Source organism: Linepithema humile, chromosome 8 (assembly GCF_040581485.1).
Source record: "Linepithema humile isolate Giens D197 chromosome 8, Lhum_UNIL_v1.0, whole genome shotgun sequence".
Lineage (NCBI taxonomy): Eukaryota > Metazoa > Arthropoda > Insecta > Hymenoptera > Formicidae > Linepithema > Linepithema humile.
Genome location: NC_090135.1, coordinates 2,678,077 through 2,800,223, shown reverse-complemented (window position 1 = coordinate 2,800,223; position 122,147 = coordinate 2,678,077). Strand labels below are relative to the sequence as shown.

Genomic DNA, 122,147 nt, shown 5'->3' with positions numbered 1-122,147 from the left:
TGTAACAAATTTTGAAAATAATTGTTTTAAAAAAAATATTGGCGGTTATTTATTTCAACTTGCGCAAGCTGTCTCTTTTGAACCGACATGTCCAAATTTTCCTGTAGACTTTTTGATAAAACTGTTTCTCCGAATGCGTATTTATTATACATTATCTGAACATAATAAATCTTGCAAAAGTACTAGTAGTAGAAATATGAAACTTTTAAATATTTTACATCTATAAATTTTGTTTAATATTTGATGATTTTTATATTTACAGTCTTATTTTTATAATATGCATTTATGCTTATGCATATGCGTTTGTGTGTTAACTTCTCACTTGTTTCTATTGCATTCACCTATTGCATTATATATTTCTATTTGATAAGTGTGCGTTTGATTTTGCATGTTGTGTACTGCAATATATATATAGTATTATTAAATATGATTCATATTAATGCTTTAAGATGCTTTGCTTATTTTGCTTATTAATAACATTTTATCTTAATAACTTATTTTATTAATTACATTTTGTGAATTTTATAATATTCTTTAATTGCAAAGGTTTATAAGTTAGTGCTTTAATATAATTTTATGTTTAAATTCTTCCTACTGTACTATAGTTTTATTAGATAAGTGCACACTATTTTATTTTATTGCATGTGTGTGCTGTAACATATAGTTTATTAGTATAGTTTATTAAATATGTATACTATAATTGTTATAATTTTAAATTGTTATTTCTCTAGGATTGAACAAGCAAGCGAAATCAACAATTGAAGAAAACAATTAATTTCATGTAATAAATAAAGATTTTCTCTTTCTCTTTTTCTCTATTTTTTTTATTCATATCGAGGTGGATCGAGTAGCTGAGGTATGAACAATTGATAGAGTTAAAGAAGAAAGAGTTAAAGTAATTTATGACTTATATTAAACATATATTTCTTATATCTTGTAACTTTGTAAATGTTTGTAAGTTTGTAAGTTTTATAGTTTAAGAAAATATTTAATTAATATTAAATTTTAATAAGGATTACTTTTATTTTAATTGCAAAATAAAATACTTATTATAAAATGTAGTATATTATTGAAAAATACATTTTTATTTTGCTTAATAAATATTGTATTACAATTAATAAATAAACATATTGTATTATAAATTAATATTGTATTATAATTGTGTTTTCCTTTATTAATAAATTATTAAGTATATAAATATATATACATTATTATTAATTTATTAATTTTTGTTACTTATATTTATGTATAGCATATATTTCATTATTATTTGCTCTCTCTCTAATATACATTTACATTATATTATATATTATTTTACAAATCTTGCAACTTTTTTATTTTTTACTGTATATTACATTAATAACAATTTATTTTTATAATAATAACAACATAATTTCTATTAAAATTCGTTTCTTTTAGATTTAGAAATAAGTGGGAAAGAGAAAAAAAAACAAAGCAAGGAGAAAAAAGGAGAAGGAAGTTCAGATGGCGGTACTGGATTTACTCGCTGACTTCGCGCATGCGCACTCATTTTAGGCTTCATAAACATCAAAGGTGCCGACACAGAGTTGCGCTACTGTATATACTGTGGCGCGATTGTGACGTTGCGTTTCTTCGAGTTGTCGCTGCGCAGCTTTGGTGTCATTCACCGCTTTTACAACACCTGCCGCTCCACCGGCCAGTGAACCGATAACTCCAAAAAGCGGTAACAATGGCAAGATACCACCACGTTTCGCTACCGGGAGCAGTCGCTTTTTTACTTTTTTTTTCATTTTTTGCTTCACCATTCCCATGCCCAATTTTGTCTTTGCTTTCATTGTCGCCCAAACAACGGTAGCAGCGGTTCTCTCTCGAGAGTCGAGTCCTTAGCGATGATACGTTTCCGCGCTCTATTGGCGAGAACGTGATCGGCGACGTGTCAGTCCGCTAGTTTGTCGCTACGCGAGTACGCAATGTCGTGATCGCGGCACGCCGTGTCCAGCGGATTGATTCCTCGATCCCCTCGCTCGAGCCGTTTCCGCAGATGAGTTCCCGGACCGCAGAATTGATACCCGGGTATGTGCAGTTCGAACGGAAGCGCGTTTATTGCGCGATTCATGAATTGCATAAAACGCAATCTTTACCATATGGCGCGGGTCAGTCGATGTGATCGCCTTGTTGATTGTAATGCTTGAGACACCGACGATAACCTTGCACTTCCGGATCCTCCGTTAAATGTTCAGAAAGTTTACGCCACAGTTGCGACGTACCGACCAAATTCTAGCAAAAGAATCACTTTTGGTATGAATTGCAACTTCTCAGCCGTCAAAAGTAAAATATCGTCTGCTAGTACGAAAAACATTTTTCCAACTGAAGAATGTTCGAGCCGCGCGCACCTATAAATAGCTGGTACCCGTCGAACGTCAACCGGTAAAAATAAAGTTTCTCCAACAACCGTACACGATTCGTGTGAAAAACATAGACGATAAGATGCGGGTGGGAGAGGCTTGTGCATCCAGACACGGTCAAATGCTGCCAAACACGATACGCGGTATCATTTGCAGCCCCTCGAATTGTGGTAAAACAAACGTAATGTTGAATCTGTTAGAAAGTCCGCACGGTGTGTGCTTTGAAAACGTGTATAAGTACTCAAAATCATTACATCAGCCGAAATATCAGTATCTCGAAGGATTGTTTGGACTGATTGATGATATCAGTTACTTTACATTCTCGGGTAATTGTACTGTGATATCTCCGAGCAAGGCGCTATCAAATTCTATATTTATCTTTGATGACATAGCCTGCGATAAGCAGGATGCGATACGGGAATACTTTGCAATGGATCGTCATTCCAAAGTCGATTGTTTCTATCTGTGTCAAACGTACGCGAAGATACCTAAATATCTTGTACGCTACAACGTGAACCTGTTGATCTTATTTAAGCAGGATGGTACCAACCTTAAACATATCTAGAACGAACATGTAAATACGAACATGACGTATGAAGATTTCAGTACATTGTGTCGCGCATGTTGGCAACACAAGTACGGCTTCCTTGTGATAGACAAGGATAGTGCGCTTGACGATGGACAATGCAGACGTGGTTTCAACGAGTTTGCGATACTACAGAGTGGTTAGTTGTTCTCGAAACGTTGATGATGACGCTCGACACGAAAGACATCGAGAAACGGGAAAGGTTAGCGAAGAAGATTGCTCGTACGAGCGAATCGACCCGCAAAAAGCATCGGGCGTTGGAGACTGGAAGGATGGTGGAGGAGGCAGATTTGGAGAAGCATTTTAAACCAATCGTCGAACCGTTGAAACAAATCGCCGAGAAAATTGTACTTTGTTTGTTAGTTTCGAAACTTCCTCCCTGCAAAAAGACAAGAGCGACAAATCATTTTTTTTAAATCGCTCCAGGAATGTTCCAAACTTTAACCAGCTCGAAAAATTGCATTTTTTATGGTTTTTTTTCAATTTTCCGTACTTTTCCCGCTGTCTAGAGGAAAACAAACTTTACCACGTGATTCTACGAAATGTATGAAATCTATAAGAAACCATTTGTAGTTTTGGTTCCACACCATGGGCCAAAATCGACCTATATTTAACATCCTCCTTTGCAACGTTGCAAAAGCGAATTACAGATCTGCGGGTTTACATCAATGAGGATATACCCAAAACCATCAGAAAAATTGCTGCGGAAATAATGAATCAGATGAAGCAAATGATTAATCAAGAGAATAAAGATCTTCATAGTGTTTAAAAAAATCATATTATGCATTTTCATGAAATAATAAAGAACGAACTGAAAGAATTGAAATAAAAAACGATATTAGTTTGAAGAAAAGGTTGCTCGTGAATGAACTCCACGCACCAGCGAGAAGAAACTTTAAACGTAGATCTGTTGTTGTAAAAGGATACGATGACTTGGTGGCAAGCTGACGTAGTCGAGATGAGACTGTACTCGTGATTTAACAGCAGCTACAAGTACACTTTAACCGTCATCGATGTGTTGGGTAAACACGCATGGGCCATTCCGCTAAAGACCACAGGTGGAATCGAAGCGGCCGAGGCGTTTTCCACGATATTTCGAGATTACAAAAAAACTCCGAAAAATTTGCAAACCGACCCAGAAAAAAAATTTTACAACGGAGATTTTCGGAAACTTGTCGAGAAACATGACATCAGTCATTACTCGACACACTTAATTATGAAGGCCTCGGTCGGCCATGGAACGATTCAACCGCACGCTAAAGAACGAGATGTGGAAAATTTTTACGCTTAAGGGGATCCTACGGCGACGGTCGAACTTCGATAGATTAGCGCCCTCATCTAAGTGTAACTAAAATTGCCGATAATACCGACATTTTTAATTCCGATACTATTATAATATATTACCGACAGTAATTATCGACAGTTATTACCGACAGTAATATATGATTCATGCATGTCAGAACAGTTTCAAAATTGTGTTCAATACGTGAAGGCAGATCACATATTTTTACAGCTCTATTACAGCTCTCGTACGCGTAGCTTATTGAAGCTTATCTACTGTATTGCTGATAATAACCTCAAAAACATAAATATATGTCTGTCTTTATTGCATAGTTTAAATAATTTCAACATTGCTTACATTGACATGTATCTTTTCATATATCTGTCAAGAGGAATAATTTCTTTTTTAGCCACACACACACACACACACAAAACAATACACAATACAAATGTGTTTTGTGTGTGTGTGGCTAAAAAAGAAATTATTCCTCTTGACAGACATATGAAAAGATACATGTCAATGTAAGCAATGTTGAAATAATATATATATAATAATATAATAATAATAATATATACATAATCATTATATGTGAAAAACAGCGACAGAATATAATGAATTTTTTTAAATATACTGAATAATAAAAATATAGAATGGGCCCCTCCATCGCCCATTCTCGTGAGAACGCAACCATATATTTCTTTCGTCTCTCCGATTATAATTTAGTGATATTGAGGCATTTTTTTTGTAATCGATAATCTTGTATTAGAATAGATTATCGAATAATATATGAATTATTTTGGAAAAGGCAGCAGTTTATTGCTTTCTATAATTTTACAAAAATGCTCTCTCATGCATTTTACATCTTTGGAGTATTTTTTCTCGCAAGGATTGCCTCCTAAGACTATAGTCGTAGCGAAAGCTGCAGCATAAATTCCACAACTGATTCCATCAGGTTGTGTTTGAACCTTTTCAAAAGTTATGTCAAAACTTGAGTTCACTTTCGGATAACGAAGATGTATATAATTTTTCTCTTCAGCTACCAATTTATCGTATGTACAGCCAGGTAGACTATCGTACACGCGAAGTTTGGTGCCGTCAAAGAAAATACATCTCCAGTGATTACTACAATTTCCTCCAATTATTTGTAAGCTTTTGTCACTATGACTAGCTTCAATTATATGGGGGTATTGTAAATATAGTACACTTTGTGTTTCGAAACAAGAAGTTTCTCTTATAATGCGCAAAAATTGATCCAACGATTCGTCATTCAATTGACTTGTTATAGGTAAGACATTCTTTTTTATCGAAGAGAAAGAAATAAACGTATCATCTAAAAGTTTTTTATGTCTTACCATATCATCTTCAGTTATATCTCGTTTGTTACTTGAATAACTTACGATTATGCAGTCATCATCTTGCTCTTCATGCAGAGCAAGAACAGCAGGATCAATTATTGCTGCCTCCATTGGCGAAATGTTAGGTTTCAATCGTTTTCTCTCTTCCATGCCATTTTCGTTTTCTGCTACTTTTCGTCTACTTGTTCGACTAAGTATTTTTTTGGCTGCTTCTTCTTTAGCTTCTATAATATATCTTGGATTTCTGATAGGCATATGTCTATTATGACGACTATCCAAGATTTCTGGAAGCATGCATTCGTTATAGAAGCGTGTCAAGAAAGGTAGCATTTGATTTTTCCAAAAAATATTGTCTACATCAATGCGCAATATTTTCATACTTTTTGGAGTCCAGACAGCAAAAATACAATATTCTCGCTGTGTTATATTTAACTGACCTTGAATTTGATAATAATATCGATGATTCTGATTCATTTTTTGCGGATTTTTTTTATCAAAAATAGCTTTTAAAGAAGGCAATGTCTCAATGGCTTTTTCAACTGTTAAATTTTCAGCCGACAGAGGACATTTGATTTCCACTAGACCATTTCCATCAATAAGCCCGTCTGGGGAAGCACCCAAGCATGGATTTTCAGTATCGATGAATAATCCGCAAGGAATCACTTCTTTATTTAATTGTAAAGCCAGTTCTTTCTTTGCTACTTCTTCATTATCACGACCATATTTTATGGCTGCGTTATCAATGTATGGAGGATATAAAATGGCTTTTACCGTTGCTGCACAAGACGTTGTCGATCTCATGCGACATACGGTTCCAAAATTGGATGCCGTCAACATTTCCCGTCTCAATGATAACCACAATTCTGATTTACTTTGATTTCTTGTATCGAGTTCGATTTTTTGCCAGTTTTTCGCATTTTCTAACAACTTTTCTAAATGATTTTGTCGAAGTTGTTCGAATACATGGGATGAAAGATCCGGTTTTTGCGATTGCGGACCGTAATATCGATCTGTTCCTGACTCTCCTTTGAATTTTTTTGGCATTCCCTGTGCTTCTCGAGATTCTCTAGTTTTCGCAACTTTTATTTGTCGTTGTTTTTCAAGATTCTCGACAATAGGCGGAACAATCTTATCCATGCTTTTATACAATTGCGTAAGAACTTGTTGCGTATTGTATTGCACAATTGCTCCCGCAATTCTAGCATTATAAGAGCCTCGTTTTCCAAAATTAATGCGTTTTCCACCAATTTCTTTGCAGATTATCGAGTTGAACGATTCTGCAGGATTATTGTTAAAATTCAGCAACAAGCTGTCAGAATAACAGCTTAAATATGAGATTGCTTTTTCTATTCTTTCATACAGGCCGTATGATTTCAGATGTGGTACATAATTTGTTGTCGTTTTACCATTTTCTGTGCATATACGACCGCGTGATTCACATCGCTTATGTTCGCCAAAAATATGGCTAGGAATGTTCAATATATCTTGTTGTAATTCTATAGCCTTATGATGTTGAGGTGTTTGTTGCTCTTTTCTTCGTAGCTTCGCTGCTTCTTCTACTTCTTTTCGAATATTCAAAATGTTATTTTTTATAACATTTCGCAACGCTACAAAGCCACGTTGTTTTTGCGCTTTTGGCTGAGTCGTTTCTGCCACAGCTTTTAGCTTTTTACACAAATTGCGAAGCAAATGATTGCTGCATTCTATTTTTTTTACAGTTACCATTTGTTCACAATATGGTTTATTATCATGAATGGTCTGATATACACTACTATCACCATCGGCGATAACCGTTTTGTAAATCAAACCATGCATTTCGAGGCTACATTTAAAACCTTCTGCGATGGCATCGCTCTCCATTCTTGTGGAACTTGCATTGCGATCAAAATTTTTATAGCATTTGTGAATTCTTGGTTTGACACCTTTTCGCTCTGCCATATCACATATTGCGCAAAATTTATTGCGAACACCAACAAAGAGAACTTTTTTGGTATAGTAACCAATTATGGCTCCAATACCGGAAAGAGAGTTATAAGCATTGCCGTATGTTCTCTTCATCCAACTACCATCTGCTACTACAGTTATGTACGGAATACCGTTTATAATATCATTTCTCTCGAGAGCGAGTTGTTTTTCAATTTCACCAGCCATTTTCATATTTTCCATGGCTGTTTTTTGAAAATCATCGACTATATTGTCTCTGAATGTGATGTACGTTGATTCGGACATGCAAGGAACATTTATGGCTGCACACAGCTCATTCAGCTGGGCATAACCAATTCCTGTTGTAATAGTTGCTGCTGCAACAGCTGTGTTAATGTCCAATATTTTCGGTTTTGTGGGTTCTGACCAGATGCTGTCTTTATAATGACACATTTGGCATTGGAAAAACAACTGCGTCATTAACCCACGGCGACGAGAATTTATGAGTTTCCAATCTTTAAATTGGCACTCTATTCCTCGCGCATGATTATTAAATGTTCTGTGGATTTCACTCCACATAAAAGCAATATCGACAATGCGACGGCCTTCAGGCAAGTTTTCTTGCACACCATAAGGGTCTAGAAGGGCTTTATTATCAATAACAAGAGTATCGTTATCGTCGCAATTGTCAATATACGTACCTTTATTTGATGTTGGCTCCATGCACAGCATTACTTGGGTACTACTTTCCGAATCCATCATATTGGGTAATAATCCCACTGATTTATGAAAATCAATGGATTCGGTGCTAGTATCCTTTGTAAGCTTTGTGTTCATGGAGCCACTTATCTTTTGGGCCCCTATCTCCTTCCACAACTGTCTTCTACAAAGAGAAATAAATAGATTATTTCGCAAAATCTTACACAAAAATAATATATGCCATATTTATTATATTTTTTAAAATAATTATACGTTGAATACATTTAGTAAATCTTTTTTAATAATTTTTTTGAAAAGTAAAACCCGCTCTGAAAAATAAGTGCAGTCCTTTGTTTACAGCCTTACATAATATCTTACATAGCTATAACTAAAAATTATTTTATATAATACAATATACTAGCACAATACATCATGTTTTGACATAGCTATAATTAATAAACCAAAGCGCTCATGCAAACCGCATTTGGTGCAAAATATTTAAAGCAACCAGCACACGAATTGATCGTCTCTGGCATAATTTTTGTATAACCAAAGCGCTCATGCAAACCGCATTTGGTGCAAAATATGCAACCAGCACACGAATTGATCGTTTCTGGCATAATTTTTATATAACCAAAGCGCTCATGCAAACCGCATTTGGTGCAAAATATGCAACCAGCACACGAATTGATCGTCTCTGGCATAATTTTTGTATAACCAAAGCGCTGATGCAAACCGCATTTGGTGCAAAATATGCAACCAGCACACGAATTGATCGTTTCTGGCATAATTTTTATATAACCAAAGCGCTCATGCAAACCGCATTTGGTGCAAAATATGCAACCAGCACACGAATTGATCGTTTCTGGCATAATTTTTATATAACCAAAGCGCTCATGCAAACCGCATTTGGTGCAAAATATGCAACCAGCACACGAATTGATCGTCTCTGGCATAATTTTTGTATAACCAAAGCGCTGATGCAAACCGCATTTGGTGCAAAATATGCAACCAGCACACGAATTGATCGTTTCTGGCATAATTTTTATATAACCAAAGCGCTCATGCAAACCGCATTTGGTGCAAAATATGCAACCAGCACACGAATTGATCGTTTCTGGCATAATTTTTATATAACCAAAGCGCTCATGCAAACCGCATTTGGTGCAAAATATGCAACCAGCACACGAATTGATCGTCTCTGGCACTAACTACCGTACATAATATATACACTACCGTTAAAAAGTTTTGTCCATCCAATTTTTTTGCTTTTTTATAGAAGTTATTATTCTTTATTTTTTTGCGAAACTTTTTTTAAAGTTTCTCTGAACAGAGTTTCTCTTATGAGTTCTTTTCTTAAAGAAATAAAAGTGAAAAAATTATTTAGCTCCAAAATAATAAGTAAAAATAAATAATTTTTCGTGAAAATGTAAGAGACAAATACTTTTGAGCGGTAGTGTATATATAATCAATTTTTTTAAATCAATAAACAAAGGACTGTATTCTTACTTTTCAGAGATAGTAATTATTTGACGATTATGTTTGTACGTAATAAAATAAGTGATTAAAAAGAGAGATGATTAAATAAAAAGAAACACACGCGGATTACACATTTATTACGAACATACGTGCACGTAATGAATAGATATAACTAAATATACAGAGAAAGATAAGAAAGAAAGATAAAGAGAAAGAAAGACAGTGAGAGAGAAAAAGAAGTGAGCGGGGATCTGTATATCTTCTCCTTTACATTATGCAACAAAACAACAACACTGGCAATGAGAAAGGCGATGGATTATAATTTTATCTTTCTTTTTATATCTCTCTTTCTCATCTTTCTCTGTATATTTATATCTATTCATTATGTACACGTATGTTCGCAATAAATATATAATCTGTGTGTATGTTTTTATATGTGTGTATGTTTTTTATAACTAGACGTACTAACCTTTGATACCATCCTCTCTTCGTGGAAAGTCTGCGAGCACCGAGAGGCAAGCATTTTTCATTGTACTTGCGTCCCATTATGTACTCTAACGAAATGTACTTTCCACTAAACAAAACAGTAATTCAGTAAATACTGTAAAAACACTACACAATTTTCGGTCAACACGTTATAACACGGTGTAACGGTTGACTAGTTTTCGCGCGCTATTCTCCTATAACATAATGCATGTCAATGCGCGGCAGCGAGATTTTTCTGTCCGCGCAGTAAATACCTATATATTACTGCATATATAGGAATCGCGCGGTTGCTGTTATTATGTATATAAAATGCGCGTCTTTTAATTATACATAGAATTCTCGAAACAAAATAATTATTTTGATTAAATTATTTTGATGATTTGTGAAAGGCATTTAAAATTTTTTATTACTTTTCTTTAAAAAAAAAAGTTAATAAATTCACATGTTGAATATTGATTGAATCAAACTAATAACTATATTATAATGTACATGTATGTAATTTCTATCTTTATTTTATCATATCATTCTTTATATCATATTTACAACTTTTTAATTATGCCAATATTCAGAATATTCAATGTTATATTGCATATACAAAGTATCTAATTTTTTTATACGTATCTGGAAACCATGAGGTTTTAAAAACAAATATTTCAGACGAAAGTTGTATGATTTCGAGGGGGACATAAAATGAATTGAACGAACTTCTCCTACATAAAGACATTTTGCAAATTTGGAGTAAATTCATAAATTTATTTCAATTCATTACGTTTTTTAAATTGCAATTATCCTAATCTTTTTATGTCTATAGATTCTATATAACATTCTGTAACGTAAAAAGTTATAAGAGTAGTATAATCAAAAATTTAATGGTTTACGAGATATTTTATATCTTTTTATACAAAAAAAAATTAATATTTTAACATAAAATACAAAATATCTAAAAACATTCAGTTTTCGGTAATCTTACCTTAATACTTTTATGCACAGAATAGTGACACGAATCAATAGACGAAAAAAAAAAACAGTTGTTTCCAAGAAGAAATGTGTAATTTGCAACATGCAGCTGCATACTTTTTCCTAAAAACAACTATATATATTTTTTTACATCAGTTGATTCGTCTTATTATTCTGTGTATAAAAGTATTATAAAATTACTGAAACACAGAATGTTTTACAAAATATTTTGTATTTTATGTCAAAGTATGTAAAAGATAAAATATCGCGTAAACCATTCAATATTTGATCATACTACTTTTCTAACTTTTTACGTTACATAAAATGTTACATAGAATCTATTGACATAAAAAAATTAGGGTAATTCCAATTTAAAAAATTTAGTTTGCGTCCAAATTCGCAAAATGTCTTTATGTAAGAGAATTTCGTTTCCATTTTATGTCCCCCTTGAAACCATACAACTTTTGTCTGAAATATTTGTTTTTAAAACCCTATTTCCAGATATATATAAAAGAAAATCAGACATTTTCTACATGTGCAATATAACATTCTGAACATTGGCGTAATTAAAAAGTTGTAAATATTATGATATAAAGACTGATAAAATAAAGATAAAAGTTACATATATGTACATTAATAAAATATAGTTACTAGTTTGATAAAATTAATATTCAACTTGTGAATTTATTAACTAATTTATTTTATTTTCTTTAAAATTTGCAAAAATAAACGATCCAGAAGTTATTTGGTGCGGGCATATATCCAGAAGGTGCAGATGGCGCGGACACATATCCTGATTGTGAGATCAGACGATACGAATTACGTTGTCTGCTTGGGGGGGGGGGGGGGGGAATGGTGCAGGTATGTGTCTCCTCATGTCCAATGTTGACGGTGCCGACTCGCCTTTTGCGAGAAAAGACCGTGCGTCCTACTCGGATTTGAACCGAGTTCGTCACGGTGACAAGCTCGCATTTACCAATGTCGCTATGGATCGTACTGTGTCAGTATATGATACTATAACGGTATTTTTGTTGCAAACATATGAGGGCACGGATCTAAGAACTCGCTTTGCGCTCGAAATCGTGTAAAAATATTGTCCAAACGTCTCAGAGCATGAAAATTTTGAAAGTTGCAATTAGTTTTTTTAAATATAGACTTGTAGAGAATGACGAGACGGAACTTTTTTCTATTTGCAGTTTTTTTGTTCGATGCTTATTTTTAATAATAAAAATAAAAAAGTGAAAAATTTTTATCCCCAAATTCAATAAAATTTTAAGATATAAATCGTCGTAATTTGGCCAAATTTTGTTGAAATTGTTTGAAATTTGGTATATGCATGCAGTATAGTCTAGCGATGCCTACAAAACAATAAAAATGCTAAAAATCGCCTATTGTTTAATAATAATTAATTGCAAATTGAGGCCAATGGGTAACTACGTTTTTTTAGTTTTGCTGACAAAAAGTATCGAGGGAACTTGAAATTTGAAACAACTTCCAGTGAGACATTTGTTCCTCTCTATTGAAGGAAGATTTCTAGAAATTTTCAGATCGATTCATTGAAAATTTGCGGAAATATGCATTTTATAAAAAAACATGCGACGCCGCCAATGATAGCTCCGTGAGCGCTGAGCACCATCAGGCAGCGTACTCGCCGTTCGGTTTTCAAGGACTCGATTTTATAATGATTTTTTAATAGTTATACATTTGAACAATCGCTCACTCTCCACGAAATATCGAAATGATGAACTATTATTTATACGGTTTCTTAATTAAATACTTTTATTATTATTATTTTGAAATATTTCACATACACTCCAGAGACGCGGTCTCTAGGACGGTAATAATTTAACAAATAACAATAGAGTTGTAAGAAATCATTATAAAATCGAATCCTGGAAAGTTGAACGGCGAGTACGCTGCTTGATGGTGTTCAGCGCTCACAGAGTTATCATTAGCGGCGTTGCATGTTTTCTTATAAAATACATATTTCCGCAAATTTTCAATGAATCGATCTGAAAGTTTCCAGAAATCTTCCTTCAATAGAGAGGAACAAATGTCTCACTGGAAGTTGTTTCAAATTTTAAGTTCCCTCGATACTTTTTGTCAGTAAAACTAAAAAAACGTAGTTACCCATTGGCCTCAATTTGCAATTAATTATTATTAAACAATAGGCGATTTTCAGCTTTTTATTGTTTTGTAGGCATCGCTAGACTATACTGCATGCGTATACCAAATTTCAAACAATTTCAACAAAATTTGGCCAAATTACGACGATTTATATCTTAAAATTTTATTGAATTTGGGGATAAAAATTTTTCACTTTTTTATTTTTATTATTAAAAATAAGCATCGAACAAAAAAACTGCAAATAGAAAAAAGTTCCGTCTCGTCATTCTCTACAGTCTATATTTAAAAAAATTAATTTTGCAACTTTCAAAATTTTCATGCTCTGAGACGTTTGGACAATACTTTTACACGATTTCGAGCGCAGAGCAAGTTCTTTGATCCGCGGCCTTATATAATAACAAATGCTAAAAATTATCTTATTTGTGTCGTATTTGGTGTCATTTCATAAATCAAAAACTAAATATACATAAATAATATTTTCATAACATACTTAATTAATTATTATCTGATTGATATCGTGTTTGGTATCAGTTTAATCATAAAAATCTTATTAATTCATAACAATAATTTTTTAATTGATAATATACAAAGTAAAGGTTTGTGTTATAATTAAAATTTTATAATAATTACAGATATAAATATATAGATAAAGAAATCCTCGCGACATATCTGCCGGTCGGGCCGGCCCTTTATGCCCTATCTACACCGAAGGATGATCCTGCTTGTGGCTCATCCGATCACTTTTGCCTTCAGTGTGATTTTCAATGTGTTTCAATGCGTCTACATTACTCGCTCGGATGAGCCACAAGCAGGATCATCCTTCGGTGTAGATAGGGCATTACGCGCCGTAACAAATGCAGTAATACATTACGAGTGCGCGAATTCCAGTGGATATATATTTTTGTGAATTTATATATATTTGAGAAAAAAATATTTAAGAAATTAAAAAAGAATAGAAATCTCATTCTCTTTCAATTTATTCTCAAATATATACAAATTTACAAAGATACATGTCCATTGAGGTCCGCGCGCTCGTAATGTATTATTGCATTTGCTACGGCGCGTAATGGGTCGGCCCGACCGGAAGATATGTCGCGAGGATTTCTTCATCTATATATTTATATCTGTAATTATTATAAAATTTTAATTATAAAACAAATCTTTACTTTGTATTTCATCAATTAAAAAATTATTGTTATGAATTAATAAGATTTTTATGATTAAACTGATACCAAACACAATATCAATCGGATAATTTTTAATTAAATATGTTATAAAAATATTATTTATGTATATTTAGTTTTTGATTTATGAAACTGCATTTGCTACGGCGCGTGAGGGGCAGCCCAGCCCGGCTGCCTTACAAGAAAAACTTCGGTAATGCAACAAATGCAACGCGTATGTAGCGCAGTCGCACGCGCGCGCGCGTAAAATAAATATGTGTGTGTGTGTGTGTGTGTGTATGTGTGTGTGTGTATGTGTATGTGTGTGTGTTCTTAGTGTCCAGCAGTGATGCAAGATTGAGCATCCTGCATCATGCGCGACATGAGGGGAAGAGCCCCCACCAAACAAGCGAGCATCGCGTCCGTGTGCGCTCGCCGTGTGAGTCGTACGTTGTTGGAACGGCGAGTGCACATGGACGCGATGCTCGCTTGTGTGGTGCCGCCATGGTGGAGGCTCTTCCCCTCATGTCGCGCATGATGCAGAATGCTGAATCTTGCATCACTGGTGTCCAGAAATAGTGAAGCCGAGAGACGCGATGAGTAAACGATGTAAGTATTTATATATATATATATATCAACTTTATAAATTTTATAAAAAGCATAATTTCTCTCTCTCTCTCTCGTTATTTCTCTCGTTCTGTCTGTCATGTAAAAATTAAAATATTTTTTTTTATTGCAGCACGAAGCGAAGGCAACTTGCCGTCAGGACGAAGGGGGACGGTGCCGACGGCACCGTCAACATCGGACACGAGGACCCCGGCGACGGTACCGGTGGTACCATCAACATCGGACACGAGGACCCCGGCGACAGTGCCGGCGGTACCATCAACATCGGACACGAGGACCCCGGCGACGGTACCGGTGGTACCATCAACATCGGACACGAGGACCCCGGCGACAGTGCCGGCGGCACCGTCAACATCGGACACGAGGACCCCGACGACGATACCGGTGGTACCGTCAACATCGGACACGAGGACCCCGGCGACAGTGCCGGCGGCACCGTCAACATCGGACACGAGGACCCCGACGACGATACCGGTGGTACCGTCAACATCGAACACGAGGACTGCGGCGACGTCGCCGTTAGCAGACAGGGCGAATATCCAGACAGGAAGAATAGGCCAAGATGTAAGAAAGGTTAGTTCTTTATGGTATTTATAGTATTATATATTTTTCTCATAAAGAAAAAATTAAAGACAAATGAGCCAAGTTATTATTACATATATTAGAGCTTTTTTTGATAAAATGATAAACAGAAACGTTTCTGCCTATATTTTCCTCTGTATAAATAGTAAAATAAATTAAACTTACATTATTATAAAAAATAAAATTATGTCGTTTGCATCCTCTATCTGCAATGGAAAATAATTTGACAAGCTTGATAAAAAGTTATGTCCAAGTTATTGTATTTCTTATTGATGATAATCATTGGAAAAATTAGATCGTCGATACTATAGAATAATAAAATAAAATATAGAAATACCAAAATTATAATATATAAAAAGAAATTATTATATTATAATTGTAATTTTTTATTGTAATTACAATTATAATATAATAATTGCTTTTTATATATTATAATTTTGGTATTTCTATATTTTATTTTATTATTCTATAGTATCGACGATCTAATTTTTCCAATGATTATCATCAATAAGAAATACAATAACTTGGACATAACTTTTTATCAAGCTTGTCAAATTATTTTCCATTGCAGATAGAGGATGCAAACGACATAATTTTATTTTTTATAATAATGTAAGTTTAATTTATTTTACTATTTATACAGAGGAAAATATAGGCAGAAACGTTTCTATTTATCATTTTATAAAAAAAAATCTGTAATATATGTAATAATAACCAATTCGACTCGTTTGCTTTTTATTTTCTTTATGTGATTTGTATCAGAGCTTTATACAGAAGTTTTGTTTTATATATTTTTCTTTTTTTATCCAAATCTCTTCTGTCTTCTGTTTTTGAATAGTTACATACATGTGTGTATGTGTATCTGTGTAAAAGTACTAATATTTATATTATTTTTCAGAATATTAATGATGCGGTGCGTCAAGCAATCAATCAACAAAGAAAAAAGCAGAGGAAGTATGCCAATTTTAAACGGCACACCGCACCAGGGTACGGGCTCCAACTGGCACCATCCGGATACATGCCCGCGCCTGCATCTTCTGGATATGTGTCCGTGCTATCGGCACCTCCTGGATATATGCCCGCGCCGCCTGCACCTTCTGGATATGTGTCCGTGCCATCGGCACCTCCTGGTTATATGCCCGCGCCGCCTGCACCTTCTGGATATGCGTCCGTGCCATCGGCACCTCCTGGATATATGCCCGCGCCGCCTGCACCTTCTGGATATGCGTCTGTGCCATCGGCACCTCCTGGATATATGCCCGCGCCGCCTGCAGCTTCTGGATATGCGTCTGTGCCATCGGCACCTCCTGGATATATGCCCGCGCCGCCTGCAGCTTCTGGATATGCGTCTGTGCCATCGGCACCTCCTGGATATATGCCCGCGCCGCCTGCAGCTTCTGGATATGCGTCTGTGCCATCGGCACCTCCTGGATATATGCCCGCGCCGCCTGCAGCTTCTGGATATGCGTCTGTGCCATCGGCACCTCCTGGATATATGCCCGCGCCGCCTGCAGCTTCTGGATATGCGTCTGTGCCATCGGCACCTCCTGGATATATGCCCGCGCCGCCTGCAGCTTCTGGATATGCGTCTGTGCCATCGGCACCATCCGGATACATGCCCGCGCCACCGACACTATCCGGTTATATGCCTGCGCCGCCGGCATCATTTGGATTTGTACCCGCGCCGTCCGGGGGATATTATTATTAAAAACTGTCTCAAACTTGTCATTTCGTATTATATAATTTTATGTATTTCATAAAATTTTATAAAAAAATAAAAAATAAAATAATTTTATATATTTATGTTAAATTTCTTTCCTTCCCATTCCTCTTATTATTAATTAATTTTATTTTTTTAAATTAATTTTATTTTTTTTTATTTTTTTTATAATATACTTATATCTGTGTTTTTCTAATCGCTTGTTTATTGCATATCGCTCTGTACATCAGTGCTTCATGTTCCACTCATATATCTGCCACATGTTTACTCGCGCTTCTCTCTCTCTCTCTCTCCTTCTCTCTTTCTCCTTCCCCCCTTCTCCCTGCTAATTTATAATTATAATCTTTCATTTGTATCATTATCTTTTTTCATTCGTGTGACTTTTATTTTAATTTTTATATTCTTTTATTTTTATGGTTCTCATCTTTCTATATAATAAATTTATTTATGCATTTTATTTTGCAGTATACATGAAATATACTACAAAATAAAATGCAATAAAATATGCTATAAAATTAAAAATGCATAAATTATTGTTATTTAGGCAGATGAGAACTATAAAAATAAAAACCATATAAATGATAAAAAAATAATGATACAAATGAAAGAATATAATAATCAACTTGCAGAGGGAGAGGGGAGAGAGAGAGAGAGAGAGAGAGAGAGAGAGAACCGTAAGTAAAAATGTAAGCAGATATGTGAGAAAAGCATGAAGTCGATGCAATTAGCGATATGTTGTAAGCGAGCACTTAGAAAGAGACAGAATAAATGTACGATAGAAAGAGAAAAGAACGAGTTTAATAGTATTAGTGCGTACACATATATATTACTCTCTCACGCAAGGATGAAATAACAAGGATAGTATTGTCTGTTCTTATCGAGTAAACAGGCAAGTTTTAGCTCCATCTGTTCTAATATTAGCCAACTAATTTATTGCTCTGTTTTACTCTCGTACCTCAATCTCGCACACACACATATGCATAAATTTTTACAGACACTAATCTTTTTTATTAGGCTTCCAAACTTACTTTTAAAAATTCACAGATATTCTTTCATATTAGACCGAAAACGGACGCTATGTCTTTCGCACAGAAAAACTGCAGAATTTTAAAGTTAAACAAATATTGACGCCACGTGCAGATAACAAAACTGTAATTTAAAATTTTTTTCTGTTTTTTACTAAATATTATAGCATCCGTTCTTCGTTATTATAAGTACTTGAATTGTGGAGAAGGATTTTTCAATCTGTATAGCTAAAAAAAAGATTAGTGTTTGTAAAAATAATGTCGGTAAAGAAGAACTGTAGGATCCCCTTAATGGATCGTATAGATGAATCGATGATTTACCGCGATTAGTCTTGGAATACAATAATCGTAAACATCGAACTATCGATGTGCGACCAATCGATGTCACTCCCGCTATCGCAAAGAGACTTTTGTCCATGGTGTACAATAGAATAAAGATTGCCGCGCCAGCGAAATTTAAGGTGGGCAGTAGTATAGCTATGGGGGTTCTAACCCATGGGATCTGAGGGGGTGCGCGGGTGAAGGGGGGGAAGAGGTTGAGGGGGAGGGGGTAATGACGTCATCGTTTTGGAGGGAAGGGGGTAATGACGTCATCGTTTTGGAGGGGAGGGGGCAATGACGTCATCGTTTTGGAGGGGAGGGGGTAAATTTGGAGTAGAGGGGGTGACGAGGGAGGTGCGGGGGAGAGGGGAAGGTATCGGATTACAGGGGGAAGAGGTTGAGGGGGAGGGGGTAATGACGTCATCGTTTTGGAGGGGAGGGGGTAATTTCGGCGTGGAGGGGGTAACGAGAGAGGTGCGGGGGAGAGGGGAAGGTATCGGATTACATAAATTCCTGGAAGAGATAAGGATTCCTGGAAGAGATAAGGATTCCTGGAAGAGATAAGGATTCCGAGAACTGTTTACATCTTTTGGTTTTTCTCTGCGCATCAAAGTAGAGCGCCATGTTGTCGGAATGCATCACCGCAATGTTTATACAATAAGGGTATATAAGACCCGCGAAGAACGAGTGGTATAACAGTCGAAATGTTCATCGCACTCTCGGATGAACGCGATATTCTCAATTTAACAGCAGCGGAGTTAGAATTTGTGCCGAAGGTGATTTTATTAAGCAAGTTTGTTCGGTTCGTGGATCAAGTGTGGGAGAAACTTCCGGAACACGTAAGAGTGGACCCGGAAGTGCAGGGTTACCGTCGGTGCTCGTTGCACTACAACCAGCCGTGGCAGCGCGACCACATCGACGGACCCGCGCCATACGTTAAAGATTGCACTCTGTGCGAATTAGGTAAAAAAAATATCTCTAAAAATAGAAAGTGAGAAATATTCAGCGAGTAGATATTTAGGTGTATTGTAAAATGTTTCAGGATCACCACGATGCGACAGCCGAGGAGTCTCGTCGAACTCACCGGGAAGGTCATAAACCAGAACGTTGCAAGCAGATACCTATTGAGCGATCTACCGCTTCCGGAGAAGTGTATTCGACAATTGTATCAGACGTATGGTCGGGATCGCGTCGAAAAATTGTTACCAAAATGTAAGACGCAAGCCGAGTACTTAGGCATCATACAGTTGATGTGTTGTGTCGATACCGACGAAATGTCGGAAATGTTTGTATGCGAATATTGAAATAAAAAATTTTTATATTTAAAATGTAAGTTTTTTTTTATCATCATCCCGCTGTAGTAATATAAGAGAACGCGTCGATTGTACTGACTTATCGCGAGTCAAGTTACACCATTGTAGCGAACCATTTAAATAAACAATTTCAAAAGTTTTATTAAAATAAACTTATTCATATTAAATTGCTATAATTTATAAACATGAGTCATATAGAGATAAGGATTGTTTATACAAAGGGTATCGGATTACACTGCGTCAGCACTTTTGGAGTGGAGGGGGTGACGAGGGAGGTGAGGGGGAGGTGCGGGGAAGGTATCGGATTACATAAATTCCTGGAAAAGATAAGATAAGAATTGTTTATATAAGCATGAGTCATAGAGAGATAAGGATTGTTTATACAAAAATGATTCATAGTTCCGAGAATTGTTTATATCCTTTGCAGGTTCGTGCAGGTTTTAGCGTGACATCATCGCTATTTTTAGATCATAGGCCCTTAGGTAGCCACTTTAGGCGCCATGTTGCCAGATTTCAATTTGCGTGACATCATCGATTATTTTAATTAGTGTCGTGTGCGACGAGCGGGTATAAAAAGCTCGTGAAAAAATATAAATTGTCACAGTTGTTCAAAATGGAGCGCGATCTCACCGTACGAGCAGCGAATATCAAAACGTTGGGAGAGTTCCTTCCATGGGACTACGAGTGCGACGAGTACCTCGATTCTCTGAGGCAAAAATGTCGCAAGAGACAACGAACCGGAGTAGTGAACTCTCTGGTGGCGCAAATTGTGCGTCTGGAGGGTGTGAGGAAGATCATTCAAGAGCGTTTTGTGCCCATCGGTGCTGGATACGGCGGATACGAGAAGAAGGGCTACACGTGGAAGGAGATCGAGACGGCGTTTAGGAACCGTGTGCTGACGGGTGCGGTTGTCAATCACGAATACATCGATCCTCGTGAATTTTTGGGAGAGATAAGAAATACCGTCATCGAACGGATCCAGGGCGTCATGGTGGAACACAACAGCGTCAAGATTAACACCGCGTTCAACGGGGAATTCATCGCGGGCGACAAGACTGCCGTGAAGACCATCGCCACGAAGAATCAAGAGATATATCCAACATCTGATCTAAACGAGTGGTACACGAAGCATGTGGTTGACGTCATACAGGCATCTCTGGAGGAGTTTCAGGAACGTGATAGCGGATGGGCGTTGTCACGTATCCTGAACCTAACAATCAACGTCAACAAGTTGAATCCTCTACGCGCGGGATGCCACATCGAGTTACCGCGGAAAGTTACGTTAAAAAGGGCAGTGGTCAACGTGAAATCAAACGATAATGCGTGCTTTGCGTGGGCAGTAGTAGCAGCTTTACATCCAGCGGAAAAGTACCCGGAAAGAGTATCGCAGTACCCGCACTATTCAACGGTGCTGAATCTGTGCGACATCGAGTTCCCCATGACGCTGCCACAAATATCAAAGTTTGAGAAAATGAACGCCATCTCCGTCAACGTCTTTACCACCGAAGACTCCAAAATCGTCCCTCTGCGGCTCACCGACGACAAAAAGGAGAAGCACGTCAACCTGCTATACGTGTGTAAAAACAACGATGCACACTTTGCGTGCATAAAGAACCTGCCGCGGTTGGTGAGCTCACAACTGAGCATGCACAAATGTAAAAAGTACATTTGCGATCGGTAAGTAAAAATATACGTAAAAATTAAATCAATATTTTTATTCATAGTTTTAATCAAATAAATTATTACAGGTGTTTACACTACTTTTATATACAGGAGAAATTATCGGCGCACAGCATCGACTGCGGGAAAATGAACGACTGCGCCGTCGTTCTCCCCAGCGAGGACGACAAGTGGCTGACGTTCCGCAATTACAACCGGAAGGAGCGGCTCCCGTTTGTAGTGTACGCCGATCTCGAATGTACGCTCGAGAAGAAGGATGGACAAGACGGCACCACATACGTCTATCAGCATCACAATGTGTTTAGCGTAGGATATTATGTAAGTTGCACGTACAATAATTCTTTATCCGGGTATAAGTCGTAACGCGGTGAGGATTGCACAGCGTGGTTCGTCAATGAACTGCACGATTTGGCGCACCGCGTGAAAGCGATCCGCACCACCATCGTCCCCATGGCGGATCTTACGCCGGAGGAATCGGAAAAATTCCGTAGCACCGCGACGTGTCACGTGTGCGAGAAACCGTTTACACCGGACGATACGCGGGTGCGCGATCATTGTCATCTTACCGGGCGTTATCGAGGTCACGCGCACTCGTCGTGCAATTTAAATTACAAAGACTCCCACGTTATCCCGATGAGTATACCCTCCCCGTTAACCCTCATGATATTTCACAATTTATCCGGTTACGACGCGCATTTCATCATCAAAGATGTTGCCAATGCTTTCGAAGGCAACATTGATTTACTGCCGCTGACGAAAGAACGTTACATTTCATTCACTAAAAACGTTAAAGATACGGAGGATGAAAATTCCAAAATTTGCGTGAAATTACGATTTATCGATTCGTTTAGATTTCTCAGTACAAGTCTTGAAAAATTAGCATCTTATCTGACAACGGACGAATTAAAAATTACACGATCGGAATTTAGCCATTTATCCGCGGAACATTTCAATCTGCTTACTCGGAAAGGTGTGTTTCCCTACGAGTACGTCGACAGCGTCGACAAGCTCCGGGACACAAGCCTACCATCGCGCGTATCGTTTTACAGCTCGCTCACCGGAGAAACGGTATCCGAGAGCGATTACGCGCACGCGACAAACGTCTGGCAAACCTTTTCGATCGAAGATCTAGGTCAATACAGCGATTTGTATTTGAAAACAGACGTTCTTTTGTTGGCGGATATTTTCGAAAATTTCCGAAACACGTGTATAAAGAGTTACGGTTTAGATCCCGCTCAGTATTACACATTACCGGGGTACACGTGGGACGCTATGTTGAAGTACACGGGCATCAAGTTCGAGTTGCTCACAGACATCGATATGGTGCTGTTTGTCGAGCGCGGTATACGCGGCGGTCTCAGCCAATGCTCCAACCGATACGCCGCCGCCAACAACAAATACATGTCATCGTACGATCCATCGGAACCGTCATCGTACCTAATGTACTATGATGTAAACAACTTGTACGGCTGGGCAATGTGTCAACCGTTGCCCTACGCCAAATTTCGATGGGCCGATGATGTCGCGAGCTTTGACGTAATGTCCGTTGCATCCGATTCGGCTACCGGTTACGTGCTGGAAGTCGATCTCGAGTATCCGGTGAATCTTCACGACGCGCACTCCGACCTGCCATTCTGCCCGACGCGCGATAAGCCGCCCGGCAAGCGGGAGGTCAAGTTACTCGCAACGCTGTACGATAAGCAGCGTTATGTCATTCACTACCGTAATCTGCAGCAATGCGTGCTACATGGCCTGCGAATTGCAAAGATTCACCGCGTACTGCAATTCGCGCAATCTCCATGGCTCCGCGGATACATAGAACTGAATACACAGTTTCGGACACTCGCGAGTAATGAATTCTAGAAAAATTTATACAAATTGATGAACAACGCGGTTTTCGGCAAAACCATGGAGAATGTGCGAAATCACACGGATGTCCGGCTCGTTACACAGTGGGATGGTCGGTACGGAGCGGAGGCTATGATCGCGAAACCGAATTTCCACAGCCGAAGCGTGTTCTCGGAGGATCTAGTCGCCGTAGAGTTGCGAAAACTCGAAGTGAAATTCGACAAGCCGATCTACGTGGGTATGTGCATCCTCGACATATCCAAGACCTGCTTGTACGAGTTTCACTACGAGTACATGGCGCCTCTCTACCGCGACAATTGCAAAATTATGTATACCGATACCGACAGTCTGATATACTTTCTACAATGCGAGGTCGCGTATCGGGATATGAAACGCGATATTTCAAAATTCGACACGAGCGACTACTCCGAGGACAACGTTTACGGTATACCGCGCGCTAACAAGAAAGTACCCGGTCTGATGAAAGACGAGAACAACGGCGCGATCATGACGGAATTTGTCGGACTGAGAGCGAAGATGTACGCGTTGAGAGTCACCGGACAAAAAGATGTCAAAAAAGTTAAAGGCGTAAAGAAAAATGTAGTCGCCAGAACTATAATGTTTGACGATTACACTCGGTGTCTCAACGACGAAATCGAGCTAACACGGCGTCAATCGTGCATCCGCTCAAAGATGCACGAGGTGTACACCGTGTCGGAGTCGAAGCTCGCGCTCAGTCCGTACGATGATAAGCGACACGTCGTATCCGAATCCACCGATACTCTACCATGGGGACATTACAAGATACAATTGTAAATAATGCTTAGTAATTTATATAGTTTAATATTTTATGTATTATTGTCTTTATTAGTTTTAAATGTATATATATTGTAACATGTTGTAGTAATAAAGAACATCATTGTATATAAATGTATAATAGTTTATTATAATGCAATGTAAATTATACATAGTTTATTACAATACATCGTCTTTATTTATCCAAGAGTTGTGCGAATTGTCGAATCCCAACCACTTTACAAACACCTTGTCGTCCTTTCGGCGCAACACCTTCTCCACGAGATAAACGTCGGGTTGTGCGGTCTTGAGCAATTCGTGCTCGTAAAAGCCTCCCGCGACCGGATCTCCGCGATAATCTTTAATCAGATACGTCACAGGATTGGTACGTTGCACCGTGGCGATCTTAAACACCTCCGTCGACTAATTCGGCGTGTATCCTTTCTCGAATACAGTTTTGAATTTGCTCACGCGCACCGGATCACCCACCCTGAATTTCGCCGGCGCGGCAATTTTTATATTACCGTACACGGTGCTCAAGAGTCCCTTTGCGATCTCGGGAGTGACATCGATCGGGCGCATACCGATTGTACGATGTTTACGACCGTTGTATTCCGAGACCAATCGCGGTAAATCGTCGATTCACCTGTACGATCCCGTGAGCGTGAAAAACTTCCACATTTCGTTCTTTAACGTGCGATTGAATCGTTCCACCACCGAAGCCTTCATAACCGAGTATGTCGAATAATGATTGATACCGTGTTTCTTGACAAGATTTTGGAAATCTCTGTTGTAAAATTCTTTTCCACGGTCAGTCTGCAAATTTTTCGGAATTCTCTCTCTAAATATCGCGGAAAATGCTTTGGACGTTTCGATTCCACCTTTGGTCTTTAAGGGCATAGCCCACGCGTACTTGCTCAACACATCGATAACGGTTAGAATGTAGTTGCAGCCGCCGTTGGATCGCGAGTACGGTCTCGTCTCGACAATGTCAGCCTGCCACAAATTATCGTATCCTTTCACGACGACTGGCCGACGCGTAAAGTTTCTTCTCGGCGGTGCGTGGAGCTCGTCCACGAGCGATCTCCTCTCCAGGCTCACCGCTTCCTTCTCGCACATTGCGATTCGTTCTGTTTCTTCTTCATCGCCTCATCGTAGTATTCGATGAAATTTTTTCTCACAGCTCTACGAAGATTGTGAATCTCTCGCTCGACAAGACTCTTCGTCTCTCGCTCGCGATCGATGAGTTTTCCATCGAGTCGCGCTACACTCTCGTCGAGGAGACCTCTCAGATCGTGAATCTGTCGTTCCAACGCCACGTATCTGGTCTCGATGTAATCGTCGTGGTCTCTCTTCCAGGTCCGCTCGGTATTTTCCGAATCTTCGAGTCTCGAAAGTACTTCTCGCTTAAAATTTTCACAGAGCATACGATTTCGATTCTCACGATCGCTCATAAGCTTGAAGTGATGATCCAGATGCAGCTTGTTGACAGCGTCGGTGTCCGCTTCAGGGTCGGCGAGATGTCTGATCACGCGTGACTTGGCGTTGAAAACCTCACCATCCTTGCAGAGACAATTTTCGCGCACGTAATTCTTCGAGACTTCGCCGCTCTGTCTCGTCACCCTGTCGCTTCCTCCTAACTGTAGTCCGAATTTGTTGATAGACATTCCTGTAGCATCACACGAGCAATACTGGCTACAGCGATGACAACGACAATCAATTTATAATCAGACCAGCTTCGCGCAGTTCCTCGATAATCGAGAGAAACTCGTTGTCGTGCGCGTTGTTTCCCGCCTGACGGGAGGCGTCCAGCAATCGAAGGCGATCCACCAATTCGTTCGGATCATCCCAGTGCACGTAATCGACCGCGTTGTCGGTCACAGTCATGGTCTGTGGTACGTTACACTTGGGTAACGTACGACCCACACCTCTCCTGTCGAGATGTGCAACACCTCCACCTTTCTTAGATATCAGAGGTGTGATGATATGTTTGTATTTGTATCCTTTGTTTCCCAAAACAGGTAAATGCGTGTTATGACCGCGTCTGTGAGCGTTAGTAGCGAGTAGTATGCTCTTGTACTTTTGTTTGTCATCCTCCGTACACAGCGTATCGTCGGGAAGTCTTTTGAATATTAATTCAAACAGGCCGGATGTGCCAGCGTATTTCACACCGTCCACGATCACATTGTCGTCTCTATCAATGTCGAAGACCTTGTCTCCGAGAAACGTTCCCGCATCGTTGAAGTATACACCGTACACGTTGTCGATCCCTCTCTTCTTGTCACCGCTCAAGAGCTCCCCGATGTACTCTTGACCCAGCGGACCCATTTGGCCGTACAGAGCTTCCCGACCATCGGACGTTTGCATCGTCTGTCTCACGGATGTTACGAAAGACGGGTCCGTGGTTTCGAACACGTTTTCGGTCGGTAAATATGTCGGCGCTTCAAACACCAATTTTTGCGGCTGGAACGGAGTCGAGGCTTGTATCGGTGGCGTCAATGGGGTCTGTATCGGTGTCGTCAACGAGGTACGCTTGATTTTCTTCCTCTCAGAGCTTGTCCGCTTTCGTTTGATGTCCGGTTCGTTTTTAATCTCGAGATCGTCAACCGAATCATCGTCACCCTTGATGTTCTCGACGATTCGTTTCAACGGCTCTACGATCGGTTTCAACCGTTTCTCTAATTGCACCTCTTGCTCCACTCTACCCGTCTTCAACGTCCGATGCTTCTTGCGAATCGACTCGCTCGTACGAGCGATTTCCTTCGCGATCTTCTCCCTCTCGTCGATATCTTTCGTGTCAAGCGTCATCGTCAACGTCTCGAGAACAACTAACCATTCCGCGGTACCGCAAACTCGTTAAAACCACGTCTGTAACGTCCATCGTTAATCGCACTATCCTTGTCTATCACTAAAAATCCGTACTTGTGCTGCCAACATGCGTGACACAATGTTCCGAAATCTTCGTACGTCATGTCCGTATTCACATGATCGTTGTAGACGTGCTTAAGGTTTGTTCCATCCTGCTTGAATATTACGAGTAAATTCGCGTTGTCGCGCACGAGATGTTTCGGTATTTTTGCATACGTTTGGCACAGATAAAAACAATCGACCTTCGAATGTCGACTCATAGCAAAGTACTCGCGTATCGCATTCTGCTTGTCGCACGCTATATCGTCGAAGACGAATACGGAACTCGGTAACGCCTCGCTGTGCGGTACAATTGTGTTGTTGTCCGAGAACGTAAAATAGACGATTTCATCGATCGATCCGAGCAATCTTTCGAGATACCGATACTTTGGTTGATTCAACGATTTCGAGTACACGTACACGTTTTCGAAACGTACACCGTTCGGACTTTCCAGCAGACTAATCATTACATTAGTTTTACCGCAATTCGAGGGACCGCAAATGATACCGCGTATCGTGTTTGGCAGCATTTTACCGTGTCTGCACGCCTTCTCACAAACCCCTTGCGTCTTATCATCCATGTTTTTCACACGGATCGTGTACGGTTGTTGTACAAATTTCATTTTTTTTTACCGGACTCTTTCTCATCCTTGTTATTACGCGACGAGTGCGCAGCATCGGTTGTTGGAAAGAGCGGTGCTCGGATATTTGTTGCTAGATCTAAAATATCTCTATTTCCATACATGATTCGGACATTATCCTGAAAAAAAAAAATATTGTTTCAAACACACGATTAGCGATACACGTTTGCGACATTCACCTCCTTTCGTTCCTTCTTATTATCCCGGTTATTCATTGTACTTTGTCGTCCGACAAACTTTGATATTCTACTGGTTAATGATCGATACACGCCTCCTATTTATAGGTGAGCGCTGTCGAAACACACCTCAGTTGGAAATATGATTTACACGCGATACGTTAGAATTCGCGCTCTATGAAACGATACAAGGGTGCCGGTTTACTGAACAGTGTGATAAATCGACTACCGTTGGAGCTGCATATACCCGGCTACCAATTTTGCGGGCCGGGGACTCGTCTGCGGAAACGACTCGCGCGAGGGGATCGAGGTATCAATCCGTTGGACGCGGCGTGTCGCGATCACGACATCGCGTACTCGCAAAACCGCGAATCAGCGGACCGCCACGCAGCCGATCGCGTTCTCGCCGATAAAGCGCGGGTGCGGATCACCGCTGCGGACGCGACTCTCGGTGAGAGGGCTGCTGCTACCGCCGTATGGGCTGCTATGAAAGCAAAGACGAAATTGGGGATGGGTATGACAAAGAGAAAGAAGAAGAAGACCAAGAGGAGAACGCTTCCGACGGCGAAACACGGTGGTATGTTACCGTTGTTACCGCTCTTGGGAGTCATCGGTTCGCTTGCCGGTGGAGCGGCGGGTGTTGCAAAGGCGGTGAACGACTCTAAGGCCGCGCGACGACAACTCGAAGAGACGAAACGTCACAATAAAGCAATGGAAGGACGGGGGATTTATCTCGCTCCGTACAAGCGGGGCAAAGGATTGAAAAGAAAAAAAAAAACGTCGAAAAAACGATAGAGACGCCCGCGGGTGCCACCACCAATCTACAGTTGTTACAAATAGCGAAGCGTATGCGAATACCGTATTTCCGAGGTGTCTACATGCGTAACGCTTTACCCGACAAGATACATAAAAATGAGAGCGATATCGTGAATTTGGACGATGTCGACGGGCCGGGCACGCATTGGGTGGCGTACGCCAAGAGAGGCGATCGCGCCGTATACTTTGACAGCTTTGGCAATTTGCAACCGCCGAAGGAGCTTACACGCTACCTCGGAGACACCGATACAACGATAACGTACAATCGCACGGTCTACCAGACGTACGATCAAACGATCTGCGGACAATTGTGCCTCCTGTTCCTCCAGAAAATAGATATAAAAATCGATCAGCCATCGATCGACATCAGTCGTCGATTGAATCTCGGCAATGTCGCTGACGCTCACTCTAAGCGGTAAAAGCAGCGTTCTCACGGTGGATTATTTTCCACCGATAGACTTGAGCGATGGGGACTACGAGCTCGGCCTAACCACGATGGAGACCTACAACACGATTCCGAACGTGACGGTAGCGAACAATAAATTTTATTTCGACGACAATGACGAAGAAATTACAATTCCCGAAGGATCGTACGAATTGGACGCCATTGCTTCTTATCTGAAACGCGCGATACTGCAAAAACGAGGAAAAAGTGAAGAGCAAGATTATCCATTGTCACTTCGTCCCAACGTTAATACCATGAAGAGTGAAATCATGTGCGCTTTTCGAATAAATTTCGCCAAACCAAATACCATCGGACCGCTGTTTGGATTTTCGACGGGTCGTATACTGGAACCGAGAAAGTTGCACGAATCAGATTCCTCGGTTAACATCGTCAACGTAAACATTATTCGAGTGGAATGCAGCATAACCACGGGTGCGTACGCCAACGACAGGTCGGTGCACACGATACATGAATTTTCACCGAACGTACCTCCGGGATATAAAGTCTCGGAAACGCCGGCGCAAATCATTTACCTTCCGGTCATCGCGAGGAGCGTTACCGATATCACCTTGCGTGTGGTGGATCAAGACGGACGATTGATCGATTTTCGCGGAGAAGAGATTACCATCAGACTGCACTTGCGGCGACGTGGTGCGAGGAAATGCTCGTGTTGAACGAACAGCGAGTGATTGAGAGAACAACGAAAATTGGGAAAACATCGCCATTCAAGAGGCTCAGTACAACGAACGTAAACTTTTTAAAATCGTTGGGATTCGTTGTGAGAAACGTTTAAAGAGATGGATATACTCGACATCGCTGACGAGCCCGTCTTCGACGAGCGTATCGTGAAATATGAGATGCACACGTACAATCCGTACGCTAACACGACGTTGGGACACAGCGATGAGATACGAATACCGATACAGCAACAGGATTTGTACACGTTACCGTGTGAGAGTTTTCTCTACATTGAAGGAAAACTCGTTACTCCTGCCGATGAGAATAGAGATAACGTGTGTATAATGGGAAATAATTGTGTCGCGTTCATGTTTGATGAAATGCGATACGAGCTCGACGGAGTTGAAATCGATCGTAACAGAAACGTTGGAATAACGAGCACGATCAAAAACTATGTATCGCTGACGACGGAGAAGAGCAAGACGCTGAAATACGCATCGTGGAATCCGGATGGAAATCCGTTGCTCGATGGAAACTTTAATTTTTGCGTTCCGCTCAATACTCTTTTAGGATTCTGCGAGGACTACAAACGGATTGTAATCAACGCTCGTCACGAACTTGTATTGATACGATCGCGCAACGATAACAATTGTCTCGTAGGACGAGCCGGTGCAAATCCAACGATCGAACTACTCAAGATACAGTGGCGAATGCCGCACGTATCTCTGAGCGAAGTCAACAAGCTGTCTCTTCTTCGAACTTTGGAAAGCGGAAGATATCTGAGCGTGTGCTTCCGTTCGTGGGATCTGTACGAGTTTCCTCTGCTGCAGAATACAACGAAGCATTCCTGGGCGGTTAAAGCTGCGACGCAATTGGAAAAACCGCGATACGTAATCTTTGCTCTCCAAACCGGTCGAAAAAACGTACTGTCTGAAAACGCTACGCAATTTGACGCTTGTAAACTCACCAATGTGAGACTGCATCTGAATTCAGATTTTTATCCGTACGACGACATGAATTTGGATTTCGACAAGAGTCGATACGCTATACTGTACAATATGTATGCGCGTTTCCGCAAAGCCTATTATGGACAGGACGATACGTATTTGGACATCGATGAATTCTCGAAAGCCGGTCCGTTCGTAGTCATAGATTGTTCGCGACAAAACGACTCTGTCAAGAGCGCCACCGTTGACGTGCGAATAGAATTTGATTGTAAGGAAAATATACCGGCCAACACCACCGCCTATTGTCTCATTATACACGATCGAATGGTCGAATATAATCCACTGAACAACATTGTGCGCAGACTCGTGTGAAAAGTTATAAATTAGACGTGTGCGAATGGGAACGTCAGTTTTCCGACGGTCGATGACGATGTCGAACGTACCAATTTTCGTCGACTTGCAAGGTTACGCGTTCAACAACATTTTTATCGTGAAAGAGGTAGCGGTACTTCGAGATGGCGAAACGCTATCTCATTACGTATTTCGTGAACACGTACCGTGGTATCTGTTGACGAAATCGGAAAAATCGCTGGCGTGTTGGTTATACGGATACACCACCACGGCTTCCGATGGGAAGATGGACACGTCTCGTACAGTCAGATGAAAAGTCTTATCAACAATGCCATTGGTACGGAACCGCCTCTGATATACGTGAAAGGACTCGAGAAGAAAAAGTGGCTGTGCGAGATTTTGGAAGATGATGTAGAGATCGAAACGATCGATGTGGATTACGAAGATATCGCACGCCTGACGAACTTGGATGTAATCGGAACTTTGCGTTGTGGATATCACACGAGACATTGCGCTATGCGGAATGTTTGCAAATTGTACAAGTGGTGGTGGTTTGAGCGTAACAAACGTGTAAAACAACTATGATTTATTCTAATAAAATGATGTATATCACACTCGTATGACTTTTATTCCACCTTTTACCCGTTACATAATCCACCATGTAATATGACCTATCGCTTATATCGTACATCTTTCAGACATTTATTGAACGTATATTGAACGTCTATCGAACACCTATCGAACTACTTTTAACATCATAGAACGTATATCGAACGCCTCTCGTACATCTTTGAACGTCTATCGTACGTCTTTGAACGTCTATCGTACATCTATTGTACGTCTTTGAACGTCTCTCGTACGTCTATCGAACGTCTATTGTACGTCTTTGAACGTCTTTGAACGTCTCTCGTACGTCTATCGAACGTCTATTGTACGTCTTTGAACGTCTCTCGTACGTCTATCGAACGTCTATTGTACATCTTTTAACGTTTATTACTACAGCGAAATTGACGTTTTTGCGTCGAGCTGTATATAAGGTGTGCGGAAGAGAGTAATTTATCAGTTCAAAGTGTGCACGCGGCGGAGAAAAAAAGTATAGAAAATGGAGCGTGATCAGAATAGAAAAAATTCCGAATACGCGAAGTGTAAGGATTGCGGAGTGTACCACAAGCCGATAGCTGTGGTCGAGCCTCGTCCGAGGACGACTCAAGCGCCTCCCCCCGTTCCCCCTCGTAATCGTGAAAGGCGTTAGAGGCTCAGTTGAAACAATTTTTAACATTTATCATACATTAATTTAACTTATCATGATTGTAATACATCCTTGTAAGATAAGTATTCACGTGTGTCGTACGTATCTTTTGTTTTTGCAGCAGTAGTTTGTAAATAATAGTAATACATCCTCGTGAGAGAAGAATTTCATGGGTGTCAAACTCATTATATGAAGTCGCTATGATATCTCTTATGAGATTTGTTTATGCCGCGGTAGTTTATACTAAATCTATCGACTGATATTCGGTTACTCGGGAGAAGAATTATGTTTCAAAATTATAAATTTGGAGTATGTTTGAAAAGATAACCCCCGTAGAGCGGTCACATAGATTTGCACCACATCTAAGGGACGTACTATAAAAATGCTTCGGAGGTTGGGACCGTCACAAGTCTCCTACAGTTCACGAGTTTGTGAGTAACAGTTTGTGATTTAAAAAAAAAAAAAATGGCACAATTATATACAATTGAACTACAAGAGATCGAGCAGTTGATGAGGGCTGTGACGGATCGGATCGCCGTCCTGCACGGTGCGGTGCATCATTTTGAAGAGGCGACGAGAAATGTGCAGCAACAACACGTGCTGCACAATTTTCGAATTGAATATGATGTGCATGGGCGTGAAAACGGGGTGATACTAACATCGCTGTAAGTATTGCTATTTAATATTACGTATGACAGATTTAATCTTCATCCTATATTATTTTGTTTTTATTTTGCTTACAGGCAGGATATACGGGTACACTTGCTAACGGTGTACCGCTCATTTGATATTTTGACAACACAATTCCATCAAATGGAAAGCGATGTGGCGCGCACCGCTGACGTATTGAGAGCGGTGAGAGAGGCGCATTTTGCTGACGATGATGTACAACCGTAAGTATTACATTCGATAAGTATCATACTTAATATTTTCAGATTATTAATAGAATTTTTCTATTTCAGATGATGGTCCCGCGATTTTTTTTTTATTATAGTTTTTATTATATCATTATATTATTATAGTTTTTATTTTATTATTATAGTTTTTATTTTATTTCACACACATACACACACACACACACACACACACACACACACACACACATATGTATAGTACACACTTTTTAAATAAATATTATATTTTTTTTATAAATATATTATTGTATTTTTTTTTTTTTTAGCCTCCTCCTATCCTTGTGTTATACTATATTATAATATTATATACTACTTGAAATTAAGTTTTTAATAAATGTTATATTTTTTTTGTCTTATCCCATCCTTGTGTTATACTATATTATAATATTATATACTACTTGAAATTAATTTTTTAATAAATGTTATATTTAATAATATTATATTTAATTATATTATATTTAATTATTAACTTTATAATTATTTGTTACAATTAGAAGGGAAAAATGATAGTCACCGGTTTGCTCGTTTCCTTCTATCATGTAGTGTAACATGACGCGCGCGCTTATCTCGCAGTAGGATAGGTCAGTGAATATGATGTGGTACAGGAAAGATGGTATAATAAAAATTAATTTAATGTTAAATAATATTTATTAAACAGATACATCTAATAAATACATTATGATAGTGAAAATATTTTAATAAAGCATGTGATATGCTAGAATTACTGCGATCCAAAGATCTGAGCTAACAGCTCACAATCGATTATATCATTCTTATCGAACGATTCGCTCTCACGTATCACCGCGATGGGGTCCTTCGCACCGCTCGCGATTTTTCGAAAGTGTGCGAACTTGGTGTCGACCATACCAGTGACGTTGTTCAACGATTGAGCGATATGATCCACACAATACTCGAGAGCGATTATGTTACAACGGGTATCTTCTAGCTAAAATTCTGGGAGGCGTGATCATGCTTCCATCGATACTTGTCGAATTACTTTTATTTCTGTGAATAAAAGCTTGTATAAGTTCGAAATGTAACAATAGCAGTAAGTTTAAAAGTGTAAATAGTAATAGAGTCAACTTACACGTTGGGTGAGAATTTCCGCTTCTTCGCATCCACACCTTGCTGTTTGTCAACCGGATTACTCACAGTTGCCTGTTGTACGGTAGAAAACATCGTTGCTATAATTCAGATAAAGCGTTGCAGCGATGTGGTGATTGTCCAAATGGTTTCGGATAACTGATGGTTCCTATTTTTTTTCCGCGAGCTTTTTATACCCGCTCGTCGCACACGACACTAATTAAAAATATCGATGATGTCACGCAAATTGAAATCTGGCAACATGGCGCCTAAAAGTGGCTGCCTAAGGGTCTATGATCTAAAAATAGCGATGATGTCACGCTAAAACCTGCACGAACCTGCAAAGGATATAAACAGTTCTCGGAATCCTTATCTCTTCCAGGAATCCTTATCTCTCTATGACTCATGCTTATATAAACAATTCTTATCTTATCTTTTCCAGGAATTTATGTAATCCGATACCTTCTCCGCACCTCCCCCTCACCTCCCTCGTCACCCCCTCCACTCCAAAAGTGCTGACGCAGTGTAATCCGATACCCTTTGTATAAACAATCCTTATCTCTATATGACTCATGTTTATATAAACAATCCTTATCTTATTTTTTCCAGGAATCCTTATCTCTTCCAGGAATTTATGTAATCCGATACCTTCCCCTTTCCCCCGCACCTCCCTCGTCACCCCCTCCACGCCGAAATTACCCCCTCCCCTCCAAAACGATGACGTCATTACCCCCTCCCCCCTCAACCTCTTCCCCCTGTAATCCGATACCTTCCCCTCTCCCCCGCACCTCCCTCGTCACCCCCTCTCCTCCAAAACGATGACGTCATTACCCCCTCCCCTCCAAAACGATGACGTCATTACCCCCTCCCCTCCAAAACGATGACGTCATTACCCCCTCCCTTCCAAAACGATGACGTCATTACCTCCTCCCCTCCAAAACGATGACGTCATTACCCCCTCCCCCTCTTTCCCCCCGTTACCCGCGCACCCCCTCAGATCCCATGGGTTAGAACCCCCATAGCTATACTACTGTGGGCGATCCGATACGCGTCAGCAAATTGAAGACTATATTCGAAAAAGGGTACACGCCAAATTGGTCTACAGAAGTATTAAAGATTGTCGCGGTGCAACGAACCAATCCCGTGACATATTAATGTGATTAAAGATTCACGCGGAAATCCGATCTCCGGAGAATTGTACGAACACGAATTGCTCAGGACCGCTCAACCCGATGTTTATCTCGTGCAGAAGGTGTTGCGTCGAAAGGATGATGAGGTGTTTATAAAATGGTTAGGATTCGATTCCTCGCACAACTCTTGCATAAATAAAAACAATGTATTGTAATAAAATGTATTTATTGTACAATAAACAATTATATACATGTACTACAATAATGTTATTTATTAAATAATATATAAACTATACATAAATATTAACATTAGTATATAAACAATATAAATAATATAATGTATAAACTATATATAACATAATAATAAACAATACATAAATACTAATACAACAATTGTATTTTATAATGCTCCAACGGTAGAGTGTCGGTGGAACCGGATACGATGTAGCGCTTATCATCGTACGGACTGAGCGCGAGCTTCGACTCCGACACGGTGTACACCTCGTGCATCTTTGATCGGATACACGATTGACGCCGCGTCAACTCGATATCATCGTTGAGGGATCGAGTAATCGTCGAACGTTATAGTTTTGGCGACTACACTCTTTTTTACACCTTTGACCTTTTTGGCGTCTTTTTGGTCGGTGACTCTCAACGCGTACATTTTCGCCCTCAGTCCGACAAATTCATGATCGTGCCGTTGTTCTAATCTTTCATCAGACCCGGTATTTTCTTGTTCGCGCGTGGTATATCGTAAACGTTGTCCTCGAAGTAATTGCTCGTATCAAATTTTGAAAGATTGCGTTTTATATCGTGATATACGTTTTCGCATTATAGAAAGTATATCAGACTGTCTGTGTCGGTGTATGTACATAATTTTACAGTTGTCGCGATATAGAAGTACCATCTACTCGTAGTGAAACTCGTACAAGCAGGTTTTGAATATGTCGAGGATACATATACCCACGTAGATCGGCTTCTCGACTTTCACTTCGAGTTTTCGCAATTCTACGGCGATTAGATTCTCCGAGAACACGCTTTGGTTATGAAAATTTGGTTTGGCGATCATAGCCTCCGCTCCGTATCGTCCCTCCCACTGCGTAATGAGCCGTACATCTGTATGATTTTGCACATTCTCCATAGTTTTTCCACAAACTGCATTGTTCATCAATTTGTATAAATTTTTCTCGAATTCATTGCTCGCGAGTGTCCAAAATTGCGTATTTAATTCGATATATCGAGCCATGGAGATTGCGTGAATTGCAATATTCGATGAATTTTTGTAACCTGCAACCCGTGTCGAATACATTGTTGCAGGTTACGATAGTGGATGACGTATCGCTGCTTATCGCACAGCGTAGCGAGTAACTTGACCGCCCGCTTGCCGGGCGGCTTATTGCGCGTCGTGAAGATTCATTGGATACACAAGGTCGACTTCCAGCACATAACGGTAGTCGAATCGGATGTTGCGGACATTACATCAAAGCTCACGACATTTTCGACCCACTGAAAATCGGCATGAGGCAACGGTTGACACATTGCCCAGCCGTACAAGTTGTTTACATCAAAGTACATGAGGTACGATGATGGTTTCAATGGATCGTACGATGGCATGTATTTATTATTTGTGCAAGCGTATCTGTTGGAGCATTGGCTAAGACCGCGGGAGGGCCCCAACTGCCTACAAATCGATAGCCTACAGTGTCGACAGCCAATGTACGTTTATCCACAATTTTTTCATACACAAAAATTTTTGCCTACAGTTCGATAGCCTACAAGCTCTATTGCGCACAAATATTAAATTGAGGAACGAATGTACGTTAGCACACATGACATTATTGTGCACAAGTCACATAGCACACAAAAATTTTTGCCTGCAGTTTGATAGCCTACAAGCTCTATTGCGCACGAATATTAAATTGAGAAACAAATGTACGTTAGCACACATGACATTATTGCGCACAAGTCACATAGCACACAAAAATTTTTGCCTGCAGTTCAATAGCCTAAAAGCTCTATTGCGCACAAATATAAAATTGAGAGATGAATATACGTTAGTACACAAAAATGTTTACCTACAGTTTGATAGCCTACAAACTCTATTGCGCACAAATATAAAATTGAGAGGTGAACGTACGTTAGTACACAAAAATTTTTGTCTACAGTGCGATAGCCTAAAAGGTATTACGCACAAATATAAAATTCAGAGATGAACGTACGTTAGAATACAAAAATTTTTGCCTACAGTTCGATAGCCTACAAGCTCTATTGCGCACTTAGAAAATTGAAAGAAAACGAACGTACGTTTGCACACATAACATTATTGCCTATAGTACGTTTGCCTACGAACTTTATTGCGCACAAATAAAAAATGAAAAATCCAATGCTCATTTGTACATACGATACCCAGTAAGCAAGAAACATTAAATCAACGTTTTAAAATATTAATTTTATGTAATTTTTTATGTTTAGATATAATGTTGTATACATATTTTAAATATATTATTTTATAATATAGTTCTCTTAAATATCAGAGAAATATTTTTAAAACATTATTTAAAACTTTGTTTTCAATGTTATTTTAACACTTCTATTTGCTGCAAGTTCAACATAGTTACAATAGTTTTAATTTGATGAAATCTTATGTTTAAAATAACATTATAATGATAAAACTTTTGTGTTGTTATAATGTTTTTTTCATATTATTTTAATATTAAATTTATAAGAAAGAAATATTATAAAACTTTTTTATAGAATTATATAAAGTGAAAATAATCGATATTAATATTTATGTAACTAACATTAAGTTTGCAGATAAATAATGTCAAAATTCTTTGCGAGAGAAAGCTCTATTATTAAGGCACTATAAAACGTGAGTATTCTCACGTCTGCTCACGTCTCCGCCATTTTTGTTCCATTCCCCCACTCCTTGCCTTCTCGTCTCTGTCACTGAGCTGAGAAGTTTATGATGATTAGATTATGGCTTCTAAGCTGTTCGAACTCTGTGTTTACGTGTATTTTGATTATCCGACTGTGAACAAAAAAAAAGATACAAAATGCCTTGCTGCGTTGCGGTCAATTGTACCAATAGAACAGAAAAAGACGCTCGATTATTTTTGTTTCCTGCGGATGATGTTCGTCGACAGAAATGGATACGTAATCTTTGCAGAGAGTCTTGGACACCAACCAAATCATCGTGCCTCTGTGAAGTAAGTTTATTCTCTTAAATTTTCAATTTACGTAGCTTTTTCTGTTTGTTTAGAATCATGGATCGTTTTTTTAAGTGTAGTTTAGATTTGTCACCGTTTGAAATTACATAAATATGAATAACTGTAATCAATAAGGACATTTATCTTATAAGCAGTTTTTTTTTTAGAAACATTTTGAAGAATTACAGTTTGAGACTGGTCGAGCAATAATTGGTGAAAATTAAAACCAAACGCTATACCAACACTTTTCAATATACCTGATCCACTTGCAATGAATAAAAATGAAACAGATGAACCAAATACAAATGCCACTTATGCATTGCCAATACTGAAAATCTATAAGATATGTGACATAATATGAACTATAAATTTCCAGCACTGGCAGCAGTGAATTTCGGAACGCAACGTATGTGTAATCCTTCTCGGCAGCTTAGTGATGTGTGTGCAAGCACGTGCATTTATAATCTTATATATCTTTGATTTTTGCAAGTGATTGCAGGAAGAACTTTATTGAGTGGAAAATTATAACATTGATGTTATGTTACTTTGTATTTACTAAGAATATGAAATAAATAATAAAATATTAATATTATGTCAATGTTGATATAATGATAAAATTAGGTTAAAAGTAAGTTTAAATCTAATCATTTATTTAATGTTATATGAAAAACATTATATTAAAATTATAAAAAACATTTGCACAACATTATTCGTAATATTAAGACACTCCCATTTCAACGTTATTGAAACCTTAAAATCAGTGTCAAAGTTTGTTTATAATGACGTCGATTAGAACGTTAAAACCTACATATTTAACAATGTTACATATTACTAAATATCGTTAAAATAACGTTATATCAATGATTTCTTGCTTACTGGGTAGTATTGCGTACAAGTCATATTGCGTACATAGGGTTTCTTTTGGACTCTCATACGTTTTGAAAATATCATTTTATCTTTCTTGTTCATTACACATAAGTCAAAGAAAAATAGAATAATAAGAAAAATAGAATAATGCTTTCAGCGCGTAAGCGTTCAAAAGAAACGTACTCATAATGTTATTCAATAAATTTTAGTTATTATTTTTTTTAAATTATTTTTAATTATTATTAATTATACAGTATGTGAATGGCGTGTAATTGCGCAAAAGATGGCTCTCTGAAAGCTACCTACATACAGAAGTACAAATTTTTTTCAAATTATAACGAAATTTTTACTACATCTTTTCTTTTTATACTATACATTCGTGTTAAATTTCAAATACTACTCACCGAAAAAAATTTATTATCTATATAAATTTCTATCGCTGTTACTAAGGTATTTAATAAAACGTCACTTGTAAATGTTACCGCCTTAAGCCCGTATCAGACTTCGCACTGAATATTGAGATTAAAAATTGAAGATTAGGAATTTGACCAATTAGAAAGAAGTAATAATTGTTTGCTTCTCCCCAATTGGTCAAATTTCCAATCTTCAATCTTTAATCTCAATCTTGAATGCATAGACTCTGATACGGGCTTTATGATTCTCATCTGTTGTTACACTATGTCTTTCAAGACATTGAATCAGTTGATAATTTGTTGATAATGTAAAATCAAATTCTGTAATGACTTGTAGTATTTCTAGTCTTCGACGTAGTTGCTCCATATTGAAAAGGCTTCTCGTAAGAAGATAAAACATCTTTACAGCCGCTACTAGATTTCTATAAAAATAAAAGCGAATGTTAATCATATGTTATATACACATGTGCCAAAAGTTTAACTGTAATATATTGCAAGATTAATGTGTGAAATTATACGATTTTCGAATCCATCCAATGATTTTATATGCGTTTAGATAACCCATATATGAAACAAACAATGTGTTATTTGGATCATTGTCTTTCCACCGTCATTAAACAAACTATAACTACATTACAATTTAAAATTTGATTGTGCAAATTGTGTTTCTTATATAATGCTTTTATTGTATTATTTGTGTATTGAATTTATTTTTTACACTTTATGATTAACATGTTGACCTTCGGATAACATCAAATATTTCTTTTGGTTTCATCAACATTTTTCAACACAATCGCAACATTTGCTTCATTTCTATTCGTTGCTGTATACTGTTTCATGTTCCGAATGATTGTATGATGATTTTAAAATATATCCCAGTAAGCAAGAAATCATTGATATAACGTTATTTTAACGATATTTAGTAATATGTAACATTTTTAAATATGTAGGTTTTAACGTTCTAATCGACGTCATTATAAACAAATTTTGACACTGATTTTAAGATTTCAATAACATTGAAATGGGAGTGTCTTAATATTACGAATAATGTTGTGCAAATGTTTTATATAATTTTAATATAATGTTTTTTATATAACATTAAATAAATGATTAGATTTAAACTTACTTTTAACCTAATTTTATCATTATATCAACATTGACACAATATTAATATTTTATTATTTATTTCATATTCTTAGTAAATATAAAGTAACATAATTATAACATCAATGTTATAATTTTCCACTCACTAAAGTTTTTCCTGCAATTATTTGCAAAAATCAAAGATATGTGAGATTATAAATGCACGTGCTTGCCATGATATAAATACAAGGGTATGCTCATATCATGTCAGAGCACTGCGCATCCTCCATTTTGTCTCTAGAATTCTGTCTAAGCCTACGTCATACGCGTCATACGTCAACCGCAATTCAATATAGCAATTAACACCATAGCGTAACAAACGAGAGTTGTATTGTTGATTGATTTGTATTATTGAGTATTGAATATTTATTCGGTTTGTTCTTTTATTTGATTATTTGTTTATTCGGTTTATCAAGAGACACAACAGTGCAATGTGCAATGACTTGTAACGTGAAAGGATGTGGAAATTATTTAGCAAAAACCAAAAAGGTCGAAGAAAATCTTGTGAAATATTTTTCCTTCCCAAAAGATTCAGAACTTTTCAATAAGTGGCGCAGAGCATGCGGAAAAGAAAATATCAATTCAAAGTATGGTAAGTTTTGTACTTTTGTACGGTGATATTGTCAATTTCATCTGAAGTATTGGTTTATTATTATGAGCATTCTTATGAATAAAAGTTTTGTTTGGTTCAGCTAGGATATGTTCAAAGCATTTTTCTGATGAATGCTTTACAAAACCCTTGCAACAACAACTGCTGGGTTATTCTCCTTCAAGAACAAGAAAGTTACGTTCTGATGCTATCCCAATCGTTGTATCTCCGTGCAATACCTCCGCCAGCATCGAACAAAGGTTCGTCAACTATGCAGGAAGTCTTCAATGAAGTAATAGTTCAATCAGCATCGAATGAAGTCTCGTCAGTTGTACAGGAAGTCTTAGACGAAGTAATGGCTCCATCAGTATCAAACGAAGGCTCATCAGTTGCGCAGGAAGTCATCGACGAAGTAATGGCTCCATCAGCATCGAACGAAAATTTGATGAATGTTGAAGAGACACAGGCATCGTCAAGTACAGAAGCTATCAAGTCTTCAAAAATGTAAGTTACAATTTACTGTTTTACAGTAAATAATTTAATGTTAAAGTCATTATTTTTTAATAAATAAATAATTGTCTATTGTTTAAATATGTAAGAAATCATACTTAAGCCCATATCAGACGACGCATTGAAGATTAAGATTAAAGATAGAAGATTGAGAATTTGACCAATCAGAAAAAAGTAACATCTGTTTGCTTCTTCCTGATTCGTCAAATTTCTAATCTTTAATCTTTAATCTCAATCTTCAATGCGTCGTTTGATACGGGCTTTAAAGTTTTTATATTAAAATAAATAAAAATTTGTTTGCTGTAAATGAATTGCTATATTCCTATGTTGACTCTTTTAGACATGATTTGGAACTCCAGTTAGCCGCATTAAAGAAGAGGATAAATACGTACGAGAAGGCAAGACCGAAAGAAGATAAAGAACTCGTGGAAAGAAAAATGCATGAGTTACTGGGGAAAATGTTTAGTCCAGGACAAATACGGATGATATTGAACCCCTCTCTACAGAAACTTAAGTGGTCATCCGAGGATATTGCTCACACAATATCCTTGCGAAGTATCAGCTCAAAGGCATATCGATATACAGGGTGGGCCATTTTAATCCATCCACGCAAATAACTCCGTAAGTAAGCCAAATACAGAAAAATGGTTCAGACAAAAGTTGTTCAGGACAATGGGGGTCACCTATTTATGCTAGTGACTTTGACCTTGAAGTCAATTTTCAAAGTCATTTAAGGTCAGAGTTATTTTTTTAAATGGAAACCCCTATTTTTAATTCTAAAATTTTATAGCTGGTGTCAAGAGCTTTTCAAAACACTATAATGAAGTTATTTTTTATTAAGTACTTTTCGAGTTATGAGGCTTGTAAATTACAGTATTTTAACATAAAATACAAAATATTTTGTAAAACATTCAATTTTTGGGATTAATACCTTAATACTTTTATGCATAAAATAATGAGACGAATCAATTGGTATAAAGAAAACACATTGGTTTTAAAAAAAAGTATGCAGTTGCAAACTACATATTTTTTCTTGAAAGCAGCTATGTGTTTTCTTTATACCAATTGATTCGTCTCATTATTTTATGCATAAAAGTATTAAGGTATTAATCCCAAAAATTGAATGTTTTACAAAATATTTTGTATTTTATGTCAAAATACTGTAATTTACAAGCCTCATAACTCGAAAAGTACTTAATAAAAAATAACTTCATTATAGTGTTTTGAAAAGCTCTTGACACCAGCTATAAAATTTTGGAATTAAAAATAGGGGTTTCCATTTAAAAAAATAACTCTGACCTTAAATGACTTTGAAAATTGACTTCAAGGTCAAAGTCACTAGCATAAATAGGTGACCCCCATTGTCCTGAACAACTTTTGTCTAAACCATTTTTCTGTATTTGGCTTACTTACGGAGTTATTTGCGTGGATGGATTAAAATGGCCCACCCTGTATGAAGGATGTTATGCAAATACCACTGCCAGGCCTTTCGACGCTCAGAAGGTGGGCAAGTACAATCAATGTTGAGCCAGGTGTGCTATCTTCCGTACTTGATTGCATGATTGCGAAAAGAAAAAGCATGCCACATATTCAAAGATTAGTTGTACTAACATTTGATGAGATTTACATAAACGATAATGTCGCGATAGATCGTAAGAAAGAAAAAGTTATTGGTCCTCATAAGACTTGTCTGTGCATGATGGTAAGAAGCCTGTTTGCTTCTTGGAAGCAACCAGTTTATTACCAATATGACAAAGCTATGGATGCATGTATTCTTAATAATATTATATCAAAATTGCATGATGCAAATTATACAGTAGTTGCAATAACTAGTGATATGGGTCCGGGCAATCTAAAATTGTGGTCAGAATTAGGAATAGGCATGCCCCACAAAAAGTGTTATTTTCCAAATCCCGTATGCGATAGTTTAAAAATATTTATTTTCGCAGATGTGCCACATCTTCTGAAGTTACTGATAGCGATTTCGGCTGGTCTGCACTGGTGTGCTACCTGTGTAGAGTTGGTGCAAGTGTGTGCAGTGCGTACTGTTACGAGCGTATAGCTACGTAATAGATTATTTAGAATAAGTCGGGACACGTTTGTGGAAAAAGTCTTTATTCGGTGTTGGTTTGAGCTTTGATCGAGAACTGAACTGGCGAGAATGATCTTCGTTTAAGGTGCTGTAGGAAAATCGTAGCGGCGGAATGTTTATTGGAAGGAAGCGATTTTGTCAAAAGGAAAATATGCGTTAGGCATAGGGACAGCGTTTATGTTTATTGCAGTCATCGAAGGGTCATGTGTTTAGGATCAAGAAGGAGTAAAGATAAAAAAGGTTCAAAGGTTCGAATAAAAAGAGTGTCGTGAGGTTTCGATGCAAATAATATACACTCACTTTTTAAGTTTCGTATTCGTAAAAGTTTATTCAATCTCACTATATGTTCATCGAAGTACGTTTTATTATATGAATTATCGCGCAGCTCGACAACGCCTGGGGGGCTCTCCCTGAGTCGGCTACCGAAATTACTGCACACGACAACGCCTAGGGTATTATTCCTGAGTCGTATGCCTTTAATATACGCTTGTCTATCGGTCACTGAATTCTCGCTTACAATAAATCTATCGTCTATTCGCTACAGAGGCCACTGAGTTATTGAGCTCAAGAGGAGATTTTTCCGTCGTCAACATCAATCCCCACCATGGCATAAAATGATCTCATTGGTGCGGTTAAATCTTAAAGGATATCGCGGCGAAACAAATAACACCAAAAAACATTACGTTAGCTACTTATCGAAGATTTCTATCGAGCCCTGATCTATGCCGAAAGCCTCTTTAACTCAGCGGCATCCCTTTGCGCTAACATTAGAAGGACCGATATACATGTGTAGTATATTTTGTAGATTCATCATATGTGTATATATATATATATTTTTTATGTGTGAACGCATAGGTCGTGCACGACTGTCGCTTTCGTAACATCCTCCCCCCGTTGAGAGGAATCGATCAACCCGTGTACTCGTTTAATTCGTATGTCATTTTATATTATACATTTTTAATCATTTACGTATGGGTAGATCAAAGAGGATGGTTTTATAAAATAATGCACGACAACGCCTTGGGAATGTTTTCCTGAGTCGGCTCGCATATGACACGACAACGCCTGGGGGATTTATCCCTGAGTCGGTCCGAATAGACATTGTATCTTATGTTTTACAATCTATGTAATTGTGAATGATGCTCATACAATAGATCTCAAATTGCTGTATAAAGTAATACATCGTAATATAAAGGCTAACGCATAATCACTGTTCGGTCGGCAACGGACATAATTGATTGACCGCTCTCTTCACTTGTCCAGACGCAGTTTTGACGGTCACGGCTCGTATGATTCCATCATCACCTGGATGCACGCTCGTGATTCGGCCCATTGCCCATTGAGTGCATGGCAGATTCCTTTCTTTCAAAAGAACAACTGTTCCGATATCGATTTTCGATCCTTCTTTTGCCCATTTGCTGCGTACTTGGAGTTCATTCAAGTATTCAAGCCTCCAACGTGACCAGAAGTCCTGCCGCACCTTGCTTATGTGTTGCCAGGTGGACAAGCGATTGGCTGGAACATGTGACAAGTCACCCTCCGGAAGGGTCGTTAGCGGTTTACCAATTAAGTAGTGGGCTGGTGACAGAACCAGCAAGTCGTTCGGATCAGAGGAAAGGGAAGTGATTGGTCGGGAGTTCAATATTCCTTCTATTTCAATAACGAAAGTGTTCAATTCCTCGAAGGTGAACAATGAATCACCCACAACTCGTTTAAAGTGATGCTTAAAAATTTTCACGCTTGATTCCCACAATCCCCCGAAATGCGGAGCCATTGGCGGTATAAAATGCCATGTTATCCGATGGTTACTCGCGAATTTGTCTACATGTTCTTTATGTTCTTGAGAATTGAGCAAAACGTATAATTCTCTAAGCTGGTTATTCGCGCCCACGAAATTAGTTCCGTTATCCGAATAGATATGTTGCGGTAATCCTCGTCTCGCTACGAATCGCCGTAATGCCGCGAGAAATCCTTCCGTTGTTAAGTCGCTGACGATTTCGAGATGTATCGCCTTTATGGACATGCATACGAAGACGCATATATATACTTTGACCCGAGCTCGATTTCGATACTTTTTTTCTTTAATGCAGAATGGACCACAAAAATCAATCCCGGTATTACTGAAAGGTATTGCTTCGCATACGCGGACCTTTGGAAGATCACCCATTTTATATTCGATGGCCTTAGCGTCAAATCGAAAACATCGCATGCATTTGCGTACGATTTTACGTACCTGACTACGACCGTTAATCAACCAATATTTTTGCCGAATAATATATAAGGTAGTTTGAATGCCGGCATGATGATGAGTCTCATGTGTCTCTCGTATGAGATGGTCGATTAGATAATGTTGGCTTGGAAGCAATATTGGATGCTTTCCAGCGAATGTCAAATTCGATTTTTGGAGCCGCCCTCCAACTCGAATCAAACCGCGATCATCTAAAAACGGATTCAAATTAGCAATCACGCTCCTCTTTGTAGAATTTGTTTCCTTTAATTCCTTGAGCTCAGAGTGGAATCGAATAGACTGAATGATTTTTAATACTCGGATTTCCGCTTCATCAATTTCCTTCGCGCATAACTGCCCAACGCGTCTATCGTTAGGTAGAAATCTTAAGCAATAAGCAATAACCCTTAATAATTTTGAGTATGAAGAATATTTCTCTAATATTTCTAATTCGCAATGAGTCGTTTTTAAACAAGCGTTCTTTTTTAACTCGAGTATCTCATCCGTTTGTAAAAATTCGTTCGGCCATTCATTTTCATTCTCAAGTAACCATATAGGCCCGGAAAACCATGTCTGATTTTGCGAGAACGCGTATGGCAACTGTCCCCTCGATATCGCGTCGGCAGGATTGTCTTCCGATTTGATGTGCCGCCATTCTCCTTTATTCGTTAGTCCCTGAATCTCCGCGACGCGATTAGCTACGAAAGAATTTAGTCGATGTGGCGAAGTGTTTAACCAATGCAAAACCACAGTAGAGTCACACCAAAATACTGTTTTGGATGGGATGAGTCCCAGCGTGTTATTTGCCTCTTGGTATAATCGTGCCAATAGCAACGCACCGCAAAGCTCAAGCCGCGGTATAGTGATAGTTTTCAATGGCGCGACACGAGATTTGGCGCATAATAGTCTAACGATTGTTTGGTTATTTCTTCCAGTTGAGCGTACATATATACAGGCGCCGTACGCGACATTACTAGCATCACAAAACCCGTGTATTTGTACATTGCAATAATCATCCATTAGCAATCTGCGTTCAACGGAAATCTTATTTATTAATTCGAATTGTCTAACAAATGCTAACCAATCCGAATATATGTTCTGTGGTACGGATTCATCCCAATCTAATTGACATTTCCACACATCCTGCATGAGTTTTTTAGCGTATAATATGATAGGGCCTAATAAGCCCAGCGGGTCGAATATTTTAGCAATTTCGGACAGTATACTTCTTTTTGTCAATTTTTTCGCAATCTTGATCGGCCTAATAAAATAGCATATCTTATCATCTCGCGCGCACCAGCTCACGCCGAGCGTTTTTAAAGAGCGATCTTCGCCGAACGTAAACTTCGCGTGAAGCGCGTTATCCGCGAGATCCTTCACGAGGCGCTCGTCGTTAGAAGCCCACTGTCTGATTTTAAATCCGCCGCGTGCTAGTAATGAAGTTATTTCGTCCCTAATTTTTCGGGCGTCAACGATTTCATCGGCACCAGTCAATAGGTCATCTACGTATAAGTGTTTTTTAAGAATTTCGGCTGCTCTAGGGTATGTGTGTCCTTCATCGTCAGCTAATTTTTGCAATGTTCTAATCGCGAGAAACGATGAGGATGAAACACCAAAGGTGAGCGTATTAAATTGATACGTTTTAATCCTATCGTTGTTTCGCCATAAGATTCGCTGGAATCGTCGATCTTCCTCATGCAGCAATACCTGCAAATACATTTTTTCGACATCCGCGGTCATAACGTATCTATATATGCGTAATCGAATCAGGTGAGAGAATAATTTGTCTTGTATTAACGGGCCAACCATCAATACATCGTTCAACGACACACCGGTGCTAGTTCTCGCAGACGCGTCAAAAACAATTCGTATTTTGGTGGTGTTACTCGAATTCTTAATCACGGCATGATGAGGTAAATAATATCCATCATTAGAAGGATCCTCAACCACGGAAATATAATTCAATTTTATATATTCCTCAATCGCGCGTGTGTATTCGTCTTTCAATGAAGCATTCGTCTCAAATTTTCGTTCCAACGCCGAGTAACGTTTAAGTGCAATGGTGCGTGATTCACCGAGACGCGTGCTTGCCTCACGAAACGGCAAACGAACCATATAACGCCCATCTACATTCCGAGATACGTTTTTTATAAAATGCGTCTCACATTTATTTTCTTTTTCCATATTAGGTTTGTTCGTCTCAATTTCTTCAATCGTCCAAAATTTATCTAACCGAGATTCTAACTTTGTCAAATGACATGCATCGCCTTTCGACCGAGCAGTAGTCGCTCCCCCCGCGACTACCCAACCTAATCGCGTTTTTTGTAAATATAATTCATATCCGTCTCGAGATAAATTGATTTGTCCTATGGAGAACAACGATAGCGTTGCCCCAGAACCGATTAGTAATTCGACGGAACGTGGCAAATGAAATTCGGGATCGGCTAATCTAATATTTGGAGATATGTTAATTGAATCTCGCGGAAAAATGTCGGATGGAACCAATTCCGTGATTGCCGGAATAATCAGACACGTAAGATCCTTGCTAAAACCATCGAGCGTAGACTGTATCGTAATGCGTATTATGCCCTTTGTAACTGTGCTTATGCCAGCGATTGCGCCGACCGTTGTCGAACATGCGTTCACAGGTATTCCTAAGTGTCTCACGACGCGCTCGGTTATAAAATTAGCGGTCGCACATGTGTCTAACAACGCACGGCATCGTATCCCTTTCCCTTTAATGTCATGGATATATACCATAGCACTGGTTAATAATTGAGTTGTCGTTTTATGTGATACTGAAGCGAGGCTTATCATTTCGCCTGCGCTCGATACGTTTAGTCATGCGGATTGTACGGTATCGGTCTTTGCATCAGATTTATTCGCGTATCCTTCAAGGTGAAGAAGCGTGTTGTGCCGTTTTTGACATATGGTACAACCTGAGAATTTGCAAGGGCGATCCCGATGTGAACGCAGACAATTATAGCAAAGTTTTGCATTCCGTATTGTTTCGATACGTTTAGGTATTGCTAATTGTTTGAATTTGTCGCATAAATAAAGCGGATGTCGCTTTGCCTTACATATCACGCAGTTGCGTCCAGTATTCAAAACAAATGCCTTGTTCTCTATCTGATAACGTTTTCTTTTGATGGGAGGCTCGCTCTTGTATTTTTCTGCGTCTAACATCTTTGCCCTATCACGTCTCGACGCACATACCGCTGTTTTATATAAGAATTCGTACATCTGCTCGAGACTCGGAAATTCATCCCTTTCAAGGCTCGCCTCCCACTTCTCTAACGTTGTTTTCGGCAATCTACTCTCTAAGAGATGTACAACCATTTCGGGTCCAATTGTTACTCCTAGCGCATTCAACGATGCGACGTGTTGTTGCGCGTCGTCCGCGAGTTTCGTCAAGCCACCCGTGGTTTCCTTTTCTAACGTAGGTAAATTTAGTATCAATGAAAGATGCCGCGTTATCAAAATACGTTTTACTTCGTATGATTTTTCGAGCAATTCCCACGCCCTAGAATAGCTTATTCCGTCGACGGCAAAAATCTTCACCTTATTAGCCGCATCCCCGACTAAGGCCGATTTTAAATAATGCAATTTATCAATGTCTGATAAATCTGCTTGAGAGCCTATCATATTATAAAACGCATTTTTAAACGATAGCCAACCTTCAAAACGACCGTCGAATGTCGGTAATGACGCTTCGGGTAATTTAATACGCCTAGTTTTCACGGATGTCACCGTTCTGTTGCTATTAGATCGCGTTTCACCACTCGACGTACTCGCGCTAGTGCTCGTATTATCTGATATGTTCGAAACGTCTTCGATTTTACCCGCGAGAGCATAGAAACGTTCTTGAATAATCGCAAATTCATCTCCGTGCGTTTCATTAGGTTCTAACAGTATGAGCTCGTCATTATATTCTTCGTAGGCCTGATATAATTCAGTTAAACGCGCGCCCCGTAATTTCAATGCGGCACCACTAATTTTATTTTTGTCAAGAAGATTACTCAAGTTAGTGATTTGGGATTTTAAGGATGTTCGTTTTTGAATAAGCAGTTTGCTTCTTTCGGCCATGGTTTGTTGTTAAGATAGGATACGAACGACTCACCGTTGTGTACTGTAGATGCGCTGGTATGCCTCGTTATCCAATTTTGCCAAAATACTTGATCTCTTTCTGCGTGGAGGTCCAGACCTCACAGGAGGCACCAAAATGTTGTGAGGTTTCGATGCAAATAATATACACTCACTTTTTAAGTTTCGTATTCGTAAAAGTTTATTCAATCTCACTATATGTTCATCGAAGTACGTTTTATTATATGAATTATCGCGCAGCTCGACAACGCCTGGGGGGCTCTCCCTGAGTCGGCTACCGAAATTACTGCACACGACAACGCCTAGGGTATTATTCCTGAGTCGTATGCCTTTAATATACGCTTGTCTATCGGTCACTGAATTCTCGCTTACAATAAATCTATCGTCTATTCGCTACAGAGGCCACTGAGTTATTGAGCTCAAGAGGAGATTTTTCCGTCGTCAACATCAATCCCCACCATGGCATAAAATGATCTCATTGGTGCGGTTAAATCTTAAAGGATATCGCGGCGAAACAAATAACACCAAAAAACATTACGTTAGCTACTTATCGAAGATTTCTATCGAGCCCTGATCTATGCCGAAAGCCTCTTTAACTCAGCGGCATCCCTTTGCGCTAACATTAGAAGGACCGATATACATGTGTAGTATATTTTGTAGATTCATCATATGTGTATATATATATATATTTTTTATGTGTGGACGCATAGGTCGTGCACGACTGTCGCTTTCGTAACAAAGAGTAATATAAGAAACTATAAGTTGCGGCACGTAACAGTACACCCATGCAGTGTTGCACTCGATATTTCGACTACCACCACGGCAGTGTATATCTTTTCAGTCGAACACAAAGAGTCATGAGACGCGAATCGGCATACAACGTGCATGATACAAGTAAAATATAAAATTGTAAAATTTATCGCGATGGCTTCATCTTCGTCTTCGAATAGTGAGTATATAAATATACGTAATAAAAACATTAATACTTATATTAATATATAAAATTTAATACGCATTCAGTATTTAGAGATTTATTTTCCTAACCTAAAATTCTAGAGTTGTACAGAAATATCTATAAATAATCATTGCTTTCAGATAATAATGATTCCGATATCCCGCAATGTGGTTTCTGCGATATGTGGGAAACAATGGTCCAAATATTTAATCACATGAAAAAGGAACATTCTCAATCGTTCGATGACGACATCGTAGACAGCGACGAGTCGAATCATAAAAATAATAACATCAAAACTACAAACTCTGACGAAATAGTCTGGTAAGATAAAGAATAGGTATTGTTAATGCTATTAGTTACTTTATAAGGAATTGAACACACACACTAACTACACTATAAATAATGTATGTTATAACAGTAAGATCGGTCGTTGAATGGGGTGAACCCGAAACAAAATTCTTGCTATCAAAATACAACGACTACATGACATCCGTCGGCTCTCGCAAGACCTTTAGGACAGTGAAAAATATGTTCCAACGCATATCGGAAGATTTGAAAGAAGAGTTGGATATTACTCGAAGTTGGTCGCAATGCCAAAATCGTTATAAAACTATAATGCGACGTAAGAGAGACGCTGTTAATAATAATAATTCAACGGGTCGAAATCGTATAACTGTACCTTATGTAGCGGAATTATCAGATGTAGTGGCTAAGGATGATAGTATCCTATCAGAGGTAATGTTTTAAGTTGAAGATATAAAATACTTAAAACACAAGAAATTTTTTTTTATTCTTTTGTGAATGCTAAAACATTACATATTTGTATATCAAGTAAAAGAATCCTGTAAACAGATATCATTATATAATGTTTTTAGTTAGTTTTACCAGTTACATTTTGTAATGTTTTATTTTGTGTTTCACATAATTTTAAATATATTTGAATAGAATTCATTTGAAATCATTTGATTAGTTGATGCAAATAACAGGCAATCATAGAATTCTGTATTGTACTGAAAAATAATTAATTATAAGGAAAGTAATTAATTCTAAATGAATTTATTAAAGGATTTGTGATGTCATAAGTGTATATACTATATATATGTATATTCACTATACAAACTCACTGTTATTGATATATACATATTTAATAATTTATTTTTATGAACTTTTAATTCGTCTTTCACTGCCCAATAATCTAAAAGTCATTTCATTCATATTTTTCTTACTTTCTTGCGAAATACATGTCCTCTATTCTGCATTTTATATTTATGTTACAGGTACTGATGGGTACAAAACGTACAATTCTTAACAAAAAGACTCCTGATAATTTCTTGCTAGAAAATATAAATGACAATGTTGAGAAGCAATCAAAGATAAAAAGGAAGAAAAAAGAGGAAACATCCATTAATAATATTTTGAAAGAAGCTTACACCAAAAAAGAAGAAGGTAAAGAAAGAAGGCACAAAGAAAAAATGGAACTCTTAATGAAATTTGTAGAAAAACAAGTTGGTCCTTTGGATGCATGAAAAGAAAAGATTTAAGATTTAATATTAAGAAAAAAATTAAAAATTTAGATTTTATGCCTAATTTTTCATATTTTAAGTTATAAGTATATTGACAAAGATTAGTATAGTAAGAAAAGAAAAGATTTAAGATTAAAGATTTAGATTTTAAGCCTAACTTTTCATATTTATAGTTATAAGTATATTATAGTTGTTAGTCATACATTTGATGACAAATGACTATAAATAAATGTAAAAAAGACGAAATTAGAGTAGATGTTGATTTTTAATTTCACTGTTTTATTATTTTTTATCGCGTTACATGGCTTTTAAAATAATATGAAAAATTAGGTGTTCTTTAAATTCTTTTCAGTAATATATACATTTTGCAGAAAGCTGTAATTTTTGTTTAGTTGCAATAAAAAAAGTGATTTAGAATTTAAGAACTTAAATAGTTAAGAAATTTAAGAAGTTAAGTTTTAATTTTCCAGCATAATTAAGTTTTGGTTGCAAATTGTTCTTTAACTACTCTTAATGCTAGTCAACACAGCAAATTGTATGTTACCTGATTATAAGTATATAAATAAGAGTTGAAATCCTCGTTGCAATCAAATTGTTTGTAGGTGTTAGAACCTATCCAGACAAATTTACATAATCGTATACTATGCAAATTTGTCTGGATAGACTTTTAAAGATTCTATAGAATTAAGAGTTTAAGAAGTGTTCCAAATGTATGTTTAAGACTTCTGTACCTTGAAAAAAAATGTTATTAAATTTTTGAGAATTAATTTTTATTTGCGATGCTATCTCTCCGGTACATTAAGATAAATAAAACATCACATGCGTGAATAGTAAGTGCAGTGTATTTTTTTTATAAACATGACGTTATTTATAAATATATTTTTATTTATAAACATAAAATAACAATATTCATTTGCAGTCATCTATTCATTCGGTTGTGGATTTCATCGCGCTTTCTTTCACCCTGTTGCCTTGATATAATTTCATTATCTTCAAGTTCTACTGGCTCATTAAACTGTTCTTCGTTTAACACGTTATCACATCGAAATAAATCGTTCGAATCAATACACATGTTATGTAATACGCAACACGCTATAATGAAACGACTCATTTTATAAACAGTGTGAAAATCCAATAACATTAGTTGCCGAAATCTACCTTTTAACAATCCGAATGCATTTTCGATTTTAACTCTAGTTGCTGACAATTTTTCGTTAAATTTTATGTGTGACGATGTTAAATTTCCGAAATTCTTGTAAGGTGTCATGAGAAATTCTCTTATAGGATAGGCACTGTCACCTAATAAATGTAAACTTCCATTTTCGCAAATCTCCTCTATATTCTGTTTTAAAAATGATAATTTGAAAGTTCGACTGTCATGAAGTTTTCCAGGAACTTCTGAAAACATCAAGAAATCTTTTTCTGTCGTCGCATACTGCTTGCAAAACTATGCTTATCGTATGATGTCTGTTTGCGTATGTCGTCCGCGATTTATGAGCAAGAGTACGAATGTTGATGTACGAATCATCGATACATACAATTACTCTATCAAAACCAGAAATCTAAAACAAATCGGCGTTTGTTTTTTAAATGTATAACACTTTTTTTAATGATATCAATATGTGTTAAAGCCACACTTTCCTTTTTTCGGGCATATTTTTATTTCTTTTATTGAGTTTTTTATATTAAACTTTGGGGATATATAAAAAAAAATATCAATAATTTCTATCTGTACGCTCACGACTTCCTTCCGAATAATATTTAGACGAAATATTTTCAACATAAACTTTAACAAAATGTAAAATAGAAAGAAATTAAAAATACAACAGCATAAATATATAGCTCTTTTTCTTATTAAAATAATATTCTTGAAAACAACAAGCTGATAGAGCAGGAGCTAGTTATAATTGCTCAAATTTTCCTTTTATTATAAAATAATTACAAAAACAGACGTTTCGGCCTAAAAGACGTGGCCATCTTCAGTGTAACAAATTAATATGTCGTCGTTAGTCGGAAAACGTTGACAAGATAGTCAGAATAATTTAGGTAACGCATCTTGTTAATGTGAAAACGAACAAAACGAGTTAAGAACGTTCTCCAATCACGAAATTAACGAACAACAGATTTTAGAAAATTAACTATGTATAAATACCTTTTATTTTGACATGGATAGTACATTTTTTCATAATTAAACTTATGTGAAGCCAAGGATCATCTAACTTGCAAATAGAAAAAGAAATAGGTCGGAGATTACTAAAAAATTTTTAAAAAGAAAATTGACTCACAAGGAAAGGGACTCAAGTGCTTTCTCGCACGTTTAGGGTTGAAACAACCCCTACAAGCTAAAACGGTTTTTTTGATTTTGACTAAATATCGTCAAAACTGTAAGAGGTATCAAAAAATCTTTCGAATAAAAGTTGCATGGTCTTTTATGAGCTTTATATCCGCGTAGGTCGATTTTTAAAAAATTTTATATTTTTTAATTTACTCCTACCCCTTTTTATTATTTTTACAAATTTCAAAATTTTTGTTATGACAAAAGTTGTAGCATTTTTTATGCTGAATACAACCATATATGATTTTATTATGTTTCGAAATCGCATCTTTCAGAAATGAGCTGTCAATGTCGCACTATATGCGTCGCGCTGCGATATATGCATATATATGCATAACGCATCGTTTGTGCCGCTTGTGTAATCGATGTTTGTCGCGCATGTGTAATTGATAAGACGAATAAAATTAGAAATAAAGATTAACATGTTATGAAATATTCGGAAAAATGTTCTGATCAAAGAACAAAGTTCACTAAAGTTGTTGCCAAGGCATCTCCTCTATATTACACTTTTATAGTTATACTAGAACAATACAAGCGCGCGCTGCGCCCGTACACTTATTATAATAATTTAATAATTATAAAATCTAAATATTTTAATAAAATTTTTAAAATTTTAAATAACCGTCAAAATAATCTTTGCTCTCAAACTATCAAACTGTCAGAATAATCGAGATAACCAATCAGCGTCGCGGATAAGCGTCAACAATACTTTTGATACATTCGAGTATCGATCTTTCATGCCTTTTTTAAGAGTGGATTATATCGAAAGAGAAATAAATAAATAAAAATCTTACAATTAAAATGCAATTTATTGTGTTTTTTTATTTATTATGTTTTTTAATGGTAATGCAAAAAATTCCAATTAATTTTAGGTTTTTCTATTAATCAATACTAGAAACATTTGTTTGTTTATTATTTTATTTCTTTTATAATAATATATGTCGAAACAATTACAACTTTACCTTCAACAATAACATACTACATATATTGAATATAATACATATATTAACATATATTAAAAACAGATGAATTTATGGAACAAACGTATCACAAAGGTGATGTTCGTGAAAAAAGTGATTTATACGAAGTGACTTTTTGCACCATGCGCAAGTAATTATTGCAGGTGCGCCACAAATATCGCATGTTGGTTTTGACTGTTTATGGAAACAAAATTCCACTGGTGTTTCGAATTCTTTGGGCTTATTTATTACGTACCCGCTTTTATACCATGCGTATTTCAATAAATTTCTGAATCTTGGCGATGAAAATTGATTATGAGTCAATGACTGTAGTTTTAAAATGGTGTTTCTTGCATGCAGATTGACTTCCAGACCTAAAAGTATTACAGTATCAGAAAAGTGTCTAATGAAATTCTTCCACAAACGAAAACCATATACATCCAATGGTTGTATTTTTCCTGTTGTTCCAGCTGGTATAGTCAACAAAATAATATCTTCTGTAGATTCTGGTTTAGATTCTTGAATAATATTTGGACAATGACCAGTCCACGAATCTAGTAGTAAAACAGATTTTGGACCTACATTTGGAAAAAATACGTCTTGCAACCAAATTTTAAAATGATGCGCTGTTAATTTTCCGGATTTCAAAGACGTAACAAAAATATTAGGTGCCTTAAACATTGTTTCTTGCACTCTGGGACCAAATGTTCCACTAACTTCTTTCAGTACAATAAAAAGAGGCGATAATAATCTACCATCGGCTGAAACAGTAGGTTGTATAGTATAGCTATGCGTAGTTGCCGATACGGATTGTACTGCAGATTCAATCTTTTTTGTTCCTTTATATGCCAATGTACGACCGGCATGAAGTTCTAATTGGAATCCGCTTTGATCACTGTTGTAAATATTTTCAACTCCATATTCTATTATTTGATATTTAACGTTTTCAATAAATGTGTTACATTTTTCTTCAAAATCGACGTTAGACATTATAAATGTTTTTCTTATAAATTTTGTTATTTTACGAGATACAATATTATGTATTATTTTAAATTTTCGTATCCATCGCGATGAAGCTGTAAATCCTGGTACATTTAAATTTTCTTGTGCCCGAATAGCCCATCGAGCTAAATCAGCGTCGTGAACAATAATTCTATTTTCAAGAGCTGTATGAAAATTATTTAATGTATATTCCGAAATTTGTTTTAATTTTTCGAATCTACTGCCACCTTGATTCACTTGAATTTCCCATCGTCGTAATTGACGTAATGAATATACTTTCCGAAATCTTCGTTTTACTCCTTCTAATGTTCTTGGCCTTGTTGTACTGCTTTTCCAAAATTCGACTGCATTTTTTTTATATTCATACGGAATACGTTCATCTGTAGTACATATAACTTTAGGATTTGCGTCCAATAGCTCACCTTCTTCCTCTTCATCTCCTAGTTCGAATTGCTCTGCTGTTGGAATATCGTTATCGTTTTCATAATCTAAAGATTCTTCTACTTCCATTTCGTATCTCTCATCGCGCATTTCTTTCAGCATAGATTCTATTTTATGTGCCATTTCTCGTTCTTCAGATGTTATCGGACTTGTTGATAGATTAAGGGTCGAAAAAGTTACGTATACTAACATTATTACGTTAAATGGATTTAATTGAACCATTCTGAAAAATATATGGTAACAATTAAATATTTCTCCTTATTTGTGTACAAAAAAATAATACTTACTTTATAGTGAATTTGCTGTTCTTTTTTTGATGCTGTTTTATATATTGTTTTTCTGTAATCACTAACAAGCGCACAACTTTAAAGCGTAATATGCACTGCCAGGATATGACAACGCGCTGCGCTATAAATACACTCGAAATGCGACTATAAAAGTGTAAAATAGAGGGGATGCCTTGGCAACAACTTTAGTGAACTTTGTTCTTTGATCAGAACATTTTTCCGAATATTTCATAACATGTTAATCTTTATTTCTAATTTTATTCGTCTTATCAATTACACATGCGCGACAAACATCGATTACACAAGCGGCACAAACGATGCGTTATGCATATATATGTATATATCGCAGCGCGACGCATATAGTGCGACATTGACAGCTCATTTCTGAAAGATGTGATTTCGAAACATAATAAAATCATATATGGTTGTATTCAGCGTAAAAAATGCTACAACTTTTGTCATAACAAAAATTTTGAAATTTGTAAAAATAATAAAAAGGGGGGAGGGGAAATTAAAAAATATAAAATTTTTTAAAAATCGACCTACGCGGTTATAAAGCTCATAAAAGACCATGCAACTTTTATTCGAAGCATTTTTTGATACCTCTTACAGTTTTGACGATATTCAGTCCAAACCAAAAAAACCGTTTTAGCTTGTAGGGGTTGTTTCAACCCTAAACGTGCGAGAAAGCACATAAAAAAAAATACGTGTCTCTTATTTTAAACTACTTTACAACATATTTAAAGCTCGTCAAAATCGGAGGGGGACACTTGGGTCCCTTTCCTTGTCAGTTAAGAAAATGTAAAAAAAAAAATAAATAAAAATAAAAAAATTAGATTAAAATTAAGGTTAAAAATTAAAAGAAAAAACAAAACTAAATCGAAAAATAAATTAGTTTAAAAAAAAATACCTTAGGAGATCCGTTAGACATATGTATCAAATAAATAAAATAAGACATGCGTCGACGGCAGTGAGCCAGGCTTGACTGGCAAAATGTAGGAAAGAAAGAGGAGAGGGGATAGCTTATGGAAAAATTTTAAAGGGTGGGAAATTTCTTAAGGATTGGAAGATATGTGTCAGGTAATAATTCCGTGTCCTCCTGTTTATTCAGTCCTGTACTCTGTCTTTTCATATGATGTAGCATTTCGGAAGTTAATCTTTTACTATAACACGGTTCTCTGTCTAGTATGTCAACTTTGTCCCATTTGAAGTCATGATTGAAATCCTTTCTGTGGCAAGAAATTACTGAGGGGAAACCTGATTTTTTATTGATATCCGTTCTGTGTTCTTTTATTCTAGTCCGTAATTGTCTTTTTGTCTGTCCTACGTACGTGGCGTCACAGTCTTGACAAGAAATCTTATAAACAATATCACACTGGTTTATCCTGTCTAAAGAGTCCTTTCCAGTTTTTATGATTTTGTTTAATTTGTTGTTGCATGAAAAGGCCAACATACAGTCATTTATTTTTGAAAATTGAAAAAATTGTTCAGATAAATTTTTAACATATGGGATCGTAAAAATTTTCCTTTTTTTATTATTATTATCGTTGTTCTTATCGTCATTTTTGTTAAAATTTTTGTGTATGTGAAAATTAATTCTGTTTCTAATATTTGAGAAAATAAAATGTAGTGGATAACTATTGTTTAACAGAATTGTTATTATGTTTTCAAAATTTTTTTGTTGAAAACGTGGATGTGAGAGCTATAGGGCCCTATCGACCATGCCAAAAATGACATCTTTTTTATGAGATAAAGGATGGTGTGAGTGGAAATTTAAGTATTTTCCCGAGTATGTCTGTTTGTGAAAAATGTCCAATATAATCTTTGAGTTGTCATTTATAATTAAAACATTGAGAAAATTTATCTGATTATTATTGTTAACTTCCAGTGTGAATTGCAACCTTGGATGTATGGAATTGAAGATCGTAGTGGTTTCATTTAGTAAATTATATGGGACTGCAATAAGGATGTCGTCAACATATCTATAATAAAACGAAGGTGTGCATGGTAAACGTTCCATGTCTAAACATTCCAGGTCTTGTAAAATAATGTCCGCTATGATGGGGGATAAGGGAGAGCCCATTGGTGTACCAAAAATCTGTTTGTAAATTTTATTGTTAAAACTAAAGAACGTAGAATTTAAGACTAGAGTGATACCCATAACCAATTCATTAAGTGGTATGGAAGTATGACCTCTTATATGATTCCACCGTTTCTCAATGCTATCACCTGTATTTTCAATAGGTACGTTAGTAAATAAAGATACCACATCTAAAGAGGCGATGCAAATATCTGGATTAATAAGTTTTCCGTTTAATTTTTTAACTAAACTGAAACTGTTTTTTATGTGGCTGTCTGGTTTGTTTATACTATTGTAAAGTAATTCGTGTATGTATTTAGCTAAATTGTATAAAGGACTGTTAATGAAAGAAATTATTAATCTGAGTGGATAACCCATTTTGTGAATCTTTGGTAAACCATAAGCTTTGGGCAAAATCCCGTCTACGAGGCCTCGGATCTCTTCAGCGAAGTCTTGGAAAAACTAGTAAAACCTGTGGCCACCTCTACTGCTGCTATTAATAATTCCGGGCAAAGCGAGTGTAATACCCTTTCGATACCTCTCCCACGAATAGAATTGCCCAAATTTTCCGGAGTATACACCGAATGGTCAAGCTTTCGCGATCTATTCGAGTCTCTGGTCGCGAGTAATGAAAGCTTATCAAATGTACAACGCTTACATTATTTAAAGTCGAGTCTCACGGGACAGGCACAATTAGTTATAAAAAATATCACAATTACTGATGCAAATTACGAGGTCGCGTGGACAGCATTGAAAAGACGGTATGAAAATTTGCGTGCAATTGTCGCATCCTACGTCAATATCATTCTGGATGTCGCACCAATGAAATCCGATTCAGTAACAGAACTTAGACGCGTTCATGATACGATTAATGATTCATTCGCGGTATTATGTAACATGGAGCGATCGACTATCAATGACTTTATGGTAACCATAACGGCCCGTAAGCTTGATTTACGTACACGAAGAGATTGGGAGATTAATTTAGGTAGTACATTTGAACCTCCAACATTCGCTAACTTAAGCGACTTCTTAATTTCGAGAATCGTTGCCTTAGAAGCTGCCAATGATATGCAAGACATATCACTAAACAAGCAAAGCCGTTCTGGTACCACAAAGGCACTAACCTCGGCTGTAACTACTGCTAAATGCCCATCATGTCACGAGTCTCACGCCTTGCACCAGTGCACTAATTTCAAATCGTTATCCACAGATAAACGAAAGGCGCTTGCTAAACAATATCAAGTTTGCTTTAATTGTTTACATAAAGGACATTTCCCTGCTAAGTGTCCATCGCACAATCGCTGTAAACGTTGCCAACGAAAACATCACACGCTGTTACATGATGACGCAGGTTACAATACCAACAAAGTAGATGAGTCGACAAATAAAACCAATAACTCTACAGCTGAGAGTTCGGTGAGTGAATCCATTTCTGAATCTAGTGTGTCTCTCAAGGTATTGGTTGATCAAACGGTCAGTCTACGGAAAAGGTCAGTCCTAATGGCTACTGCACGAATTTTAGTTTGTACAAATGCCGGTCGCAAATTATGCTTAAGAGCCTTAATAGACACCGGCTCCGAAGCAACGTTTATTACGGAGAGAGCTGCTCAGGCACTAAAAGTCAAACGACAAAAAACTCATATTCAAGTATCTGGCTTAGGTGGACAGCCTAGCGGTGTAGTCCAATACAATACAAAATTAACCTTGAAATCGTGCAGTAGTCAAGAAGGAAATGTCGTCGTCACTGCTCTTATCCTACCCAATCTAACCTCGTACCATCCAACTAATTTTATTAATAAAAACGATTATGCTCACTTGCAAGATTTGCACTTAGCTGATTCAAATCCATCTAGTCGCGAACGTATCGACGTATTAATCGGTGCTGATATTTACGGCTTGATTCTATTGAACGGATTACGCAAGGGAACAAAGGACGCGCCTGTTGCTCAACGCACCATTTTTAGATGAATCCTATTCGGCTCATGTATCAAAGATGATAATATGAATTCTAAAGTAACTACCAGTTTACAATGTAGCATCACCCCTTCTGTAGATAGTTTGCTACGAAGCTTTTGGGAAGTTGAAGAACTAGTACTCCCCTCAGTTTTATCAAATGACGATAAGATATGTGAACAGCACTTTGTTTCCACATATACACGCTTAGCCAGTGGACGTTATGTTGTTCGTCTACCTTTCAAGCAATCTTGTAAAAAGGATCTTGGTGAATCATACTACTTAGCGTCCAAATCATTGGACCGCTTGAAGCATCGCTTATCGCATAATGTCAAATTATCCGAAGAATATCAAAAATTTCTACACGAGTATGAATCGCTCGGGCATATGGCTCCGCTAACCTTATCAGAGATAGCAATAAAGCCAAACTACTATTTGCCTCATCATTCTGTTGTAAAGGAGAGCTCTACATCTCCTGTACGCATTGTCTTCAACGCTTCAAGTGCAAGCTCCAATGGCGTATCATTAAACGACTGTCTCTTGACAGGCCCTAAGCTTCAAACGGACTTACCGTCCATTATCTTACGGTGGAGAATGTATCGGTTGGTCTTGGTTGCCGATATAGCAAAAATGTACAGACAAATCATGATCCATCCAGATGACACTAACTATCAGCGTATTATATGGCGGCCTAACCCTGATCAACCAGTTGAGCACTATCGATTATTGACCATCACCTACGGCTTCAGCTCTATTTCTCGCTATGCTAGTATTACAGCAGCTATGCGCAGACGAAGGAGCACAATATCCGTTAGCTACTCCCATCTTGCGCGATTCCACATACGTAGACGACATTCTACTCGGTGGCGACGATGTATCCACCATTGAAGAAACACGCAAACAGTTAAACTCATTGCTGCAAAGTGGAGGTTTTCACCTACGAAAAGGGACCTCAAACTATGAGGAACTATTACGAGACATACCCACAGTTGATTGACTGGACTTAAATAACGTTACATTTTCAGAAAGTTTCATTACCAAAGTTTTAGGCGTTGCATGGAACCCTACATCCGATAGCTTCAATTTCAACAATTCATTGCCAACTTCACCTGGAAGCACTAAACGTTGCGTATTGTCTACGATTGCACGTTTTTTCGATCCACTCGGCTGGATTACCCCGATTGTGATATCTGCAAAAATCTTTATGCAAGAATTGTGGATCCGACGAGTAGATTGGAATAGCACACTTCCAGGCGATTTACGAGACTGGTGGAACTCCTATTACCACAGTCTTTTTGAGCTCAGACACATCACTATACCACGCTGGACAAGGCAGTCAGGCTCAGACTTAGGAGTCGAATTGCACGGATTCGCTGACGCATCCACCAGAGCTTACGCAGCGGTCGTATATATTCGCATTTTATCTTCGCTTGATTATTTTCACACTACACTAATAATAAGTAAATTAAAGGTAGCTCCTATAAAGACTATAAGCATTCCGAGATTAGAATTATGTGCCGTACTATTAACACGAATCATTGCCTTTGTGCAACGTATTTTGAAAAGTCCAGAGACACCGGTATACTGTTGGTCGGACTCCATGATTACACTCGCATGGATTAAGCAACATCCTTCAAGCTGGAAAACGTTTATCACTAACAGAGTTTCTGAAATCCAAACAAGCCTACCACAAAATGGAGGTACATTAACTCCGCTAATAATCCAGCAGACTGTGCATCAAGAGGTATATCTGTAGCTCAGTTAAAAGAGCATTCTCTTTGGTGGGCAGGACCGTCCTGGCTCCGTTCACATACAACTTCGTGGCCTGAACAGCCAACCTGCTTAATAGCAGATACAAGCATTGAACAAAAAACAACCACAACACTTATAGCTCAACCAAAGTAAATAGAATGGGAAGTAATCCATAACATATCTTCATGGCCGAAACTACTCAAAATCACAGCGTACTGCATAATCTTTGCAAATAAATCACGTATTAAAAGAAATAACTGTAGAAAAAATGAGTTACCAATCTCATTAGCTGTTGTCATAGATCAGGCTCATAACTTTTGGATATCACACATTCAAGGGCGATATTTTGATCCAGAAATACGAGCTATTAAACACAATAATTGTCTATCCAAAAGCAGTAAGTTAAGAAATTTGAATCCATTTATTGACAATAAAGGTATCTTACGGGTAGGCGGTCGTTTAAATCACGCATCCTTAACATACGATGAAAAACACCCAATAATACTACCACGTCATCGATTGTCCGAACTCATTGTGGATCAAATTCATAAACAAACTCTGCATGGAGGACCGCAACTAACCTTACGTGTTCTCAGACAAAAGTTTTGGATATTAAATGCACGCAACCTAGTCAAGGGTCACATACATACATCGATGCATTCCATGCACACGTCAACGCGCGGTAGTTACTTCGCAAATAATGAGCGATTTGCCAAGCAATCGAGTCAATCCGAGTAGACCATTTCAACATTCTGGGGTCGACTACGCAGGACCAATTCAAATATTAACAAAAGTCGGGCGAGGTCAGAAACCATTCAAAGCATACATCGCGGTGTTCATATGTTTAGCAACGCGAGCCATACATTTAGAACTGGTTCACAATTACTCCTCGGAAGGCTTCATAGCAGCCTTCCGCCGCTTTACAGCACGCCGCGGTATCCCCTCAACACTATTGAGTGATAACGGAACAAACTTTCACGGCGCTGAGCGCGAACTATCTCACACATTTAAAAATCTATCTCGCAACCCTGATCTAACTGCATATCTCGCCAACGATCGAATCGAATGGAAATTTATACCACCTTCCGCTCCTCACTTTGGAGGAATATGGGAAGCTGGTGTCAAATCAGTAAAACATCATTTAAGAAGAGTCGTTGGGACACATACGCTCTCAATTGAAGAATTTGTCACATTATTAACGCAAATCGAGGCATGCTTAAATTCCCGTCCTATCGCACCACTCTCTGATGATCCTAGTGACCTTACGTCCTTAACTCCTGGACATTTTCTAGTCGGCGGACCGTTGGTAACCATACCGGAGAAATCGCTGCTAGATCTGAAGGAAACGCGATTAAATCGTTGGCAACGTGTACAGCGTATGTACGAACAATTTTGGCGCATTTGGTCCAAGGACTATTTACACTCACTGCAACAACGCCATAAATGACAATACACTCAGGTTAATTTAAAGCCTAATGAAATTGTATTAATATGTAATGATTTATTGCCACCCTCAAAATGGGAACTCGGAAGAGTAATGTCCACGTACCCAGATGACAGCAGACAAGTACGCGTTGTCAAAATTAAAACTATAAACGGAATTTACAAGAGCGTCCGATAATAAAGCTGTGCCGTCTCCCAGTGGATACAATTTCACTTGAAAAAACAAATTGACACTACCACGGCGGGCGGTAACCATTCCAATGATTGATTGTATAACATTTATTCAACGCCATTTAGTTAACATGCTATTAAGTTACCATAATTATGGTTAGATATATTTCCATTGTTTTATTCTCTTTATCAAGTAGTAATCTTTTTTCATAGTTTTTTTTTCATTTCTTGTGCCTGCATATAGCACTCGTCATTCATCTCATTAGTTAATTGCGTCATATTACAAGCACTTACTGTATCCTTTAGTATTAAGCTTACTGTCAAAAATCGTCGTACATTCATGTACGAGGCGAGCGGTATGTTTGGAACATACTCCTAACATCATGCTAGATTTTAACGCGTCTAATCGTGACGTTGATGTTCCCAACAAGTGGTGCCATCGCGAGCATCGATTCCAAATTAAATCTGCGAGCGATATCTCACTTCTAGGAAGTGGGAGGCGATTTGTTAAAACGCTCTGAGACTTCAACGGAAACGGTTGAATGCTTCTCATACAAACTATTATATATAGTTTTATCTGTACGTTCTCACACAGTTAATTTGTTATAATAAAATAGTATTACATTCAACAAAGTTAACTAACTGATTATAAATTATTACGGTACAACAACTTGCGGTTAACGAATTAACGTCAGCAATACTGGTAAAAAAAGGAAGGAATCTTTAACCAAAGAAGAGCCTCTAAGAAATTTAACAGAATCTTTATTCTACTCCAAAACACGGAAAAATACTTAAATTTCCACTCACACTATCCTTTATCTCATAAAAAAGATGTCATTTTTGGCATGGTCGATAGGGCCCTATAGCTCTCACATCCACGTTTTCAACAAAAAAATTTTGAAAACATAATAACAATTCTGTTAAACAATAGTTATCCACTACATTTTATTTTCTCAAATATTAGAAACAGAATTAATTTTCACATACACAAAAATTTTAACAAAAATGACGATAAGAACAACGATAATAATAATAAAAAAAGGAAAATTTTTACGATCCCATATGTTAAAAATTTATCTGAACAATTTTTTCAATTTTCAAAAATAAATGACTGTATGTTGGCCTTTTCATGCAACAACAAATTAAACAAAATCATAAAAACTGGAAAGGACTCTTTAGACAGGATAAACCAGTGTGATATTGTTTATAAGATTTCTTGTCAAGACTGTGACGCCACGTACGTAAGACAGACAAAAAGACAATTACGGACTAGAATAAAAGAACACAGAACGGATATCAATAAAAAATCAGGTTCCCCCTCAGTAATTTCTTGCCACAGAAAGGATTTCAATCATGACTTCAAATGGGACAAAATTGACATACTAGACAGAGAACCGTGTTATAGTAAAAGATTAACTTCCGAAATGCTACATCATCAAGAGACACGGTAGTGTCTCGCGCCAAGTTCACGCGTAGCGCAAGACCGACCGTGTATCTTTACACGAGACGGAAGGTTCAGATGAGCCGAGATTATCGGATCTCAATAACGGCTGGGCCAATTGAGTTGATAATAGGCTCAATCGATAGCGCATACCCAAATTACATAAGAAAAGTATGCTTGTTTTTACTGTAGGTGTTGTAGAAAAAAAGTTATAATAATCCAAAGTCGAGAAATCTAAAAAATCATCATTTTTCTCGGATGTCACGCTAAAATATCGCGTAAAATGTCACGCATGTCTTATTGGTCAGCGTCGTCAGCACGCAACCAATCAGAACGCACTCAACTCAGATTTCTAATATGGCGGCGCTCAGACCTGTCAGCTCGCAGCTTTGATGATATTAATTAACGTTGATATAATTAATATCGGTCGTAGAATGTATATATAACGTGTTGTGGAGACGAATAAAGGTAGTGTATATCAAAAATAATAGTATTCTTCATAAAAAAATTTTTTTCGATCTTAAAGTGCAGAAGTGTAGCAAGACATGTTGACAACACTCTCAGTATTCTGTGGTTAGTGGACAGACAGAACAGAAAGTGTGTACACTTTGTGTACATGGTAGAATCTGCAAGTAAGTAAGCAGGTATATGTAAGCAGGTATGTAATGTTATGTTATTATGTGAATATTTCACGACTGTAAAACTAATATAATATTTATTTATGTCTGTCTAAGCGCTGTCACAAGTATATCTCTGCCCTTGCTGGTTTTGCCAGAACAGTGTCATCAGTGTCATCATCAGTGGCTGTTATTTTTTTTCGAATCGAGGTGTGATTTTATCAACGAGATTGTCCTTTTATAGTAAGAAACAAAAAATTATAATTTTTATCTTGCTTTATATGTATATGATATATATTTAGCGTGCTCAAACAGAAGCGGTTTTTTAGGCAATCATGAGAGCAGTCGCAGTTTGTACGCTATTCCAGGATTAGATTATTGCTCATGAAGATGTATTGTTGCCATATACTACAAATGAGAAAGCAGCATTGCAACACGAATTGTTCGATAAATTTTTGACCTATCATCCAGACAAGGAATCATGTTTTGTAACATAAGAGATCTTCCGAGCATGGCAGAAATATATATATAATATATATATTACCATTTACATGGTACCATTTACATGGATTTTCAATATAGTAGTCATGTGAGTTTGCAAGCTCCTAGTGGTTATATGTGGTGATTATCTAATTCTTATCAATATATAAGCGTTATTTTTTTAATTTATTTATTTTTTAACTCTAGGGGAACATTTAGGATGGAAAGAGAAGACGGATATTCATTTGATTTTGTAGAATACCACCTTTTTCTTTGGAATCGAAGGAAGAAGAGCCTAAAGTAGAAACACTATGCCTTATGTGACAATTGTTGTTTAGAGACTTTAGTGTATGATTTGTCTAAAATAAATAAAATTAGATAGCTCAAAGTTTAATAATTTTGTTCTGAGTATCCTAAATTAGTTTCAACAATATTTTATAATTTATAGTCAATTTTGTATATAAAAAAAAAAAAATATAGCATGTCGCCTTCTGTAGTTAACGTAAAATTGACTGAAAATTATAAATATCGTTGAAACTAATTTAGGATACTCAGAACAGAAATATTAAACTTTGAGCTATTTAATTTTATTTATTTTAGACAAATCATACACTAAAGTCTCGAAACATGTACTTTTTTCACAAAAATGTATGGTAAAATTGAAATTTATACAATCATATCAATTATTATTATGCCTTATGTGACAATTGTTTAGAAACTTTAGTGTATGATTTGTCTAAAATAAATAAAATTAAATAGCTCAAAGTTTAATATTTCTGTTCTGAGTATCCTAAATTAGTTTCAACAATATTTTATTTTTTATAATTTACAGTCAATTTTAATAAAAAAAAAATATAGCATAAGTCGCCTTCTGTAGTTAATGCTATGGTTGACAACAATAATAATATATTACATGAATATCTATATCCTGTGAAATTGTCATATAAATAAGAAGACAAAAAGTGGTAAGTAATATATATAAGTAATATTTATTTATATATATTTATATTTATACATATATATATATATATACTTATGTATTTATTTATATTAATATATATTTATTTATATATAAAAATAGTTTAATAGAAAAGTGGTGAGTAAAAATTATTAAAAATGGAAATGAATATGTCCGCGACTTTGCCCGCGACTTTGCCCGCGACTTCCACCGCGACCTCCTCGACGACCGCGACCTCCTCCTCTTCCTCTGTTCCATCGTGGTGCTGTAATAGAACAAAACAAATTTAATAATTTATTTTCGGGGATAAAATAATTAAAATTAATAAAATATATATAAAATAAAATATAAAATAAATAAAATAACTTACGTAGCACTGGTATGTACTCCTGTCCCCTCTGCTGCCACTGCCATTGTTGTTGTTGCTGTTGCTGCTGTTGCTGCCAATTTTTTATCTCTAAAAAAAAATTAAAATATTAAATTTATACTTATTATACTTATTTTGAGAGCGAATATAATTTTTATAATTTTTACCTTTTATAATATGTGGCGGAAGATATGAACAATCAAGAGTCGTGTCTCTTGATTGTTCATATGATGATGATGCTGGTAGCGGCGGCGGCTGCGACTGTGGCTGCAACGCTGACAGCGGTGGCCCCGGTGGCAACGATGACGGCGGTGGCCCCGGTGGCAATGATGACGGCGGTGGCCCCGGTTGCAACGATGACGGCGGTGGTCCCGGTGACAATGGTGGCGGTGGCCCCGGTGGTAACGGTGGCAGTGGCGGTGGCCCCGGTTGCAACGATGACGGCGGTGGTCCCGGTGGCAATGGTAGCGGTGGCCCCGGTGGTAACGGTGGCAGTGGCGGTGGCCCCGGCAACGTGTCACAAGATGGGTTCAGTATTACTTTTAATGCTCGAAATTCTTCCTTCAATGCAGCGAGTTCAGCAATAGTCGCTGCATTGAAGGAAGAATTTTCTTTCTCTGCTTCATTCATTTCTGTAAAAAAAAAATATTTTATACTTTCTATTATTTTGTTACATTACATAATATAATTTTGTCTTGTACTTACTTTTTTTTCGCTCCCTGCGACTGTGTCTTTGCGACGCCATTTTAGATACGCCTCTTATGGTTTCCATTATTATCCATTTCCATTATAGGCTTAGGCTGTATTCCGAAATTCACTGCCAGTACTGAAAATCTACAGTTTATGTAACGTATATTGTAGATTTTCAGTACTGGCAGCGAATTTCGGAACATAGCCTTAGTTTACAAGATGCAAATTTTAGGCCGCTAGTGCTATTGGTGGTGAGGTTAATGTCCTCCATGTTTTTTGTCGCTGCTCGGAAGTTCCAAGGAGGACATTAACCTCACCACCAATAGCACTAGCGGCCTAAAATTTGCATCTTGTAAACTAAGGCTATGTTCCGAAATTCGCTGCCAGTACTGAAAATCTACAATATACGTTACATAAACTGTAGATTTTCAGTACTGGCAGTGAATTTCGGAATACAGCCTAAGCCTATAATGGAAATGGATAATAATGGAAACCATAAGAGGCGTATCTAAAATGGCGTCGCAAAGACACAGTCGCAGGGAGCGAAAAAAAGTAAGTACAAGACAAAATTATATTATGTAATGTAACAAAATAATAGAAAGTATAAAATATTTTTTTTTTACAGAAATGAATGAAGCAGAGAAAGAAAATTCTTCCTTCAATGCAGCGACTATTGCTGAACTCGCTGCATTGAAGGAAGAATTTCGAGCATTAAAAGTAATACTGAACCCATCTTGTGACACGTTGCCGGGGCCACCGCCACTGCCACCGTTACCACCGGGGCCACCGCTACCATTGCCACCGGGACCACCGCCGTCATCGTTGCAACCGGGGCCACCGCCACTGCCACCGTTACCACCGGGGCCACCGCCACCATTGTCACCGGGACCACCGCCGTCATCGTTGCAACCGGGGCCACCGCCGTCATCATTGCCACCGGGGCCACCGCCGTCATCGTTGCCACCGGGGCCACCGCTGTCAGCGTTGCAGCCACAGTCGCAGCCGCCGCCGCTACCAGCATCATCATCATATGAACAATCAAGAGACACGACTCTTGATTGTTCATATCTTCCGCCACATATTATAAAAGGTAAAAATTATAAAAATTATATTCGCTCTCAAAATAAGTATAATAAGTATAAATTTAATATTTTAATTTTTTTTTAGAGATAAAAAATTGGCAGCAACAGCAGCAACAGCAACAACAACAATGGCAGTGGCAGCAGAGGGGACAGGAGTACATACCAGTGCTACGTAAGTTATTTTATTTATTTTATATTTTATTTTATATATATTTTATTAATTTTAATTATTTTATCCCCGAAAATAAATTATTAAATTTGTTTTGTTCTATTACAGCACCACGATGGAACAGAGGAAGAAGAGGAGGTCGCGGTCGTCGAGGAGGTCGCGGTGGAAGTCGCGGGCAAAGTCGCGGGCAAAGTCGCGGACATATTCATTTCCATTTTTAATAATTTTTACTCACCACTTTTCTATTAAACTATTTTTATATATAAATAAATATATATTAATATAAATAAATACATAAGTATATATATTGTGGCGGCTAAATAGCCAACCACAAATAGAAACAGAGATACCGTCACTAGACGGAGAGAAAGCATAAGTTCCAATATTCACCGCTAGAGGGCTACGACCGGCTAAAACTAACTCGTAAGTAAAAAGCCACGAGCTGCCTATATATGAGCATCGAAAAACGATAATCAGTACGTCCTCGGATCTGAGTGAGCTTACATATAGTGGGCCTCAGATCACAGACAAGGTAACCCGGCATTTTTACGAGGTGTGCCAACTCACCTTGGCCCTCGAAAATTGCCTTTGAGGCGCGCCAAATATATTTTTGGCCCTCAAAAGATATAAACGGCACTACGGTGCCAAGACCACGGAAGAGGAGACGTCACGACGAACCTCCTCAGCGGCTGCAACCAACTCCGAGGGAACCCCCTCTGCAGCCACCTTCCAAGGGAATAGCCGAGGTACCGACAGGACCGCAGTCACGAGACCAGGGAGTCGCACCAGGACAGGCATTATTACCGTGGACTCTGATACCCATAGAGTTCACGATAGAACGTTCCGATCCACGGACAAGGAAACAACGGCCACCAGCTACTCAGTCCGTAGCCACTCAGACCGGAGAACACACTGCCGACGCCACCACGCAGACGGAACAGGCAGCCCAGTTAAGGTGTCGCTCGCCGAGTCCCGGCAGTACGCCTTCACCACTTCCGCCAACACCAGGGAAAAGCTTAGAGCGGCTGCTAGCCTTCCACAGACTAGAACGTCTTCTTGCACGTCGCAAGAAATTCAAGACGTTATTTTAAAGAGACTCTCGCTAACCACAACACCGGTTGCGAATAGTCTGCGCCTTAGGGCGCCATAAACTTTGTAAAAACAAAATACGATATTAAATAGAATAAACTAGATTATTACTAGCTCTGACTCCTTTGTGCAAACCTACCCAAAAATATCTGGCAACCGCCACATATATATATATGTATAAATATAAATATATATAAATAAATATTACTTATATATATTACTTACCACTTTTTGTCTTCTTATTTATATGACAATTGCACAGGATATAGATATTCATGTAATATATTATTATTGTTGTCAACCATAGCATTAACTACAGAAGGCGACTTATGCTATATTTTTTTTTTATTAAAATTGACTGTAAATTATAAAAAATAAAATATTGTTGAAACTAATTTAGGATACTCAGAACAGAAATATTAAACTTTGAGCTATTTAATTTTATTTATTTTAGACAAATCATACACTAAAGTTTCTAAACAATTGTCACATAAGGCATAATAATAATTGATATGATTGTATAAATTTCAATTTTACCATACATTTTTGTGAAAAAAGTACATGTTTCGAGACTTTAGTGTATGATTTGTCTAAAATAAATAAAATTAAATAGCTCAAAGTTTAATATTTCTGTTCTGAGTATCCTAAATTAGTTTCAACGATATTTATAATTTTCAGTCAATTTTACGTTAACTACAGAAGGCGACATGCTATATTTTTTTTTTTTATATACAAAATTGACTGTAAATTATAAAATATTGTTGAAACTAATTTAGGATACTCAGAACAAAATTATTAAACTTTGAGCTATCTAATTTTATTTATTTTAGACAAATCATACACTAAAGTCTCTAAACAACAATTGTCACATAAGGCATAGTGTTTCTACTTTAGGCTCTTCTTCCTTCGATTCCAAAGAAAAAGGTGGTATTCTACAAAATCAAATGAATATCCGTCTTCTCTTTCCATCCTAAATGTTCCCCTAGAGTTAAAAAATAAATAAATTAAAAAAATAACGCTTATATATTGATAAGAATTAGATAATCACCACATATAACCACTAGGAGCTTGCAAACTCACATGACTACTATATTGAAAATCCATGTAAATGGTACCATGTAAATGGTAATATATATATTATATATATATTTCTGCCATGCTCGGAAGATCTCTTATGTTACAAAACATGGTTCCTTGTCTGGATGATAGGTCAAAAATTTATCGAACAATTCGTGTTGCAATGCTGCTTTCTCATTTGTAGTATATGGCAACAATACATCTTCATGAGCAATAATCTAATCCTGAAATAGCGTACAAACTGCGACTGCTCTCATGATTGCCTAAAAAACCGCTTCTGTTTGAGCACGCTAAATATATATCATATACATATAAAGCAAGATAAAAATTATAATTTTTTGTTTCTTACTATAAAAGGACAATCTCGTTGATCAATCAAAACTTGATAAAACATATATCTGGCCTGCCTTTTACTTCTTTCTCACCAACATTGTTGAAATGTTATCCTTTCTATATAAAAGATAAAGATTATCTATATAACATCCATGTAAAAGCAAAAAAAATAGATATAGTTATTCATACAACTACGCATACCCATCTTTCTTATTGAATAGAGCTGTCATGTTTACTTTAGCCAACCAAGGAAATAAAATCACACCTCGATTCGAAAAAAAATAATAGCCACTGATGACACTGATGACACTGCTCTGGCAAAACCAGCAAGGGCAGAGATACTTGTGACAGCGCTTAGACAGACATAAATAAATATATTATTAGTTTTACAGTCGTGAAATATTCATATAATAATAACATTACATACCTGCTTACATATACCTGCTTACTTACCTGCAGATTCCACCATGTACACAAAGTGTGCACACTTTCTGTTCTGTCTGTCCACTAACCACAGAATATTAAGTGTTGTGACCGACTACGAATACCGGCCATTGTCATAAAGAGAAATGGAAATGCTGCATTGTGATTTGTCAGCTGTCATTAGAAACGAGATTGGTTTACGGAAAACATCAATTGAATACTTTTGAGGCGTAGCACAATTTGTAAGTCATTTATATAAATGTGACTCTATGGCTGTCGACTGACAGATGAGACAAAATGTCTGCCGTGTTTATTGTGCATATTTGTGTTTATAGTGGTGGAAATATTTACGGTGTTCTTGTGATAACAACTGCTCAGTATATTACTTGAGGTATGTTTCCGTTGTTTATTTTATATATATAGTATAGTATTATATCTCTAAATATAGCAGCCGTGTTAGAAACGTCTGATTGTCAATATAATATTTAATAATAAATTTACATATAATAAAAGTAAAGTACAAAAATCCAAAGCCAGATGTAATTTGCTAACTAAACTTTTTAACATTTATTACTCTTGTTTAACATACGTTTCGGTTCTTCAAAACGTGTTACCCAAGAGTAATAAATGTTATTACATCTGGCTTTGGGTTTTTGTGCTTTATTATACAGGGTGTCTGGCAATAATCGCCCCACCGGGGTCATATACAGGTAGAGGAGGTCAAATCGAGTAGAAAAGTCCTTTACCATTTTTTAATTTTCATAATAAGTACTGAGTAATTAACGAAAAAAGATCGGCGAATCCGCGCGAGTAAAGCACGCGCGGTGAGAAGGACGTCCCACTGCTACGCGATCACTAGGACATAAGGATCTAGCGTTACGCGCCGCTCGTATGTTGCCATTGTCATTTGTAGAGCGCTCCTCCCAACGCTTCATCGCGCGCCTAGTGATCGCATAGCAGTGGGATGTCCTTCTCGCTGCGCGCGCTTTACTTGCACGGATTCACCAATCTTTTTTTGTTAATTACTTAGTACTTATTACAAAAATCAAAAAATGGTAAAGGACTTTTCTACTCGATTTGACCTCCTCTACCTGTATATGACCGGTGGGGCGATTATTGCCAGACACCCTGTATATGTTAACTTATTAATTAATATTATTATATTAAAATTATTATTTTATATTGACTTTTAACATATATTTATTTAATAAAAATGATAGAGCTTTTATATTTATTTTAAAATGTTAATATATATTAAAATGTTAATATATATATTACTATAAATACCATGTAGTATTATCTTGAAATAGATAGTCGTGTAAAGACGTTTGATTTTTAATGTAAATAAAATATTTACATATTTTTATATTTACTATGAATACCATAAATTAAAGAGTAAAGATAAACGACTCTTAGATCAAGAAACAAATATTGAATATATTTATAGTAAATATATGTTAATATTTTATATTAAAAATCAAACGTCTTTACACGACTTTATCTATTTCAGGATAATACTACATGGTATTTATAGTAAATATATTAACATTTTAAAGTATTCAATATTTCGATTCAATATTTATCGTGTTAAATACAACAATATATGTTTACTTTATTAATTTTTATTGCAGATACTATTATTATTTGAAGAACAGAGAAAGACAGTGAGAAAGTGTAAGTGGTATTTTAAAATTGGAAAATTTAAAATTTTAATAATTTATTAAGTAAATAATACAAAATTGTATAATTAGTGTAACATTAAAAAAAATTGTATTAGTGTATTAAAAATTGAAATAAAAGATTGTTTAGCCATTATTACTGTATTAAATGTTTATTGTAGATTCTTGGATTTCCAGAGGAGTTTCGGTGTAAGTATTTTTTTTTTTACTTTTTATACAAGAGCTGCTGTGCGCTTATAAAAAAGAACGGTTGCTGTGCACCGTATAAAAAGAATCACTGCGCTGTGCGCTTACAAAAAAAAACGGTTGCTGTGCACCTTATAAAAAGAATCACTGCGCTGTGCGCTTATAAAAAGAAAGGTTGCTGTGCACCTTCAAGAGTGACTGCTGTGCGTCTTTAAACACTTGACATAAAAAGAAGGGTTGCTGTGCGCCTACAAAAATCGACTGCTGTGCGTCTGTAACTGTTGTGTGCCTGTAAGGATATAGAAAATATTGAATTTTAATAATATTAATAAAACAAAAATGTCTATAAAAATAGAAAAACAGATGATGTTAAAATCAGATAAAAAAAATATTGCTCAAGGTGATTGGTTAAACGATAAACATATGGATCATTTTAACCAACTTTTAAAAAATTGTTCAGATTATAAACCTGAAGAGACATGGAAATTGCAATGTCTTGAGTATATAAAACCTATACCAGAAGACAAAAAACATATACAGATATTACATAGCACAGAACATTGGATATGCAGCTATTATGATAGAAAAAATTTATTTATCTATGATTCATTAAATAAGAAAGAGTTGCACAGTGATCATAAAAAGTTCTTAAGACAATTATTTCCAACTTATCCTTTTAATGAGCGCCCTGTCAAGTTTCCTACTGTACAAAAACAACCAAATGGTAATGATTGCGGTGTTTTTGCTATAGCTTTTGCTATTTCATTATTATTTAATATTAAACCTGAAAACGTGAGATATAATCATAGTTTAATGCGTTCTCATTTAATAAACATTTTTGAATCTAATATGATTGAACACTTCCCTCAAGATTTAAATAATAATACTCTTCAAAAAGTGCTTCCATTAGCAATAATTAAAAAGGGAGAAGCTTTAGCAACTCGTGCACGTATGAAACATCAAAAAGAGGAGCAACAAAAAGCAAATCAATTGCAAAAAAATCGTGAATTTAAAGAATTACAAATGAAAAATAAAAACGAACATGAGAATCAAGAAGTTAGTAAGATAAAAAAATCTACGGAAATAGAACAGATTATGCTGTCATTAGATCAGAAAGAAATTATTGTTCACGGCGGTTGGTTAAACGATGAACATATGGATTATTTTAACCAATTTTTAAAAAATTGTTCAGATTATAAACCTGAAGAGACATGGAAATTGCAACGTCTTGAGTATATAAAACCTATACCAGAAGACAAAAAACATATACAGATTTTACATAGCACACAACATTGGATATGCAGCTATTATGATAGAAAAAATTTATTTATTTATGATTCATTAAATAAGAAAGAATTGCACAGTGATCATGAAAAGTTTTTAAGACAATTATTTCCAACTTATCCTTTTAATGAGCGGCCTGTCAAATTTCCTACTGTACAAAAACAACCAAATGGTAATGATTGCGGTGTTTTTGCTATAGCTTTTGCTATTTCATTATTATTTAATATTAAACCTTAAAAAGTGAGATATGATCATAGTTTAATGCGTTCTCATTTAATAAAAATTTTTGAATCTAATATGATTGAACACTTTCCTCAAGATTTAAATAATGATAATTTTCAAAAAGTGCTTCCATTAGCAATAATTAAAAAGAGAGAAGCTTCAGCAACTCGTGCACGTATGAAACGTCAAAAAGAGACGGAGCAACAAAAAGCAAATCGATTTCAAAAAAATCTTGAATTTAAAGAATTACGAAAGAAAAATGAAAATAAGAATCAAGATCGGTATAAACAAAATGTAGAAAATGTCTTAAAACGGCGTCAATTTGAAAATAATTTGGAAGAAAATTGCGCTAAAAAACGACGTCTATATAAAAAGAAAAATAATTTAGAAAGATGTTGCTCTGAAAAACGGTCTCAAGATGAAAGTGATTTAAAAAATGATTGCGCTAAAAAAAGATTGCGATATGAAGAAGATTTTGTTGAAAAAAGCACACAATGCATATTTTATGCTATAGGCTCGCAAAACAAACAAAGTAGACAAAAAGTATTAGAATGTAAGTATCGTAATAACAGACAATATTATAAAAAGAAAAAAGAAGAAAAAAATCAAGAGAATAAAAACAAATTTGTAATAAATAAAAATAAATGTAATGTTGCAGATAAAATTATTAAAAAATATAAAAAATTTCAGTATTAGCATTCTATAAAATTTCATACTTCTTTAGCAATAATTATTAAAAACATTTCAGAAAAATTAAATATTAGAGGTAACATTCAAAAACAATTAGAAGCCGAGAAAATAATACGTTGGTGTATGTATATTAGAAACGGTTATATTCGCAAGATGAATTATATGTTAGCAGTGCTTAAAAAAAAATCAGAAGTATACTTGACTCGTGTTGATAAGTGCTGTGGAATTGATGAAAAATTAGATGCATTATGTGGGATATCTAGACATATAGCGTCATCTGAAAATTATTTTAGAGAATCTATGTATTATAATACAAGTTTTAAAGAATCTTTAGTAATGAATATGGAAGGACAAGTTGTAAATGTGTTACCTTTGATACCAGCACAAGCAAAAAAATCGTGGTTATGCAATACTTCATTAAAATGTAAAATTGACAATCCAATTTTGATTGAACGATACAAAAAATTTCTTGAAATTGTTAGTACATGTACTGTAAAGAATGTTCCTACATTGATAGAAAGTATTCGTACATGTACAGTAAGAACATCAAACACAAAACGAGGTCATGCACAGAGTTGTCATGATAATTTCACTATTTGTAAAGGGATATTTTTACCAGTTCTATTGTTATCATCTCATTTTCCGGAAGTGAGAAATGTGAGGCGCCTGATTTATCAACTTACACATTTTTATGACAAAATTTTGAATTTAGATGAAACATTAAATTGTGCTGATTTGGAAACGTTAAATAAACTTGTAATTGCTGCACAAGAGAAAGCAGATATATGCAAGCGTCAACAAAGCGATGCAATTATGAGCGATGATGATATCTTTTCTAAGTATAAGAATGCGTTTAAGGCTTTGAAAAAACGTTTAACGGCCACACCGCGTTATGTTTGTGTATCATGCGAAAAACTTTGTTATAAAAAAAATGTTTCTGAAATCATTTGGGCAAAAGTAGATATTCCAATTTGGAAAGATTTAATGGCATATGTGGAGAAACAACAAATTAATTCACAATATATATGTAATTATTGCAAACAAAAATTTTCTCAGGGTTTAATGCCTGCGTATTGCATCTTAAATAATCTTTTTACAAATAATGTACCTGAAGTAATATCATCTCTTAACACATTTGAAAAGATTCTTATACAGAGAGCTAAAGCATTTCAAACTGTTGTTAAAATGGGAAATGTTATGAAAAACAAAAAATTACCTGAGAGGCAAATGATACAAAAAGTTAAAGGTAGAACATTTCATTTACCACTTCCTATACAAGAGACATTAAACAAATTATGTTCTAATACTGATGCCATAAATATTAATCATGAATTATTTATTTTAGTCAGAGGTATTCCCACAAAATCAAAAATTATCTGGGAAGAAATAGTAAATGTTAGAAAAGTATTTGATGCATTAATATGGTTAAAGAATAATAACTCTTTCTATTCTGAAATAATATTACCAAATACTCATGATGAATTATGTTTGGAAAAATTAAATAATAATCTGGAATTTCAAATGCAAGAGGACGAAATTGTGAAAGAAATCGAAATTGTGGAAGAAAACGAAATTATGCAAGAAAACGAAATTGTGGAAGAAAACGAAATTGTGCAAGAAAACAAAATTGTGCAAGAAAACGAAAATATTCCGAAAGATATAACGGATGAGAAATATGTGTCATTAAATAATTCAGAAACTAAAATACAGGAAACGAAAAATCTTGGAGATGCTGTATTCAATCAGCATGCGGCAATGTTAACTCAAGTTAATGATGAAAAAAATGATGGTTATTATGAGCAATATACTATATATCCATTGTATGAAAAAAGAACAAATAAAACTGCAACGGCTTTATATCAAATGTTAAAAGTCCAAGACTTACCTTTGGATAATCGTGAGAAATCTTTAGATTTATTATGTTTTCCAGATTTATATCCTTTTGGTATTAATGGACAGCACGAAACTAGACAGGTTAAGCTTCATGATCATGAATTTATTAAGTGTCGTTTGATGTCTAAACATCCACAGTATAGATTAAATCAACAATACCTATTTTTTTTGTTAAACAATACAAATATACGTCAATTAAATCGTGGAATTTATCATAAAATGAATGTAGCTAATCCACAAGTTCGTTATACGGCTGCGGAATATTTAGAAGCAATGTCCAAAGAATTGTTAGAATCCGATTTAAGTACAATATTTTCGACACTAAGAAATACGGAACAATTCTGGAGTAAACCTAGAAACAATTTAAATTGTATGACACAACATTATGGACCTGCAACATGGTTTCTTACATTAAGTCCCGCTGAATGGTTATGGGAAGAGTTAGGTGAATATATTCGCGAGGTAAATGGATGGTGCGATTCTTCGGTATGCACCAGTGTACTTGTTGCTAGAGATTCTGTGTCAACATCGAGATTTATCGATAATACTTTTCATGCGATGCTTGACTTTATTTGTTCAAAAGATCATCCAATCGGAGAAGTCACCCATTATTTTTGGCGACGAGAATACCAAGGTAGAGGCATACAACATTTTCATTTATTAATCTGGATAAAAAATGCTCCAATTCTTGGTGATGCTTCTATTGAAGAAGTTTCCAAATTTATTTTACAATATATAAGCTGTAAAATGCTAGATCAAAATATTTCACCACTGTTGCACAGACGTGTTAATACGCATCAACGACATAAACATAATGATTACTGTCTCCGTTCTAAAAAAGTTGGACGCAAAGTTGTTCGGAGATGTCGTTTTAGATTTCCTCGTCCTGTCACTGAGACGTTAAATATAAGAGATGTAACAAGTGCCATAGCAGGTAGAAAACAATTAAAACATAGAAGCAGGCTTTATGATCTTCCACGAACTAAAGAAGAAAGTAATATCAATGATTACAATCCTATTCTTCTTACTGCATGGGAAGGAAATATGGATATACAATTTATTGGCGAAAAGTCATCAGTAGTTATACTATGATGATTCTAACCCAGGGGCAATGAGGGGGGTGCGGGTGAAGAGGGGAAGAGGGGTATCAGATAACAGTGGAGGGGGTAATAACGTCATCGTTTTTGGAGGAGAGGGGGTAAATGTGGAGTGGTAGGGGTATCAGATTACAATAATTTTCGGAAGATAAGGATTATTAATACAAATCGCGAGATAAGGATTCCCGGAAAAGATAAGGATTGTTTATTGGAAAGAGAACTGTTTACATCCTATGGTTTTTTTTCTACACATCAAAGTAGAGCGCCATGTTGTTGGAATCGCAATGTTTATAGTATGTAGGTTCGTGCAGGTTTACGGATTGCGTCATCGCTGTATTTTAGAACAAAAGCCCATAGCAACAGGCAGCCACGTCAACATTTTTCGGCGCCATGTTGTTAGATTTCAATTTTGTATGCAACAAAATAATTCCCGGAAGAGATAAGATGAGGATTGTTAATACAAATCGATAGTTTTAATCAGTGTCGTGTGCAACAAGCGGGTATATAAAGCATGTGAAAAAGAATAGGGAACCATCAGTCGTTCGAAATCATTGTGAAAATCACTAGTTCGCTGTGACGTTTACTAGCAACGATGTTTTGCACCATGTCAACCGTGAATAATCAGATCAACGAACAGCAGAGTGCGAAGAAGCTGCAATTACCCAACGTGTAAGTTGACTCTCTTACTATTTGCACTTTTAAACTCACCGCCATTGTTACACTTTGAACTCACGCAAGCTTTTATCCACAGAAATAAAAGTAATTCACCAAGTAATTCACCAAGAAGCATGATCACGCCTCCCAGAATTTTAGCTAGAAGATACCCGTTGACAAAAACCGGCTATAAATATCTGGATATCGGAATCAATATTTCTACGCCGAGCCACATAGAAATCGCTCTCGGTGACAACCATGGCAGAGAGATACATTTTACATACAACATGTGGAAGATCCTCCTGGATCAACGACATGCCATCCACCATTTCTTTAACAATGATGAAGACAAAGCACATGCATCATCTCAAACCATCGAACATGTCACGCTACGGTTTGGAAAGATAAATAATCTAAAAGTGCTGCGTCTGGAAACATCAACGGTGTGTTTAGCAATGTCACACAACACCATATATAACATGATCGCTCTCGAGTATTGTGTGGATCGTATCGTTCAATCGTTGAACAACGTCACTAGTATGGTCGACATCAAGTTCACACACTTTCGAAAAATCGCGAGCGGTGCGAAGGATCCCATCGCGGTAATACGTGAGAGCGAATCGTTCGATAAGAATGATATAATCGATTGTGAGCTGTTAGCTCAGGTCTTTGGATCGCAATAATTCTAGCATATCACATACTTTATTGTTAAAATATTTTCACCATCATAATGTATTTATTAGATGCATCTGTTTAATAAATATTATTTCAATTAAATTATTTTTTATTATCTCGACTATATACCTTTCTCACCCTATCCGCTATATCGACTTATCCTACAACGCGCGCATCAAAGTAGAGTGTCTGTTTAAATCGCGTCATCGCTGTATTTTAGAACAAAGAGGTAGCATTTGAGCGCCGTTTCTTAGAGGGTGTGATAAGGATTGTTAATACAAATTGTAGGCATCGCCATGTTGCTAGATGCGTCATCATGTTTGGAGGAGAGGGGGTAATTTTGGAATGGTAGGGGGTATCAGATCACAATAATTCCCGGAAGAGATAAGATAAGGATTGTTAATACAAACATGAACCATCGTTATGCTTATAGTTAGTGTCGTGTGTAACAAACGGGTATATAAAGCGAGTGAGAAAAATATGAATCTTCAAAATCATTCGCAATGGAGAAGGAGCGCGATCTTACCGTACGAGCAGCGAATATCAAAACGACGGGAGAGTTCCTTCCATGGGACTACGAGTGCAACGAGTACCTCGATTCTCTCAAGGAACAATGTCGCAAGAGGCAACGCACCGGAGTAGTCAACTCTCTGGTGGCGCAAATTGCGCGTCTGGAGGGTGTGAGGGACGCCCTGCACGAGCGTTTCGTACCCATCGGTGCTGGATATGGTGGATACGAGAAGAAGGGCTACACGTGGAAGGAAATCGAGACGGCGTTTAGGAACCGTGTGCTGACCGGTGCGATTATCAATCAAAACTACATCGATCCTCATGAATTTTTGAAAAACGTGAGAAATACGGTTATCGAGCGGATCCAGGGCGTCATGGTGGAACACAACAGCGTCAAGATTAACACCGCGTTCAACGGGGAATTTGTCGCGGGCGACAAGACTGCCGTGAAGACCATCGCCACGAAGAACTGCGAGCTCTTTCCAACATCTGATCTACAAGAATGGTACACGAGGCATGTGGTTGACACCATCTTGACATCCCTGGAGGAGTTTCAGGAACGCGATAGTGGATGGACGTTGTCGCGTATCCTGAATCTCACCGTCAATGTGAACAAGTTCAATCCTCTGCGCGCGGGATGCAACATCGAGTTACCGCGGAAAATTATGCTGAAAAGGGCGGTAGTCAATGTCAAATCAAACGATAATGCATGCTTTGCGTGGGCAGTCGTAGCCGCTTTATATCCAGCGGAAAAACATCCGGAAAGAACGATAGAATACCCACATTACTCGACGGTGCTCAACCTGTGCGGCATCGAGTTCCCCATGACGCTTCCGCAAATAACAAAATTTGAGAAACTAAACGCCATCTCCGTCAACGTCTTCACCACCGAAGACTCAAAAATCGTCCCTCTGCGGCTCGCCGACGACAAAAAGGAGAAGCACGTCAACCTGCTCTACGTGTGTAAAAACAATAATGCACACTTTGTATACATCAAAAACTTGTCGCGGTTGGTGAGCTCACAACTGAGCAAGCACGCAAATAAAAAGTACATTTGCGATCGGTAAGTAAAAACACATTTATAGAATAATTCGAAACTTTATTCACAGTATTAATCATACAAATTATTACAGGTGTCTACACTACTTTTATACACGGGAGAAATTATCGGCGCACAGCGTCGACTGCGGGAAAATGAACGACTGCGCCGTCGTTCTCCCCAGCGAGGACGACGAGTGGCTGACGTTCCGGAATTACAATCGAAAGGAGCGGCTCCCGTTCGTAGTGTACGCCGATCTCGAATGTACGCTCGAGAAAAAGGTGGATCAGGACGGTACTACTTACGCCTACCAACATCACAGAGCCTATAGCGTAGGATTTTATGTAAGTTGCACGTACGATAATTCTTTATCTAGTTTTAAGTCGTATCGCGGTGAGGATTGCGTGGCGTGGTTCGTCAACGAACTTCACGATTTGGCGCGCCGTGTGAAAGCGATCCTCACCACCGTCGTCCCCATGGCGGATCTTACGCGGGAGGAATCGGAAAAATTCCGTAGCACCGCGACGTGCCACGTGTGCGAGAAACCGTTTACACCGGACGATACGCGGGTGCGCGATCATTGTCATCTCACCGGGCGTTACCGCGGTGCCGCGCACTCGTCGTGCAATCTAAATTACAAAGACTCCCACGTTATCCCGGTGATATTTCACAATTTATCCGGTTACGACGCGCATTTCATTATTAAAGACGTTGCCAATGCCTTTGAAGGCAACGTCGAATTGTTACCGCTGACGAAAGAGCGATACATTTCTTTTACAAAAAATGTTAAAGATACCATGGATCAAAAATCAAAATTGTGTATAAAATTACGGTTTATTGATTCGTTTAAATTTCTCAGTACAAGTCTCGACAAATTGGCATCATATTTAACTATAGATAAATTAAAGATTACACGATCGGAATTCAATCATTTATCCGCGGAACATTTCAATTTGCTTACTCGGAAAGGTGTGTTTCCCTACGAGTACGTCGACAGCGTCGACAGCGTCGACAAGCTCCGGGACACAAGCCTGCCATCGCGCGAATCGTTTTACAGCTCGCTCACCGGAGAAACGGTATCCGAGAGTGATTACGCGCACGCGACAAACGTCTGGCAAACATTTTCAATCGAAGATCTAGGCCAATACAGCGATTTGTATTTGAAAACAGACGTTCTTTTGTTGGCGGATATTTTTCAAAATTTTCGAAACATGTCTATAAAGAGTTACGGTTTAGATCCCGCTCATTACTACACTCTACCGGGATACACGTGGGACGCTATGATGAAGTACACGCGCGTAAAATTCGAGTTGCTCACGGACATCGATATGGTGCTGTTTGTCGAGCGCGGTATACGCGGCGGTCTCAGCCAATGCTCCAACCGATACGCCGCCGCCAACAACAAATACATGCCATCCTACGACCCATCGGAACCGTCGTCGTACCTAATGTACTATGATGTAAACAACTTGTACGGCTGGGCGATGTGTCAACCGTTGCCCTACGCCAAATTTCGATGGGTCGATGATGTCGAAAACTTTAACGTAATGTCCGTTGCATCCGATTCGGCTACCGGTTATGTGCTGGAAGTCGATCTGTACCCGGTGAATCTTCACGACGCGCACTCCGATCTGCCGTTCTGCCCGACGCGCGATAAGCCGCCCGGCAAGCGGGAGATCAAATTACTCGCCACGCTGTGCGATAAGCAGCGTTATGTCATCCACTACCGTAATCTGCAGCAATGCGTGCGACACGGTCTGCGAATTGCAAAAATTCACCGCGTACTGCAATTCGTGCAATCTCCATGGCTTCGCGGATACATAGAACTAAATACACAGTTTCGGACACGGGCGATAAACGATTTCGAGAAAAATTTATACAAATTGATAAACAACGCGGTTTTCGGCAAAACTATGGAGAATGTGCGAAATCACACGGATGTACGACTCGTTACACAGTGGGAGGGACGGTACGGAGCGGAGGCTATGATCGCGAAACCGAATTTCCACAGCCGAAGCGTGTTCTCGGAGAATCTGATTGCCGTAGAGTTGCGAAAACTCGAAGTGAAATTCGACAAGCCGATCTACGTGGGTATGTGCATCCTCGACATATCCAAGACCTGCTTGTACGAGTTCCACTACGAGTACATGGCGCCTCTCTACCGCGACAATTGCAAAATTATGTATACCGATACCGACAGTCTGATATACCTTCTGCACTGCGAGGACGCGTATCGGGATATGAAACGCGATATATCCAAATTCGACACGAGCGACTACTCCGAGGACAACGTTTACGGTATGCCGCGCGCCAACAAGAAAGTACCCGGTCTGATGAAAGACGAGAACAACGGCGCGATCATGACGGAATTTGTCGGACTGAGAGCGAAGATGTACGCGTTGAGAGTCACCGGTCAAAAAGACACCAAAAAGGTTAAAGGTGTAAAAAAGAGTGTAGTCGCTAGAACGATAACGTTCGACGATTACACTCGGTGTCTCAACGCCGAAATCGAGCTGACGCGGCGTCAATCGTGCATCCGCTCAAAGTTGCACGAGGTGTACACCGTGTCGGAGTCGAAGCTCGCGCTCAGTCCGTACGACGATAAGCGGCACGTCGTATCCGGTTCCACCGACACTCTACCATGGGGACATCGCGAGATACATTTGTAAATAATGCGTAGTAATTTATATAGTTTAATATTTTATGTATTATTGTTATTAGTTTTTTAAATGTATATATTGTAACATATTGTAGTAATAAAGAACACCATTGTATATATATGTATAATAGTTTATTATAATACAATGTAAAATATACACAGTTTATTACAATACATCGTCTTTATTTATCCAAGAGTTGTGCGAATTGTCGAATCCCAACCACTTTACAAACACCTTATCGTCCTTTCGGCGCAACACCTTCTCCACGAGATAAACGTCGGGTTGAGCGGTCTTGAGCAATTCGTGCTCGTAAAAGCCTCCCGCGACCTGATCTCCGCGATAATCTTTAATCAGATACGTCACAGGATTGGTACGTTGCACCGTGGCGATCTTAAACACCTCCATCGACCAATTCGGCGTGTATCCTTTCTCGAATAGTTTTGAATTTGCTCACGCGCACCGAATCACCCACCCTGAATTTCGCTGGTGCGGCAATTTTTATGTTACTGTACACGGTGTTCAAGAGTCCCTTTGCGATCGCGGGAGTGGCATCGATCGGACGCATACCGATCGTACGATGTTTACGACCGTTGTATTCCGAGACCAATCGCGGTAAATCGTCGATCCACTTGTACGATCCCGCGAGCGTAAAAAACTTCCACATTTCGTTCTTCAACGTGCGATTGAATCGTTCCACCACCGAAGCCTTCATGACCGAGTATGTCGAATAATGATTGATGCCGTGTTTCTTGACAAGATTTTGAAAATCTCTGTTGTAAAATTCTTTTCCATGGTCGGTCTGCAAGTTTTTCGGAATTCTCTCCCAAAATATCGCGGAAAATGCTTTGGACGTTTCGATTCCACCTTTGGTCTTTAAGGGCACGGCCCACGCGTACTTGCTCAGCAGATTGATAACGGTTAGAATGTAGTTGCAGCCGCCGTTGGATCGCGAGTACGGTCTCATCTCGACAATGTCAGCCTGCCACAAATCGTCGTATCCTTTCACGACGACTGGCCGACGCGTAAAGTTTCTTCTCGCCGGTGCGTGGAGCTCGTCCACGAGCGATCTCCTCTCCAGGCTCACCGCTTCCTTCTTGCTCATTGTGATTCGTTTTGCTTCTTCTTCTTCATCGCATCATCGTAGTATTCGATGAAATTTTTGCAGCTTGTTACGACAGTGTACTAGAAGACTCCGAGGAGGAATTTTCGGTGTTTTTGAAAGAATCTATCCTACCGATATTGATGCAAAAGTTGTGCTCTTCCATCGAGTAGCGCCACACTCTCGTCGAGGAGACCTCTCAAATCGTGAATCTGTCGTTCCAACGCCACGTATCTGGTCTCGATGTAATCGTCGTGGTCCCTCTTCCAGGTCCGTTCGGTATTCTCCGAATCTTCGAGTCGCGAAAGTACTTCTCGCTTAAAATTTTCATGGAGCATACGATCTCGATTCGCACGATCGCTCATAAGCTTGAGGTGATGATCCAGATGCAGCTTGTTGACAGCGTCGGTGTCCGCTTCAGGGTCGGCGAGATGTCTGATTACGCGTGACTTGGCGTTGAAAACCTCACCATCCTTGCAGAGACAATTCTCGCGCACGTAATTCTTCGAGACTCCGCCGCTCTGTCTCGTCACCCTGACGCTTCCTCCTCCTAACTGTAGTCCGAATTTGTTGATAGACATTCCTGTAGCATCACACGAGCAATACTGGCGATAGTTGAAAAGCTGTGATTAATTTATAATCAGACCGGCTTCGCGCAGTTCCTCGATAATCGAGAGAAACTTGTTATCGTGCGCGTTGTTTCCCGCCTGACGGGAGGCGTCCAGCAATCGAAGGCGATCCACCAATTCGTTCGGATCATCCCAGTGCACGTAATCGACCGCGTTGTCGGTCACAGTCATGGTCTGTGGTACGTTACACTTGGGTAACGTGCGACCCACACCTCTCTTGTCGAGATGTGCAACACCTCCACCTTTCTTAGATATCAGAGGTGTGATGATATGTTTGTATTTGTATCCTTTGTTTCCCAAAACAGGTAAATGCGCGTTATGACCGCGTCTGTGAGCGTTAGTAGTGAGTAGTATGCTCTTGTACTTTTGTTTGTCATCCTCCGTACACAGCGTATCGTCGGGAAGTCTTTTGAATATTAATTCAAACAGGCCGGGTGTGCCAGCGTATTTCACACCGTCCACGATCACATTGTCGTCTCTATCAATGTCGAAGACCTTGTCTCCGAGAAACGTTCCCGCATCGTTGAAATTTACACCGTACACGTTGTCGATCCCTCTCTTCTTGTCACCGCTCAAGAGCTCCCCGATGTACTCTTGGCCCAGCGGACCCATTTGGCCGTACAGAGCTTCCCGACCATCGGACGTTTGCATCGTCTGTCTCACGGATGTCGCGAAAGACGGGTCCGTGGTTTCGAACACGTTTTCGGGCGGTAAATATGTCGGCGCTTCAAACACCAATTTTTGTGGCTGGAACGGAGTCGAGGCTTGTATCGGTGACGTCAATGGGGTCTGTATCGGTGTCGTCAACGGGGTACGCTTGATTTTCTTCTTCTTCTCGAAGCTCGACCGCTTTCGTTTGATGTCCGGTTAGTTTTTAATCTCGAGATCGTCAACCGAATCATCGTCACCCTTGATGTTCTCGACGATTCGTTTCAACGGCTCTACGATCGGTTTCAACCGTTTCTCCAATTGCACCTCTTGCTCCACTCTACCCGTCTTCAACGTCCGATGCTTCTTGCGAATCGACTCGCTCGTACGAGCGATTTCCTTCGCGATCTTCTCCCTCTCGTCGATATCTTTCGTGTCAAGCGTCATCGTCAACGTCTCGAGAACAACTAACCATTCCGCGGTACCGCAAACTCGTTAAAACCACGTCTGTAACGTCCATCGTTAATCGCACTATCCTTGTCTATCACTAAAAATCCGTACTTGTGCTGCCAACATGCGTGACACAATGTACCGAAATCTTCGTACGTCATGTCCGTATTCACATGATCGTTGTAGACGTGCTTAAGGTTTGTTCCATCCTGCTTGAATATTACGAGTAAATTCGCGTTGTCGCGCACGAGATGTTTCGGTATTTTTGCATACGTTTGGCATAGATAAAAACAATCGACCTTCGAATGTCGACCCATAGCAAAGTACTCACGTATCGCATTCTGCTTGTCGCACGCTATATCGTCGAAGACGAATACGGAATTCGGTAACGCCTCGCTGTGCGGTACAATTGTGTTGTTGTCCGAGAATGTAAAGTAGCCGATTTCATCGATCGATCCGAGCAATCTTTCGAGATATCGATACTTTGGTTGATTCAACGATTTCGAGTACACGTACACGTTTTCGAAACGTACACCGTTCGGACTTTCCAGCAGACTAATCATTACATTGGTTTTACCGCAATTCGAGGGACCGCAAATGATACCGCGTATCGTGTTTGGCAGCATTTTACCGTGTCTGCACGCCTTCTCACAAACCCCTTGCGTCTTATCATCCATGTTTTTCACACGGATCGTGTACGGTTGTTGTACAAATTTCATTTTTTTTACCAGACTCTTTCTCATCCTTGTTATTACGCGACGAGTGCGCAGCATCGGTTGTTGGAAAGAGCGGTACTGGTTAATGATCGATACGCGCCTCCTATTTATAGGTGAGCGCTGTCGAAACACACCTCAGTTGGAAATATGATTTACACGCGATACGTTAGAATTCGCGCTCTATGAAACGATACAAGGGTGCCGGTTTACTGAACAGTGTGATAAATCGACTACCGTTGGAGCTGCATATACCCGGCTACCAATTTTGCGGGCCGGGGACTCGTCTGCGGAAACGACTCGCGCGAGGGGATCGAGGTATCAATCCGTTGGACGCGGCGTGTCGCGATCACGACATCGCGTACTCGCAAAACCGCGAATCAGCGGACCGCCACGCAGCCGATCGCGTTCTCGCCGATAAAGCGCGGGTGCGGATCACCGCTGCGGACGCGACTCTCGGTGAGAGGGCTGCTGCTACCGCCGTATGGGCTGCTATGAAAGCAAAGACGAAATTGGGGATGGGTATGACAAAGAGAAAGAAGAAGAAGACCAAGAGGAGAACGCTTCCGACGGCGAAACGCGGTGGTATGTTACCGTTGTTACCGCTCTTGGGAGTCATCGGTTCGCTTGCCGGTGGAGCGGCGGGTGTTGCAAAGGCGGTGAACGACTCTAAGGCCGCGCGACGACAACTCGAAGAGACGAAACGTCACAATAAAGCAGTGGAAGGACGGGGGATTTATCTCGCTCCGTACAAGCGGGGCAAAGGATTGAAAAGAAAAAAAAAACCGTCGAAAAAACGATAGAGATGCCCGCGGGTGCCACCACCAATCTACAGTTGTTACAAATAGCGAAGCGTATGCGAATACCGTATTTCCGAGGTGTCTACATGCGTAACGCTTTACCCGACAAGATACATAAAAATGAGAGCGGTATCGTGAATTTGGACGATGTCGACGGGCCGGGCACGCATTGGGTGGCGTACGCCAAGAGAGGCGATCGCGCCGTATACTTTGACAGCTTTGGCAATTTGCAACCGCCGAAGAAGCTTACACGCTACCTCGGAGACACCGATACAACGATAACGTACAATCGCACGGTCTACCAGACGTACGATCAAACGATCTGCGGACAATTGTGCCTCCTGTTCCTTCAGAAATTAGATATAAAAATCGATCCGCCATCGATCGACATCAGTCGTCGATGGAATCTCGACAATGTCGCTGACGCTCACTCTAAGCGGTAAAAGCAGCGTTCTCACGGTGGATTATTTTCCACCGATAGACTTGAGCGATGGGGACTACGAGCTCGGCCTAATCACGATGGAGACCTACAACACGATTCCGAACGTGACGGTAGCGAACAATAAATTTTATTTCGACGACAATGACGAAGAAATTACAATTCCCGAAGGATCGTACGAATTGGACGCCATTGCTTCTTATCTGAAACGCGCGATACTGCAAAAACGAGGAAAAAGTGAAGAGCAAGATTATCCATTGTCACTTCGTCCCAACGTTAATACCATGAAGAGTGAAATCATGTGCGCTTTTCGAATAAATTTCGCCAAACCGAATACCATCGGACCGCTGTTTGGATTTTCGACGGGTCGTATACTGGAACCGAGAAAGTTGCACGAATCAGATTCCTCGGTAAACATCGTCAACGTAAACATTATTCGAGTGGAATGCAGCATAACCACGGGTGCGTACGCCAACGACAGGTCGGTGCACACGATACACGAATTTTCACCGAACGTGCCTCCGGGATATAAAGTCTCGGAAACACCGGCGCAAATCATTTACCTTCCGGTCATCGCGAGGAGCGTTACCGATATCACCTTGCGTGTGGTGGATCAAGACGGACGATTGATCGTTTTTCGCGGAGAGGAGATTACCATCAGACTGCACTTGCGGCGACGTGGTGCGAGGAAATGCTCGTGTTGAACGAACAGCGAGTGATTGAGAGAACAACGAAAATTGGGAAAACATCGCCATTCAAGAGGCTCAGTACAACGAACGTAAACTTTTTAAAATCGTTGGGATTCGTTGTGAGAAACGTTTAAAGAGATGGATATACTCGACATCGCTGACCAGCCCGTCTTCGACGAGCGTATCGTGAAATATGAGATGCACACGTACAATCCGTACGCTAACACGACGTTGGGACACAGCGACGAGATACGAATACCGATACAGCAACAGGATTTGTACACGTTACCGTGTGAGAGTTTTCTCTACGTTGAAGGAAAACTCGTTACTTCTGCCGATGAGAATAGAGATAACGTGTGTATAATGGGAAATAATTGTGTCGCGTTCATGTTTGATGAAATGCGATACGAGCTCGACGGAGTTGAAATCGATCGTAACAGAAACGTTGGAATAACCAGCACGATCAAAAACTATGTATCGCTGACGACGGAGAAGAGCAAGACGCTGAAATACGCATCGTGGAATCCGGATGGAAATCCGTTGCTCGATGGAAACTTTAATTTTTGCGTTCCGCTCAATACTCTTTTAGGATTCTGCGAGGACTACAAACGGATTGTAATCAACGCTCGTCACGAACTTGTATTGATACGATCGCGCAACGATAATAATTCTCTCGTTGGACGAGTCGGTACGAATCCAACGATCGAACTACTCAAGATACAGTGGCGAATGCCGCATGTATCTCTGAGCGAAGTCAACAAGCTGTCTCTTCTTCGAACTTTGGAAAGCGGAAGATATCTGAGCGTGTGCTTCCGTTCGTGGGATCTGTACGAGTTTCCTCTGCTACAGAATACAACGAAGCATTCCTGGGCGGTCAAAGCTGCGACGCAATTGGAAAAACCGCGATACGTAATCTTTGCTCTCCAAACCGGTCGAAAAAACGTACTGTCTGAAAACGCTACGCAATTTGACGCTTGTAAACTCACCAATGTGAGACTGCATCTGAATTCAGATTTTTATCCGTACGACGACATGAATTTGGATTTCGACAAGAGTCGATACGCTATACTGTACAATATGTATGCACGTTTCCGCAAAGCCTATTATGGACAGGACGATACGTATTTGGACATCGATGAATTCTCGAAAGCCGGTCCGTTCGTAGTCATAGATTGTTCGCGACAAAACGACTCTGTCAAGAGCGCCACCGTTGACGTGCGAATAGAATTTGATTGTAAGGAAAATATACCGGCCAACACCACCGCCTATTGTCTCATTATACACGATCGAATGGTCGAATATAATCCACTGAACAACATTGTGCGCAGACTCGTGTGAAAAGTTTTAAATTAGACGTGTGCGAATGGGAACGTCAGTTTTCCGACGGTCGACGACGATGTCGAACGTACCAATTTTCGTCGACTTGCAAGGTTACGCGTTCAACAACATTTTTATCGTGAAAGAGGTAGCGGTACTTCGAGATGGCGAAACGCTATCTCATTACGTATTTCGTGAACACGTACCGTGGTATCTGTTGACGAAATCGGAAAAATCGCTGGCGTGTTGGTTATATACGGATACACCACCACGGCTTCCGATGGGAAGATGGACACGTCTCGTACAGTCAGATGAAAAGTCTTATCAACAATGCCATTGGTACGGAACCGTCTCTGATATACGTGAAAGGACTCGAGAAGAAAAAGTGGTTGTGCGAGATTTTGGAAGATGATGTAGAGATTGAAACAATAGATGCGGATTACGAAGATATCGCACGCCTGACGAACTTGGATGTAATCGGAACCTTGCGCTGCGCGTATCACACGAGACATTGCGCTATGCGGAATGTTTGCAAATTGTACAAGTGGTGGTTTGAGCGTAACAAACGTGTAAAACAACTATGATTTATGCTAATAAAATGATGTGTATCACACTCGTATGACTTTTATTCCACCTTTTACCCATCACATAATCCACCATATAATATGGTCTATCGCTTATCTCGCAGTAAAATAGGACGTTGAATAGGATGGGGAAAGAGTCTGGTAAAAAAAAAAAATGAAAAATTAATTTATTTAATATAAATAATATTTATTAAAAAACTAAAAAAAAAAATATATGTACATTTGAGCGAACAGAATTTTTTCAATTGTATAAAAAATGTTTTTCCGACGCCTTTCCACCGCCGCCGCATCGATATCCCTCCGCTTGCCATGTTTCCTCCGTTCTTTCCTCGCGAGGAATCGACTGGCGAAACCGACGACTTCGAAAGCGCGCCGCAGGAACCTCGCCCGACCAAGTTTTCCTCCGACTCTTCTTCTCCACCACCACCTGTTTGAACTGCAAAAAGTCAAAATTAAAAATTAATGAATTAATTAAAAAAATTTGAGTATGAAAATATAAAATCGAAAAATTTGTAGTGTTAAATCAACTCACCTCTCGATTTTCTTCTTTTTACTTTACTCCCCCGTTTGATAATTGTAATCGGAAGAGTAAGAAATCACAGGGGGGCTGTATCCTGTGAAAATTTTATTGTTTAAAAAAATAAAATTCGAGCATAAAAGTAACTGTAAAAATTTTCAATCTTTCTTACCTCTGTCACCCATTCCCCATCCGTCTTGCGCGTAGCCTTCCTCATCCCCTCCTTCATAATACCTCTCCTCTTCCTCAGTCTGTAATTCCTCTTCCTCAGTCTGTAATTCCTCTTCCTCAGTCTGTAATTCTTCTTCCTGCTCTTCCTCCTCCTCGCGAAGTGAGCTCGTCGATTCGTCGCTCGCGAGATCGACGAGCTCAGGCGTTAGAACAATTCGAGCGCGAGCTGAAACATTAAATTTTTTTTGTAAAATTTCCTAATATAAAATCGATGCTGTTATTTTATTTCATATAAATAATGTATGCAGCGACTTACACGAGGGTCCGGCTTCGTCGCTCGCGAGATCGACGAGCTCAGGCGTTAGAACAATTCGAGCGCGAGCTGAAACATTAAATTTTTTTTTTGTAAAATTTCCTAATATAAAATCGATGCTGTTATTTCATATAAATAATGTATACAGCGACTTACACGAGGGTCCGGCCTCAGGCGAGGTATCTGCTCGACGTCTTACCCCGAGACGTCGAGTAGCTCGCTCGTCACGGTTTTGACGCGTACCACGCACCACACTCTCCACCACCATGGTTTTTTTAGGTGTTGAATGTTGTAGCGTTCCTAAAAAAAAAAAAAAAAAAAAAAAAAAATGATTTTAATTTTTTAAAACTTTGTTTTAATATTTATAATACAAAAAAAAATAGAAACTTACCATTTTTTACCGCACCATGATAGCAATTCGACAGCCTGATGATATAGCCTCCCACATCCTCTTCCTCGTTGTCGTTGAACGCTCGCCTTGTCTCGATTATTTCGCCAGCAATAATCAAGAGCTGCAGATAAATCGAAAAATGTCCCAAACGGAATAAAACCGCGAGCACCGCACTAGGGCACGCACCCGCAAACTTTGCGAATACCGCATAATTATTATCGTCGTTGTCGGATAACGATGATAAATAATTATAGATGTATAGCCCGTTTAAGTTACACGCCAATCGCAAACACGAATCAATAATTTTCCGCAAACTAGACATTTTTAAAACGAATAACCAGCTCCCGGATGATTTCCTACGTTCCACTCGAGCCTTGAGAAGTTAATACGTCGATGCAATAGTTAATCCCGGCTTATATACCCTTACATCAAAGATGCCGCTAAATCTTATTATAATCTAATTATGTTCACAGATAGCTAACATTCGTATCGATATCCACTATAGTTTACAATAATATGTCGAAGACGAGATAACTCGCTCGACAGCAGCATTTCCTTTTCGAGGAACAGTAATCGTGGATCTAAGGTTTCGCTAGGACGATAGGTGCTAAGCTATTCGTCGCTAACTAACATTCGTATCGATATACACTATAGTTTACAATAATATGTCGAAGACGAGATAACTCGCTCGACAGTAGCATTTCCTTTTCGAGGAACAGTAATCGTGGATCTAAGGTTTCGCTAGGACGATAGGCGATAGGCCAGCGTATCATATTTCCATTTATTCAACGTCTATCGTACGTCTTTGAACCTCTATCGAACGTCTATCGTACATCTTTTAACGTATTGTTGAACGTCTTACGTACAACTTTTAACATCTTTTGTACATCTTTTCAACATTACTTAAACCACTTTTAACATCTATCAAACGTCTTTTAACGTTTATTACTACAGCGAAATTGACGTTTTTGCGTCGAGCTGTATATAAGGTGTGCGGAAGAGAGAAATTTATCAGTTCAAAGTGTGCACGCGGTGGAGAAAAAAGTATAGAAAAATGGAGCGTGATCAGAATAGAAAAAATTCCGAATACGAGAAGTGTAAGGATTGCGGAGTGTACCACAAGGCGATAGCTGTGGTCGAGCCTCGTCCGAGAACGACTCAAGCGCCTCCCGTCCCTCCTCGTAATCGTGAAAGGCGTTAAAGGCTCGGTTGAAACAATTTTTTTTTTTTTGTAAAAAATGTATAGATGAAAAAAAAAATATGAATAAAATTTGTTAATACTAATCTTATTGCGATTTTTTCTCCTTTCACCTACCATCCTTAAATTACATATTAAGTTTAGATTAGAGTTCCTATTAAATTTATATTTTTACCGCGGATAATTTGTATTAAGAAGAAAACATAAGTATATTATTGGTGTTTAGAATAAATGCATAACTTAAATAATTCACTCTATATTATTCGCCACAATTAAAAGAAAAAAAATGATAGTCACTGGTTCGCTCGTTTCCTTCTATCGTGTAGTGTAACATGACGCGCGCGCTTATCTCGCAGTAGGATAGGTCAGTGAATAAGATGAGGCACAGGAATAATAATTCAAATTATTTTATTGATAAATAATATTTATTAAAAATAATTAGTTCCGCATACATGGTTCAGTGTTGTATACTCCGTTATCCCGGTTCTGCAAAAACATTGTTCATTCTTTTCTTGCACCGAGGTGTTGCATACTCCGTTCTCCCGGTTCTGCAAAATGTGTACGATCGATGTTTGATGTTGAGGAGTTGTGTGTACTTTGTGCAAATGTATCGATGTCGGCACCTTCTCTGGATGCATTTTTCTAATTTTTTCCAGTATCGCTGATCTATACTGCTTCGGTATCATATAATATATGTAGTCATAATAGTGTGAAGAGATCCTTGATATTAGACTATCCTGAGCGCATAACGAGCACAACTTTTCCATCAATATCGGCAGGATAGATTCTATTAAAAACGTCGAAACCGACGTTTCCTCCTCGGAATATTCTAGTACACTGTCGTCAATTTCACTCGTCCATTCGATAAATTGTTGTCGAAATATAGTATCCGGAATATATGGTTTAATGAATGCAGGAAATGTTGTATACTTTTCAATTATTTCCTCACTGCTTTTATACTTCCTTCTACATCCCCGACATGTTGTTAACCAATCTGTGAGAGTACTCAGATTTTCCTCTCGTAAGGCGAGACTGTCTTCCATCTCTGTAATAAATAAAAATTATTAAAATAAAAATATCCAATTAGTTATTACACATTCGAAAAATGTGTATTAAAGATATTTTAAAAATGTGTACTTTACCTATTTCAGTTTGCACAAAGTGCAATCTTTCCTGTACGGTGGGGGCCCGTCGATGTGGTCACGCTGCCACGACTGGTTGTAGTGCAACGAGCACCGACGATAACCTTGCACTTCCGGATCCGCTCTTAAATGATCCGGTAGCCTATCCCACACGTGATCCACAAACCGAGCAAAGTTTTTTATAAGAATCACTTTCGGCACGATTTCTAATTGCTCCGCGGACAAGCTCAGAATGTCACGTTCGTCCAATAGCGCGATGAACATTTTGACTGTTACCTCGACTTGGTCATGATGGACCTTATATACCCGCTTGTTGCACACGACATTGATTAAAACTATCGATGGCTCATATTTGCATTAACAATCCTTATCTTATCTCTTCCGGGAATTATTGTGATCTGATACCCCCCACCATTCCAAAATTACCTCCTCTCCTCCAAACACGATGACGCATCTAGCAACATGACGATGCCTACAATTTGTATTAACAATCATTATCACACCCTCTAAGAAACGGCGCTCAAATGCTGCCTCTTTGTTCTAAAATACAGCGATGACGCAATCCGTAAATCTGCACGAACCTGCATACTATAAACATAATGATTCCGACAACATGGCGCTCTACTTTGATGTGTAGAAAAAAAACCTGCACCAATAAACAGTTCTCTTTCCAATAAACAATCCTTATCTTTTCCGGGAATCCTTATCTCGCGATTTGTATTAACAATCCTTATCTTCCGGAAATTATTGTAATCTGATACCCCTACCACTCCACATTTACCCCCTCTCCTCCAAAAACGATGACGTTATTACCCCCTCCACTGTTATCCGATACCCCTCTTCCCCTCTTCACCCGCACCCCCCTCATTGCCCCTGGGTTAGAATCATCATAGTATAACTACTGTCATCATTACTTACCTGGTACATTACTAAATATATGAATAAAGCGGGAAAGTGTGAGTTGTCTGATACTATTATTAATACTAAAAATAATACGAATAAATCATTGGCGAGTTATCTTTGGAGCATTGCCTTGCGATTCACGAGTAATAGAGAATGTGGAACTCTTGAAGCTGCTGATACATTACTGGGGATTGCTTTATGTGGAACTGATCGAAATACAACTATTAGATGGTTAGATGTTAATCGAATAAGATGTAGAAAATTGAAAACTCGTAAAGAGATTGAAGTGCTTGATCATCAATCGACAGATATATTTTGTGAATCTTTGATAGATAACCACTATCCACAGAGACCAAAAGAATTAGAATGTATGTCTCTTTATGAGTTTGCAAAATGGTATGATATTACAAAAATCAAACCACAAAATGAGTTTGTTGAATTCTATAAATTTAAAAATGGATATCTTAGACGACGACAGCGTGGATATCTTATTAATCATTATAGATATAATGTTAATACACAACCGGAAAAGTATTTCTTTGCGTTATTACTTCTGTTCGAACCGTGGAGAGAATTAGAAGAGCTTAGAAATGGATGTGATACTTATGCAGAATCATTTCACAAGGTAAAACTACATTTAACAGAAGCATTACAATATCACGAAAAACTAGAAGAATTGCAAAAAGCATTTGAAAATGCTAAAGAGTTAGTGCAGCAACATTTAGATGAAGTACAAAAACATGAGTCGCAAGATGATCCTGACAATCCAATAGGTGTTCAAAATATAGAAGCTGGTGAAGCGATGCAAGATTTTAAGGATCTCGGTGATAAAAATATTAAAGATATTGATGTATCAAAAATGATTGCGAAATTAAATGTAGATCAAAAAAGAGTATTCGATAGAGTTATTACTATTATAGAGTCAGATAAATCAATATTGCGATTATATGTTAGTGGAGAAGATGGTACTGGAAAAAGTTATTTAATTAAAACTGTTAAGTGCTGGATAAAACAAAATCTCAAAAAAGATACTGCTGTAGCAGCACCTACTGGCATAGCAGCGTTTAATATAGACGGTTTGACAGTTCATAGATTGCTTCAATTACCTATTGAACATGGTAATACTCCTAAATATAAACGATTGTCTGATCATGTGTTAAAACTTTTACGAGCGGAACTTAAAGATGTTATTCTTTTTATAATCGATGAAGTATCAATGATATCTAATTTGACTTTAATGTACATACATCTTCGATTGTCTGAAATATTTGATTCAAGTGATTGTGATGATGGCTGGTTTGGTAAAAGGCATATTCTTTTGTTTGGAGATTTGCTTCAATTGCCTCCTGTACATGAAGATTCTGTCTTTAAAGATTTGTCAAATGAAAAAGTTAACAAATATATCGGTTGCCTACAGACTGTAAATTTGTGGACTACATTATTTGATTACGATGAGTTGACAATTAATATGCGCCAGCAAGAAGATGAGTCTTATCGTGAATTATTGTCAAGAATTCGTATTGGTTTATTAACAAAGTCTGATTATGAAATTTTGGAAAATAGGAAAATATCTTTTACAGAAGATTCCTTCGAATCTAGATTAAATGAATTATGTGATTTTATTAACAATTTGCCATCAGATACCGTTTGTTTATTGCCCACTTGTCACATGTGTGACGTTTTGAATGCTGCAATGTTAAGTCGTATTGCTTCGAAAGAAATATTATTAATTGCTGAAGATACAATCGAATGTATTCCATATATAAAAAAGAAAATATTAAAAGTGTTGGAAAATAATGATGATGATAATTCTAAAACAGCTGGGCTTTCGAAACAAATTGTTATAAAAATTGGGGCAAAAGTTATGATAAGGCGTAATATTGATGCTAGTTTGGGTCTTGTTAATGGTACAATTGCTAAAGTCATTTCAGTTGTACAAGATATTTCTAACGGTTATATAGAAAAAATTAAGCTTCTTTTGCCATCAGGTTTAGAATATTTAATTGAAAGAGTAAATGTCAAATTTGCGGTGATGGAGAAAGCATATGTTATTCGAAAACAATTTCCATTGTGTCTAAGTTACGGAATTACTGTTCATAAAAGCCAAGGCCTGAGTTTGCAGAATGCTATTATGGACATAGGTAATTCTGTATTTAGTCACGGCCAAGTTTATGTTGCATTGTCACGAGTAACATCTTCAGATGGATTGCATTTGATCAATTTTGACCCTTCATCTATAGAAGCTAGTGAAGAAGCTATTGTTGAATATAATCGATTAAAACGAATACACAAACCCAAAACAGATATAATTTCTGTTTCAAAAGAAAAATATTGTAAAATAAAGATATTTTATGGGTACAACCCAAAATAATTAGTTCTGTTCAAGAATCACATGAAAAAATTCGAAAAAATATTACTTGGGTCACGCATGGTTTTCAAAATATAGATAAGGGTTCGTGTTATGCAAATGCAGTATTGCAATGCTTTTTACATTTAAATGTTATTAGAAAACTTATATTTGAGTATGATAAATTAAGTATTTTAGGTATTTTAATAAATCAATATGAAAACAAACTGCCTAACTTGAATACATATGTAATACGACAAAGTTCAGGAGAATTTTTCTCCAAAAATGTTAAACGAGATGCATGTGAATTTCTTATAGCTCTTTGCACGAAATACGATTATATAAAAAATTTAGTTGAGCATCAAGTCACTTCCATTAAACGATGTAAAAATTGTGATAATACGACGACTGTTGTTAATAATAAAAATATCCTTCTTTCAATTCCTGTTAATAAACGGAAGAAAAAAAGTTTCGATCTTAATGAATTATTTAATGTAACATTTTCTCATTGGTGTCAATTACACAACGAATCATGTGAAAATTGTACAGGAAATGACATATTATGTAAAAGTGAATTAATATTAACCGGACATATAATTGTCATGCATTTAATAGAAATTCAAGACGGTATATCAACAAAAACAGATAAGTTTACTTTACGTGCTATCCCAACAACTAAAATAAATATTGCTGGACAATTCTACAAAGTTATGAGTGCTATATTCCATCATGGATTATGTATCGAAAATGGTCATTACACAAGTATATGTAGAGAAGAAATGTCTAATACTTGGATTGAAGCTGACGATGCGCAAATTAGAAAAAGACAATGGCCTAGAGGCGCTAAAGATATCTCTATCATTTTTGTTCGCGATCGAAATGAGACTCCGATCGGAACAGAGAGGTGCCGGGTGCGCTCAGAGAGAGCGAAGGGTAAGATTGGCGGCAAGGAAAGAATGGAGCGAGCAGCGAAAGGAACGAGAAGGAGAGAGAACGCTGGCGGTCGCACGAACCGGCAACCGAGCGAGAGAAAGAGAGCTAAATGGAATTAAGTGAGCGAAAAGTGAGGACCCGCAGACGCGGGGAAACGGATCAAATCGTATGAGCGCGATAAATGTTTGTAGAGCGATGATACTTGCAGAATAATGCACTTTATTGTCAATAATTAATCAAACGAAATTAACAAAAGTTTGCTGGCGATTAAGCCCGTCGATTACGTTCACGCGACAAGCATCTAAATCTCGCAAAAAAGAAAAGATTCGAGAAACAGCTGATTTCGAAGCCCGAAACTAAGCTTTCGTACGCTTGAGACGAAAAATGAGAAAACTAATTACTAGCACTCAGCGACTTGAAGCGTCTTCTCACTCGGAATTAAAGAAAGCTTCTGGTTTTGCAAAAATGACCGAGTGAAACGCCTGTCCGGTTGATCGGCTTGCGACCGCCTTTTTCACATCGGAGAGAGGGCCAGATGATCGATGATGATTCGTGCAGATCTAAACTCAAGCGCCAGAGAGGGGAACGCTATCTCTGATGATTTTGAAATTTTCGTCTTTTCAACGCTTCTCTCGTGGCCTTCGCTGTTAGAAGTAAAAATAAAAACAATAGCAGCGGCTCACTCGAGATTGTTTACCGAGGCATGTTTTTCCGCGGCGAACGCTAAACATGGTCATATTCTGCCCGTTAATGTGAATTTGTTACAACGTATACGATAACGAATTATAAAGACAAAATTATAGAAATATATGACAAAAAAGAAATTATAACAACGACATAACGCACGCAGCGCGAAGCTCGATCGTTAACAATTTTCTTACAGAAAATTGATAAGTAATTGCTGGTTATTTGACCATATCTTTTGATAATAAATGGTAAAAAGAATTGTTATATAATCAAATATTTTATTAAAATATGTTCACTGATGACGAAAATCTTTTTGGATAATCAAATATATGTCAAAAAAAAAGAAAATAAAGAAAGTTAAGCCAATGACGCTTAAATTAGACAAATACAATGGCCTAGAAACGATTTGTTTGATATTTACATAATTATATATAACTTTGTATTATTACATTATTACAACATTAATCAAAGAGGACCGTTTTATATGACGGGGGTGGTGGTGGGACTCTTTAGCAAAATCTAATTAATTATTTCACAATTGTTATTTCACTCTGAAATATCAATATAAAGTTTATATATTTAGTAATATATTTTATTTATATATTACTGAAAAAAAGAAATGATATCTATCAATCAACAAATTACCTTTTTAAAAAAAGGTAAAGAAAAGGCGCCAAGTACACGCAAACCTTCCAAAAAAAAGTTGTTGTATACACGCAAACCTTCCAAAAAAAGTTGTTGTATATATAAACACGCAAACCTTACAAAAAAGTTGTTGTATATTTTACCAAAAAAAAGTTGTTTATATAAACACGCAAATCTTCCAAAAAAAGTTGTTGTATATATAAACCTTTCAAAAAAAGCTGTCGTATATATTAACCTTCCAAAAAAATTATCTTCAGGTAAATTTATCTTCCACAAAAAAATGTATATATTAACAAACCTTCCAAAAAAAGTTGTTGTATATATAAAATAATCTCTCAAAAAACCTTTCCAAAAAAAGTTGTATATATTATAAAAATCTTTCCAAAAAAATTGTATTTTTAAAAATATATTATAAAAAAATCTTTTAAAAAATTGTATATATTTATTATAAAAAACCTTTCCAAAAAATTGTACTTTTAAAAAAAGTTGTATATACCAAATAAAAATTTGCTATATATCTGCCTATAAAAGAGGTGATATCAGAAAATGACGCCAAGTTTAAATAAAAAACCTTTCAAAACAAGTTGTATATATATTTTAAAAAAAGTTGTATATACCAAATAAAAATTCGCTATATATTCTGCCTATAAAAGAGGTGATATCAGAAAATGACGCCAAGTTTAAATAAAAAACCTTTCAAAAAAACTTGTATGTATATATATATATTACGAAAAAGGATTATTTATTGCGCTTACAACTTTTTAACCAATAAGCATCGATAAGATTGTATTTAATTATTTTTGCATCTTTATCTAGTTATTTATTTCAAAATTATATTCATATCTACAATTAGTTAATTTTTTTTCAAGTATACATTTTAAAATAATTGCATCTGTATCTAGTTACTTTTGCTTCTATATCTAGTTATTTAAATTTAAAAATGATATTTGTGTTTATATCTATCTAGTTAATTTTTCTTAAGTATACTTTTTAAAATAATTGCATCTGTATCTACTTATTTTTTTTATATCTGTATCTGCTTAAATAAAAGAATTTTTTAAATAAAAGTATTTAATTCAAAAATAAAAAAATTTTTCAAATTTAATTAAAATAAAAAAATATTACAAAATTTCGCAAAAAACTTGGCGCTGCTATAAAATAGCCTTAAATACATCTTAAAATATTATAGAAAATAAAAATGAGCAATAATTTTACAATTTACATGATTAAGTGTTATAATGACTCAAACTGACCAGAGCGGCAAACGGCGACGCGATAGCCAATTAAACTCTTGTTCTTACGGTAAAATTGTAAGTTGATTGGCTATTGCATCGCTTGCTCTAACATGCTCCTACTCGCTCTAATACTTCAAACTAAACTATAGTATTACGTCACATATACTATAGATACTAAAGTATGTTGGAATGATTAGGAGCATGTTGAAGTATTGCGATGCGAATCTTATGTAAGTTAACATGTAGTTCAGTACAGCAGCGCCAAGTTTTTTGCGAAATTTTGTAATATTTTTTTATTTTGATCAAATTTGAAAAATTTTTTTATTTTTGAATTAAATACTTTTATTTAAAAAATTCTTTTATTTAAGTAGATACAGATATAAAAAAAATAAGTAGATACAGATGCAATTATTTTAAAAAGTATACTTAAGAAAAATTAACTAGATAGATATAAACACAAATATCATTTTTAAATTTAAATAACTAGATATAGAAGCAAAAGTAACTAGATACAGATGCAATTATTTTAAAATGTATACTTGAAAAAAAATTAACTAATTGTAGATATGAATATAATTTTGAAATAAATAACTAGATAAAGATGCAAAAATAATTAAATACAATCTTATCGATGCTTATTGGTTAAAAAGTTGTAAGCGCAATAAATAATCCTTTTTCGTAATATATATATACATACAAGTTTTTTTGAAAGGTTTTTTATTTAAACTTGGCGTCATTTTCTGATATCACCTCTTTTATAGGCAGAATATATAGCGAATTTTTATTTGGTATATACAACTTTTTTTAAAATATATATACAACTTGTTTTGAAAGGTTTTTTATTTAAACTTGGCGTCATTTTCTGATATCACCTCTTTTATAGGCAGAATATATAGCAAATTTTTATTTGGTATATACAACTTTTTTTAAAAGTACAATTTTTTGGAAAGGTTTTTTATATAATAAATATATACAATTTTTTAAAAGATTTTTTTATAATATATTTTTAAAAATACAATTTTTTTGGAAAGATTTTTATAATATATACAACTTTTTTTGGAAAGGTTTTTTGAGAGATTATTTTATATATACAACAACTTATTTTGGAAGGTTTGTTAGTATATACATTTTTTTGTGGAAGATAAATTTACCTGAAGATAATTTTTTTGGAAGGTTAATATATACGACAGCTTTTTTTGAAAGGTTTATATATACAACAACTTTTTTTGGAAGATTTGCGTGTTTATATAAACAACTTTTTTTTGGTAAAATATACAACAACTTTTTTGTAAGGTTTGCGTGTTTATATATACAACAACTTTTTTTGGAAGGTTTGCGTGTATACAACAACTTTTTTTTGGTATAAAAAGACAGAGTACAGGACTGAATAAACAGGAGGACACGGAATTATTACCTGACACATATCTTCCAATCCTTAAGAAATTTCCCACCCTTTAAAATTTTTCCATAAGCTATCCCCTCTCCTCTTTCTTTCCTACATTTTGCCAGTCAAGCCTGGCTCACTGCCGTCGACGCATGTCTTATTTTATTTATTTGATACATATGTCTAACAGATCTCCTAAGGTATTTTTTTTGAAACTAATTTATTTTTCGATTTAGTTTTGTTTTTTCTTTTAATTTTTAACCTTAATTTTAATCTAATTTTTTTATTTTTATTTATTTTTTTTTTTATATTTTCTTAACTGACAAGGGAACGTTTACAAGTGTCCCCCCCCCGATTTGATTCTCCTTGAAATATGTTGTAAAACATACAATTTGAGGAGACACGTATTTTTTTATAGCTGCCCTATCTCAAATTTAAGGGGTGAAACACCCCTTTGAAAAAAAATGGTTTTTTTCTTTGTGTAACTATCGCCAAAACCGTAGGAGATATAAAAAAATGTTTCAAATAGAAGTTGTAGGGCTTGTAATGGGCTATATAACTGTGTAGTTGGATTTTCAAAAAATGTTATTTTTTTTAATTTACCCCCACCCCTTGTTATTATTTTTTCGAATTTCAAAATTTTTGTAATGACCAAAGTTGTAGCATTTTTTACGCTGAATTCAACCATATATGATTTTATTATGTTTCGAAATCACATCTTTCAGAAATGAGTCATCAAGTATCACATTATATGTGTCGCGCTGCATGACGCATCGTTCATATCGCACTTGTGTTGTGCAATAGTCGCAAAATAAATATAAAAATGAAATACAATATGTTATCACATATTTGAGGAAGAAAAGTTTACTAAAATTGTTATTAAAGCTATATATATTAAATTTAGTCACACCCGTTATAGATGTTACAATAATGATACTCTATAAAAAAATGTTTTAAACATAATGATTTTCCGCACCAAGAACATTGTATTACAGCTATATTATTGCAATCTTCAATGTCACATGTGCTTGATGTTTGTTCAAAACTATATTCTACTGGATTTTTAAATGTTTCTGGTCTTTCATTTGTATATCCACTTTTAAACCATGAATATTTAAATAAATTTTGATATCGGGAGGAAATGATAACTGATTGTGTATTAAAGATTGCAATTTTATAATATTATTTCGCTGATGTAAATTTATATCATAATTCAATAATAGAACAGTATCCGAAAATCTTCTTGCAAAGTTTTTCCAGATTCTAAACCCGTAAACATCCAACGGCTGTATTTTTCCTGTAGTTCCTTTCGGTATTACCATAGTAGTAACTTGTTTTTCCATTGGTGTTAAATCAGTAACAATTGCTGGACATTGCCCGCTCCATGAATCCATAAGAAGAACACTATCGCGGCCTACATTTGGAAAATAAGCTTCTTCCAACCATTTTTTAAAATGATCTATAAAATAGAAAGAAAAGTGTGAATAATAATTATAATTATAATAATATTTTTATATAAGATTAAAATATATTATAAGATATAAAAAACTAAAATTTATCTCATACCTGATGTCATTTTACCGGATTTCGAAGCAGTTACAATAACATTTGATGCTCTGAATAAATTTTCTTGTACTCTAGGCCCAAAAGTACCACTATGTTCTTGTAATACGATAAACAAAGGTGACAGTAATTTTCCATCACAAGAAATTGTTGGTTGAATAGTGTACGAATGTGTAGTTGATGATACTGACTGCACCACACGGTCTATTGTCTTCATTCCTTGGTCAGATAGTGATCTTCCAGAGTGGATTTCTAATTGAAATCCACTTTGATCTGTATTATATACATTTTCCAATCCAAATCGTTCAATGAGAGGTTTTACTACGGTTACAAAATTTTCGGCTTCTCTTTGTATATTATGAGAATCTTCTAACGTTTTTCTTGTAATGAATTTTGTTATTTTTCTGGACACAATTCGATGAGACTTTTTAAATCGTAATAGCCAACTAGGAGATGCTTGAAATACAGGATCTAAATCTCCTATTTCTCTTTGAGCTTCCAAGGCCCATCTTTTTATATCAACATCATAAATTATTAGTCCTGTCTGCACAGCTACATTAAATTTATCATGAGTAGCTTTGGAAATATGAGATAATTTTTCAAGACGATTTCCACCGTGCTCTAACTGTTCTTCCCATCGCCTCAATTGACGTACAGATGAAATTCTTCTAAATGTGTGTTGTACTGACTTGAAAGGACGATTTTCTTTGTCCGACTGCCGCCAATATTCAACAGCTCGCCTTTTGTAAAAAACATCAAAATTGTCGTCATCATGGCATTGCCAATTGTGAGAATTTGAATTATCTTCATTCCATGCTTCCTCATTTTCTTCAATAATTTCAAAAGTATGCAATTTATCAGGTTCTTCATAATCAAGCGATGTTTCTTCTGTCACTTCTAATCCGTTAAATTGATGAATATTCTCCAATATTAACTTCTGAATATTTTCTTTTAATTCTATTTCGGCTTTATTTACTGGCGTTTCCATAAGATACATAGTAGTTATTGATGTTAGTAAAAGTCTAGCAACGTTGAGTGGATTGATAATCATTTTAATTGATAATTCTTTTCCCGAAAATTAAATTTAAGAAAAGAAAAACAGTTGCAGATACGATTTCACCAAGTTCGTTTCACAGACTATGAATGTAGGCCTCTTGTACGCATTTATAGCTTCCATTCACACTTGTTTATTATTAACTTATGATTACATAATCTAATCTTTCGTGTAAAATCACGTCTCTCAAACGTGATGTTTTCAAATTAATAATATATTTATACTTGTTTTTCTTAATTTATGATTAAATAATATTCACATTTTATATACACATGTATAGCTAACTTGCATATAACAACGCGCTGCGCACGAAATGCAGTGATTATCTATAAGAATGTAATGTGGAAGGGATGTTTTAGCAACAATTTTAGTAAATTTTTCTTCCTCAAATATGTGATAACATATTGTATGTCATTTTTATATTCATTTTGCGACTATTGCACAACACAAGTGCGATATAAACGATGCGTCATGCAGCGCGACACATATAATGTGATACTTGATGACTCATTTTTGAAAGATGCGATTTCGGAACATAATAAAATCATATATGGTTGAATTCAGCGTAAAAAATGCTACAACTTTTGTCATTACAAAAATTTTGAAATTCGAAAAAATAATAACAAGGGGTGGGGGTAAATTAAAAAAAATAACATTTTTTGAAAATCCAACTACACAGTTATATAGCCCATTACAAGCCCTACAACTTCTATTTGAAACATTTTTTTATATCTCCTACGGTTTTGGCGATAGTTACACACAAAGAAAAAAACCGATTTTTTTCAAAGAGGTGTTTCACCCCTTAAATTTGAGATAGGGCAGCTATAAAAAAATACGTGTCTCTTCAAATTGTATGTTTTACAACATATTTCAAGGAGAATCAAATCGGGAAGGGACACTTGTGAACGTTCCCTTGTGAGTCAATTTTCTTTCCTAAAAATTTTTTAGTAATCTCTGACCTATTTCTTTTTCTATTTGCAAGTTAGATGATCCTTGGCTTCACATAAGTTTAATTATGAAAAAATGTACTATCCATGTCAAAAAAAAAGGTATTTATACATAATTAATTTTCTAAAATCTGTTCTTCGTTAATTTCGTGATTGGAGAACGTTCTTAACTCGTTTTGTTCGTTTTCACATTAACAAGATGCGTTACCTAAATTATTCTGACTATCTTGTCAACGTTTTTCGACTAACGACGACATATTAATTTGTTACACTGAAGATGGCCACGTCTTTTAGGCCGAAACGTCTGTTTTTGTAATTATTTTATAATAAAAGGAAAATTTGCGCAAATATAACTAGCTCCTGCTCTATCAGCTTGTTGTTTTCAAGAAAGAAATTAATTTGTTGTAAACACAAAAAAGGGAATTCTGGCCTTAATTATTGAATGATAGAAATGATTGAAAAACAGTACAGTTATTTGTATAATAGATAATTAATTAAAAACAGAATATATATTATACCTTTTTAAAATTTTCGGCAACAGTATGTTTCTCTTCTGAAGTAAGCGGGAATGTAATTATGTCTTTAGATATATTGTACAGAAAATCCATCACCCTTTGCCATTGTCATTTGTAGAGCGCTCCTCCCAACGCTTCATCGCGCGCCTAGTGATCGCATAGCAGTGGATGTCTTTCTCGCCGCGCGCGCTTTACTCGCGCGGATTCGCCGATCTTTTTTCATTAATTACTCAGTACTTATTATGAAAATTAAAAAATGGTAAAGGACTTTTCTACTCGATTTGACCTCCTCTACCTGCATATGACCGGTGGGGCGATTATTGCCAGACACCCTGTATATAACTATTATTGTATACTTTTACCACAGGTTGACATAGACAATATTATAAATGATCACTTTTTAAAAAAAATTTTGTGGACGGATGAGTGTACTTTCCGAAGTGACGGTCGCATCAATCGCCACAACGAACATCACTATGCGGAAGAGAATCCCCATTGCCGAAAAGAAACACATGTCCAGGGGAAATTTAGTATAAATGTTTGGATGGGGATTGTGGACAATCAAATTATTGGGCCACATTTTTTTCCCTAAAATGTGAATGTTACGGCAGAAGTATATTCACAATTTCTGGTAGAAACACTGCCAAATTTATTAAATGATGTCCAACTAAATATCCCGCCAGACGAAATTATTTTCCAGCAAGACGGCTATCCAGCTCACACTTCGATTCTCGCTCGTAGTGTTTTAAATCAGCGATTTGCACATAGATAGATAGGCATCCACAACGATTTCCACGAGTGGCCACCGCGATCACCTGATCTCACACCCATGGATTTTTTTGCATGGGGCTACATACAAGATCAGGTGTATCAAACACTACCAGACAATCGGGAAAAATTAATTTAAAAAATTAGAGCAGCAAGTCGTAATATCACACCTGCCATTTTAGATAGAGTGCGACAAAGTTTCATGCGAAGAGTCGCATTGCGTTTAGAAGAGTCTGGCGGATATTTTGAACATATGTTATAAAAATAATTTTCAATAAATAATTTTCATACAAATATAAAAAGTTTTCGATTGAAATACTTCCTTATACGCTTAATATTTTTATTACGCATCTTCGAAATAAACAATGTCATCTTCTGTCTACATCAATTAACGTTGGTGATTAATATTCTTAAAACATTCCAAACTTTCGAGATCAAGATCTGAATTAGTTTTGCTAGCGATTTTTTATAACGGATTTTTTATATATTGTTCTATTTCGTTTCATTTGCGTTTCAGATTGACTCAACTTTTTCAGAAACTGATTCCAGAGTGCAATACAGTACGGAGTTGCAGTCGACATGTCTTTTCTTTTTCATTTCTTCTAAATCTAAAAATTCTATCGAAATTTACAACGCTAACACGCGCGAAAAGTAAAGCGGTAAAGAAAGAAATTTTGTTGTATCATATTTGTTTCTTTTAACGTGTTAACTTTCTAAAATTTAATTTTTCATCTTTAATGTGTTTTAACTACTCTAGTAATAATTGCAACGATTATTCAAGTCCGTCATAATTGAAACACTGTAAACTCAAAATTAATAAAAATGCACGCGATCAATCGATCAATAAGTTATGATGGTACGTATATATGCTGTCATTACCCACTGAGCCGCGTCTATCCCTGCAAAGTATGTCGCGCAACCCGTCGTACTGCCCAATGTGTATATGCAACACCCTGTACATGGAAAATGTCAATAGAAACGATATCAGAGAGAACATCGCTTAGAAAAATTATTTATTAATTTAATTAAATCATTAAGGCTAAGAACTCACGAGTCACGAAAAGAATCAATGTCTATGGATGTTAATTTCTTCAATTTATTTTCTTTTATATTAAATTACTATTATTATTACACTAACCATAAAAAATTACTATTATTACACTAACCATAAAAACAATAACACATGTTTTTCTGCTGATGAAATTGGCGTTCCACCATGAGACCTGTCACTCAGATAGAATGTTGATCTTTCGAATTTCTCAATTATTTCGTAGCACGTCTCCCGTGACATTCGGAAATGACTTTTAAACTGTAAGTATACATTTTCTGTATAATAAAATTCACATTAATAGTAAACTTAACCTACAAAACTCACCGTTTTATCGGACATTTTTTGCACAACCTCTTCTATGTAATTTTTCGCTTTCGCTCTGCTTTCTTTACGTTGTACTACATCCAAATACATTAATTCGTCTTCATCACTTGATGACGATGATGTTAATAATTCCATCAACACAAATAAATCGCTCATCATGATGTTCACCCACTGACGAGATAAGGCTGACAGTCTTTTATAATAGTATCTTCTTGTCGGTAGTTTCACCTAAATTACCACCAATGTTATCGACAATTACCGATTACACCAACTGGCTCCAACAAATTTGTGAGAGCCACTTTGTGTACACCAAACATGCACCTGTGCGATGTACTGAGCCCAGACGAATACGCAGCTCCAGTGAGGGATTGCACCATTCGACCAGCCGAACATACGACACCCGAAATGTGCAGTCGGTGCAGACCAGCCGAAATCGCTATTCGTATGTATGAACGTTTTGTGTGCGCGCGCGCGCGCGTGTGTGTGTGTGTGTGTTTATGTGTGAGACGGCGGAGGGTGAGTGCGTGGATGCGTGCATGAACGTATATATGTATGTGCATAAACATATGTATGAGTGTATTTATGGGCGTGTATGTAAGTTACGTGTCGCGTATTATGTGTGTTTTATACTAATAATACAATTTTATATATATTTTTCAGCGAATCAACGAAGCCGTTCGGAGGGCAGTAAATAGAGAAATAAGAAAAAGAAATAAAAGAATTCGACGAAATTCAACGAGACTACCGCCGAGACGCCGTTTCAACCAACATCGCCACTGCCATCGCCACTGCCGTCCGCATACAATCAAGTTTTTCCATTTTATCCCTTCATGGGATACACACATCCGCCGCACTATCCCTCCATGGGGGGATATACGTATCCTGCGTATCCCCCCACATACATGTATTCTCGCGGATTTTATTGAAAAAAAAAAATTAAATATTATTTTAAAAACTTAAGTTTATTTAAAAAACTATTTGCATTTACTTTTATAATTTTATAAACTTCTTATAAAATTTTATTTTGTATGCTTATGTAAATAAAATAAAAGTATATAATTGTAAAATGTACTAATAATTTTATTTTTTTTAAATTTAATTAATCTTTAATTGTTTAATATAAATAAATATAAGAAATAAAGAAATATAAATAAACAAAGAAGTAAGAGAGCCAACGCTAGTTCTTGGTGCGGAAACATATTTAAACGATTTATAAATATACAAACGCTTCTGCCTTCTATTGGTCTTCTTTAATGTATAAACACAAGATAAATTTTGATATATAATATACAAACTAATCCTTACAATAAATTTAATCGAATAATTAACTAATAATGCATGATAACCGAATCAACATTACATAAAATGTGAATGGACATTTATGTAATACATTAATCTTTTTAACGCACTATATACTGAAAAGAAATAAACACTGATTTCATATAAAATATATCCATAAGCTAATAAATAATAAATGATAATGAATATATACGTTACATAATTGGTATGTTGTCATAATTGGTATGTTGTCGTCATGAGATAAAAAGGTAAAGTCAAAAATATAATAAGCCCATAGTTAAAATAATGGTACTAATATTTTTTATTATAAAATCGGTGTTGGTTTGTTTTTAGAATAATATACCAATCACAATAAAATTCATGTATTATATTGTTGCGTCCTCGCCGTTTTGATTTTCGTCGCCCGATATCGCGTTTGACAGCTGATAGAACCGCGATCGATATATTGATTTGCGGAGTTAATAAAAGAGGATAGTTGCTAAGAAATAGTAAATGTTTAACAGTTACTAGGATATTGTAAATAAACAAGTTGTTGCTAAGAGAATGTAAACAAGGAGACAGATGTCAGATTTTCGGGAGCTGCAGAAAAGTGCGGACGTGTTTCTGCTAGCTCAGCGGTGTACCATTAAAACGAGCTTGTTCTGTGTTTTACCCTTCAGTGGTTGAGTGAAATAAAGTTCTGTTGTGTTCACAAAAAGTGTTCTTTCTTTCGTGCGTGCCGTTTGTGACGGAAAGACCGTTCGCGGACGCAACATTTTGGGGGCCCCTCTGGGATCTGAACGAACGATCGGACTGTGCGGTGATTTATTATTTTTTGGGAATGGCAACTACGCATACGCCAAGGAGAACGCGCTCGCAAACCCCAGCGATGTCTGCCGAAACGAAAACGTTGAGAGCGATCCTGCAGGAGCTGGAACAGCTTCGGGAGGAGCGCAGGCAGGAACGGGAGCGGTTGCAGGCGGAATTGGAGCGGCGAGATATGGCGATGCAGGGATTTGAAGAACAACTAACCCAGCTAAGTCGTGCACATAATAACTCTCAGAATAACGCTTGTCGCGAAAATTTAATACCGCGAGATGAATTGTGTGCGAATGCTATGAATTTGGGTTATAAATTAAAGCCTGATGTTTATGACGGTTCGGGATCTTTACGCGAATTCTTTGTACAATTTAATTTGATAGCTAGTGCAAATAATTGGTCGAATAGGGTAAAAACTTTTGCGTTAGCTTTTTGTTTGAGGGGAAAGGCACGTTCGGTGTTAGAATGTGTGTCCGAAATAGAAAATTTAAATTTTGACGAATTAAAATCAAAATTGGAATTACGTTTTGGGGAGGGGTGCCTCTCAGGTACATATTACACTCAATTTACGAATCGTTAGCAAAAATTTGGAGAAGATGTTTCGGATTTAGGTGCTGAGATAGAAAGACTTGCCAGATTGGCATATGCGGAATGTGCAATTGAAGTCCGCGAAAAAATAGCATGTGCACAATTTATCAATGCTTTAAACGACGGATTTATAAAGAGAACCCTTCAATTGGAAGAGATAACATCGCTAAAATTAGCGATTGAAAGAGCAAAGTCATAATAAAGAAAATAAAGAATGTTGGCAGTGTGGTGAACAGGGGCACTACCGGTCAGAGTGTCCTAATGTGACCGATGAAGAGAAAAAAAAAATTAATTAATCTTGATAAAATTTTGTTAATTTTGAAAATTTTTAAATTAATTTTAAACAATTTGACAAATTTAGGAATTATAGAAAGTTTTATTACATCCGAAGCCCTAATTAATATTCTTTTTTTGTGATCAATTTACTTGTTTGAGTTTTATTTTTTTAGTGTTCTGAAGATTTCATCTTTATGAACATGGAACTATTTGGAAATGGAAAGCAGTTAAAGGAAAGGAAATGGAAAGAAGTGAAGAACAATTGATTGAAGACTGTCTCGTCCACGGTTTTTGACCGTGGTTTTCCCGTGGGACGAAGGGTAAATGCCGAGACAAAGACTTGAGGAGTCTTTTTAAAGGCGAAGGGTCCACGGAAGCTACCCCCCTCTTGTCCGAAAAACTCGATTGCAAGACGCTTGGGTGTAAGGTTGATTGGGACCTAGGAACGAAGCTCGGTAACTTGCAGCAGAAGCTCAAGGTAGAGCAAGAAAATCGTTTGGGTGCCCTGGAATCAACGAAATAAGGACCGACGATTTACGCTTGGTAACCTACTGCAGCAGCATAGGGTAGAGCTAAGAAGAATTTTGGTACCTTATAATCATCACAAGAGGACAACATTGGAACTCTGGAATAATTGTCGGGACGACAATTTTGAAGAAAGGGGGAAGTGTTGCGTCCTCGCCGTTTTGATTTTCGTCGCCCGATATCGCGTTTGACAGCTGATAAAACCGCGATTGATATATTGATTTGCGGAGTTAATAAAAGAGGATAGTTGCTAAGAAATAGTAAATGTTTAACAGTTACTAGGATATTGTAAATAAACAAGTTGTTGCTAAGAGAATGTAAACAAGGAGACAGATGTCAGATTTTCAGGAGCTGCAAAAAAGTGCGGACGTGTTTCTGCTAGCTCAGCGGTGTACCATTAAAACGAGCTTGTTCTGTGTTTTACCCTTCAGTGGTTGAGTGAAATAAAGTTCTGTTGTGTTCACAAAAGTGTTCTTTCTTTTGTGCGTGCCGTTTGTGACGGAAAGACCGTTCGCGGACGCAACAATATAATATTCATTCACATTTTATATAACGTCGATTCAGTTATTATACATTATTAGTTAATTATTCGATATTAGATATGTAAGGATAAATTAACATATTATATAAGAATTTATCTTGCGCTTACATTAAAGAAGGCTTAATAAAGAACAGAAACGTTTGTATATTTATATCGTTTTAATATATATTTTTGCATTAAGAAGTAGAACTAGCATTGGCTCTTTTGCTTTCTTATATTTTCTATTTTGATTTTTTATTAAAATCTATGTATCATTATTTTAACCTTTATATTATTTTTATATCATTAATACATATTATTTTTATATTATTAATAAAAAATATTTTCTTTGAAAATTATTATTTTATAAAGATATATACTTAAATAAATATTAATTAAATTCAGATATTTTCTTTTAAATTATTTGATTATTATATTACATGCTAATTACTCTTTAATTTTAGATCTGTAAAGTATCGATCGAACAATAGTAACAATAATATACAATAAAAGTAGATAAAATATATAATAAAAATGCGATAGGATCATATGTTTAAAACGTATAATTATATTTTTGAAGCAGCCACAGAATAGATAATTGTTGAGCGCAGTTAGGATAAGAAGCGAGACACGTCTTTACTCGACAAAAGACAATCCAGAAGAGAGTGATTTATTTGTATCATTTCGTAGGTACAAAAGAACATCTTATTAAGTGCAGCATGGCGCGCAGTTCAAAAGAAAGAACAGTATTTTCTTACAACACCCTCACTCATTAAATATTAGAAATTGCTTTACAGTAACAAACAAAAAAGAAAAAAAACTTCTATATATTTATATATGTATAGCAAATAAAATAACTCTTATAGTTTCGCAAGTTTAATTTCTAAGTTTTAATGCACCAATCCAGCTTCGAGTGCACATGATGCATGTTTCGGTCCATTTACTGCTTTAGTCAAATTATCTGCTACCATTTCTTCAGTAGGAATGTATGTCAAGTCAATGATTCCATTTGCTACTTTCTCACGAATGTAATGATGGCGGACGTCTATATGCTTGGATCTCGCTCTAAAACCATCTGTCTTGGCAAGTCCTAAGGCGCTTTGGTTGTCACATTTGATTTTTATTGCATTAGTTTTACTATTTAACTCCAGTCCTTCACTGAAGCTTTTAAGCCATAATGCCTCCTGAATTGTGGCCGACAAGGCCATATATTCAGCCTCTGTGCTTGATAGAGCGACTGTCTGTTGCCGCTTGCTCATCCATGATATTGCTCCTTTACACATCAGGAAAATGTACCCAGTACAGGAACGGCGCTTGTCTACATCCGACGCCCAATCTGCATCTGAAAAACCGACTAAATCATCATTATCTGACTTAGAATAACGTACCTTAATCTCTATAGTGCCTTTTAAGTATCTAAAGATGCGTTTAACTGCCGTCCAGTGACTCTTGCCGAAATTGGAGTTGAAACGGCTTACATCGTTAACAGCAAAAGTGATGTCAGGGCGTGTGCCCTGTGCCAGATATAGAAGGCTTCCAACCGCCTCTTGATAAGGTACTCCCTCAAGTTCTTGTTTTTCATCTTCAGTTTTTGGACTCATTTCAGTTGATAGTTTCTGATTCGGGTCGCTTGGAGTCGCCGCAGGTTTACAATTGATCATGTTAAATTTTTCAAGTATCTGTTTCGTATATCTTGCTTGATCCAGACAAGTAGCATCAGATTCATACGTAATACTTAATCCAATGCAATTGCTTGCCTTTCCCATATCTTTCATTTTAAATGCTTCACTGAGAGATTTCTTCAGCTGATCCTTTACTTTAGCATTTGCCCAGAAAATCAAGAAATCATCCACATAAATGGCTATTATCAATGATGCATTCTGATTGTAAAATACACATGGATCTGCACGAGATTGAATAAGTCCGAAGTTTTTTAACTTATTCTTGAGCTTTTTATTCCATTCTCTGCTGCTTTGTTTCAAGCCATAAATGGCCTTTTTTAATCGACATACTTTGTCTTGTTCATTGTTCAATCCTTCTGGTAGCTCCATGTATATCTCTTCAGATAAATCACCTTGCAGGAAAGCTGTCACGGCATCCATTTGATCTATCTTCAAGTTATGTTTGACTGCCAGGGCTATCAAGTATCTAATTGACGTATATCTTACGACTGGTGAATAGGTTTCATTGTAGTCTACACCATAATTTTGCGAGTATCCTTTAGCTACTAACCTCGCTTTATAACGTGCTATTTCTGCATCTCCATTGCGTTTTGTCTTGAAGATCCACTTGCATTTTATGGCCTTTCTGTCACATGGCAAGTCGACGAGTTCCCAAGTAGCGTTTTCTTCAAGTGACTTCAGCTTTTCATCAATCGTCGCTCTCCATTTTTTACTATCATATCTGTCCATTGCATCCTTGAGTGTTATCGGATCATCGTTTTCATTACCCATAGTTAGGTAGGTAACAAATCCTTCAAAGTTTCTTGGTTTTGGTGTACGAGACGATCTTCTTAGTTGATTTGATAGCGTCGGCGAACTCATAATCTTCGTCACTTGTATTAATTTCCTCAGTGACTGATCTGAAAGAATCGTCTTCCGTATCACTGTATAGATTTTTCGATGGTTGAACATCCCCTTTTATTGATGATTCATCCCTCTCTGAATTAAAATCTTCATCTATATTCATAACCGTTGATAATTTTTGTTGGTTTTCCAAGAATTTAACATCTCTACTTAAGGTAAGTTTCTTCGTGAATGGATCAATACATCGATAACCTTTGGTACCTTGATCATAGCCAACAAATATCTGTTTTGTCGATTTTGGATCCCATTTGGAACGCTTCTGTTTTGGAACATGAACCATTACTTGTGAACCAAAAATTTTCAAATTACTTACGTCAGTCTTAATTTCTGTCCACATTTCTTCCGGTGTTTTGCCATCCAGAGTCGAATTAACACATCTGTTTACCACATACGCCGCCATGTTGACTGCTTCAGCCCAAAAATTTTTATCGAGTTCAGCGTTAAAAATCATGCATTTGGCTCGCTCCACAATCGTACGGTTCATCCGTTCCGCAACGCCGTTTTGCTGAGGAGTGTATGTATTTGAAGTTTAGTGTTGAATTCCCTCACTACTGCAAAATGTGTCAAATTCCTTGTTACAGTATTCCGTTCCATTGTCCGTTCTAATAGATTTCACCTTGCATTCGGTTTGTGTCTCAATTAGTTTTTTGAATTCCTTGAATCGCTTCGGTACTTCAAACTTGGATCTTAAAAAATAAACAAAGACTTTTCGTGAGAAATCATCGACAAATGTTAAAAAATACCTGGCTCCTCCTATTGAGGCAGTTTCCATTGGTCCGCATAGGTCTGAATGGATTAAGTCCAATATCTGCTTCGCTCGTTTTCCGGATGCTTTAAATGGAAGTCTGGCTTGTTTGCCTTGCATGCAAACTTCACATTGTTTTACCTCTTCAACACCATCGATGAATTTTACACCATCTACCGCGCCGTCTCGCATCTTGCATAAATCGCCATGGTTTACATGTGCTAGCCGTCTATGCCATGTCATTGCATTATTATTGGTTGAAAGCATACAGACTGCGTCGTCGCTTGGAATTTTATAAACTCCACCCAATGATTTTACTTTTACGATGCAGTTTCCATTCTTGCCTATGATTGAGCATCCATTAGCATTAAATATTATCGTGTTTCCATTCTTTACTATTTGGTCGACAGAGAGTAAATTTGTTGATAGCTCCGGTACATGCAGAACATCATTCACATCCACGTTCTCATTTTTTACCCTTAAGGTGATTTTTCCAGAGCCGGTCACAGCCATTCTTTGGTTATTAGCTGCCAAGATTTCTGTCACCAATGTTGATCTTACTTCATTTAGCCAATTCGCATTAGGTGTCATATGTTGAGACGCTCCACTATCAATATACCAATCGTTCTGATTTTGCATTACTTTAGACAAGAGCACTGCACTAAATGCGTTATTACTTTCCTTTTTGTCCTTATTTTGTCTTTTGTCTGGTTTGCCATCAGCGCTGATCATCTTTTCGGTTTTATCGATCTTGAATTCTTTACCACACTGATTCGCCTTGTGACCTCTTTTGCCACATTTATAGCATTTTGGCTTGCTATCGATGCTCTTTGGTTTCTTGCCTTTGAACCCGCTTTTACTAAAAAATGCTCCATGGGTTTTCTTTTGGTATGCATTGTCCATGAGTTTTGTTTTCACAGCATCAGACGTAGTTTTTATTCCACTACCTTCAAAACCCATCGCCAACGGTTTAAATTCGTCTGTAAGACCCGCCAGCATAATTGCACCAACCAATTCGTCACCGATGTTGAGACCTATATTGTTCAGTTTATTCGCAGCACCTGTAATTTGACTTACATAATCGGGCATTGATTCACAGTTTTCTAAACGAACGTTAATCAGTTTTTGTATTAATCCGATTTTATGTGTAGCTCCAGTATTTCGAAACAAATTCTCAAGTGTTACCCACATTTGTGCTGCATTTTCGGCATTCTCAACATGTACATACAGTGATTCATCGATGCTAAGCAAGATTCTTCCTTTGGCCTTTTTTTGCTTCTCCGCATCCATGACTTCGCCTTCGCCAGTAATGATGCATCCCTCGAGACCATTTAGATCAAGCATTGCCCGCATGGCCATAGACCAAGTGTGATAATTTTCAGCTCCTCTTAGTTTATTTATTGACGACCACGATTCATTTGAAGCCATCTTGAAAAAAATTTTACAATGCTGTGCGGGATAATCAAGAAAAAGAAAGACGCGGTGATTTGAACACGATATCCTTTTGTGACACACACGAATTAGATTTATTATCGCTGTTTGTCCAGAGCCACACGGCTCACGTACTTCTTCTATTTTTATATATTACTCTGGGCCCATAACCTGTTGAGCGCAGTTAGGATAAGAAGCGAGACACGTCTTTACTCGACAAAAGACAATCCAGAAGAGAGTGATTTATTTGTATCATTTCGTAGGTACAAAAGAACATCTTATTAAGTGCAGCATGGCGCGCAGTTCAAAAGAAAGAACAGTATTTTCTTACAACAATAATGTCAGCATTCTACTTTTACCTATTATTTATCCATTTACCTACAGCGTTACACCCATTTATCTACAGCGTTAGACCCATTTACCGACTGCGCCAGAACCATCAAGCCCACTTAGCGGGCCCGCACATTTACACAAGGGCTGGCAGTCTTTAATAGTATCTCGTCGGTGGATGTAACCCAGAGAAGCGCTAACAATGCCGATCCGATAATGGCGTATCCGGCTCGAAGGACCAGAATGTTTGTTGCATGGCTTGCTGTTCGATAAATTTGCCGGTTAGAGGCAGCACAACCGTAGATTGTGGATGTACTAATTCGGGTGGCGCACAAAGAAAGTACGTTCACAGCACTTTATTTCTCACAACGAGAAATTCACAACACTCGGAGTAACCGGTGCAGATTTTACAGAGACCTTAACTTTACCCGGTGTGCCGAGCCGAGCCGGACACAAAGAGATTTTGCGGTTCGCAGAACGAGGTGTCGTACACGCGACCTATATTGTAAAACGATTCCGTAAGACTGCT

The 122,147-nt window shown here is 37.2% G+C and overlaps 14 protein-coding genes, 3 long non-coding RNA genes and 2 pseudogenes across 19 annotated transcripts; 11 read left to right on the top strand and 8 right to left on the bottom strand.

Annotated features, from left to right (window-relative positions):
• Positions 1-4,958: 4,958 nt before the first annotated feature.
• Positions 4,959-8,459, bottom strand: LOC137001491 (uncharacterized). The gene has a single exon (XM_067360438.1). The coding sequence runs from the start codon at positions 8,368-8,370 to the stop codon at positions 5,047-5,049; it is 3,324 nt and encodes a 1,107-aa protein (XP_067216539.1). The 5' UTR covers positions 8,371-8,459; the 3' UTR covers positions 4,959-5,046.
• A 6,358-nt stretch (positions 8,460-14,817) lies between these two features.
• LOC137001676 (uncharacterized) lies at positions 14,818-18,658 on the top strand. The gene is made up of 3 exons (XM_067360781.1): positions 14,818-14,951; positions 15,059-15,644; positions 16,552-18,658. Exons 1-3 carry the CDS (start codon positions 14,818-14,820, stop codon positions 17,359-17,361), a joined length of 1,530 nt encoding a protein of 509 aa, XP_067216882.1. The 3' UTR covers positions 17,362-18,658.
• A 1,530-nt stretch (positions 18,659-20,188) lies between these two features.
• On the top strand, positions 20,189-22,105 carry LOC105667333 (uncharacterized). The gene is made up of 2 exons (XM_067360414.1): positions 20,189-21,709; positions 21,781-22,105. Exons 1-2 carry the CDS (start codon positions 20,646-20,648, stop codon positions 22,073-22,075), a joined length of 1,359 nt encoding a protein of 452 aa, XP_067216515.1. The 5' UTR covers positions 20,189-20,645; the 3' UTR covers positions 22,076-22,105.
• Positions 22,106-22,407: 302 nt separating this feature from the next.
• Positions 22,408-23,636, top strand: LOC137001483 (uncharacterized). Its single transcript, XM_067360416.1, has one exon. The coding sequence runs from the start codon at positions 22,985-22,987 to the stop codon at positions 23,573-23,575; it is 591 nt and encodes a 196-aa protein (XP_067216517.1). The 5' UTR covers positions 22,408-22,984; the 3' UTR covers positions 23,576-23,636.
• Positions 23,637-23,646: 10 nt separating this feature from the next.
• Positions 23,647-24,482, top strand: LOC137001482 (uncharacterized). The gene has a single exon (XM_067360415.1). The coding sequence runs from the start codon at positions 23,693-23,695 to the stop codon at positions 24,374-24,376; it is 684 nt and encodes a 227-aa protein (XP_067216516.1). The 5' UTR covers positions 23,647-23,692; the 3' UTR covers positions 24,377-24,482.
• A 21,240-nt stretch (positions 24,483-45,722) lies between these two features.
• LOC137001675 (uncharacterized) lies at positions 45,723-46,538 on the bottom strand. Its single transcript, XM_067360780.1, has one exon. The coding sequence runs from the start codon at positions 46,536-46,538 to the stop codon at positions 45,723-45,725; it is 816 nt and encodes a 271-aa protein (XP_067216881.1).
• Positions 46,539-47,614: 1,076 nt separating this feature from the next.
• LOC137001613 (uncharacterized) lies at positions 47,615-53,255 on the top strand. Its single transcript, XR_010891576.1, has 4 exons — positions 47,615-51,795; positions 51,942-52,122; positions 52,220-52,536; positions 53,079-53,255. It is a non-coding gene; the product is annotated as an uncharacterized lncRNA (long non-coding RNA).
• An 892-nt stretch (positions 53,256-54,147) lies between these two features.
• Positions 54,148-111,569, bottom strand: LOC137001608 (putative nuclease HARBI1; annotated as a pseudogene).
• LOC105677132 (uncharacterized) lies at positions 56,562-59,263 on the bottom strand. The gene is made up of 2 exons (XM_067360717.1): positions 58,349-59,263; positions 56,562-58,284 (listed from the first exon to the last, which is right to left on the bottom strand). The coding sequence occupies exon 2, from the start codon at positions 58,281-58,283 to the stop codon at positions 56,691-56,693; it is 1,593 nt and encodes a 530-aa protein (XP_067216818.1). The 5' UTR covers position 58,284; positions 58,349-59,263; the 3' UTR covers positions 56,562-56,690.
• On the top strand, positions 67,742-69,053 carry LOC137001612 (uncharacterized). Its single transcript, XR_010891572.1, has 4 exons — positions 67,742-67,849; positions 67,926-68,051; positions 68,138-68,397; positions 68,496-69,053. It is a non-coding gene; the product is annotated as an uncharacterized lncRNA (long non-coding RNA).
• LOC137001609 (WW domain-binding protein 11-like) lies at positions 69,259-70,389 on the bottom strand. The gene is made up of 4 exons (XM_067360719.1): positions 70,319-70,389; positions 69,781-70,245; positions 69,617-69,703; positions 69,259-69,511 (listed from the first exon to the last, which is right to left on the bottom strand). Exons 1-4 carry the CDS (start codon positions 70,383-70,385, stop codon positions 69,399-69,401), a joined length of 732 nt encoding a protein of 243 aa, XP_067216820.1. The 5' UTR covers positions 70,386-70,389; the 3' UTR covers positions 69,259-69,398.
• Positions 70,841-71,845, top strand: LOC137001610 (homeobox protein ESX1-like). The gene is made up of 4 exons (XM_067360720.1): positions 70,841-70,855; positions 70,929-71,393; positions 71,471-71,557; positions 71,663-71,845. Exons 2-4 carry the CDS (start codon positions 70,931-70,933, stop codon positions 71,773-71,775), a joined length of 663 nt encoding a protein of 220 aa, XP_067216821.1. The 5' UTR covers positions 70,841-70,855; positions 70,929-70,930; the 3' UTR covers positions 71,776-71,845.
• Positions 73,069-78,705, bottom strand: LOC105677134 (uncharacterized). 3 transcript variants are annotated; one of them, XR_010891574.1, is made up of 5 exons: positions 74,507-78,705; positions 74,255-74,406; positions 74,070-74,170; positions 73,724-73,997; positions 73,069-73,625 (listed from the first exon to the last, which is right to left on the bottom strand). It is a non-coding gene; the product is annotated as an uncharacterized lncRNA (long non-coding RNA). The 3 variants fall into 3 exon arrangements; XR_010891575.1 differs by having other exon boundaries at positions 73,724-73,983; positions 74,481-78,704; XR_010891573.1 differs by having other exon boundaries at positions 73,724-73,983; positions 74,507-78,702.
• On the top strand, positions 81,585-84,438 carry LOC105678962 (uncharacterized). The gene has a single exon (XM_012378705.2). It carries the CDS (start codon positions 83,360-83,362, stop codon positions 84,431-84,433), a length of 1,074 nt encoding a protein of 357 aa, XP_012234128.1. The 5' UTR covers positions 81,585-83,359; the 3' UTR covers positions 84,434-84,438.
• On the top strand, positions 84,456-86,229 carry LOC137001504 (uncharacterized). Its single transcript, XM_067360497.1, has 2 exons — positions 84,456-86,101; positions 86,145-86,229. The coding sequence occupies exons 1-2, from the start codon at positions 84,561-84,563 to the stop codon at positions 86,227-86,229; spliced, it is 1,626 nt and encodes a 541-aa protein (XP_067216598.1). The 5' UTR covers positions 84,456-84,560.
• Positions 86,294-87,930, top strand: LOC137001606 (uncharacterized). Its single transcript, XM_067360718.1, has one exon. It carries the CDS (start codon positions 86,319-86,321, stop codon positions 87,072-87,074), a length of 756 nt encoding a protein of 251 aa, XP_067216819.1. The 5' UTR covers positions 86,294-86,318; the 3' UTR covers positions 87,075-87,930.
• Positions 94,575-95,702, bottom strand: LOC137001611 (myelin transcription factor 1-like). The gene is made up of 3 exons (XM_067360721.1): positions 95,591-95,702; positions 95,438-95,503; positions 94,575-95,347 (listed from the first exon to the last, which is right to left on the bottom strand). Exons 1-3 carry the CDS (start codon positions 95,700-95,702, stop codon positions 95,109-95,111), a joined length of 417 nt encoding a protein of 138 aa, XP_067216822.1. The 3' UTR covers positions 94,575-95,108.
• On the top strand, positions 98,473-101,439 carry LOC137001503 (ATP-dependent DNA helicase PIF1-like). The gene has a single exon (XM_067360496.1). The coding sequence runs from the start codon at positions 99,103-99,105 to the stop codon at positions 101,437-101,439; it is 2,337 nt and encodes a 778-aa protein (XP_067216597.1). The 5' UTR covers positions 98,473-99,102.
• On the bottom strand, positions 107,085-109,391 carry LOC137001605 (uncharacterized; annotated as a pseudogene).
• Positions 111,570-122,147: the final 10,578 nt, after the last annotated feature.

What these genes read in the sequence shown, in the direction of transcription:
- LOC137001491 (XM_067360438.1), bottom strand. Translation starts at nt 8,370, where the DNA reads ATGAACACAAAGCTTACAAAGGATACTAGCACCGAATCCATTGATTTT.
- LOC137001676 (XM_067360781.1), top strand. Translation starts at nt 14,818, where the DNA reads ATGCGCGACATGAGGGGAAGAGCCCCCACCAAACAAGCGAGCATCGCG. An exon ending in GCTTGTGTGGTGCCGCCATG is followed by an intron (nt 14,952 to 15,058) that starts GTGGAGGCTCTT and finishes AAACGATGTAAG; the next exon opens with TATTTATATATATATATATA. An exon ending in TAGGCCAAGATGTAAGAAAG is followed by an intron (nt 15,645 to 16,551) that starts GTTAGTTCTTTA and finishes ATTATTTTTCAG; the next exon opens with AATATTAATGATGCGGTGCG.
- LOC105667333 (XM_067360414.1), top strand. Translation starts at nt 20,646, where the DNA reads ATGGAGCGCGATCTCACCGTACGAGCAGCGAATATCAAAACGTTGGGA. An exon ending in AAAAAGTACATTTGCGATCG is followed by an intron (nt 21,710 to 21,780) that starts GTAAGTAAAAAT and finishes AAATTATTACAG; the next exon opens with GTGTTTACACTACTTTTATA.
- LOC137001483 (XM_067360416.1), top strand. Translation starts at nt 22,985, where the DNA reads ATGTTGAAGTACACGGGCATCAAGTTCGAGTTGCTCACAGACATCGAT.
- LOC137001482 (XM_067360415.1), top strand. Translation starts at nt 23,693, where the DNA reads ATGATCGCGAAACCGAATTTCCACAGCCGAAGCGTGTTCTCGGAGGAT.
- LOC137001675 (XM_067360780.1), bottom strand. Translation starts at nt 46,538, where the DNA reads ATGTCCATAAAGGCGATACATCTCGAAATCGTCAGCGACTTAACAACG.
- LOC105677132 (XM_067360717.1), bottom strand. Translation starts at nt 58,283, where the DNA reads ATGGTTCAATTAAATCCATTTAACGTAATAATGTTAGTATACGTAACT.
- LOC137001609 (XM_067360719.1), bottom strand. Translation starts at nt 70,385, where the DNA reads ATGGAAACCATAAGAGGCGTATCTAAAATGGCGTCGCAAAGACACAGT. An exon ending in TCGCAGGGAGCGAAAAAAAA is followed by an intron (nt 70,246 to 70,318) that starts GTAAGTACAAGA and finishes TTTTTTTTACAG; the next exon opens with AAATGAATGAAGCAGAGAAA. An exon ending in GGAGTACATACCAGTGCTAC is followed by an intron (nt 69,512 to 69,616) that starts GTAAGTTATTTT and finishes GTTCTATTACAG; the next exon opens with CACCACGATGGAACAGAGGA.
- LOC137001610 (XM_067360720.1), top strand. Translation starts at nt 70,931, where the DNA reads ATGAATGAAGCAGAGAAAGAAAATTCTTCCTTCAATGCAGCGACTATT. An exon ending in TCCGCCACATATTATAAAAG is followed by an intron (nt 71,394 to 71,470) that starts GTAAAAATTATA and finishes ATTTTTTTTTAG; the next exon opens with AGATAAAAAATTGGCAGCAA. An exon ending in GGAGTACATACCAGTGCTAC is followed by an intron (nt 71,558 to 71,662) that starts GTAAGTTATTTT and finishes GTTCTATTACAG; the next exon opens with CACCACGATGGAACAGAGGA.
- LOC105678962 (XM_012378705.2), top strand. Translation starts at nt 83,360, where the DNA reads ATGGAGAAGGAGCGCGATCTTACCGTACGAGCAGCGAATATCAAAACG.
- LOC137001504 (XM_067360497.1), top strand. Translation starts at nt 84,561, where the DNA reads ATGAACGACTGCGCCGTCGTTCTCCCCAGCGAGGACGACGAGTGGCTG. An exon ending in ATCAAATTACTCGCCACGCT is followed by an intron (nt 86,102 to 86,144) that starts GTGCGATAAGCA and finishes CGTAATCTGCAG; the next exon opens with CAATGCGTGCGACACGGTCT.
- LOC137001606 (XM_067360718.1), top strand. Translation starts at nt 86,319, where the DNA reads ATGGAGAATGTGCGAAATCACACGGATGTACGACTCGTTACACAGTGG.
- LOC137001611 (XM_067360721.1), bottom strand. Translation starts at nt 95,702, where the DNA reads ATGGTGGTGGAGAGTGTGGTGCGTGGTACGCGTCAAAACCGTGACGAG. An exon ending in GCCTGAGGCCGGACCCTCGT is followed by an intron (nt 95,504 to 95,590) that starts GTAAGTCGCTGT and finishes TTAATGTTTCAG; the next exon opens with CTCGCGCTCGAATTGTTCTA. An exon ending in CGACGAAGCCGGACCCTCGT is followed by an intron (nt 95,348 to 95,437) that starts GTAAGTCGCTGC and finishes TTAATGTTTCAG; the next exon opens with CTCGCGCTCGAATTGTTCTA.
- LOC137001503 (XM_067360496.1), top strand. Translation starts at nt 99,103, where the DNA reads ATGAATAAAGCGGGAAAGTGTGAGTTGTCTGATACTATTATTAATACT.